The sequence below is a fragment of the Mytilus californianus genome, unplaced genomic scaffold (genome assembly GCF_021869535.1).
Source record: "Mytilus californianus isolate M0D057914Y unplaced genomic scaffold, xbMytCali1.0.p SCAF_5, whole genome shotgun sequence".
In the NCBI taxonomy this organism is placed as follows: Eukaryota; Metazoa; Mollusca; class Bivalvia; order Mytilida; family Mytilidae; genus Mytilus; species Mytilus californianus.
In genome coordinates, this window is record NW_026262701.1 from 110,400,999 (window position 1) to 110,534,223 (window position 133,225).

The 133,225-nt window shown below is 33.1% G+C and overlaps 5 protein-coding genes across 7 annotated transcripts in view; 1 reads left to right on the top strand and 4 right to left on the bottom strand.

The window, feature by feature from the left end:
* Nucleotides 1-793, bottom strand: part of LOC127702867 (uncharacterized) — a 1,398-nt gene extending 605 nt beyond the window's left edge. Inside the window, exons 1-2 of the mRNA XM_052207171.1 lie at nucleotides 763-793; nucleotides 1-81 (exon numbers count right to left, since the gene is read on the bottom strand). The exon at nucleotides 1-81 is cut by the window's left edge and continues 605 nt beyond it. Of these exons, the coding sequence (XP_052063131.1) occupies nucleotides 1-81; nucleotides 763-793 (112 nt within the window). The remainder of the gene's footprint in view (nucleotides 82-762) is intronic.
* Nucleotides 794-34,346: 33,553 nt separating this feature from the next.
* Nucleotides 34,347-35,927, top strand: LOC127702868 (uncharacterized). The gene has a single exon (XM_052207172.1). The coding sequence runs from the start codon at nucleotides 34,371-34,373 to the stop codon at nucleotides 35,925-35,927; it is 1,557 nt and encodes a 518-aa protein (XP_052063132.1). The 5' UTR covers nucleotides 34,347-34,370.
* Nucleotides 35,928-66,784: 30,857 nt separating this feature from the next.
* Nucleotides 66,785-89,636, bottom strand: LOC127700601 (uncharacterized). 2 transcript variants are annotated; one of them, XM_052204149.1, is made up of 9 exons: nucleotides 89,194-89,634; nucleotides 87,877-88,095; nucleotides 82,637-82,918; nucleotides 80,816-80,974; nucleotides 74,446-74,610; nucleotides 73,821-73,865; nucleotides 72,133-72,193; nucleotides 71,176-71,275; nucleotides 66,785-67,100 (listed from the first exon to the last, which is right to left on the bottom strand). In XM_052204149.1, exons 1-9 carry the CDS (start codon nucleotides 89,336-89,338, stop codon nucleotides 66,927-66,929), a joined length of 1,350 nt encoding a protein of 449 aa, XP_052060109.1. In that variant the 5' UTR covers nucleotides 89,339-89,634; the 3' UTR covers nucleotides 66,785-66,926. The 2 variants fall into 2 exon arrangements, with proteins under 2 accessions (XP_052060109.1, XP_052060110.1); XM_052204150.1 differs by lacking the exon at nucleotides 71,176-71,275 and having other exon boundaries at nucleotides 66,942-67,100; nucleotides 89,194-89,636.
* Nucleotides 89,637-97,616: 7,980 nt separating this feature from the next.
* On the bottom strand, nucleotides 97,617-114,804 carry LOC127700602 (uncharacterized). Of its 2 annotated transcripts, none has more exons than XM_052204151.1 (10): nucleotides 114,355-114,804; nucleotides 112,651-112,869; nucleotides 108,116-108,397; nucleotides 107,479-107,637; nucleotides 103,721-103,885; nucleotides 101,883-102,020; nucleotides 101,536-101,562; nucleotides 100,497-100,569; nucleotides 98,491-98,590; nucleotides 97,617-98,018 (listed from the first exon to the last, which is right to left on the bottom strand). In XM_052204151.1, exons 1-10 carry the CDS (start codon nucleotides 114,488-114,490, stop codon nucleotides 97,872-97,874), a joined length of 1,446 nt encoding a protein of 481 aa, XP_052060111.1. In that variant the 5' UTR covers nucleotides 114,491-114,804; the 3' UTR covers nucleotides 97,617-97,871. The 2 variants fall into 2 exon arrangements, with proteins under 2 accessions (XP_052060111.1, XP_052060112.1); XM_052204152.1 differs by having other exon boundaries at nucleotides 114,752-114,790.
* Nucleotides 114,805-130,606: 15,802 nt separating this feature from the next.
* Nucleotides 130,607-132,582, bottom strand: LOC127700603 (pyruvate dehydrogenase [acetyl-transferring]-phosphatase 1, mitochondrial-like). Its single transcript, XM_052204153.1, has one exon. The coding sequence runs from the start codon at nucleotides 132,518-132,520 to the stop codon at nucleotides 131,006-131,008; it is 1,515 nt and encodes a 504-aa protein (XP_052060113.1). The 5' UTR covers nucleotides 132,521-132,582; the 3' UTR covers nucleotides 130,607-131,005.
* Nucleotides 132,583-133,225: the final 643 nt, after the last annotated feature.

Below are 133,225 nucleotides of genomic sequence, written 5' to 3' on the forward strand. Positions count from 1 at the left end.
CAACAGTTGTTGTTTGCCGATCAGTTGTCGAGGTTTTTTCGTTAGTTTCAGCGGTTGTAAATGTTGTTGATGTTGTAAACACTGCAAACGACAACAATACAAAATTAAGATGATTGATTAAAGAGATTATCACTAAACAAAAATGTCTGTGTTTGTTAGCTTTCAATCTGAAGGGGAAACCTGATTTGCCAATATAAACATATTAAAATAATCAGTAATCGTAACATCTTGCCATCTACTTCAAGACGACTCTAGAGTGTATTGTATGGCATGTGATATAAGCAGCTACTTCAGTCACACTACACCTTATCGCTATTTGTCCGCCGTTACTGGACATCAACTTCGTGAAATTTTGACTTCATAATAGAAACTATCTGACGCCACAATGGAAAAGTGATTGTTGTGTGACGGCAATATTTCATGAGGCACAGAATCTCGGGTCAAGCAGATTTCCAAATAGCGATAAGGTCTATACATAATGTTCGCTTCTCTTGTTTTTTGACTGTTTGTCAGTTTTTCGGAATCCTCTGGTTTTATCCATGTGGTGCAATTTTTAAATTTTGCTCTAACCTCTAGTTTTCTTTCTCAATTTTATTCTTTATGGTTTAAAAATCCATTTTTGAAATCTTAACGAAACCTTGTTACTTTTTCATAGATTATGAAAGAAAAAAGATGCCAATGTTGAGTGTATGAAATCTCTAGAGAGAAACATTTTCCGCCAAATTTCCAATGCCTTATATCTCAAAATAAAAGGACACGAACCTTTCATTTTTTTCAGATTTCTTAGTTCCATTATATGTATGCTATCAATTTATAGCAGTCTTTTAAAAAGTTTGTTATTTTGAAGCAGAGTAGCGAACATCCTTACTTAAAATGGTCCTCCAATTCACATGATTCTTTCTATCGAACTCATCCGAGTGATTCTTACTGTCGAACTCATCCGAGTGATTCTTACTATCGAACTCATCCGAGTGATTCTTACTATCGAAATCATCCGAGTGATTCTTACTATCGAACTCATCCGAGTTTCTGTTGATCAAAAATATTGAAAGGGATCCGATAAAAATGATGCACAATCCCTTAGATAAGAATTTAATATGGGATATTCTTTACCCCCACCCCAATTCCTTATTTCACATTTTTCTGATATTCGAACTCATGAATTCATTTAGAAGCATCACTCTTAATATTTTCAAGTCAAACAAAACATTTGAAGTTTTAGAATATATTGTATTTTTTCATCGTAAATTGTTCAATTAAGACAGCCCTCGTTTAAAAATGTTATATCTTCCTATGGTCATCATTTTCAAGTTTTGGATGTACATAACTATGGATCGTTGTAACGAAGGTAAAACTTGTCCTAACAGAATTGTCTCTCTGAAAAACGGAAAACCTGTTTTAACCAAATCTTCTGCATAACATAGAACCGATCGTAACCGAACCCTCATTAAAAAAGAAATGATGTCTTAACCGACCCTCTGAAAACAAAAGACCTGTCGAGACCGAACTCTCTCTGAAATTGACAGAAAATATGTCTCAAGCAATTCCCTTGTAAAAACAACTTAAATGAACTTCCGTGTCAAAACATACAACTGAAATTCATTAATTATTTAACACGGCTATTTAAATAGAATGATTATCTAATTGAACAAAACTACAGTTGGGTTAAGCAATATCAACTCTACTTCAGTGCATGGGATGATTATGAATATAGATAACCTGACTATATACCTACCACAGTATTGTACATCGCAAAATTCCCATCTTATTCCCGGGTCCATTGTATAACACCAAGGACCTCCTGCTTCATTGTCGGGGTTGCGACAATAATTTTCCTGGTCACCAACCACTTCTTTGAAGAAACTGCCATGAGGATAATCAGAGTTCCATTTTTTACATTGAATGCCTGATATTGTGACGTTTATGTGGCCTTTGTATTCTGTCCCTAAAGCTGTTATTTTGCATTCTAATTCTGAAAAAAATTAGAAATTGATCTATTACTTGTATTAGTCGCAAAGTTTTATTAAAATAAAGAGTTTAACCAAGCCTCTCATAAATAGTAGATAACTAACAATATAATAATTTTAAGTCTGGTGCTTTCGGTTGAGAACAAAAGTTTACGACAAAAGGGATGAGTTCAGCTTCCCAGGTGTTAATTTTCATTTCTATGTACAAAACAATGTATCTAGAAACATCCCAGCTGCGCCTGCATATAGAGTAACGTAAGAGTACTCCAATTGCACATATTTTGACAGTTTATATAGGCCCGTTTGCGGGACGTATTATGGTATACCGTTGTCCGTCCATCTGTCCGTCCGTCGTCAACATGTCGGACAATAACTCAAAAACGCTTTAACCAATTTGCTTGAAACTCTGGTGAATTATTAACATCTATTGAGGTGAGTTCCCTTTTGATTTTTATAAATTTTGGAGGTTACGTTTCCGAGTTATGGGGTTTTATTCATTAAAAAAGTGGGTATTTCCCGTTTTCGGACAATAACTCAAAAATGCTTAGAGCAGTTTTCATGAAACTTTGGTGAATTGTTTATATCTATTGACGTGAGCTCTTTTCGATTTTTATAAAGTTTAGATTTTAAGGTTCTGAGTTATGGGGTTTTATTCATTAAAAAAGGGGATTTCCCGTTTCGGACAATAACTCAAAAGTTCTATGAGCAGGTTTCATGAAACTTTGGTGACTGGTTTATAGCTATTAAAATAACTCCCCCTTGGTTTTTCTTTATAAATTTCAAATGAGATTGAGGAGTTATGGAACTTTATTCTTTGAAAAAGCGACGGGCGTATCAAGCGCTCATGGCGCAGCTCTTTATTTTCATCTACGTTTTATCATGATGCAGACAAAAATTTCCATTCTGTATTTATTTTGTAGATGTATCCTTATTTACTCTATAGTTCCACCAATTTAATTTTGAATTCTTATTGAATAATAGAAAAATGGGTTTGAAACGACCTCCAAACGATCCATGATTCTTCAATGAGAGGCGCCCAAATTGCATCCATGCATTTTACATCCGTAAAAATCGAATAACTGATGCTTTGTTTTATTTATCCAAATATTTAGAACAATTTGACAATAGTCCATGCTTACTATTAATTAAAAAAAAAAATTAAAATTATAACATGTTGTAATTGCACATTTTTAAAAGTTGATTTATTGTGGACTTCGAATGGCGACGTTTCCCGGAATGTGACGTTCCCGTAGATTTTACTTTTTCCAGTGAATACTACTCTGTTGATAGATACTGTGAACGTTGTGTTAATATCTAACTATATTTAGCTATGTTAAAAGACGTGCATATTTTCAAATCATAAAAATGTAAATTGTTTAGTCTCTAAGAACACTTGTAAGATTTCCGCTGATATTTTTGTTAAATGGTGCAATTTGGGTACTGTTACGTTATACATCTCACAGTTGATAAAATATTCCAGAGCTTGCATTTCCTATCATGATTTCCTTGATAGAGAGTTACTGCATACAAGGGAACTATTAAAACAAGATCTAGAGTTCCAAGTGGGAAGTTGAAATCATCCGACGACGGACATGTTCCAACATTGTTGGGTTTCGTCGGGTTTGTTTCTTCTGTTTGAGTTTGAGACAGAAGTAATCGGTTGAACTCAAGTGTCATAAATTGTTTATAAAACAAATGGTTATGAATAATAAAAATAGTGATGTCTTTTTATTCCTGACATATAATCCTTTTCAAATAAAATACATTTCTTGCTTTGAAATGTAGGGTCTTTTTTATACAACACGGCAAGTGTAATATTTTATTTTATTTATGTATTATTTGCACACGAAACCTGAAGTGATTTTTGTTCTTCCTTTTTTGTTCTTTTTTTTTTTGAGTAATCACACCTAGCAGGCGTGCACAATTAGTACCTACTGAAATACTGACCGCATGGGAATACTAATATTTTCCCGCGTTTCGATCAGTATAGCGGGAAAATGTTGTATTCTCGGTATGGAATCGTTAATTTTCGGTAGGCCGATGTAAATCTATCCAATCAGGGGGCTGAGTTGTGGTCATATATAAGGTGTTTTTTGTGTGGTAGCTTCGATTTACTTTCTAGCCGTCGTATTGACCGAGTAAACTCCATTATTTTAAATGATGTTTATATATCTATTGTTAGACAACTATTTTTGTTTTTCGTAAACTGTTTGAACCGACGAGGTCCGACGTCATTATCCTGAGATAGGCTCGAGCATTGATTCGGATACAGGTTTCCGTAATACGGTTTTCCTGGTCGGCATTGGCTATGAATGAGGGGTAATTTATTAAACGTACAGCTTCCAATATTTTGCTGTGTTTTGTACATAATGATATGATTGGTGAATGAAAATGCCAATTGAGTACTGATTTATATGTTTTATTTGATGATATGTCACGATTATATATTATATTATATTATATACAATTATATCTGGCGTCCATCACGTACGACGGGCTGTCGGCAAATTTTAATTTACGTTTGAGTTTTATTTTTCTGCCATGCGTACAAAAAGGTGTTGTTGGTGTGCTGTCAGTGGCAGAAAAGGGTGTCATTTGTGTGTCTGTCGTCTGTAGTATAGAGAATACTGATATAATACAAATAGATAACAAAAAGAATAGCCATTCATTTTGCTGTTGGTGAAAATCACTTTTAGGCAAATTTGACCTTAGATAAATTGGCTGTTCTTTATAGGTCCCTTTTGGTCATAAAGCTTCTAACATGTCTACGTATTTATATATCACTGGCTTTCAAATATTAAGGTTTGGGCTTTCCTGATGAAGGTAAACACAAATAAAGTGAAAGAACGAAATTAATAACGTGTTATTTTCATTGAATAATTCAAATTAAAACCAAATATATATGTTTCGTTTAAAATTTAGGACTCAATACATGATTAACACCACTGCAAAAATACACCTTTTTGAAATATTTTGAAGATTTTCTTTATGTGTTGTAAAAATAATAGTAACAATCTTTGAAAAGGGGCTAGTGGAATATTTCAAAAATTTCTCTTTTTAGTTTTCTTTCTATATATTCTTGTGTAGTTTTCTTTCTGTATACGAAAGAGAAAGAGCTACTCTTGTGTATTTTTGTTCTCCAATATAGAGAAGAAAGTTCAATTTTTTTGAGATATTGATAAAAAATTGACCACTGTGGGTGATATTTACGGCAATTAATGGTTCACTAGCATCGGTACCAATTCATCGGTGGAATTAATAACATATTGTACTCAGGTACACTCTGTACTAAAAGTTTGGACAGAGAGATTAGATGATACATTAAAAAGTTGAATTCTTCATTATTTTTGTATTTCACTTTTGTTGGAATTTATATTTATAGCTTAAAAAAGTGTGGACACAGATCAAGGTGGAAAGTAATTGTTTGATGGTATGTTTGACGGTGTTTTCTCCGCTGAGTTTATGCATTGACTGCAACACCAGATGATTTCTGATCTATTTCTGTGCTTCCCTCATAGAGTCCTATATTAAACTCTGTTCCACAGTGACAGCAATCTTAGATTTTCAGATAATTAACAAAAGCTTAAAATTAGCAAAGTACAAAGTTTAACATATCATATATTACTTGTTCTAAAAGGACAACCACTTGTCCAAATTTTGAACTTGCTTCAGGAATTATTTCACTACCATATTCATGGACATGAAATCATGTAAAAAAAAATATTATACAGCTTAAATGATTGCTTAAGCCTGAAATAATAACAGCACAGTGATATATTGTTCAGAGGAATTTTTACTTCCTGATTCGGTTACTAGTATTTACATTAGAATAAAAGAAAATTAAATTAATATTGGATAAAGAACACCTTCAAAAATTAGCACCAGTGGAAACCATTATGAATATAAGAAAGATCAACATATCAATATATTAACCAAATATTCTTTTTTCTCTACAATACTAATGTCTTTTATTCAGAAGGAACATATATTTACCTTCGTCTGGACTTCATCATAAGTTTGATCTTACAAAGAAAAGAATATATGAATTTTATCGCTGAGTAGTACATTTGTGTATTCAATATCTATAAAAAGTTTTTAAAAAAAGCTGGGAACCACATTGTTCTCGCTCACATCTCTTTTCGTTGTCCTCAAAATTAAAACTTTAACTGATGTTGACTTAGGAATATGAATAAAAGAAATGGGTGGCCAATAGACAGCAACCCAACAAAAATGCAAAAGCCATCTAAAGGTCGATATAAAATTGACAAATACACAAACCCTAACTTGTAACGGTTTTAACGTGTTTTTTCCCCATTCAAATCCAATCTTAAAGCTTGTAAAGACCAACAAAACATAAACACATTCTTGATATAAATTCAAACATGAAAGTTTTAAAGAGCTGAAACGTGAAAAAAGACAAAATTTGATGAAAAATACCTTCCTCCCTCTTTAAGGTAAGTTTTTTGTCTGTAATGAACTTGCATTTGAAGTTCTTAAGACTCAACAGTGTAGGAATTAAAGATTGAAAAAAACTTTTATACCTTTTCAACAGAAAATAAAGGAAATACTGCTACCTTTTTATGGCAAAAATTAAACAAATAACAAATTTTAAAATCCATGCAATCAATGTCTTTTCTGTTTCTTTTTTGTTGTTTGAATGCTGTATCTCATGTTTATCTCATATTTTCGTTTACTTATCAATTTATGTTTTAAACAATCTGGGATATGACATACATTTTTTTAATGAAATAAAGTCAAATTTTTTTCCCCTGCTTCGTCGACAGAGAGGAAGCAGGGGAAACTTAAAAGATTTGAATTTTAAAAAATGAGACCATGGTATAACTTAAGTATCGACAAAAGGGTTCTCTATCCATCGCAATGTGTCTATGCTGTTCACTTTCGACAACCAACATTGAAGCATGTATCGAACAGGGTATTATCTAAAAACATGACCTCTTGCCGATGGCAATGCGTCCATAGAACAACCTATCTCCCATCTCTATTCTATTTCAATCTTTAAACGATCAATGTAGTCCTGGTCATAACCGGCTAAACTTTACTACTACACGTATAACTTAAATTGATAAATAAACTCGAGCGGTGTTATACAAGTAGTAATGAAATTGCTTATTCCTGAAAAGAAAGTTAATGTCACACGTATATGTCTTTCCCGCTATGAACATGAAAAATGACTTATTTACCTCTCGTTATAAAATTTTAAGTTTTACATTTGTTTCTTTTCTGTGTAGTGTTTTATTGATTGTTGTTAGTCTTTTTGGCGATTTTCATTTACCCATGGTAGTTTCCATTTTCGTCACACGGTATTTGATTGCCCAAAGGCATTTTTTTTTATCTCTAAAGTCTTTGAACTATTTGAATATCAACTATCACTAAGACAAATTACACGTGTGGTATACAAACAATACAGTATAATTGAGTATATCCAAAAAAAAGGCGTATTTATTGATCGTCGGGCATCTTTTTCTATGACTACTGTAGAAGAAAAAATATCCGTTCGACTGATTTATGGAGTTGTTTTCAACTACGCACAATGATTTTCATTCTTAATTTATAAGTAATTATCCATGAGAATTGTCAAACAGAATGTCAATCCTCTCCAATCACTAAATGAAACATATTATATAAAAAAGTATATAAACAAGAATAATTTACAATGCAGTAGAAAAAAAATATACCAGCAATGAATTGAGAAGAAGATACGGGTATTCAAGTAATCATAATTCAGCATACATTATTGGATAATCATTAATCTAATTGTAAAAAAACAAAAAGTAAAAGGATTAATTTTGGTGGAATGAGTAATCAAGATAGCTCAGGTATTTAAGTACCTGTCTGTAAAAATCTTGCAGAGGGTGATTCATGACCTGTCACAGAAGTAATTTGTTTGGCCCTATATCAAAAGAACTTTGGTAGATAAGTAAAATTCTGTCTTTATTTTCCCTGTATATTGCCCGTTGCCATGGTAACCATCAAAACAACATGTTGCCTGAATATGTGAAAAAAGACCCTTTTGAAAATTTAAAATAAGGGAATTTAAAGTCCCATGGAAATTAAGTTAATCAATAAAAACAATTAGGGTTTTTACATTGTTAATAAACAAAACCCCAAACTATTCAAAAACGTTAAAATTTTGAATTTACCAAATAGTTTGTTTCCATAGCAACCATTTAAAAATGTGTTAAAATTCGAAAATGAAAAATTTCAAAAACTCCTAAATTTTAAATTTGTTTATCTCCCAAGACCAACAATACCATGACATTTCATTGACAAATTTTGAAATACAACATTCTATATATTCATAAAATAAAAAGAAAGTCGTGTGTTTTTTTTTCTTTAAAAAAATAATTTTAGTCAAAAATTGTCAATTTTCACCAACAGATTGCCAAACAGATGAATAATCAAACATTTTGAACTTAAAAAGCTAAATCATTCCATTTATATGTGCATTTCTGACACAAATTTAGTAATTATAAATGAGAATATATTATTGATAGAGATATGTTGGTAGAGAATGAAACTTTTCTCTCTGAGCATGGTGCCCCCTCCCCCTTTCTTTTTGAAAAAAAAATCATTTTTTTTTCAAAATTATAAAATTTATCAAAAATTAAAAGAAAGATGGTATTAAATTCTGAACATTTTGAGCATTGAAGCATGAAATTTCTTCAAAGGGTTAGGGCAATGATAGTACCTCCTTCCCCATTTTTAGATATTAGATTTTTTTCAGAAATGGGGAATGTGTCAAAGAGACAACAATCCAACCAAACAACAGAAAACAGCTGAAAGGCTGATGACTGAATGAAGGATTGCTGCGTCCCTAAATACATGAAATACACTTGTTTTGTGCAAATTGAAATTTTTAGATGCTATTTCATGGTCTTGAAAATTAGCCTCTGTCCAAGTTTTATTTCAGTCTATGTCAAAAAAACTTAGTCTCAGACTGTCTTTAAATTTTAACTCTAAACAAGAGGCTCTCAAGAGCCTGAACCGATCACCTGTAATTTTTTGGTTAAATCTTTCATCAATGATTATTTATGCTTTTCAATATATATCAATGAGTGGCTTAAAAATGCCATTTAAATGTTCTTTGTATCTGTCATATTTTCTTCAAAAGCAAAAAAATGCATTTTACCCCTATGTTCCATTTTAGCCATAGTGGCTATGTTTCTTGAATTACAAGGAAATAAAATACAAAATTTATAAATACTCCCAAGTTTGGCTGAAAATGATTCAGCAGTTTCAGGAGAAGATTTTTTAAAGTAAGCAAACTAGATGAACAAATTGTGAAAAATTCTTTAAAGGGCAATAACTTAATAAATTGACAATTTTGGTCTTTAAACTTATTTGAAGATCTTACTTTGCTGAACTTTTTTGCTGTTTACAGTTTATCTTTGCCATTAATAATATTCAAGATAATAACCAAAAAACTGCAAAAATTTCCTTATAATTACCAATTTAGTGGCAGCAACCCAACAATTGGTTGTTAGATTCATCTGAAAATTTCAGGGCTGATAGAACTTGACCTAATGAACATGTTTACCTACATCAGATTTGCTCTAAATGCTTTAGTGTTTGAGATATAAGCCAAAAACTGCATTTTACCCCTATGTTCTATTTTTAGCCATGGCGGCCATGTTTTTTGACAAAATAGAAAATAAAACACAACCTTTATTCTACAAGGACCGGACAGACAGACAAGACAGACAGACAGACAGACACACGGACAGCCAGATGGACACAAGGACAGACGGCAATCAAAATTTTAAGCAGACCATGTTTAAGTTCAAAATTTTAAGTTCTAATATTGATTATTATTTTTTTGGCAAAAAAGACTATTTTTAAAATAACAAAAATAAAAAAACAAAAAATCTGTCTTTTGTCTTAAATCAGTGGTTTTGATAAGAAAATAACACTCTGTAAAATTAGACCAATGGGACAGTTATTAAGTTTGGTACAGTGTTCCAATTTCATTATATATGGAAAATTTAATACATTGCCTTGTATCGTTTCTTTTGTTGACTAGTATACTATTGCGCAGAGTCATATTATGTACACATAATGGCTTTATCTATTTACCTCCCATGTAATTCGACATGTATCGAAACCTTTATGCAAACACTTATTTGTCACTATGTCGATTTAACTGTGTCAAAATTGAAATTGAAGAAGAACTACAGAACCGTTCTTTCTATTCTAATATACAATGAATCTAACTTATGCAAAAGAGCTTGAAATAAATGCGGAATGTGTCCATTGGACACAGATGATGCTCCCGCTTGCATATCATAAAAGTTATAAACGGACATAACTGAAGAACGATAAAAGTGACACTAACCAAATGTGTACTTTATGTAAGTTTTGTGGTCATAAGTATTGTGTAAAAGTTTCATAACATTTGGTTGAGGCAAACTAAAGAAAGAAAAAAGAAACGAAAAAAAAAAAATTCAGCAACTTTTTCCCTTTGTAAAGAGGCATGGCTCTAGAACAGTAAAAGTGACAACACCAAAATTCAAACTTGATCTGTATTTGGTGGTTTTAAGCATTGTGTATAATTTAAATAACATTTGGTAAAGACAAACTAAAGTTACAGCAATACTTCTATTTGTAAAAGGGCATAACTCTAGAACGGTTAAAGTGACACCACCAAAATTCAAACTTGGTCTGTGTTTTGTGGTAATAAGCAATGTGATTAAGTTTCATAACATTTGGTTGAGGTAAACTAAAGCTAGAGAACAAAAAACCAACTTTGGGACGTACAATGGTAAACCTTAATGCCCCCTCCGCCACGGCAGGGGCATACAAATGTGTAAATATAACAATTGATAAAATTGAGCAAAATTCCATGAATGATCTTTGCACATGGTGGTCCTAAGGTTTTGAGAATCTAAACAGTATATACTAGTTAGGACCAGCAAATTTTCCTCAAGGCCCACAAGGAGAATATGTTTTGAGAACTATAAACATGATAAAGATGCGATAACTCTGCCTTATACAAATAATAATTCAGTTAGGTTATTTAAAAAAAAAATTGATAGACAAGCTGTCCTTTTCCATCATATACCATACAAACATTGACAAAGTCTTGCACAGTTTAAGATAGATCGTTGGTATATATTTCCTCAGATAGAACACGTAGAATTTGTATGCCCCCACCGTAGCGAAGGAGGCATTAAGTTGTATCCTTGTTCGTAAGTACGTCCGTTCTAGAGTTATACACCTTTACAAATGGAAAAATTGCTGACTTTTTTGTTTCCGTTCTCTAACTTAAGTTAGCCACAACCAAATGTTTTGAAACTTATACACAATGCTTATTACCACAATATACAGATCAAGTTTGAATGTTATTGGTGCCACTTGTACTGTTAATGAGTTATGCCCCTTTAAATATGGAAAAATTGCTGAATTTTTCGTTTCCGTTCTCTCTCTTTCGTCTGTCTGACATATTTCATCTTACCCTGACCTCATTTTCTTAGAACACTGATAATGTTAAGTTAATATGATACTTGTATTAAAATCTTTATATAACAGAGTTTCAAAAGTAATTCATTGATAAATAAAACCAACCAGACATTTCAGGGTGTGCATTCTTGTTTAGCAGATCTTAGTCTAGGGCAATTTTTTTTTAAATTGTTCATCAAGATTTGTTTTACAGACAATCAAGTTATGCTCATTGTTGAAGGCTGTACGATGACCTGTGGTTGTTCATTTCTATGTCATTTGGTCTCTTGCGGAGAGTTGTCTCATTGGCAATTACAACACATCCTTTTATTTTTATACACAGACTTAAATGTTTTTGGAGTTCAATATTATCCTTTTTCACTAACAGCATCAATCCCAGGCACGACAACGGGTTATGTGTATTACCATTTTTTTAAACTTCTGAGAAATCTTACATATAACTATAGAAGTAATGTTATGCTTAAATTCTTAAAATGCTTAGTTCACAAGTAAACACAATAAGATTCCACATTTTTTTCAACAAATTTTATAATTTAAAAAAAGGGGGGTGCACCATACCCAGAGTGATGAGTTTTCGTTTTGTACAAGTATATCTTCATTAATCATATATTCTAGTTTAAAATTAACAAATGTGTGTCAGAATTGCACATACAAATGGAATATTTTAGCTTTTCAAGTTCAAGATGTTTAATTATTCATCTGTTTGGTAATCTGAAGTTTGGTGAAAATTGACAATTTTTGACTAAAATTATACTTTCTTTTTATTTTATGAATATATAGAATGTTGTCTTTCAAAATTTATCACTGACATGTAATTGTATTGTTGGTCTTGGGAGATAAACAGATTTAAAATTTAGGAGTTTTTTGAAATTTTTCATTTTCGAATTTTTACACATTTTTAAATGGTTGCTATGGAAACAAACTATGTAGTAAATTCAAAATATTAACGTTTTTTGTATAGTTTGGGGTTTTGTTTGTCAATACTGTAAATATACTTATTGTTTGTATTGATTAACTTTATTTCAATGGTTCTTTAAAATACCTTATATTTCAATTTTCAAAGGCTACTTTTGTACGTATTTTGGCAAAATTTTGTAAGGATGGTTTCCATGGCAACCAAGGTTCAAAAGAAAAAAATTAATATAAGAAACTTATTTTCATACCATACCTTCTTCATAAAAAAAAAAAAGACATTTGAAGAGGGGTCATGAATCGCCCATCAACAGGAACCTGCATGATTCTTACAAAGACAGGTACTTAATTTCTTCAGTTGGAGTAGTTATAGTTATTGACCAAGCAAGTCGGTATATGTCATTTAATCTGCACGACTCGGGTGACCCTACTTGACCAGAACGACGTAGGAGTTCGGGTTACTGGATTATCTCGACCGTGCAGATAAAATGATCCATACCAAATTAGACAGGTTTCAGTGTATAAATTCGTTAAGATCAACCCAAATCAAATAAGTTTTCTTTTTAAGACGGCAAGAATAATAACAATACCGACATAAACGATTTAGAACTTGACATATTGTTTAGACACAGGTACTGTCTATTGTTGAACACTATATGTTGACACCTAGATGTACTAGTCAGGAACCTGATGTTCAGTGGTTGTCGTTTGTTGATGTGGTTCATAAGTGTTTCTCGTTTCTCGTTTTTTATATAGATTAGACCGTCGGTTTTCCTGTTTGAATGGTTTAACACTAGTCATTTTGGGGCCCTTTATAGCTTCCTGTTCGGTGTGAGCCAAGGCTCCGTGTTGAAGGCCGTACTTTGACCTATAATGGTTTACTTTTACAAATTGTGACTTAGATGGAGAGTTGTCTCATTGGCACTCATACCACATCTTCTTATATCTATTAGGTGGGTTTTGTCGTTTGATTGCTGTCTTATTGGCGTATAACCCACATCTCCTACAGTTTTAGTACCGTTTGAAGTACTTTTAAAACGGAGGATGACAAATCATAAATGAAAGAGACATTGAGTATATATTCATTGCATTTCTTTCCCTCAAGAATATGCTCAGAGGAAGCTTATTAACGAGAGATGTACTTAAATTTATCATGCAAAGTAAACAAAACAAAAAAGTTTCAGTTTTCGATCTTTAACTCCCCCCTCCCCCATAATTTTTCATCTTTGTTCATTCTGAAGACATATCCCATCTGAACGAAGACTGATTGATCTCCAACTTACTAATATATTTTTTTCTGTTTTGGCACATACTTGAATTCGATCCCAAAATAGTCATTTAAAAGGAATTAATATTTAAAAATATCATCTTTGACTTTGAAACACTAAAATAAGATTTAAATTGTACAAATAATATCATAAAGTGTTCTAATGAAATAGAAGCACTATCTATTTCATAATTTGAAAGGACAAAGTTAAAAAAAAGTTGCTAATTGATCAACTATGCAGTAATTGCCAGGTCAATGGCGGATTCAAAAGGGTCGAAGAGGGCGTACGCCCCCTCCCCCTCCCCCTTTTGATTGGAAAATATGTAATGTTTAATCCTAAAACCGTCAAAGTTTTTTTATGGAATTTAAGCTCCAATTCTTTGAAAAATCCTGGATCCGCCCCTAAAGGTAAAAGTACATTCGAACTGTGCAGTATATCTGAGGTAGTTAATGCCCACTTTAATTGTGCACTATCCAGATAATAGCACAGTAAGAACATAGAGATTTGCCTATGTTATGTGTTAAAAGTTAAGATAGGTGTGTTTTCTTGCCTATGTCATGTGTAAAGAGTTAAGATAGATGTGTTTTCTTGCCTATGTCATGTGTTAAGAGTTAAGATAGGTGTGTTTTCTTGCCTGTGTCATGTGTAAAGAGTTAAGACATATGTGTTTTCTTGCCCGTGTCATGTGTTAAGTGTTAAGATAGGTGTGTTTTCCTGCCTATGTCATGTGTTAAGAGTCAAGATAGGTGTGTTTTCTTGCTTATGTCATGTGTCAAGAGTTAAGATAGGTGTGTTTTCTTGCCTATGTCATGTGTTAAGAGTTCAGATAGATGTGTTGCTTGCCTATGTCATGTGTTGAGAGTTAAGATAGGTGTGTTTTCTTGCCTATGTCATGTGTTAAGAGTTCAGATAGGTGTGTTGCTTGCCTATGTCTTGTGTTAAGAGTTAAGATACGTGTGTTTTCTTGCCTATGTCATGTGTTAAAGTTAAGATAGGTGTATATTCTTGTCTATATCATGTGTTAATAGTTAAGATAGGTGTGTCTTCTTGCCTATGTCATCTGTTAAGAGTTAAGACAGGTGGGTTTTCCTGCCTACGTCATGTGTTAAGAGTTAAGATAGGTGTGTTTTTTTGCTGCATGATATTTCATATCATTACTTAGGAAATATTCACCCAAAAAACTTAAACCAAACAGAATTCTTGCTAAAGAATGAAAAAAAAAAGAATCTAGAATTTACAAGTATGTGTTTGGAGATTGAGACTTTTTATATGAGTTTTAGATGAAAATAATATATAGTTTAAATACTTTGAATAATATGTAGGTGACAAAATATTATTATCCTCCATTTTTACCCCTTTCCCTGCAATATTATTCCAAATGGTTGTAAACAGATTTAAACTGAAAGAATTACGTATTTAAAACTTTGAATTCGTGTTACCCTCAAATCAAAAAAATGTAGGACAACTATATTATTTCTTTGGAATTGACATTTGTAGAAACATTTTCAAATGCCCCCTCCCAAACATCGCATTCAACGAAATATACAAGAGTTAGCTCATATAATACAAAACACAAACAATTAGTACATTTTTTCATAACAGACCATATTTTGTGCATAGTACATAACCTTTTACCAAAATGTTTTGAGACATTAAAAAATATATCAACATACCTTTGCTTTCCGTGTTCGACGAAAAAAGACTTCCAAATATAATTAGTTTTATGTATATCATACCGTGAACATAGAATTAAAACATTCCATAAACTTCTTGGATCGGGTGTTACATTATTATACCTTTATGTTATCAACTCCGATAAAACAATAATTATTAAAACTAATATTTCCGCAGAGGGAACAAATAATCATTTAAAATGTGAACCATTTATTCCATATCAATAAACATTTGCTTATGATATTGTTCAAATTTGATTCAGTTTAAATAGTAATAGACTTTTCTCTCTGTAAGTGCATTCTGGTTGAACTAAATCAATAAGAATTTTGTAAAGAATTCCATAGGGTCCTCGCATTTTAAATTGAACCATGCATATCCTACAATACACGACAACTAAACCTGAGAGATGACTGCTCCACCGGGTGCATGAAGCTTGATTCGACAAAAAACTGTCGAACCAAGTGAAGAAATATTGGACACAGCACTGACAAGGACATAGTCAAAATGCAAAAGTATTGGACAAAAAGAAAATCGGACAAAAAGTAACAAACAAAAGCAAAAGTTTCAGATAGAAAGGAAACTTCAAACAAAAACCGCGATCAAATAACAATGAAATTTAATACTTAAAGGAAGAACATTTTAGTCAAACACATATAAGAAGACAAATATGGGTGTTTGCAGCGGGTTAGGATTCCTTCATTAGCTTGGGAATTGAATAATGAAAATCAAAATGGACAGTTAAATTTCAAATTTATATCGCGGGTCTTGTAGACCGTTTTAAACATTAAAATTTAAGTGTCAAAATTGGAGAAATATCGTATTGCACGGAAATCCGTGGTAGAATATTTTTCTCTAATAATTTTAACACGATATGTATGCAAAAAAGTATAATTAAAATATCGAACTTCGAGACAAATTAAAAAAAGGGGAAGTCCATAAAAAAGACAGAATCAAACGCTATCAATTAACGGAATAAGTGAAAAACAACTACCATATTCCTGACTTGGTACAGGCATTTCCCGAAGAAAATGGTGGGTTAAATCTGGTTTATAGCTAGCTAAACCTCCCACTTGTATGACAGTTGTGTATTGTACCGTTATATTGACAAAATTGGGTTAGCAATCCAAACAGACATAATAGGTTAATGCGACAATATTTGGAATCCAACGACCAAAACTGTGTAAACATACATGACAGACATACAGCACAAACGATTAAAAAATTCAAACAAAAATAAAAATAAATCTAACAAAGAGTGAAAGAGGCATAAAAGGGTGTAATAATAGATAATAAATTTGACAAACGCCAACACGTTTACATATCTTTTACGTTAAGCTCGTATACGTTCACAATATACGATATTCGTCATTAACATTGGTAAGCTTTGACACAAAAAATGCTCCAACTGATTAACGAATAAGAACAACTGAATTCGACACTACATACGTTCACCATCACGACTCGCGACATGTTTTCGCGTTCAGAATATTAGAATAGTAATAATGTAATTTAATGATTATGTCCTATTCCTGTTTGTCACATTCTAAGCGTGGATTCGTATAGCGGGTGCTACATGCATAGCAAGACACACGCATAGTCTTTTTCCTTTTAAACTTCATGCGATTCCCCAAGTTTTTATTTTTTACCTTGATTTGTATCTTCTTAATGTAATAAAAATAAATGAATAATGAGATACGAACATTTCGGGATTTTTAAGTTTGCAGTGTGGCCGGATAATGATGCACTTTTAAGGTCAATTAGACTCATATCAATCAGTTTTTACTTTGGGAAAGGTTACGTCTTTTAAAGCATTAAATGCGCTATAGACTGATTTGGGAACCCATTATTGACGTCAAAACTGACACGGAAGTCACTTGATAAGAAACTAGAGCTGAAAAGGCGTTAACAGTATTGTGACAGGAAGAAGCTTCATGGTCAATAGCATCTTTGGAACGTGAATTTGCTAATTACTTGATAGGTAGTAACCATTGAATTCCCAGTGACGTCATTGGCGATGTGACTAAAAATTACACCTTCCAGGCTTGGCGAAATTATTGCAATGGTTTTTACTCAAACAAAAAGGTATAGAAACACATGTTTGCGCTTCACCCACCGAACATAATCAACAGAAAACTACTTTTTAGTTAGCTTTCTGTAGATGTGATCATATGTTGATACTATATTTTATTTCTCCTCCAAAAATTACCGTTCAAACAGCCTTGGGTCGAATCCGGGACCCCTGGAACAGTAAGCCAGAGCTATACAAACCGTGCTAAAGGAGCAAAAAATGTAAAAAGCTCTTTATAATTTGGTAAAATTTAAAAAAAACTAAGGACGAATACGCGAGGATCTACATGTATATGGACTTAATCCACCAGCAACTTATCACCAGCGCTAGAAAATGAAAAGAACACTATAAATATGTTTGGTGTGTTCTAAGCACTTTTCTGGATCTACCATCATCACGAACACTCAAACCTAAAACTAGCACAGCTAAAAGGTGAGCGGTTATATATCTTCTGATATTTGAGGGGGTAGACAGGGGTACCCTTCTCCCACCTCCCACTTTAAGAATCTTTTTTCTCTCCCACCTATTTTTTGTCTCCCACCTCCCCCCTTCTCCCAACTCCCGTTCCCCACCTCCCACTTCCCTCAAAAGCTGTCCATCCCCTCATATTTGGTATCTCGCGAATTTATTCACCATCTATCTATTCTTTTGGCAATTCTGTGCATGGAAAACAGTGCTTCATTATGATTGTTACTATGAATAATTGAAATTTGATTTTATCAAGGCAGTGGCGGATCCAGGGGGGGGGGGTCCGGGGGTTGGAACCCCCCCTTTTTTTTGACGATCAATGCATTTGAATGGGGACATATAGTTGGAACCCCCCCTTTATCCTAGGTTAGGAACCCCTCCCCCCCCCCCCCCTTTATAAATGGCTGGATCCGCCCCTGCAAGGAGTGTATTATGTCGGTTAAATGCAAGTATACTATGGCTCAGAGGTTTTATTTGAAGAATTTTCATAGTCGATTATATATTTTATTTTGATAATTATTCATTGACAATTATTGCGATCATTAAAGCGTGAAATTGCTGTATATGTTAAGACTGAATATAATATTGACAATAATGTCCGTACTTCAGCGGAATTTTCACAAGACGGGGAACTTTACTAACCGAAAAATATGATAAATTAATAGTTGAACTAAATTTTCCTTTATCATGTACTATATATGAAACGCCAACAATTAAATAGGTGATGGAAGAATCGAAGTTACTGGTATAATGGGAACCAGTCACAATGCAAGCGTTTGTAATGTTATAAGACCTGTAAACGAAGATGACCTTGCGCAGTCAACTGCAGATGAAATGAACAAACGTTCGTTGGCAAACTATTAAAAAGAAGAGGATAAACAAAATCAGCCTTTGAAAATTTGGTATGAAATAACATTTATCATATTCTGTGTTTTTCGTTTTTAAAGCATGCTCACGATAGTAGATGGACATTGCTTTCCGGTCTGTGAGTTTGTTCTTTCCATATCAGGTTAAAGTTTTTGGTAAGGGTAGCTTTCCGGTCTGTGAGTTTGTCCTTTCCATATCAGGTTAAAGTTTTTGGTAAGGGTAGCTTTCCGGTTTGTGAGTTTGTCCTTTCCGTATCAGGTTAAAATTTTGGGTAAGGGTAGATTTCCGGTCTGTGAGTTTGTCCTTTCCATATCAGGTTAAAGTTTTTGGTAAGGGCAGGTTAAAGTTTTGGGTAAGGGTAGCTTTCCGGCCATATCAGGTTAAAGTTTTGGGTAAGGGTAGCTTTCCGGTCTGTGAGTTTGTCCTTTCCATATCAGGTTAAAGTTTTGAGTAAGGGTAGCTTTCCGGTCTGTGAGTTTGTCCATTCCATATCAGGTTAAAGTTTTGGGTAAGGGTAGCTTTCCGGTCTGTGAAATTGTCCTTTCCATATCAGATTAAAGTTTTGGGTAAGGGTAGCTTTCCGGTCTGTGAGTTTGTCCTTTCCATATCAGGTTAAAGTTTTGGGTGAGGGTAGCTTTCCGGTCTGTGAGTTTGTCCTTTCCATATCAGGTTAAAGTTTTGGGTAAGAGTAGCTTTCCGGTCTGTGAGTTTGTCCATTCCATATCAAGTTAAAGTTTTGGGTAAGGGTAGCTTTCCGGTCTGTGAGTTTGTCCTTTCCGTATCAGGTTAAAGTTTTGGGTAAGGGTAGCTTTCCGGTCTGTGAAATTGTCCTTTCCATATCAGGTTAAAGTTTTGGGTAAGGGTAGCTTTCCGGTCTGTGAGTTTGTCCTTTCCATATCAGGTTAAAGTTTTGGGTGAGGGTAGCTTTCCGGTCTGTGAGTTTGTCCTTTCCGTATCAGGTTAAAATTTTGGGTAAGGGTAGATTTCCGGTCTGTGAGTTTGTCCTTTCCATATCAGGTTAAAGTTTTTGGTAAGGGCAGGTTAAAGTTTTGGGTAAGGGTAGCTTTCCGGCCATATCAGGTTAAAGTTTTGGGTAAGGGTAGCTTTCCGGTCTGTGAGTTTGTCCTTTCAATATCAGGTTAAAGTTTTGAGTAAGGGTAGCTTTCCGGTCTGTGAGTTTGTCCATTCCATATCAGGTTAAAGTTTTGGGTAAGGGTAGCTTTCCGGTCTGTGAAATTGTCCTTTCCATATCAGGTTAAAGTTTTGGGTAAGGGTAGCTTTCCGGTCTGTGAGTTTGTCCTTTCCATATCAGGTTAAAGTTTTGGGTGAGGGTAGCTTTCCGGTCTGTGAGTTTGTCCTTTCCATATCAGGTTAAAGTTTTGGGTAAGAGTAGCTTTCCGGTCTGTGAGTTTGTCCATTCCATATCAAGTTAAAGTTTTGGGTAAGGGTAGCTTTCCGGTCTGTGAATTTGTCCTTTCCATATCAGGTTAAAGTTTTGGGTAATGGTAGCTTTCCGGTCTGTGAGTTTGTCCATTCCAAATCAGGTTAAAGTTTTGGGTAAGGTTAGCTTTCCGGTCTGTGAGTTTGTCCTTTCCGTATCAGGTTAAAGTTTTGGGTAAGGGAAGCTTTCCGGTCTGCGAGTTTGTCCTTTCCGTATCAGGTTAAAATTTTGGGTAAGGGTAGCTTTCCGGTCTGTGGGTTTGTCCTTTCCATATCAGGTTAAAGTTTTGGGTAAGTGTAGCTTTCCGGTCTGTGAGTTTGTCCTTTCCATATCAGGTTAAAGTTTTGGTTAAGGGTAGCTTTCCGGTCTGTGAGTTTGTCCTTTCCATATCAGGTTAAAGTTTTGGGTAAGGGTAGCTTTCCGGTCTGGGAGTTTGTCCTTTCCATTTCAGGTTAAAGTTTTGGGTAAGGGTAGCTTACCGGTCTGTGAGTTTGTCCTTTCCATATCAGGTTAAAATTTTGGTTAAGGGTAGCTTTCCTGTCTGTGAGTTTGTTCTTTCCATATCAGGTTAAAGTTTTGGGTAAGAGTAGTTTGTGGTTACATCATCTTGAAACATCTTTATTATGAAGTGAAGTATGCATATTCCAATTGATGTTTTGGTTTATATTTCGCTGTTCACTTAACATGGAAATGTAATAGTGCGAGCGGGGCATTGTGTACTATGCATAAGTCTTCTTTCTAATATTATTGTACTTGCATTTTGCATTTGATAACTAGTACTGTTGGTTTGATTTGTTTCAGTTAACGTTTCGACAAAAACATTCAACTTTTACTTCAAAATTACATCGGAATATCAGACATGAAATATTGATGGGGTATATATCAATGAAACACCCGCCAAAAAAATAACTTGAAGTTTTTAGTTAAATATATTTACAGTGGGTGTTCAATTCAAACAAATGCTGATCTTTTAATGACTGAAAGACGAATCATTTGATTCCGTCATATCCTTTCATTTCGTTTGAAAGCAACCTAAGATGATAGAATTATTAGATCCGCCTACATAATTAGCAAACATTAGTTTTTCGCATTGTTTTTGTACTTCGTGCAAATTATACAAGAGTCGTGTTTTACGGGGTTCCATAAACGACAAGTCTAGGGTTCTTTGACAGGTCAGGAACACTACATTACCTGACGTCAGAATATATTTGCATATAGTAATTTCCCAAATAGGAGGAAAACATGGCCTTGAAAAACTGACCAATCGACTCAATGAAGAAAAATGCATTGTGGGCTATTACGAGTTTACTACCACTTAAAAACACGTGGAATTAGTGGGAAAATTGTTAACTAATATAGTGTCTGGGACTCTCATAATAAATGTTTTTGTTCAGCGAATGTATTTAATGTAAAATTTACATGTATAACATAATCTTCAATTTGCATGCTCAGATTAAAAAAAATGGTTTACTGGCTTCACGATTCGACTTTCTTTTTCGCCTTGTAAAAGTAGTTGAACAGGTTTTGTCCATTGTTATGCATTGTACCTGTGCATAAACTTCGCGTGCATAAACAGTGAAATTTCCAATGAAGTGATCATTGTCCAGTATAAAAATCATTTGAGCTCTTTCAAACCAGTCAAAACGGTTTAAAGGAATGGGTTGCACGTCTATCTATATATATTTGCTATTGGATTTTTCGTATCCTGTATAATGCCATTCCAAAACGTTGCTGCTTAAAAAAAAACACAAAGAACATGGCACTGAAACACTGCTTAATTTCAAGCATGTTCCCGTTGTTGCGTTACAGGCTGCCCGGCAATATGGATGTTACAACAGACGCAGACTTATCTGTACTGGATGTGTAAACTTTTTAGCAGGACCTGGTCTAAAAGTAAGTACATCATATTCAGTATTCTCAAAAAAAAACGTGTATAAAAAGCGGGGACGGTAAATAGCTTAACATATTTTGTATATATATACTTTTGTCCATCGATGAAGTCCGTCTGTTGCTAATTTTATCCCAAAATATACATATAGTGCGTGATAACATTTTGTGAGTGAATCCGATGTTCGCTATACCACGGTTCATTTCAACGATTTTTATGACTATACCACTATACCAAGCAGAATGATATTTTTTGCAGTGTTTTAAAAAATGATTTTACTTTGTATCCATGTATTATTTATTAAACATTGAATGTATTAAAAGGGCGTATTTTTTGTATAAAGTCAGTAATTATGTAGACTTTTGAAGCCCAAACTTTCTAATGCCTTGAATACGCAAATGAAAGTTCCGAAAACTATACCAATACAGAATGACATGTTTTTCGAAATATAGCAAAACTTTTGGTTGACAAATTTTATTCATTATTGCAAAAATTTAGCTTAAAATATCTGTCATTTTCTCCCTACCCAGTTTACCTCTATTACTTATTATAATGTGGACCGGTCATTGTTATTGAATCTTACGCAATTTGATTGGATTAAGTTATTAGTTCAAACTTTTTATTTTTTTCATACACATGTATTGATTTAATCAGAATATGCATGAATGTGTACAGGACACTGGACGAGTCCATATTATTTTTTATCAATGAAACTAAAGGTATGAAAGGCAAGAATTGCCACTTCATATATTTTCGAAAAATTTTCCATATATAGAGTAGATAAATTATTTTTTAATAGCCTATTCCGGAGAAAAAAGAGAAAGTTTACAAATAAGACGTTTTATTCCATTACACAAGTCATTTTTCGAAGAGAAATGCCGAAATACACTTAACGCACGGCTACGCCAGGTAAAATTATTATTTATCTTAACAAACAAAAAACATTTTTCAGTCTCATTATAATCGCAGGGGCGGATTCAGGCGGGTGCGTGGCTCGCGTGCAACCCCCCCCCCCCCCCCCCTAAAATTTGCAAAGCATGGGTTGTCTTCAGCCTTCAGCTTAATAAAGAATATTTCGATAATTTTACCTCCAAAAATTTTTCGCTTCCCTCAGCCCGGCGAACATTTAAGTTTGCGCCCCCTCACCTAAAATCCTGGATCCGCCCCTGTAATGTTATAATTACAATTAATCCCAAACAAAAGTAGTCAGTAAATAAATTCAAAATATGTCCGATCTGCCTTTTTTTGGAAATCAAAATTCAAAACGATCGCTTTAAGATCAATTTCGTCTACTTCACAAAATCTTATTTGGCACAATAAGAGGTATTTTTATCGTTCGGCCGCTGTCCTATTGACTTATGTGCAATATCTTCAATCATTTGAATCCTCCGGATCATAGTGGGTACCATGTTGCCCATTTAGGTTTTCTAAAACGTGCTTTTTATATAGAAATAAGAAGATGAGGTATAAGTGTCAATGAGACATCTTTCCATCAAAGACACAATCTAGTAAAGTAAGCAATTATAAGTTACAGTACGACCTTCAACGCGAAAAAAGTAAGGTATAAAGCGCCCCAAAATGACTAGTGTAAAACAATTCAAACGAAAAACCAAAGGCCTAATTTATATACAAAACGAGAAGCGAAAATCTATTTGTCGTTTTAGTCTTTAGTACGTGATGACTTATACTGTTTAGCATTATAAACCAATATATAATTAAGTGTATTATAACTTAAACTGCACCTTTATCAATAAAAGCCAAACCAGTCCATTACAGACTTACACCTGGCCATTATGAATGAGCCGGTCCATTCTGAACGAACAGGGTCATTATGGATTTTCAGTTGATATCAGTTTAAATAATATTATGGGGAAATAAAGCATTATGCATTTGAGAGTTCCAAAGTTCTTATTTCAATATTTGACCCATGTGACAAATTTATATCTTTTGATATATTTTAGAATAAATAAACATGAAACATACATTACAAGCCAAAATTCATTCAACTTTTATTTTTGTTCCATGATATAGTTTTTTGCAAGCGTCCGTCTGTCCGTCCGTCCGTCCGTCCGTCCGTCTATCCAGCTGTGTCTCCATCTTTAGTCCGTTAGTTCGTCCGGTACGGTTTCACTTTAGTATTCCACAACTCAGACCCCCTGAATCACTTATCATAATGAGATGAAACTATCTCATATTCCTTACCATACCAATACCAAATAAATGCCATTTTGCACTTCAAATTTTGTTTTTTGTCAAAATTGTTTTGGAGTTTTCTATTTTCTAAATATAGAATTTGCCATTGCTTTATATGGGGTAACCATATTGTATCCGTAACTCCTCCTAAACTATTTATCATGATTTAATGAATCTTTCTCAGATTCGTTATCATATAAAGCCATTGTGCAACTCCTGTTTGGTTTAGGGTTACAACTATTTTTGGGGTTTCTTTTTTCAAACCATAGACTTAGCCATTACCTTTTATTGGAAGTACCCATTTTGTATCCGCAACTCTTCCTAAACCAGTTATAATTTAATGAAACCTAAGTTAATATATGATGCATAACTTACATGTATGATGAAACTATAACTGGCTTAAGCTCACATGCTAATATCAAACTAAATGCGTCGCAATGTTGTAAAGCTGATTTTCATAGCTTTTTTATTATACTAGCAACTTGAATTTTATGTAATATTTGTCGCTGAACGTACAATAGATATAGGTCAATGTCGCGGTTTTTCTTTACAAAATGTTAATCATAAAGGAAATTTTAAGTACAAAAGACGCTTTTTGGTTATATTTTGCCTACGAAAATCTTACCTCCATGTTCAAAAATATGATGTCTTTAGAATGACTCGTTAAAGAAATATTGCAACCAATTTAATACTTGATTTTATAAAATTTAAGAGAAAAAAGGAACATGCAAATGATATCCAAATGCCGCCTTGTAAAATAACCAAATACACGATGGTGAATAATGATAGCACATCCACAAGTGTTTCTGTGAATAACAGACACTCTCGAGCAGTTCAAACAGACACAACTTACCATGTGGATAAAGATGTTCAAACCCGTGGAACTGGGATCGCTCGGAAAGAATTTGGTTGTCAATTTGATTCCGTGTCACCAATATTTCAAGAATTGTCCTGACAATACAAAACTTTAATTCCTCATTGTTGAAGGCCGTACGGTTGCCTTTAAATGCTTACATCCACTTCATTTGAACTTTGGTTGGTAGTTGTCTCATTGGCAATCATACCTCATCTCCTTATTACATCGGATGACCGTGAGGGCATTCCTGTGTATTGTTGCCACAGACATTTCTTCCCATGTGACTTTCGTTTTTGACTGATAACCGAACGCAAAATAACATTCCTTATCGCATTATATATATATATATATATATCAATTTCATCAATATTCATGAAAATAATTTTTAAGAACATAGATAAATGATATGAAAATGTTTTGTCGTGAGAAATATATATATCAATAACCAAGGATCTTACTATACAAATACTTGCAATAACAAATTAAGAATACCAAAAATTTGTGTTAACAAATGCGGAAGAATATCTCAAGAACGTTTTGCGGGAAAATATGAATGCCTACTCAAATCCAATCTATTAGAAAAATCGAATCATTACAGAAGAGTGTCTACCATGCACTTGCACTGAACTATTATTAGAATAGTAGAATAGAATGATATACAAATGGATGAAAATTATATAAACATGTCACTGTTATATACAAATATTAATATAATATGTAACAACAAACCAGAGTCATGATACTGATGACAAATGATTACATCTCTACAATATAATAGTTATTACAGTGAGTTTGAATTCCCTGTCATTTATTCATCATCCACGCACGAACTTGTCTCAGAAAAAAATATATCTATGTACCTTAACCTCACTTTCAGGTATAGAGATTTGATTTTTTTTTCTTGAGACAAGTGCTTGTGACCATCCACAAGAACTTGCGGTCATCCGAGGTCAGTACTTCAGTACTTTGATTTTCATATTGCATTGTCTTATTTCCGAGAAAGATGTGGTCATTAATAGTTTAAGGAAAGAAATCGAAGGTCTTTGCAGTATTGAAAGTGGGTCTCATTGGGGTCTAAGCGTGATGCGGGATTGGCCGATTTTTTGTAAGCGTGACACGTGAAAGTCAAATTAGTGTGCGTGAAAACGGGAAATGAAGTCGGGAGGGACACGTGAAATTACCAAAAATTGACCTGGGAATCTGGGAAAATCATAATTTTATTAAGCGTGAAATCAAAATGTGTTGTCAAAAGTATACTTGTTTGAATGTACGGTTTACAGTCATCGCCATTCCGTAATTGGTTTCTTCATTTCGAAAACTCTATCCCGAAATGTCTTTCGTACCTAGATACATAATCATAAAAAAATAACAATATCCAGTCGAGTCCAAAGATTAAGAGGTGCGTTGCAGGATTCTTCTGTTGAGAAATTTTATTTTTCATTCTGGAAGTAATAAAAATCGGTTCCGTCAAACAATTCATTTTGAAAATGTTTCGTAATTTAATCTTGGTCTCAGTAAAAATACGCACAATGAAGGGCAAAAGGCATACACAATGCAATATAGGTCAATATACACAACCAAATATATAAACATATTACAACATTTTCCATTGCCACACAATATTTTCCAACTTCCCATCCTTGAGGAACTAATTGTTGTATCTAAGAAATATTGAAGAAATTAAAAAAAAAACGGGGACATTTTTGTCAAGTTTTGCTCCCCTCGGTTCGGCCCAAAATCACGTAGCGCATTTTATTGAAAGATTTTCTCTGATAAGTGAGAGATTGCCATTTTCATGCAAAAGATTGGGGACAAGTGAAGCAAACCGACAGGAGGGTTCAGTATTATAACCAGTTAATAATATGATAAAACAAGTGTAACAGTTATCAAAGAAAAAAACGAAAATTTCAACATTCATACTGACATTGGTTTAACATCGAAAAAAGACAGAATTGCTACCTAATTAAAAACCAAAACATCGAGTTAATTTTGAAGTTTTTATGTCATCCCAAATTTCTTATAGTATCATTTGTTGACTGACTGAATTTAATTTAATGTAGCTGCGAATATGTGAGTCTTCGGGTCGCCCTTTATAATCGGACTTAACACAAAAAAGCTCGATTATAAAACAGCGATCTTAAGAGCTGTACGTATTCACAGCTACATTGAATGCTGACATTTATTCATCATTAAAATAGCCACAAAAGAATAAAATATATCAAATCTGAATAAAATATAGGTCCAAGTGAGCTCACAAATATCACCGCACCCTTTTCTTATTAATTCTCTAATCAATTGTTAGAATACATTAGAGACTCAAATTAATGAAGTAACAAAATACAGGATGCTCAACTTCACCATATATGTTTGAAACCCTTCTAGTTCGCCACCACTTTGCGTCCGTCGTACATCATCCGTCTGTCCGTCGTAAAATATTTTCTCCATCAAATTATATTTTATTGCATACATGAAATACTATCGCCTTCACTAACATCGATATCGGTTAGGTCTTTTTTATTTGTTTATCACATCAAATTGATGCCATTTTCTACAAATCCGTAAAATTTCATGACAAGCAGTTTTAAAGGTACATGAAACCAGGATGTCCGGAGTAGACCACAGACCTTCGGCAAGTCACTGACAAACTTTATCACAATCAGGGTCTTTGCATCATTCCTTTCAATTTGTGACACCAGTAAGCAATTTATCAATTCTCTTCTTTTTTGCAAATTGTAAGTGTAGCCTATCGATAGGAGGGATAAAATTCTGTAATTCTGCAATTGGATAATTTCCTGTTCTGACCGATGTGTACGATCTAGCCCGGTTTTCAACTCCAAATGTTCGATATAATTAATATGTCGAACAGCAGGGTCAATGAATGTTAACTAAATTTCTACATGTGAGGCGACTTCTAAAATGACAAAAGTAATAAGCGGGAAATTCGAAACTCAAAAAATTATAAGCGGGGTCCGGGAATCTGACAAAACAATAAGCGGGATCCGGGATCAGACCCCCCCCCCCCCCCCCCCAATGAGACCCCCTTGAAACGGAGAAAGATCGAATAAATGTTATTGAACAAATTTTTCTCAAAGAAAAAGAGAGTTTAAAAGGTTGCGATTTTTCTAAAGATGTAAATGGTTTGTCAATTCTTTCTCCGAATGATATATATGAAAAACAAACGCTTATAGTGAGAAAAGTAATTGATTGTTTAACCGAATCTGTTTCAGATGTTGATACTTATGGAGATTCTCAAAAACGCCAATTCCGCAAGTCTTTTGGCAATTGAACTGTTGTTTTCAGCAAAACATTTGCGTTATATTTCTCCCATGTCACTTGCTTCTTTGATTTTATTGTACAATTCAACAGGAAGTAAAACTGCAGTTGACATTTTTCATATACTTTATCATCAGGTGGTTACACTTTTGTACAAAACTGGTTGCTGTCATTGAAACCTAATCCATGCTTCTCTATGAATGAAGTTTCTGATTTAGTATATGCCTTTGACAACAATCTGCGCCTAAAAAGGTTTGGTTATCGAGAAATTTCAATAAACAGACATTAGAAATTATGACAAACATAATCAAATTAGAATTAAATGGTTTCAATTGTCAAAAATTTGAAATTTTGCACCCACGACATTGGCAAAAATTTTAAAATTTAGGACCTTTTGAAGAACCACAACCGACTGAAAATGACTCGCTTAAAGTTTTAAAAACTACACTTGAAACAATTTATAATATACTGAAGATACGGATACAATACAAAAAAAAAATCACGGATAAAAATATCAAAGCTAAGTTCATTCAGCGCCATCAATGCAATAAACAAGATAACATGTGATGTTTGTAAAATTAATCTGAGAAATGGGACACTACCACAGGAAGCTATATCAACAAAGATTGTACCAGAAAAAAAGAAAGAAAAGGTCAAATTTATTAACTACACAAAAAACTTCTCGGATGATGGAAATGATACTTTAGTAAGCGAGACAGATCAAACTCAGCACTACTGCATCACTATTGAGGAGATGAACATGGTAAAATCCTTTAAAATCCTTTACAGAGATGTTTTTTGATTTCATATTTAAAAGGTTTTTAAAATGGGAAAAAGTAACTAAAAATTACGATACGCTTGAAATATTGACGGAGAACATTAACTCCTTACTTGGAAGAATAGAATATATGAAGCAACCGAGACAAATACAGGAATTAAAATTCGAAAGGGACCTGTTACGAGCAGAATTAAGAAATACAAAATACCTGTATCCAATAAATGAGAGAGATATACAGGTTTAGATCCAACAATTTTCACAAAACATATCAAAGTTCACGTCCTTATCGCACATAAACATGGATAGCATCATAAATTATTTCATTAAGATTGGCAAATATCCGAGTCCGTTAAAATATAAAAAAAATCCAATATCTACAATGGAAGAAAACGAACTTAGCAAAGGTAAAAACAAAACGAAACTACAGCTGCTTGCAATGATTGAAGAAAATATTGCTGCATTACCTTCAGAACAAAAGGAACAGTTTGAAATAGAAAAAAAGTCCAACCATATACCAAAAAATAATACTTACAGATTTTGTTAACATTGTCAGACAGGAATTAAGAAATGTCTTGAGCAGTTTCGGTGAATTATGATAAATGATGAAGGTTTTATACATGTACTGTACCTGTCAAGTTCTAAATATAAAAATTTACACAGAATTCTATAGTAAATACAAAGATGTATCTCTTTTCAAGATAATGGAAAAACAATCTTTCTGAAAGGTGTTTGTGTTTGTTTCTTAAAGACAAATTAATAAATACATACCCTTCCTTGATTTAAATGACTTTTTTTTAATCATAAAAGAAGGTAGTTTAGTGTGACGTACATTTTCACTAAACCAGTACACATATTCCCCATTTCCATTCTCAATTTTATTTACACTATCATAACATCAATTTTGTAAAAAGCTGGGATATTTTAGTGACCCCAACAGATATTTGAAACACTCTAATAAAATTGAGAATGGAAATGGGGAATGTGTCAAAGAGACAACAACCCGACCAAAGAGCAGAAAACAGCCGAAGGCCACTAATGGGTCTTCAACACAGCGAGGAAATCCCGCACCCGGAGGCGGGTTTCAGCTGGCCCCTAAACAAAAATGTGTACTAGTTCGATGAAAATGGACGTCACACTAAACTCTAAAACTTAAAAATGAACTAAAATTAAAAAAACATACAAGACTAACAAAGGCCAGAGGCTTCTGACTTGGGACAGGCGCAAAAATGCGGCGGGGTTAAACATGTTTTGTGAGATCTCAACCCTCCCCCTATACCTCTAGCCAATGTAGAATACACAAACACACACACAAATACGCACAGTAAAACTCAGTTTAAAAGAAGTCCGAGTCCGATGTCAGAATAGGTAACAAAACAAATTAAGCAAAATGACAATGATACATAAATTAACAAAGAACTACTAGCAGTTACTGACATGCAAGCTCCAGACCTCAATTAAACTGATTGAAAGATTATTTCTTCATCATATGAAAATCAAGCACAATCCCTCCCTTTATGGGTTTAATATCATACCTTCATAAAATATATGAGAAAAATATAACCCGTATCATGCCAACAACTGGTTTTAGAATAAATGTGTTTATTTCCGATACAAAGACCCTATGAGTGAATCAATATTAATACCAAAATATGCCATCTTTAATGACCTGACAACAGTATCGTAACTATATCCCTTCTGAATAAGTCTGTCAAAAGGTTTGGTTAGCTTTTGAGGTGAATGTCGACATTTTTGTGCTTTGTATAGAATATTACCATAAAAGATTGGATGTGAAATACCTAAACGTATAAGATGTCTGCATGTTGATTTATATTAACGAATGATGTCCTTGTATCGATGATAAAATTCAGTAAATGTTTTGTCTAGTTTGTGATATCGAAAACCCTGGTGTAATAATTTTTCAGTAATACAGAGGTTTCTTTCGTTAAAATGAAATACGTTGTTACATACACGAGCGAATCGAACAAGTTGAGATATATAAACACCATAAGATGGTGACAAGGGAACGCCACCATCTAAAAATGGATAATTAACAATAGGAAATGAAAAACCATCTTTTTTGGTATTAAGCTTCCCGTTAAAGATATAGATATCAAGATCCATGAAAAGGCAGTGTTCATTGTCAGTGTTAGCTTTATTTAAAATCAGTTCAGCAGGATAAATCTCTTTAGTGTACATACTGAAGTCGTCATTATTGCGAGCCAATATATCATCCAAATATCTATAAGTGTAATTAAATGTTTGTATCAGATGTTGTTTCGATGGGTCTTTGCTGGTTTTAGTCATAAGTTGTAACTCATAACAATACAGAAACAGGTCCGCAATAAGTGGTGCACAGTTAGTCCCCATGGGAATTCCGATAACTTGACGATATAAGGAATCTCCATAGCGAACAAAAATATTATCTAGTAAAAATTCAGGGGCAGTTATCGTATCAAAGCAGGTCCAATTGACCATGGAAGTAATATTTAAATATTACTTCCATGAATTGACATAGTTCTTTTGTCTGTTGTTACTAAAAAATTACCTAAAACAGTTAGAACATATATATTCGCATTCTGATTTTTAAATGCCCATTTAATTAGGTGTGTGAATTTTTCTTAATAAGATTATGAGGCAAAGTGGTATATAGGGTAGAAAAATTAAAACTTTGAACAGATTCGAAATCACCAATACAATAAAATTGAGAATGGAAATGGGTAATGTGTCAAAGAGACAACAACCCGACCATAGAGCAGACAACAGCTGAAGGCCACCAATGGGTCTTCAATGAGCGAGAAACTCCCGCACCCGGAGGCGTCCTTCAGCTGGCCCCTAACCAAATATGTATACTAGTTCAGTGATAATGGACGTCATACTAAACTCCAAATTATACACAAGAAACTAAAATTAAAAATGATACAAGACTAACAAAGGCCAGAGGCTCCTGACTTGGGACAGGCGCAAAAATGCGGCGGGGTTAAACATGTTTTTTGAGATCTCAACCCTCCCCCTATACCTCTAGCCAATGTAGAAAAAACAAACGCACAACAGTACGCACAGTAAAACTCAGTTCAAGAGAAGTCCGAGTCCGATGTCAGAATAGGAAACAAAAGAAAATAAGCAAAATGACAATAACACATAAATAACAACAGACTACTAGCAGTTACTGACATGCCAGCTCCAGACCTCAATGCATGCAATTTATCAAGTACTTCCAACGAATTTTAACACTCCAAAAGTAATTAATTCCACTATTTTCAAAGACCTTACTTGAACAATTTATTACCAGGTTTTTGATTGTACCAAGTGTACTAGTAAGTAGAATAGACAGTTTAGTTGTGGAACAATGGCTTGAAGACGAAATAAATCTATATTTGTCTCATTGTCACTCATACCACATCTTTTTATTTATATTGTAAGGTGTTTTGTGATTCATCCTCTACCTTACAGAGACAATCTGTTCTATAAACTACACGACAGGAGTGTGTTCATTTCCACAGACTAGAGCGTATTTGAATATTCATAACCCTTTTCATCCCCCCCCCCTATTTGAGTTATTCACTTGTTTTGATATTAAGATTAAATATTTCCGAGGTGTTTTGACCCCTTTGACCTAGTTAAAAATTCCTCCCCATGAGATAATTACATCTAACTAAATAATAAAGATAGAACACCGTGTTTAAACCATTCTCTGTCTTAGACGAGCTATTTCTAGTCTATTAAGGTCCCCTGTGTACCTGTAAACGCAGGTGGTGGCCGCATAGTTAAAGAGACACCTGTCAGGCCAGTTATTACACTATATGCACAGGATTTGTGTTTACCAGAGGCGGATTTAGAGGGTTTTCCAGGGGGCCCGGGCCCCCCTCCTTTTGTGGGAAAAATTTGGTTGATTATTTAGGGAATCATTGAAGCATGACTGGAGCGGGCCCCCTCTTAGGCAGTCAGTGGGCCCCCTTATGAGAATTTCTGGATCCACCACTGTTTACAGTTTTGATTTAGAAGAAAAAACCGACATGGTTAGAAAATACAAATAATTACACCATTACTAACACTATTCGATATTAATATTCTTGTAATGGTTACAAAATACATAAGATAACACCATTACAAACTTAATCCCAATGTTATCTTCTGTTTTTAGAAATTTATCTGTGACGTCACTTTTTATGGCGTTGATTCATTCGTGTGACTTACAGTTCATAATTCTATTGTGGTGTAAATGAGAGGTGTCCGTTGTTTTTCTGTGGTTTACATGTTGTAATGTACTATTATATTATTTATTTATGTATGTCTCTGTCCTGAGTGTTCTTGCTTTTAGTTGTAATGTATTCCTGTCACGTAATGTTGTCATTTTAGCGGTATTTTTAACATTGCCATATAAGCGGGAGGTTTGGCTAGCCATACAACCAGGTTCAACCCACCATTTTTTTCTTAAAATGTCCAGTACCAGGTAAAGAATATGGCAGTTGTTATCAAATAGTCCGTTTCTATGTATGTTGGCGTTTGTTTTTGTAGCAGTTCAGTGTTAATTTTGTTCCGTTGTTTTCCGCTTATAGTTGATGTGTTTCCCTCGCTTTTGGTTTGTGAGAAGGGTTTGTTTCAGTTAAATCGATTTGTGACTATTGAACAGCGGTATACTACTGTTGCCTTTATATAGTGATTGGGGTGTCCGTTCGTCCGTCCAGATCAATTTCTTCATGGAATCTTTCTTGTATTTTTCATTACGTAGTGTACTTGTGTATCTGGTAATTTACTTTTTGATCAGAATGATTTCTGGGATTTCCCATACATAAACGTGGACTTTTCCCTTTCATATTAGTATTATAACATCCCACATCTGCAACTCCTCTTAACCAGTAAATGGATGTCAATCAAACTTTTACGGATTTTTTCATGACGTAATGCCATTGTGAGCCTCCTATTTTACTTTTTGACCTAAATCTTTTTTTTTTTTTCCTACCACATCATGACTTTACCATTGTATTATTTGGAGGTACACATTTTGTATCTCAAACTCTTCCATAGCCGCTTATTACAATTTATTGAAACATTTTCAAAATCTTAACCATACCTCCTACTTACATCCTGCCACTTAAAAAGAATCATATTTTGTTCCTCAATTTGATAAGTGTTTTCTTATCTTGAATTTTAATCTAAATTATTTTAATGTATTTTATTATTCAGTGAAAAATTCATTTGTCAACATGTTGTTCATACTGTACGCACGAACTCCATTTTGGATGAATATTGTGGTAGGGCCAATAATTTCATACCTTTCCATTGTGATGAACATTATTATATTTGTGGCTTTATTTCATAAAAAGATAAGGTCACCTACAACAGTACTAATGCAAGGACTAGCTCTGGCAGACGGACTCACTGCGTTTTGTACCTATGGATTTGAACCTTTTTTTAATTTGCATTATGAAGAGATAGGAAATGATACTTACAGTATTAATAACATAAAAGATACACAGATACAAGAATTCAATAGGCTAGTTGGACTAAAGTTTCCGTACTGTTTAATGCATTACTGTCTTACAAACCTAGGAGACACATTCCACCTTGTGTCTATACTGTTAACATCGTCTCTTGGGTTACAGAAAATCCTGGCTGTGGCACGTCCAATATGGAGCAAAACTCAGATCAATGAACGAAAATCTTGCATTGTTTGCTGTACGTGTTTTTTGTTTACTCTGGCCGTAAACGTGCCAAGATTATCCGTAATTAGCTTCAGTCGTGGGAAGGAAGGAGATGTATGTTTAGTCTCCGAACCACAACGTACTATTCAGAAGTATATTCTATCATACTATCCGATTATGTACTCCATTATATTGGTTGTTGCAGTATTAACAATGCTTATATCAACATGCTATATCATATATATACTGTGCCGACGGAAACGTGTCCGTGGACATGCCACGACTTCCAGAGCTGAAAAAAAATCTTCCATATTAATTGTGTGCGTCATGACAGTCTTTTTTCTCGCAGAAGTCCCAAGGCTTTATGTTAACTTAACTCTATTTAGTACCTATAAATTCAATTTGGACATGCAGAATAAATCCAATTTGGAAATGCAGAATAAATCCAATTCGGACATGCAGAATGTTGCCTTACAGAAACTGACGACCGAGTTTTATCAAATGTATTCAGCATGTCTTGAAAATAGCCTGAGTCATATCTCAGAGGAGTCATGCTTCTCTGATTTTAATGGACTGTCACCACTTTATAAAAAAAATATGATAAATCATGTGGAAAAATCATTGTCTATATTTGACAAAGAACAATCGGAAGAAGCTGCGCGGCTTTCGGTCGATATAATTTATAAAGATCAATTGAAACAAACGTATTATGAATGTCTAATTGACGACTTTGTTGATGTTTACACTTTTCGTGTAAAGGAAAAGATTAAATTGTACAAGCAGTCCATTTCTGATTATACATTAATCGCATATTGCAGTATAGTATCAAATAACATGTCGTTTTTAGAAAATTTAATCAAATGTTATGATCGTAAAACCGAGAAATTTGGAAACTCTGTTGTGGTACTTGTTTCTTCGCCGTACAGTGAAACAATGAACTACATACTGAACATTATCTGGGGACATATTGATATTAACTTGGAACATTTAAAACTTCTCACTGAAATTTTAAAACTGTCAATGATCATTGGCTGTGCTTCAAACTTTTTTATCTATATAGTCATGGGTGAAAAACTGAGAGATGCTTTGAAAAATATGTTCAAATGTAGAGAACATCAGGAAATACCTGTATCTACAACTGAGATTATAAATTAAAGATAAGAATCATCTGAATTTATTGTTTGGTTATTTTGTTCTCTTACTTTTCAAAACCTGTATACGCTTTTATTGCTTTTGATTATGATAAAAAGTTTAAAATATTGACACTTGGCGTCCGTGGTCCGTCGTCGTCGTCGTCTCATTTCAAAGATCATATCTTCTGAAACTACTGAGCCAAATTTAACCAAACTTGGCCACAATCATCATTAAAGTATCTTATTTAAAAAAAAATGTGTCCGATGACCCTGCTTGTCATAAAAAATGGCTGACATGGCTAAAAATATAACATAGGGGTAAAATGCAAGTTTTATCCATTATCTTGAAAACCGCTATTAATATAGAAACTCTGACATGGCAAAATGATGAGATCTACCTTTTGTCTATAAACATCAAAACTGTCAGACGACTTCTTATGGGAGTTATTACCCTTAAATGACAAATTTTACCTTTTTTTCATTTATTCCTATTATATTGAAAATTATAATAGACAGATAGAAACTTTATATGGCAAAAATGATCATCCAGACAAGATCTACAAATACGTCAAACATTGTCAAAATCGTCAGACGACTTGTTAATGAAGTTATTGCCCTTTAATGACGATTTTTATCATTTTTTTGCGTTTATGTCTAATATTTGAAAAACTATAATAGATAGATAAAAACTTAAAAAGCAAACATGATCAGCAAGACAGGATCTACAAATAAGTGAACATGTTGAAATTGTCAGACGACCCATTTATTGGAATTATTACCCTTTAATGATGAATTTTACCAATATTTTTGCGTTTTTGCTTAATATTTGAAAACTATAATAGATAGATAGAAACTTAAAAAAGCAAAAATGATCAGCAAGACAAGGTCTACAAATAAGTAAACATGGTTGAAATCATTTGAGGACCCCTTGTTGGAGTTATTACCCTTTAATGATGATTTTTACCAATTTTTTTTTGTGTTTTTGCATGATATCCGAAAAAAAAGTATAATGAATAGATAGAAACTTAGAAAAGCAAACATAATCAGCAAGACAAGATCTACAAACAAGTCTACTGGCTGTAATGATCAGTTCACTCCTTGTTGGAGTTATTGTTCTCTAATGACGATTTTTACCCATTTTTAGTGTTCTACCTATTATCTTGAAAACTATTACCAAGGCAAAATAACAGATGATCAGGGTAAAATATTAGAAATAGAAAAAGAATATTATCAAAATTTATATGCATCCAAAAAACCAGATGTAAAAGATATACAAGAGTATGTTGAGGGAACTAAAAATGATTACTCTATCTAATGAAGAAAGTAAGGAATTAGAAGGAAAGCTATCAATAGATGAATGTACAAAATCAGTTTTCAATATGAAATTAAATTAGATTATTAGAGTTTTTTAAGACCTTTTGGCCATATATTAAAAACTTTGCAGTTTTTGTGCTTAATAAATGCTATGAAAAAAAAAGAACTCACAGACAATCAAAAGATCGGACTTATAAATATTATTTATAAAAAAAAATTATCAACTTAATCTTGATAACTACAGACCAATAACTTTGTTAAATGTAGATAATAAAATAATAGCTTATTTCATTAGCTCAAAGATTAAAACCAGTACTTCACAAAATTATTCATAGTGACCAAAATGGCTATGTGAAGAATAGATATATAGGGTTTAATATTAGACAGATTCAAGATATAATTGATTATTCTGATAAATTCAATGTAGATGGAGCAATCTTATTTCTTGACTTTTCAAAAGCGTTCGATTCCTTAGAATGGGAGTTTATGTACTGTGCACTAAGAAAATTAGGTCTACAAAATTCTATTATAAATTGGATACAGACTTTATATACAAATATTAAAGGATGTGTTACAAATAATGGTTGGATCTCTGCGCCCTTTGACATTCATAGGGGGATTAGACAAGGCTGACCAGTCAGCGACATTATTTTCGTGATGGCAGTAGAAATCTTAGCATGTAGATTAAGACAAGACAACAATATAAAAGGCATACCAATCAAATTAGATAATAAAACACATAGCTTGAAATTAAGTCAGCTAGCAGATGACACAACAATTTTTGTTGAATCTAAGCAAGAAATTAAATTAGCCCTTAATATAATAGAGATATTTGGTTCTTTATCTGGTCTTAAACTGAATAGAGATAAAACAGAAGGTATTTGGCTAGGAAATCTGAAAAGTAGTAGAGATAAATATGAAAATACAAACTGGTCAACAAAGCCAATAAAATGCTTAGGAGTTTACTTTGGACATAACAAGATTGAATGTGAAAAACTAAACTTAGAAAAACAGTTAACTAAATCAGGAAAAATTATCAAAGATTGGTCTAAAAGACAACTTACTATCTTAAGCAGAATAATTGTTGTAGAGTCTTTAATAATTCCAAACTTAACCTTTTTAGCATCAGTAATCAATATTGATAAAGACTACATATCAAAATTTAAAAAAATAATATTTAACTTTATCTAGGACAATAAAAGAGAAAAGGTTAAAAGATCTGTTGTTTGTACAAATTATGCTAACGGAGGATTGAACAAGATTGATATAGATAAATATATATTTAATGAATCATTAAAAATAAATTGGATTAAAAGATTAGTTAACAATGATGATATGTTACCGAACTGGAAAGTTATTCCTCAGTTCTACTTTGATAAACTGGGAAAAAATTACTTAATTTTCTATATGAACATAGATAAAACACAAGATATAGAGAATTTAAAAAATAATGTACACCCTTTTACTTAGAAATTATTAAAACTTGGGTGAAATCGAAAAACAGTATAACAGAAAAAAATCCAAATAATTTTATTGAAATAAGAAAACAAATAATATGGGGAAACAAATACATAAATTAAATGGTAAATGTCTAATCTATAATCAATGGATCAAAAATAATATACTTTATATGAATGATATCCTGGATGATAATGGAGATATTTCTAAAAAAATTTATATTAAACAAACTATCATCTCATTGTAATTGGTTCTCAGAATAAACAACAAGGGATTTTCTCCCTGAACCATCACTTGAACTTTAGATATAGAATTGTAGACGATGCGGTAGCTACTTGTGAGGGGAACGATGTTCTCAAATGTTTTCCTGTCACAGGTACTGTGGCGACCCCCATATGTTGATTCACCGGATGATGACCTCGTCGACAACGAAAGTCTTTTGAATATATTACCATCATATCAAATACACGAGACTCAACAATTAAATACAAAAGAATCATCAAATCCGATATTTTCACCACCTGTTCGTAAAATTGCCTGTCAATCAGCGAAACAGTGCAGAGCCATTCGTGCTAATGCTGATAATTTATTCTCAACGACTGAAATAAAATCTGAACAACGTGCAGATAACAACTATAAATATATCATAGACTACTTAGAGACCGGTAGATTACCTAAAGATAAGGACAAGCACAGAAAAGTATTAGTGCTACAGCCATTTTATTTCTTACATGATGACATTTTATATCACGTTGATAAACGATCAAATCGTGGACAAAGAGACTTAAATGCAAATATTCAGTTAGCAATTCCACGAAAAATGGTTCCAACAATTTTAGCAGAAACCCACAATAGTTTATTTTCTGGTCACTTAGGAATAAGTAGAACTATCCGTAGGACTCAACGTCTTTATTTTTGGCCATTAATGAATAGCGACATTGAAAACTGGATAAAGTCGTGTGAACTTTGTTCGGAACGTAAACAACCTCCAAATCCTGAACGAGCTCAGCTATCTAGCATGCCTATAGCATCAATGCCTTTTGAAAGAGTCAGTACAGACATTATGGGACCGTTACCCGTTAGTGGACCGTCCAAATATCAATATGTGCTTGTATTTATTTGCTATTTTACAAAGTACGTTGAATTTATACCTTTATCAGATATAAGAGCATCAACAGTAGCTAAAGCGTTTATAGAGAATGTACTGTGTCGTCATGGTTCACCAAGTTTTTTACACTCTGACAGAGGATCCAATTATTTATCGAACATTGTTAGAGAAACTTGCAAACTATTTGAAATTACAAAAACTCATACGACGAGTTACCACCCACAGTGCAATGGTCAAAGTGAAAGAATGATGCGATCCGTAAAAGACATGTTATCAAAATATTTAGATGATAATAAGAACTGGCATAACTTTCTGCCTTTTATTCAATTCGCATATAACACAGCGCCGTCTGTGGATACAACAGACTATTCGCCATTCTTCTTAGTGTACGGCCGACATCCGAAAAATCCGATCGATTCTAACTTACCAAACTTAGATGTCAACAAAACGGCTCAGGAATACGTTACCACCTTACTTGAAGAACTTGAAATAGCTAGGAAAATTGCGAAAGAATTAATTGAAATCCGTAAAGCTGAGATGTTAAAAAAGGCAAATAAAAACAGAGATAACCCTAATTTCAATGTAGGTGACATTGTATATTTATACAAACATGTTCTTGTTGCAGGTATTGGACGAAAATTGAATAGACCTTGGATTGGTCCGTATTATATTTCGCAAAAACTTTCCGAAATACACGTTAAGTTGAGACGAAAATCTGACGGGAAACTAGCTACTGAAGAATAGAGTTCATATAAATAGACTTAAACGTGGTTACGTATGGACGAATGAACCTTACGATATTACACCACCATTGAACGAAGATGCCAAGGAACCTGCCATAATTTCTGTTGACGAAACACCAGCAGACTCTATTTCTGAGGAAGTCCAGCCGAATCTTTACCAATCACAGGACAATGCTATGTTGCGGAGACGATTTGAATTGTGCAGTGGAATAAATTGTTCATATAAAGTTCGACGATTTGGGATTTGGAAGTTCGACGATAATGTTATACCAATAGCATTATTATATCCATAACATATAACTAACTCGAATGTTTGCTAATAACTACGTTTTAATCCAATATTTACAATATTTACAATCATTGCGTATTACAATTTCACAACATTGTTTTCGATGTTAACTTATCGCATGATAAAAACGAACTGTTTACGTCTGAACATTTGACATAAAATTTCACACTAATTTAACCTGATTCCCAGAAATGATCAAAACAAAGTAATTAAATCGCCACAGCTGCATTTGCAGACGACTATTATTTGAACTCTAACTGACTAGACTGACCTACTGAAGGTGTCATAAAATTTAGGAATCCCGTTAAGATTAACAATTAACTTTCTACACTGTAATAAATTCTTTGGAAAATACTATTATCTTTAACTGATCTTAGCAGACGAAAATGTAACTTTATTTCAACATAATTGTATTGAAAATTAACGATAAAATTAAACTTGCAAAAATATAAGTGCAATTAATAAAAAACAATTTCTACTCTATTAAAAATCATAGCTAAAAAACAATCATACTAATAAAAACTAAAAACTATTGTCTTCAATCCATTCTCCCCCTCTTGATTGCTCTAAGCTAATCAAACAAAACAATTATTAAACGATATAAAACTGTCTCTGATCTAAGTTCAAATTATCAAATCTAAAACTATTTCAAAATATTTAACTGTCTAGATTAAAATGAAACTATATGTCCACATTACTTCAATTATTTATCACTGTCATTTTCGGAGGTTTCGATGTTTAACGGACACAGTTTTGTTATCGGTCTTATTAATACAGTTTGTCCAAGTGAAACTTTTGCAACTCGAACATGTCCATCTTTTCCGGGGAAAACTTCGATTATTCTGCCAAGCGGCCAATGTCCTCTCGGAACGTTCGGGTTCATGACAAGCACAATGTCATCGGTTTTCATGTCCCTTTTCGTTTTAGTCCACTTGTCACGTTTGTTTAGTCCAGGCAACCATTCTCTAATCCAACGTTTCCAGAAATGTCTAATTAATTCCTGTATTCTTCTCCAGCGTTTTCTCGGGTTAAAATCAGTAATATCAACTGATTCTGGAGCGAAATGACCACCTAATTGTCCGTGTAAGAAGTGATTTGGTGTTAAAGGTGTATCATCTTTCGGATCGGCTGACTGGTACGTAAGCGGTCTCGAATTGATCAGCGCTTCAGCTCCGGTAAATGCTGTTAAAAGTTCTTCATCATTAATATCTGCATTTCCTAATATTGCATAAATAGCCCTTTTTGCGGATTTTATCATTGTTTCGTGAATACCACCAAAATGCGGTGCAAGCGGTGGATTAAAATGCCACTTAATCCCTTGGTTACTTATTGAATTCTGTATTTTATCATTGTCTAAAAGCGCAACTAGTTCTTTCAGTTCTCTATTTGCTCCAACAAAATTAGTTCCATTGTCTGAAATTATCTCTTTAGGAAGACCTCTCCTATTCACCATCCGATAAAATGCGTTAAGAAATGAGTCCGTATCTAATCCAAATGCTACTTCCAAGTGCACTGCGCGTGACGCTAAACATGTAAATAGACATAAGTATCTTTTCTGACGTCGTTTTCCTCTGCCCTGAACTGTTATGAACGGTCCTCCAAAATCAACTGCTGTACGAGCGAAAGCATGTAACGGTGTTTTGAAACGAATTTCCGGTAACGGAGCCATAACTTGCTCGGCAACTTTAGCTTTCCTCTTACGGCACGTAAAACACTCATGTTCATATTCTCTTATTTCTTCTCTCCCTGAAATAATCCAAAAGCGTGACGATAATGCTGAAAATATTTGATTTGTCCCACTAACATGTTTACCAAGTTCATGATAGCGTTTCACAATAAGCTTCGTGACCCAATGTTTTCGTGGTAATATAATCGGATACCGAGCATCGAATGATAGAAAATCGGCGTACTCTAAACGTCCATCACATCTGATTAATCCATTTTCATCAATTCGCGGTTGTAATCCTAATAATTTGCTAGTTTTCGGTAAATCTTTACTTTTTATTAGAGCGTTATATTCGTCTGAAAATGCCTCCCTTTGTGCATTTTTAATTATTTCCAGTTCGGCATCTGCATATTCGACGGTAGATAAACTTCCTTGACGACGTTGTTCTTGCTTTAGTCTGCAATTGTCAATAAATCTGTATACATACGCATGTACACGAACTAGTCTGATAAAACTTGAATAACGTACGGGATCTAAACGCCAATCTGAATCACTAGTGTGAATACTTTTCAGTGTAGTACAGTTAGTTAATTTATCGCTTGTTTTCTTTTGACACTTAAGTTCGGTATCACGTACGTTTTCTATCAGAATATTAGTTTCCGGCCATTGCGGTTCTTCTTCTTGTAGAAATTCCGGTCCATTCCACCAAATTACGTCCGACTGTAATTGTTCAATTTTCCTACCTCTAGATACTAAATCTGCTGGGTTAACCTTTGTTGGCACATGTCGCCATTGTTTAGGGTGCGATGAAGTGTGAATTTCTCCGATTCGATTCGCTACAAACGGCTTGTACTCTCTACTCCTACCTCTTATCCAATACAAAACGTTCATACTGTCTGACCAGAATGTCATGTTATCCTCAGGTACTTCTAATGTGTGTTTAACTGAAAGTGCTAATCTTAATCCCAAAACTGCGGCCATCAACTCAAGTCGTGGAATGCTGACTGAAGTTAACGGAGCAACTCTCGATTTCGCTGCTATTAATCTCGTAGATATCGTGCCACTCTTATACTCGTGTCTAGCATATATAACTGAACCATAAGCCTCCTGAGAAGCGTCGCTGAATGTATGAAGACTCGTTGAAACAATGTCAACGTCTAACTGCAAACATCTCGGTATTTTAATACAACATAGTTCATCAAGTTCACGGAACCACTCTCTTGATTTGTCAACAAGTATTTCGTCTAACTGGTCGTCCCAGTCTAGTCCTGCTGTCCATATCTCTTGTAGTAGTAGTTTTCCTCTTATTGTGTACGGCGCAATAAATCCCAACGGGTCGAATAACGTAGCAACTTTGCTTAGAATGTTTCGTTTAGTAAATTTGAAATCATCTGCCGGTGGGTTCGCTTTAAATGTGAATATGTCATTGTCTGCCTGCCATATAACTCCTAGAGTTTTCACGGACGGTAAATATCCCTCATCGAGATCGACTTGTGACGCACGATCTTCTTCTGGAATACATTGCAAAACTGCCTTTGAATTTGAAAGCCATTTTCGTGCATACATTCCTGCTTTTTCCCATAACTGTGATAGCTGATTATAAAGTTCGATGCCTTGTTCATCGTTGATTACAGAGTCCATACTGTCGTCCATGTATGTAGATTTGAAAACTGTTTCGGCGGCTCGCGGATATAAATCTTTCGTCATTTCGGCATGTTTTCTAGAAACAAACTGAGCTTGAAATGGAGACGAATTTACTCCAAAAACAACACTATTGAATTCATATTCCTCTGGTACATGTTCAGTTTTCATTGCGCGCCATAAAAATCTGTGAAACGGTCTGTCGTCTGGTGCAATTTTTATTCTCAAATACATTTCGGCTATGTCACAAACAAGTGCAACTGGATTCTTTCTGAAGCGTAATAGTACATCAAATAAATCCTGTTGTAACTTTGGTCCTTGATGAATAGTGTCATTTAGCGAAATCCCCTGAAACTTTGCAGACGCATCAAATACAATCCTCGTTTTAGTAGTTTCCTTGTCCGGTCTAATCACTGGGAAATGCGGCAAATACCATTTTCCTGCTACGGTCTCCTCCTTTGCCGACACTTTTCGAACATATCCTTTTTTAATGTATTTCTCTATGGTTTGTGTGTAATCTTTTGCAATACTCGGGTCTTTCTTTAATCTTTTTTCTGTGTTTTCTAATCTATGCAAAGCCATGTTGTAATTGTTCGGTAACAATGGTGTGTCGTCTTTCCACGGTACTTTAACTTCGTAGTGTCCGTCCTTAAATTCCAAAGATTGCTCTACAATAGACAATGCCTTTCGCTCATCACTATTTAGAAATACGTTATCGCTTGGTGTTTTGACATTTTCGATTTCCCAAAACTTCCTTACAATGTTATCTAAATCATTTCGATTCTCATGTCCACGAGCAAAATACGTTCGGTTAAATAGTGTCTGCTCCTGTCCGCTATTCGGATCTCCGATGCACGTCCAACCTAACGGTGTTAGTCTAGCAATTGGTTCTCCAGGTTTACCACGTATATCTCTATAAGAATAATGTAGATCCGGATAGTCCAGCCCAATCAACATATCAACGGTAGGTCTTTGTCCTAGATTCGGAAATTTAATCCCTGCAAGATGCTCCCATTTCCGAGCGTGTTGTTTCCAATCAACTGGTTGTAAACTTCCGGTTACACGGTTAGTAGTGAATGCGACTATATTGGCGTCTGTCTGACCATTATGACTTTGAAGTCTAACCTCGACTGGCATAGTTTCAAATGTTTCGACATTGTCATTCAACACATTAACTGTCACTTTCTGAACTTGTCCCTGAAGTCCCAATTCAGCGGCAACATCAGCGTTGATATATGTTTTCGTACTTGCGTCATCCAGTAATGCATTAACGCTTACGGTTCGGTTTCCATTTTTCAATATAACGGGCACTGTTCTAAGCGTAACGAAGTTTGATTTTCTGTCTCGGCCGATCATTGTGCGATTCTGACTCTCCCCCTCAGTGGCGGCGGCTGTATCTTCCTTCTTTTCAGTAGCATAGTTCTGTTTTGTTTTCGATTCGGTTCTCACTGGAACCTTTGGCTCACTGAACGATTGTTTATCCCTATGTAAAAGTCTGTTATGCACTTCTTTGCATCCACCCAAGTTACACGCTCTACTTCTCGGACACTGTCTGCCAACGTGATCATGTCCTAAGCAACGATAACACAACTGAAGTCGTTTTGCGGTTTCCCATCTCTTGTGAACGGTTAATTTCCGAAATTCATTACATCTCCAGACTCCATGATGACCGTTACAACACTTGCATAAATGTTTTATTGATTCCCTATTTCCGATGTTCTCTTTATTTTGCGATTCTCCAAAAAATGTTCTAAATCCATCCCTACGATTTCCTTTATAATTCCGCTGTGAATTGCTGCTGGTGTTCGCACTTAATCCGTGTATAGTTTCTGATGCTATAGTTTGAAACTCTGCTTCCTGTAAAATCCATTCACGTAGACATTCAACTGACTCTATTTTTCCGCTTTCAAATATCCAACGATGATACCTCGACAACATAGATTCTGTCATCTTTCGCTGCAATTTGTTGTATAAAGAACCATTCTTTAACTCCTCAAAACGACCTGCTTCTTTCAAGTTCACAACTGCTATATCCAGTAAATCTGCAAAATTTTCTATGTCTTTAGCGAATCCTTCTCTCATAGGTTTAAAGTTTTCAAGTTCTTCGATATACAATGTTATTTGTCTTCTTTGTCCTCCATACTTTCTTTCTAAACGCTCCTTTGCAGCATCGTAAGCAACTGCTGAATGTCCTAAATTTTCTATAACTTGCAAAGCTTCACCTTCCACATATTGTCTCAGTTGTAATAATTTATATTCCTTTGTTGCCGGTGCTTGGTCAATACATGCTAAGAATGCAGCTTTCCAGCTCTGATAATTCCTTTTATTTCCTGTGAAAACCGGTATTGAAACTCTTTTCAACTGTTTCCACATATCCTGTCCTAATTCTGAACTAAATTTCGTTTCATTTAATTGCTTGTCGTTATTTTCTTCTTTCGTAGTTTGTTCAAATTCTGGTTTAACTTCCTTTTCTTTATTTATAGGTTTACTTTCCACTTTATTTCCGGAATTCACATTAGCCCGTTTCGATATTCTCGATACACTAGAACCAACGCTTGACCCAACCTTACTCTCGATCAAATAATCACGACACTCATTTTCTGCGTCCGTAAATTCCTCTTCCATTTTTTCCATCTCTTTTGTTGTTTTCTTCATATTTAGTATATCATTCCTGTGCTTATATTCATCACAAATATTCCCCATAATATCCATCGCTTTTTCTTCCGCATTTATCAGTTTCTCTTGAAATACTTTTATTTCTTCACGATCCGGAAAATCTTCTTCAAGAATTTGTAGTAATGAATGTCTAGTTTTTGTGAATGTCGATTTTGCTTTCGCTTTTTCCTTCTTTAGATCTTCTAATCGTACACTTTCGTCCGGTTTAGCAATTACGGTTTCGTCCATTTTGTCTCCTTCGCTTGCCTCTGCTTCTATTTCCAAATCCCAATTACTCATTTTCTCACAATACGATTACGATTACAGTTCATTGAACCACGCTCTGCTACCAAAATGTTGCGGAGACGATTTGAATTGTGCAGTGGAATAAATTGTTCATATAAAGTTCGACGATTTGGGATTTGGAAGTTCGACGATAATGTTATACCAATAGCATTATTATATCCATAACATATAACTAACTCGAATGTTTGCTAATAACTACGTTTTAATCCAATATTTACAATATTTACAATCATTGCGTATTACAATTTCACAACATTGTTTTCGATGTTAACTTATCGCATGATAAAAACGAACTGTTTACGTCTGAACATTTGACATAAAATTTCACACTAATTTAACCTGATTCCCAGAAATGATCAAAACAAAGTAATTAAATCGCCACAGCTGCATTTGCAGACGACTATTATTTGAACTCTAACTGACTAGACTGACCTACTGAAGGTGTCATAAAATTTAGGAATCCCGTTAAGATTAACAATTAACTTTCTACACTGTAATAAATTCTTTGGAAAATACTATTATCTTTAACTGATCTTAGCAGACGAAAATGTAACTTTATTTCAACATAATTGTATTGAAAATTAACGATAAAATTAAACTTGCAAAAATATAAGTGCAATTAATAAAAAACAATTTCTACTCTATTAAAAATCATAGCTAAAAAACAATCATACTAATAAAAACTAAAAACTATTGTCTTCAATCCAATGCTACACAAAATAACAATAGCGACAATACTGTATTTTCCGTCGAAAAAAATATTACGAAAGAAGAGGATCAAGGGAAAATGGAAATACCGTGTGCAATGGGTTGGTTTCGGTTCAAAGGACAATTCGTGGGTAGACTTTGAAGATTTGAATTTAGAATGTCAAAATTACGTTACAGACATGCACAATAAGATTCCATCTGTCAGACGCTAAATTCCGTAAAATGTATATATTTTTTTTCTTGTTTGTTTCATTTTATATAGCTTGTACTTTTTTTAGTTTTATTTTGATCATAATTGTATTTTTTAACACATATTTCTGATAAAAAAGCTCCTATATCAATTTACTGTTTTTCCTATAGAGACCATGTTTACAGAGGTCAAAACGAGAGTTCAATGATTGAACTATTTTTAATAGTGCGCACGTGTTGATAATAAAATGTTATACTGTATAGAAGTTGTGAAGGAATTTTATTGAGAATTAATTAGTCAAGAAAATCGGCTGATGGGAAATTTATTGTAATGATATTAGGGACGCTTAATAATTTGCTAACCTGTTTATTGACTCTGGGCATTGCGGTTAAAGATAAGATTAAGGATAATTACCTTCCCAGATTGAGAGCCTGATAACAAATCTTAAAGAAAATGTGTATTTTTCATAATTTTGTCTTATTTTTGTGTAAATAATATTTTGCGCATTTCGTTTATTTTAAATAATTTTTTGTACAACATCAAAATTATTAATCTAGACATATTTCTTTTGCCCACATGTTATACGTTTATTGTGTTTAAACATAGGTGTACTGTGGTTTATGTATGTTCTTTGATTAATTTGATAAGTACTGTTTATTTTATTTTTTGCGCACGTAGATTATATAGCATTAGGATTTAGTTATATAAATAATTAATTAAGTTTCATTTTGAAATTTCATTATATATAGTTAATGTAGTTCAAGTGCATTCCTTCCTTGATTTGTAATTTCTATTTTTGTATTTTTCGTTCTATAATTAATTTCGTTACATAAATAGATAATTCGAGTGGAAACGAATTTTGTAAAGAGGGGAGTGATGTGGCGAGTGCACTTTAGAGTTAAGTTGGTAAGATCTAAATAGGAGTGAGAAATGATTAAAAACACATGTTAAAGTTGAAAGGTTTAAAGTTGCGATCGTGGGAATTCAGAAAGAAATATTTATGCTAGGTCAGTTGATAATCTGAGCTGAAACTGTACACACGTATTAATAGATTATAAAGATATTTTACTATATTGAAATGGAATTAAAAATGTAACTTTACAATAGACTCAGTTATTCTTGGGACACATAAGATGTGATATAAAATCTTGGCAAACATCGTCGTCAACAACCCAACAATGTAAGAGAGAAATGTAAAATAGAAAAGTATACGTCATCAGACAGCTAGTTCCCCTGATACCTTGGTCCTATGCAACATCGAGGATTACAAGCGTATCAGTACATCAAACAACTGGAGAAACAGCCAAAACCTTTTTAGACATATTGAAACTAATTGGAAATGATACGTTCATGCGTATCACTGATAGGCCACACAAACTTATCCTAGAAATAATGTTGTTCATGCTTTGGCTCAGATCATATCCGTGATTTCATACGATTAACGTAATTTTTTACGTAATCAGAATGAAATTATTAGGCAAATAACCGTGTTTTTATCAACATTTTCATAATCTGGTACAGTGACCATCTCGTAATGAATTCAGAGCACAAGTGAAAAAACTGCTTATGGCAGTGGATGCTATTAACTTAAATTTAACGGAAATTTGCAGGTCACTAGTTTGTCCCAAGAAGCTTTAATTTTCGGGACATTGCAATGCTATGGTCAACTGGTAGAAATACCGAGCTTGACTCTCTTAAAAGGATTGTTTATAATAAAATATTTCCTAATACTGTGAGAGTACTTTTATTCGTGAGGTACCAATTTTCGTGGTTTTCGTGGATAGCTTTATCCACGAATTTAACTATCCAATGAATATAATAACTGTTGTCCAATTCCAGACATGGAAAGATCCCCATGTAGGTTTGATTACATGGATACGGTCATATAAACCAACGTACTTTGAACTAAATATACATTTTTTTGTACAATTTCAGACCGGATTTTACCCATTTAATCTTTAAAAAATCTAAAATGTAGGACTGTTAACATTTTAATTCTCATGAGAAATAATTTTTTATCGATGAAAGTCAGATATCCGGTGATGATATGCGATAATGATATGTTCCTTTATTCATAATTCTCATACGAAAAAGAAATACTGATTTCATTTTGGGCTTGCTTTTTTATGTCATAATAATTGATTCTACAATTCAAAATATTATGAATTTGTTATTAATGAAGGACGAACAAGTGAGTGAAAATGAACACCTTATTTGACAATGCACCACAAATCATTATAAAACAACATATGATTAATATCACGAATATTCGATTCTGAAGTCTTCAAATTCGTCACTCGATTTTTTTCTTCAGAAAACTAAAATCCACGAATTTAAGAACCCACGAACATGTAACTTTTGCTGAAACCACGAAAATTGATACCCACGAATAAAAATACTTTCACAGTATATATCCTTTTGTGGCACCCTAGCTATAAACAACAACTAATACTGTGAAAACTGGACAATTTAAAGAGAGGTGTCGAAAAATTAATAATTTCTTCAAAGAATACAGAGTTACTGTTGAGAAAAAATTGAAGAATTATAGAGTTGTGCTGCTTTTGTATGCAGGTGTCGAGACTTGTTTAGTTGATTTCATATGAAATAAATCTTATGAATGCGGCATTAGCTTTTCAATTCATCAACATTGTCCACTTTGAGATGGCCCCTATATAATTATCTGTAAATGTCTTCATCAATGTAAATATAAAAGTTTTAAACAGTTTTCGAAAATGTCTATTAGTATCAATAGGTAATTCTAAACCTATTAGTTATAGTATTTAGGGCTTCAAAGAAGAACGCTGTATCCTTAAAAGATTTATAAACTTTAATGAAATAAAGTATAATATGCTTTAAAAAAAGAAAACTATTATAGATAGATAGCCACTTTAAATAGCAAAAAAGATCAACAATACAAGAGCTTTTTGTCATGAATTCTATTATAGTCCACAATGTTGGAGAGTGTCCATTGTGGAAGATGCACATAGACCTAGGTGAGCGACACATGCTCTTTAGAGTCTCTATTTTGATAACGCTGACACGGATGTGATGTTACGAGAAAAAGTTAATCTTCATCTTAAGTCTCATTTAAAGCCGCTTTACAGCCACTTCATTTGAACTCTGGTGGATTGGTGGTAGTTGTCTCAGTGGCAATCATACCACATCTCCTTATTTTTATCGGACAATCTATGTAAATCCCTTAGCATTGGTGGTTTTGTGCATACGATATTTGCCGCCGGACGTTAAACATCCACTCATCCATATATCCATATGGTTAAAACAGAGTTTTAAAGATTATTATTTAAATCCATAAAATCATATAAAGGTTTGATTAGCTTTTGAGTTAAATACTGTTTACAATGCGTCATGTTTCAAGATTCTTGCTGAGATTATCTTGAACGTAATGTTATGTCCATGATAAATTTTCATGATACTCTAAAAAGGAATCTTGCCTAAACGTGACAAACGTCTAGGGAGAGAACGACGAAACTTGAATCGCAAATATATTAAGTGTTTTATATATTTAAAGTTGTCTGTGCCGAAGGTTTCGGAATTTTATTTTTTGCCATGAGGCCAGAAAAATATGCGAAAATGTATTTCGGGCTATGCAGTTGGTAGTGATGTCTTTTGAATTACTAAGTTAATTCACATTATTCATGGAAAATTGACCAATGGTGTCGGAATTATTATACGTCATCTGTAGACAAGATCCTCAGGGGTCCAAATAGCGAAAAATATCGATTATGTACCTCAACTCATGTTACACCATATAATTGTTTGATTGATTCCTTAACGTCCTGTTACAAATATGTCATGCACTTTCAAAGCAAGAACATATTAATAAATATCATATCATTGATATGCTCTGCATAAGTAGGTCGACCAGAATAAAGGTGAAACATTTCTACCTTCAAAGGAAAACTGAGGACACGTTAGATAGAGGCAAACTTTATGCCTTACAACAAGACACCTGTGTACCTATCAAATAGTTGTTGCAAGCTAGGCTCTTTGATGTACAGAGAGCTTGGTACTCGCTATACTTGAGACATCGGACCTTGCTGCGTATTTAAACATCCTTATACTAGGCTTATACTAGGCATGTTATTCACAATAAAACAGTCGTCTCTGTCGAAAGTTTAAGAATTATGGGCGAAAATATATGTCGGAGTATCCAGTACACCAACTAGTAAAATATCATAAAGTGTTCAACAACTGACTTTTCGGGTTATCAAATAAAACAAAAATAGGGTAGGTGTCCCACAATTCTTCTTCATAAGGTTTATTTATCTATACTTGTCCATAAATGTTAAATCTTATGGAATTTAAAAGTGTTTTTGTTTGTAAATTACTAGTAGTATATACATTTGCTGAGCAGGTCCATCCTTTTTATATCAACCAATGGAAAACAATTGTTATATACCTGTCTTGGTACAGACCTTTCTCGAAGGAAAAGTTGGGAGTAAACCTGGTTTTGGAGCTAGCTAAACTTTCAACTTATGACAATTGTTTATAGTTCCGTTATATACAGACAAAAAATTGGGTGAGCAACCAAAACAGACATATATTATAATCTGTTAAAGTGACAATAATTGGAATCTAGCAGCCAAAACTGTGTAAACATACATCACTGACAAACAAACATAACGGACATAAAAATTCAAACATGAATACAAATAAATCTGAACCAAAACTATGTAAACATACATTACAGAAATATAATACAACTGACTGAAAAATTTAAACAAAAATACACATAAATCTGACAGGTTGGGGAAATCTGGACTGCCACTGGAAAATGAGAATATATTGGATAAGGAAAAAAACATTTTGCCTTGCAACAGGCTACCTACGGACCCCTCATCTAGTTGTTGTTAGGGTTCTTAACGTGCAGAGATCATAGCACTCTCTCTATACGATGCATCGTATTTACCGTCTTTATTCTGATCGGACGTGGCTGCGTACTTATACATCCTGCACAGCCTAACGGACGCCCCTCTTTGGCAAGAGTTTAACTGTCGGTCGGATGAAGACCAAAGTGAACATATTTCTATTGCCCAGTCACCCCTATATGGGGTTAAACATAATGACATAAACACTTTCATGAATGACCGAGATTTAAAAATTTCCAGAAGTTGTTTTGAATTCTTTAAAAAATTCATATATGGTTAATGCCACTACGCAAGTAAACATGCAGTATCACATTTTTTCTAATATCCCTCTTTCACTGCGTACACAATTTTGGTTAATCTAACAAATAATTCCTGTGGTAGAACAGGCAAATTATCCGGCAATGTACCGTTGTTTGTACGGAGTCTTGTAAAGTTTAGGTATCCAATATAAGCAATGTTATTCCTAAGATTTGTTGCTCAATGGAATATTCAGTGAGGCTATGAAGGACTTGTGATTTCTGTATCAAAAGTAACGTTTTTGAACGTTGAATTACCTGAGCGTTCATTTATTCCTAGTTCTTTGTTAAGACACTCGTAGTAATAGGATTTAAAGTCAAAAACAATATTGTTTGAAGCTTTGTCCGCAGGAACAACATATTTCCCGCGAAGAGAGGATAAACATTTCACAGTTTAAAAGAGGCTTTAGCATGCATGCCTTTTAAATGTATTATAGTTTAGAGGTCATTAATTACAATAAACAATTGGCCGATAACTGTTTGTATCCAGGTTTAACGCTAAAAATACATTACCTTTATAAAAATCGTTTCCCTTATAGGGGACATACTGCTATCCTGTCCATTGAATACAAATTGAAAGAATGTATATTTTAAACATTGTTGACTCATGATGTGTAAATGCTTCAAGCTTTGTAATTAGTTCTAAAAAAATCATTTAAAACACAAGCCACCTACTTACAATTTGTAAACTTAAGGTTAAAGACCCCTTCTGTAAGCCGGTGTATTGCGAAATATTCAAAGTTCTACAATATCAAAACAGTACAGAATAAAAGTGATCTGCCAGTTTGTACATATACAAAAGGGAAACGTTGTTCAAAGCAACACTGTTGACCGTGTGTCAAACCATAGACTTAAAATTGGTATTTGCTGCATCATTCATTGCAGACCTAACGTTTTGCGTTAATTTTAAATTTGTTTTAGACCTGAATATGAATGAAGTATTTACCACTGGACGATAAGCTTGCAACAATTAACCAACTTGTGCTGAACATGATGCATGAAATAGTTAAAACTTGCCATGGATAAGAATTAAAATAATCCATAAATAAAAAAAAAACATGTTACACTACTGTTTCAGGTTAGGGTGAAAGTTGGCGCCTGTTGAAACGTTTAAACCCGCTGCATTTGTATGCACCTGTCCTAAGTAAGAAGCCTGTTTTTCAGTGGTTGTCGTTTGTTGTTGTGGTTCATAAGTGTGTATCTTGTTTCTCGTTTTTATATAGATTAGACCGTTGGTTTTCCTGTTTGAATTGTATTACACTAGTCTTTTTTGGGCCCTTTATAGCTTGCTGTTCTGTGTGAGCCAAGGCTCCGTGTTGAAGGCATTACTTTGACCTATAATTGTTTTCTTTTTACACATTGTGACTTGGATGGAGAGTTGTCTCATTGGCACTCATACCACATCTTCTTATTTATATTTGAACACATTTTCGTTCAAACTAAAATTTATTGCAGTTATTATAAAAACCAAAAGTCTTTTCAGCATGCTATTAATGCTTTCAATCAAGCGTGTTGAATTTCCAGTACATGAACTGTGTGTGTATTCCGTCGGAATTGAAAGCCTACGAATAATAAGTCATGAATAGTCAATTTCTCCGAAAACGTAAAGATCACAATGCAGGAAAAGATTTACTGTTACAGGTTAAATGTTCCGTTAAAACCGAAAATTAACGGGTATGTTAACCGGTGAACGAGCACTATACAGTTCATGATATACATATTATAACTAAAGTCATTCAAAATTGGTAATGTTTGTAATATTCGATACGGATACAATTGTATTAAAATTAAAGATAAGTAAAACCATTTGTCAAAAAAAATAATACAAGCCAGTCAGAAAGACATTTGACAAATGATGTACAGAAAGCTAAAGATTGAGTAGCAAAAAAAAACCCACCAAAAACAGGGTAAGCAATATGATATAAACAATAAATTTAGTCAATTCGGACTTTAAAACATCGTCAAAAAAAGCCCGCCGACCTTACCTTCCTATATTGAATATAACCTCATCCTGAGTTAGAAATGGTAGGTGTTCGTTTCTGCGTGTCTGGTAATTCGAGAAATATCTATTCTGAACTTAAATGTAAAGTTGAACGAGTTTTTGTTTGTCATGTTTTCACCACTGCCCGATTCTTAGGTACATTGGCACTTCAGGAAAATATGATTTATTTATCAGTTGTTATTGCCTTTGAACTAAATTTCAGTAACTGCAAGTACACTTATATTGGTACGTTTATGTTAGTTATGTGTTTCGTGCCAATCCGATGAATCAAGTCATTTCCAACTGTTTTACAGTTTGATCTTATGTAGTGCTATGACACCACTGTCCCAGATTAGTGGAGGTTTGAGCGCTCACACACATATCCCTATCACATTCTTTATGTGTCTTATCAAGAGCCTGTAATTCAGTGGTTGGCGTTGGTTGATGACTGTCATATTTGTTTTTCGTTAATTGTTTATGTCATAAATCAGGCCGGTGGTTTTTTCGTTTGAATTATTTCACATTTTGTCATGTCGGGCTGGATATGGATTTTGTTCATTGTTGAAGGTCTGCACACGGTGATCTATTGTTGCTTACATTAACATAAACAGAGATTTCGACAGAATCATAATATACATATTATTAAATATTCCAGTTATTGATAAAAAAAATCATTAAAAAGGAAGCTTATGACTAAGATATATGCATATCGATTAGAGGTTTTAAATATTTCAACTTATTCAGTATATATTTTGAATAATATTGACAAAAATCTTGATTTATATTACATTTTTCTGCTTTCCTTTTTTTCTTAGAAATCATAATAAAAATCTTAAGTGTTTGACTTAAAATAGTAATTTCTGGTCATGAAGTTTTGTCAGTTTCCGTATATAATCTTGTTTGTTATGTTCAAATTTTCCTGTTTCCTTTTTTCGAAGATTTTATGATAAATCTTAGTTTTTGCCCCAAAATACTAATTTCTGGTCGAAATTTTGTCAGTTTCATTATACAATTAGTTCAGTAATGTTTCAAATAGAGTTATATGGTGATAAATGATGTTGCTCCATTGATAACATAAATATTAAAATTATTGTTGATTTTTTTAATCAAAAACGAAGATTTTAATCCATACTCATCAGTTTTCACCAATATATCCATCTCCGCAATCGTGGCATGCCTTGTCGGTAGATTTCCCGCCTTATGGATTATTGCCAATAGGTTAATTTTCTGGCCTTGTAAGGTTGGTTTATCGTGTTTTCTGCCTTAGGACATATAAAAATATGTTTTTATTGTTAGAAATTAAAAAAAATATCAGTTAAATAAGTGAGCCTTCGAAAGAAATTTCCATATGTTATAATCTAAAACTATACAACATATCCGAGCATAAGAATCTAATGGGTTGTAATAACTGGTCCATGGGTTTTTAGATTTTATGGTAGTATAATGATTATCTTTAACGAAAAACATTAATATACCAATATATCACATGGTGATAAAAATAAGAAGCTTTTTATGTGTCCGGTTTTTTTTTAATTTCTCATTCAGTCCGGAATTTTCCGGAGTGCATATTTATGTAAAATTTAGATATTGCATTTATGCAATTTATATTCATTTATAGAGGGACAAAATAATTGATTCATAACAAACAATACATAATCTGTAATAAAAACTTTAAGAAAATAAAGGGTTTACTGTTAAATAGACAAATTTTGAATTTATATATGACCATGGGTAAGAAATATCAAAATCCATAAATATCAAAATATGAAACTAACTTATTTTCGCTCACAAATCGAGTGGGTTGTTGAAATAAATCAATGGGTTCTATTTCGGTTATTCGTATATGTTCATATGTAAATGTTTAACCTTAAATGGCACGGTTTTTTTTCGCTCAGTAAAAAGAAATAAAGCATTTTTTAAAACCAGGTGTATGTCCGGCGAACGGGAATCCAGATTTGAATTGGATTCATAAAATGTTATTCTTTTTTTTCCCCAAAACGAAAGAATGAACAGTAATCGGTGAATGATCAATGGAAAGCAACATATTCAAAGTTTATAAAAAAAATTAAGAATGGTTAGTCTAAGTGATAAATCATCGAAATAATGAAGATTTAATTTTTTGGGTCCGAACTCGGGAGGATATAGGGGTATCTGACCTGCAATATGAAATAATAGAATACAAGAAACACCGGTCATTGATATTATTTGATTTTAAAACCCTTTTTTGACATTATTAAGTTGCACAGTGCCGGAACGACACAACATAAGAACAAAATGTAAAAAAAAACAGTTGGGAAGCGCTTGACAAATCAGATCGGTTTTACATTTTAGACCACAGACAAAGTACAAACACTAAAGACTTAATGTGCTTTAAACAACTCGACAAGAAGGGAATCGTACCCAACATGAGAATCTTTCATGGATTTTCACCCATTACTAGGAAATTTCTCCAAATTTAGTAGGTCGAAACAATCCCTTCGTTGTTTTACGGGTGTCATCACGATTTTTGTTCCCGTTATCAAATATCTATGTCACAGATGACAACGGACATGTTCCACTTATCGTAGCAACAATCAGGTCCTCTTTTCCTCGATTGTGACAATACCGAACGTGACTTTATCATCAGATTTGATCTAGTCATGAGTAACACGACAAGTGCCACTAGTGGAGCAGAAACTTTACCCTTCCAGAGAAACTGAGTACATCTTCGGTTTTGGGTGCATAAGGTTCGTGTTGCTCAATCAATCTTTAGTTTTCGGTGAAGTGTCTTGTCATCGGTTTTCTCTTTTGGCATATTGGCTGTTTTATGTGACTTGTGATTTTTGCCACATGATATCTTCGCCCAATTTTTAAATGCTAAAAGTACTCTGTTTCACCAACATTCCGATACTTACTCCGAGAATGAAACAAATACAGAGGATATTGCCAGATTTTTTTCATAAACAAGCAAACAAAGAAACATTTAATACATAAGTATATTCGTTAAATCATCTGTTAAAATACCAGACCATTCACTTACAGTATTATCTTTTGTTGAAAGAGTGTGTTTTTTTAAAACAGTAACATCCTTTACAGAGTTTGGACACAATCCAAACATGCAAAATTTAAACCTCAAATAACATTACCATTGGTACCGAAAATATTGACGAATACCCCTCATATTTTTACGGTCGCTTTGCTTTCTTATATGCAAAAATACTATTACGCATACATTAATCTATCATGATCTATCCATCTTCACTAGCCAAGTGTTACGATCCTGTCCCATCCTCTCCACCCTTGGCGGATTAAGATAGAATTTCGGATACACGAGGTGATGATCTTCATTGGTCGCAGTTGTAACTGGCTGCATCCAATCAAAAAGCGCCTTCGTGACGATCACGTTTAAATGTAGAAAATGTAGATAAACAGTTGCCACGTGCTGTTTGTGCAACAAGTCTTTACCCCCATACATAGGACGATATGTAATGACAATTTTAAAGTTCTTTTTAATCAACTAATTGAAGTTCCTGTGTATGTATTTTTTGTAAGAGCTGTCTCTCGTATCAATAAAATAAACAAACTTTCAGACAATAAACGAACTAGGCAAATAATTAGCATAAAACCAACAATCCTGAAATATAATTTACGAACCAAACGCCTGATAGTTTTCACTAGATTTTCCCCGAAAGTAGCCAGTGCATAGGGACATTATACAATAAACTTTCTTTTGATGAGGTAAAAATGCTATTTTATTCCATAAAAAGAACTTCTAAAAATTTAAATCTTAGGACCTAGGCTTTTAACTGAAAAATCTGTGGGTTATTTAGAAACTTAACTTTCTTATTATATAGATAAGGAATCATGCAGACATGTTTTGTGGTAATCGACTTGTTTTGGAGATGAGTAAATTCTAGAACTGAAAATATGAACTGCAGTAAATAATTAATATTGAGATATTGGGGAAAGTCAATTCAATCATATTTTCAGGTGTGTTTTATGTTGTTTTCATGTTCATGGTCTATTGTCTAGTACCTTATTATATTTCATTTTAATACAAAAGCAAAATATTTTCCCATAGGGAAAAATTAAATTTTCGTTTAAAAGTATGCGGTCAATAAACAATATGTGGAATCTATATTCCATTCTTCCGAAATATTTCCAAATGAAAAGATAATACTTGCTTGTCAAAATAAGCATGAAAAATAAATATATGAGCATAATTGTTATATAATGGTTATAAAAATACTAGGCAACAAATATACAAACATGTCCGTTATTTATAAAGATATTCATCTGTTTAACTTAGGTTTACATTTTTGAATAAAAAATGGCTCTTTGTGTATATATAGTATAGTCAAATCTATGTCCTGCCTCAAATTTGCGTTTTTTCCTCTCATCTGTGTTCCGTAACGCGAAAGACACTCAAATATTTGACCCTTCGTTTATTCTAAGCAGTGTCTTTATTTTATAATATAGACAATTACAATTGTAGCCTTTTACGGTGGCATTTTCTTAAAAAAACAACTGTTTTCGTAGGTTGCAGGAATTCAGGAATTGAACGTCTAGCGGTAGTTGGTTTGGTATTTTAACGGCATTGTTGTTACGCTGACAAGTGCATACCGAAAAGAAGGTGGAAGATTTCCCTTAGCTTACTACTGGAAATAATGAACTTCTCAAGCAATCGTAAAAAGCTTCATATTTTCTGTGGTCTTTCATGTTTTTTTTCTCAAGGTGTCAGCCAGTTGTTCTTTGTCCAAACAGTTTCTGTGATGAACATTTCAAAAATATTGAAACTATTTTTACATGTTTTTTTAATCCTGTGTTGACTCAAAGAATCAAAAAAAATAATGACAAGAATTTTTTACCATTATGTCAAAAATGCTACCTTTACCCTTTTCCCACTTATTTGATATAATATATCCGTCATGTGGGAGAGTATCCAGCTCCACTATTATCCCTCTACTAATCATTTCATATTCACAATGATGTTTGAATAATTCTGTTGTTAACACCAGGACAGAGCGAGGACACAGATTTGACAAAAGAAAGGACTTACATTTGTGACCTCTATGTCACAATTACGGATAGGACACAGATTTGAGGAAATTACAGATTTGACGCTAGACATAGAATTGACTTTTGCATATACAGGTGCTTTGATGTAAAGGGAATGAAAATAGACATTATGCTGTCACTGAACTTTAAAAAATTGTACAAGTCAAATATCCTGTAAAAATCCATAGTGGTAAACACATGACCTAACATATTTACATGCATAAAACCAACAAAACAGCGCTTCAACAAGCAAAGGTTCATATTTCACTTCTATTTCAAATGACCGCCAGCACCGATTTGTGCATTACGTTTATAGCACTGGGATGATATCAACAAGTTATGAATTATTTCGGAAATACTTTTCATACCGTTAAGAAGCAATACAAACATAAAGACAAACACGAGGAACAACAAGATAAATGTTAGACAAGAAATCATTTATGAATAGGGTAAACAATTCGGGTGCCATAAACAAAACAGTTTGACAGTTAAAGAAGCATGTCATATTAGAATACAGCTGGGTTGTATTTGAGTACTCCGGGAGATAGAGCATGACAAATAAAGATTTGGGGATAAGTCTAATTCGGGGTTGTAATAAATACGGATAGGAAAAAAGGAATCGTTGGATAGTTGCTACGACAAATGGAAGATATCTTTGGTGTTCCTTGACACTGTTATTCAATAACAGTCAACCAAATTACAGTGGCGTATGTTATATTTTTGATGAGCTTACTTAAACTCAACCATTATTTAAAAGCTTCTTTGTCAGCAGCAACTCTCTATTAAAGACAGCCCAAACTCTGTTAAATCATGAATAATTGAAAGATAAATACAATAAATGGTTACTGGAAATGTGCCAATGAGACAGCTATACACAAAAAGACCAAGTAACTATACGACATTACTACAAACACTTGTTGAATAACGATTTAAGACGAGAAATTCTTATTCAAGATCAGTTAAAAAAGACAGTAGAATTTAAGAGCGAAAATGATATTATGAAGTACAAAGAATAGAGAATTAAGGTAAATAATATGAAAAAATAGCCAAAAAATAACTTTGATAAAACCGAAATTATGATTTTCACAAATATTGAGATTTCAAATTTCAACTTTTTCTTTAATGACAAAAATATCCTTATAAGTAACATTCAGAAGTGACTCAACATGGAACAATGCAATTGAAAGTAAAATTACAAGTGTAAAGAAACACCTTAATGTTCTGCGTAAACTTAAATACCGACTGTTTGGAAAAAACTCTACCTAATTTTTATTAGACCTTTTTTTGAATATGCCACGGAAGTGTGGGATAATTGTGGGATTGTTATTTAAATAAATTTTAAAGTTTGCAATTGGAAGCCGAAAGAATTGTAACAAGTCTATCAATATTTACTAAAACTGAAACTCTGTACTCTGGTTGGCTGGGAATCTTTATTTGGAAGAAAATTACTGATGTTTTATGACATGAATAAAAAATGCATCTAAGAACCAAAGTAATCTTGTCCCTCCATGTTTACAACGTGCAACCATATATCCTTTGCGAAATGGTCAAGATATCATTGTTCCATTTTGTAGACTTCCTTTACTACTGAACCTGGTATTCCTTCCACAATACGAGAATGGAATGGGCTTGATCTAAAATAAATTTCGCATTATCGACTCTATAAACTTATGAAAAATTGTAAAAAGATAGTATCAAGAGTTAATTTGTATTTACATGAGCAACACGACGGGTGGCACATGTGGTGCAGGATATTCTTACGTTTCTGGAGGACCTGATACATTCCCGATTTTTGGTGTGGTTCGTGTTGCTCAGTCTTTGATTTTCTATGTTGTGTTTTGTATACTGTTGTTTGTCTTGATTGTTAAAATTTTTTTTACAATTTTAACTTAATTGCGATGTTCCGCATCATGTTTAAACTATGCCATTTTAAAAGCTGATAAAACACTATACTGGATCCTTTCTGTTAGTCTGGGTCAGTATATACAACGGAACTATAAACAACTTTCATACAAGTGGGTTTGATAGGTTTAGATAGCTATAAACAACTGTCATACAAGTGGGTTTGATAGGTTTAGATAGCTATAAACAACTGTCATACAAGTGGGTTTGATAGGTTTAGATAGCTATAAACAACTGTCATACAAGTGGGTTTGATAGATTTAGATAGCTATAAACAACTTTCATACAAGTGGGTTTGATAGGTTTAGATAGCTATAAACAACTTTCATACAAGTGGGTTTGATAGGTTTAGATAGCTATAAACAACTTTCATACAAGTGGGTTTGATAGGTTTAGATAGCTATAAACAACTGTCATACAAGTGGGTTTGATAGGTTTAGATAGCTATAAACAACTGTCATACAAGTGGGTTTGATAGGTTTAGATATCTATAAAACAAGGTTTAACCCACTATTTTCTTCGAAAAATGTCTGAACTAAGTTAGGAATATGACAGCTGTTTTCCAGTTGTTCCGTTGGTTGATGTAATCGAGCGTTTGGTCTTATGGACTTCCACTTTTTGAATTTAACTTGGAGTTCGGTATTTTTTATAATACACATTTCAGTATTACTTACGATCACTTTTAATCGTAAGATTTTTTGTGAAAAGAGTCGCAGGTATCTTTGACGAGTTTATTCAAATGTCAACCAAATATCTTGTACCTTCATAAATTTTTTATTGAAACACACGGACCATCGTCATCGTTGACATCATCATCAAAACCTAAGTCATCATTATAGCATAATATGATTTACCAATCTTTGCCTCTTCTTCTTTTTCTTTTTATTTGTAGTTCGTGTATTCGTGTTGAAGGCAAGCTCTATATATATAAATATACATATGTTACTCTAAATATCAGCACAATAATGTTAAATCTGCAAAATTTTTGTTCTTCCCTCGCCGGGATTCGAACTCATGCTATTGGGATATCGTGACAACACCGCCTGCACTGTGTCCAGCGCTCTAGACCACTCGGCCACCAAGACTGAACAAAAAAAATCAGCTTTCGGTGGCCTAGTGTTACCTTTCCTCGTCAGTAGAATTTAGAGAGTTGTAACACAGTACATGATATATTAAACATGAAGATGGAATTGATTGCAGATTAGCTAAATTATCTGTCGTAAAGGATCGTAAGATGCAGTCACAGAAATAATTATTTGATAAGTACGTCTAAACAAGTGCGTAGAGTTGTCACTTGTTTAGAAGTAAATATGCATATGTATATATACATAATTACTCTAATTATCAGCACAACAATGTTAAATCTGCGAATTTGCGGAAGCAAATTTTTGTTCTTCCCTCGCCGGGATTCGAACCCTTGCTTTCTTGCCACGATGTCACAGAAGCAAGGGTTCCCGCTGAGCATGCTGAGGGAAGAACAAAAATTTACTAACGCAAATTTGAAGATCTAACATGGTTGGGATAAATTTGAGACGAATTATATATATATATATAGACCTATATAGCGCTTGACATGAGGCTAAGCGATTGGTGCTGTAAGGTAGTAGTATTAAAGGTGTGAGTTCAAATCCAGTTGAGGGCCGTGACAAAATTTTGTCGGCATAAAAATCTAATTCTAACACTGTTGGGTTTAATTTTCAGACTTGTATAAATTTTGGATCAACTGGAGTATACGGAAGAAATAGTTCTCGTCAGCGGATTATTATGAGTGAATCGGCATAACATTTAATGGCTAATACGGACACATGGACACATCGACACATTGACACATCGACAAATCGACATATCGACACATCGACACATCGACATATAGACACATCGACACATCAACATATAGACACATCGACACATCGACATATAGACACATCGACACATCGACATATAGACACATCGACACATCGACACATTGACATTTTGAATTACTAGAATCTCAAATATTTGTTTGTTTGTTTGTTTTGTTTTGCTACGTAGGTAGTGTCACTTGGCAAACTAACGCCGTAGGCTATGTCAAAGAGCAATATAGCGCATTAGGCTGTGTATAAGAGCAATGAAAGTTAGGGTTAAGGTTAGAGTAAGGGTTAGGGTTAGGGCTAGGGTTAGGGTAAAGGTAAGGGTAAGGGTAAGGGTTAGGGTTCATATTAGGGTTTAGCCTTATCCTGCATCGTAGGTTTTTGCAAATTGTACTATAGCTACGTAGGTAGTGGCAATAGGCAAACTAGCACCGTGGTCTGTGACTTACATCAATCTTACGCTGTAAGCTGTGATAATTAGCAATCTATCGACGTAAGCTACAAATGGCAATGTATCGCCGTAGGCTACATACAACTGCTTTGGTTGTTCAAAAGGCAATCTAACGCCGTAGGCTACATACAACTACGTTGGTTGTTTCAAATGGCAATTTAACGCCGTAGACTATGTCAAAGAGCAATCTAGCGCCGTTGGCTGTGTCAAAGAGCAATCTAGCGCCGTAAGCTGTGTCAAAGAGGCAATCTAGCACCGTAGGCTGTGTATAAGAGCAATCTTAGTTAAGGTTAATGTTAGGGCAATCTAACGCCGTAGGCTATGTCTAAAAGCAACTAGCGCCGTAGGCTGTGTCAAAGAGCAATCTAGCGCCGTAGGCTGTGTATAAGATCCATCTTAGTAAGGGTTAAGGTTAGGGTTAAGGTAAGGGTTAGGGTTAGGGTTTGGGTTAGGGTTAGGGTTTATGTTAAGGTTAGGGTTAGGATTAGGGTTAGGGTTTATGTTAGGATTAGGGTTAGGTTATGGTTCATGTTAGGGTTTAGCGTTATCTTGTACCATAGGTTTTTTCAAAGTGTACTACAGCTATATCTCATATATTTGTTTGTTTGTTAGTTTTGTTTTGCTACGTAGGTAGTGTCAAACATCAATCTTACGCCGTAGGCAGTGTTAATTAGCAATCTACCGCCGTATAATTAGCTACATACAATTACGTTGTTTGTGTCAAATGGCAATCTAACGCTGTAGGCTACATACAACTACATTGGTTGTGTCAAATGGCAATCTAACGCCGTAGGCTACATACAACTACGTTAGTTGTGTCAAATGGCAATCTAACGCCGAAGCTATATCAAAAAGCAATCTAGCGCCGTAGGCTGTGTAAAAGAGCAATCTAGTGCCGTAAGCTGTGTATAAGAGCACTCTTAGTTAGGGTTCAGGTTAGGGTTAGGGTTTATGTTAGGGTTTAGCATTATCTTGTACCATAGGTGTTTTAAAAGTGTACTACAGCTATATCTAAGAATTCATGTACCGATACAAATTTGGATTTTCAAATGGTGACATTTTTTATAATTTTATTGAAGACGTTGCTACCTTTTCGCCAGTTACAGTTTCTTCAACTTTCTCAAGTATTGTCTAATATACAATTAATAGTCATTAAAAATGTCGATTTGTCGATGTGTCGATGTGTCGATATGTCGATGTGTCGATGTGTCTATGTGTCTATGTGTCGATGTGTCGATGTGTCTATGTGTCGATGTGTCGATGTGTCTATGTGTCGAGGTGTCGAGGTGTCTATGTGTCGAGGTGTCTATGTGTCGAGGTGTCTATGTGTCTGTCATTTGAGACTACGTTTCAGGAATCGATATAATATTTGATACAACATTCATATCATTGCAGATGTATGAATATGTAATTGGGTTAGGAACTACTTCTACCGTATATTATAGTTGAGCCTAAATTTTCGTATTTACCCTGTATCTCAAACACACTGAGATCCAGTGGGCATATATATTGTATGGTTGTCACTTACCTAGACTTGTTTGTCTGCTATACTTATGTCAAGTCTCAAACACACTGAGATCCAGTGGGCATATATATTGTATGGTTGTCACTTACCTAGACTTGTTTGTCTGCTATACTTATTTCAAGTGACTGTATAATGAAGTTTATCATTATCCCATTCGGTATATAAAAATTGTTGAGTTAGATTGCTGACAAATAAAAATACGTTGTGTATAAAAAAAAAATATAACATCTACAAACTCTTAAACACATGTCTTATGTCTATCTCTATATTCGCCTTACGTGACAAGGTAACACTACGACTATTGAAGTTATATTTTTATATAGCGGATGTGGTCGAGTGATCTAGAGCGCTGGACATGAGGCTAAGCGATTGGTGCTGTAGTGTATTAAAGGTGTGAGTTCAATTCCCGTTGAGGGACAAAAATTTGTCAGCATAAAAATCTAATTCTAACACTGCTGGGTGTAATTTTCAGACTTGTATACATTTTCGTATTTACCCTGCATTTCAAACACACTGAGATCCAGTGGGCATATATTGTATGGTTTTAATTTTCAGACTTGCATTATGGAGAATAATTCATAAGTGTGATTTACTTGTGACTCATCCATTTTGCTTGAATGTAGCCAATACAATATGTTTTAAATGAAAGTAATAAAAAGGATGAAAACAATAACACATCACCGGAAACCTTCAACAATGACCTGATATGTTGCTTCATGAATACAGAAATATAAAACAATAACGATAACCGTTCGGCCTTCATCAGTGAACAGAGTATGATTTGTCCTTGTCTTACACAGTGGTCTTTCAACAAATTTGAACTAATTACTTCGGTCATATTCTTTTTTCCTGTTTGCTGCATTTACCTCATAAAGTTAAGATTTTTTTTTATTACAAAACTAGACCAAAAGAACCCAGACAGTCATATATATTTAACTGTACAGTAATTAATTTTGGCCGTCTCACTCTCTCTCTCTCTCTCTCTCTCTCTCTCTCGCTCGCTCGCTTTTCTTTAATCATAATCACTGGAGTCATCGTCGTCATCAGTGTCAATATAATATGTAGATGATAGGTTATACTCCGAGCCTTCTTTTTCTGCAATTGCATCTTCTATACTTATCAAATTTAGAACTGCTTTATAAACCTCATCAAAGACTTCACTATTTACCAATCTTTGTATATGATCCTGAAACATCAGTATTATAAAGCATGAATTGACAAATTTTCTTATAACATACAACTATTTCCAATTAAAAGTTACTTACCATTCCAATTTATGGGTCACACAATAAAACACATTTATTTTTTATTCAGAGAGAAATCCTTTCATATGAGTTTATTGTAAAGGTGCAATTTAATCGTTCTTATGGTTTTACTGGCCGTAATGATTTTCAAACAACTGTTCATGCTATTTTTTCCAAATAAATATCTGACATATTGTCAACAGATTAAGGAGAAGACACTTTTTACGACTTTTTTCTACTCGGGGGAAATTGTATGCAAATAAGGGTTGACAACGGAGTTGACACGAGAAATGTTATGATCTTTGCATCAGATACTAGTATTTAACATATAAAAATCATTTGAAGTAATATTTACTTTTAGAATAAATAAGAAATAAAAAGTACAGGAGGTCACAAATGAAAACAAAATATCTATAAAGTAATTAGACAGACGTACCCAGACCTTGTTAGAGTGAACGGAGCAGCCCCATTAGTCCGACGCCGCATTAGTCCGACAACCCATTGGTCCGACACCCCAATAGTCCGACGCGTCATTAGTCCGACACCCCATTGGTTCGACGCCCCAATAGTCCGACACCCCAATGGTCCGACACGGAATAATTGAACAATATCTTATATCTTTCAAGTTTAAATTAAATGGCCCGGTTACGTGTTCATTTAAAATAATAATTGATTGATTGATGTTTAAATAAATAAATAAATAATCTTTATTTCAAGAAGATAATCCCATTATTAAAACTAATCTTCCTGAGTGTCCTCAAAATAGTAATAACATATTCATGAAGTACATACATTATTATAATGATATAGACACAATATACACTTTTATATAGATATTAATGAAAAAGCATATGTTTGCTTAACTTCCATAGGCAAATATAACATGCATGTTCAGGACGAGAACAATTTAACAATAAATACACTAGATAGGTCCTGTAAAAGGGGCCATACGGGATAAAAAAAAGGTCAAGGAAATTTGGACTGCCACTGGACAATGAGAGTATACTGGATAGGGACAGAAATTTTGCCTTGCAACAGGCTCAGACAAAAGGCCACCGACGGCCCCTCAAAGAGTTGTTGCAATGGTTCTTAACGTGCAGAGAGCGTGGCAAACTCTTTACACGAGGCATCGGATTTGACGTCCCCACTCTGTCAGTTGTTGAAAATTAACCATCCCGCACAGCCAAACGGACGCCCAAGTTTAACAAGGGTTTACTGCTAGTCGGAAGAAGATCAAAGTGACCATATTTCTATTCCCATTTCACCATTGGGTGCATTATATATATATATATATATATATTAAAACTCACTTGGCCTTGTCCATCGAATGACTAAGAACAGTTAATGCAATTTATACAAAGTAGGTTGGTAGACATGTATTAGTGAAAATACTGGGATATATTTACCCGGACAACACGTAGAATGATAGAGACGCGGACCTCATGTCTTGCACGACTAAAACACGAGTATTAATCTAACTGTAGTGAACATTTTGTCAAACTAAATTTACTTTGTGAAGTTTTGTCAAATTACTAACATGAAGATAAGCAGCGGAGTATCTCTCCCACAGCAGAGAATTAAGAAAGTTAAGGCTCCAATTAGGCTTTACTGCTTACACAATTGTATGTGTGATGCTTGGTTATGTGTACAGAATTATTTTGATAAGAACGTCAACTTAGTTTGTCTTTATGCAACCTTTATGCAACAATATTTGTACTGAATTGAAGAGTGATTTATTTAAAGTTAATTCCCTGAACTCTTAAGACGGTGGGAAAACAGGTAAACCATATAGAACCTTGTAAAGTTTGGTGCGTTCTCTGTAAGGAATCTGTTTTGCGTATAAGAGTTAACAACAACAAAAAACGTGCTGGTAAATAGCAATAATGAAAACATGTACATTCCTGTGTCAATGTCAAGAGAAGTGGTGTTGGTTGTTAGAGTTATTGTCATGTCGCATGATTACTTGTGCTGTTCAAAAGACAACCGATAAGTTGTGTTTTTAAAGAACACGAATGGAAATAACTGTGTACAGAAAAAAGGTTTGTTGTTTTATGAATATGCAATTACAAATATTTTCGCTTATGTAAACAGTACATGCACTTGGCTATTTGTACATGATTGGTATTTATTTGTTTGTCTAATGTCCAGTGGCAAATGTTTCATGACTAATCAATACAAGTTCATTCTGACAGCACATTTCATCCGTTTTTATCGAAGTTTCGACCTCAATAAAGTCTTTTTTTATATAGAAACAATTATCACCGATTGAACAATTTTACTATCGATGTTACGAAAAAACGTTTCAACTCGCCAATTTTCGAGTATATTATCAATTAACAATTTGGCAGCTCTCAGTTTTGAAAGTTTTCAATCTTTAAGTTTGTGTACAGTGTAGATGAACGGAAATAATAATGCTTGGGAATTATAGTCCCTCTTTATGGTAAAATGCGCATCTGGTGAAGAAAAATTGGTACCGTTTATGTTATTACTACCACTGGGTCGATGCCTCTGCTGGTGGACTGAATAGTCCCCGAGGGTATCACCATCCCAGTAGCCAGTACTTCGGTACTGGCATGAAAATACGGGTTTTGTGTTATTAAAATTTGCTGTTACAAAATTTTTGAAATTATCTAAAATTAAGGGATTTATCTCCCTCATGCAAAGCTCTTGATTCCTTGCCCGGCTTTGGCTATACTTTTTTGTCCTTTTTGGTTTATAGCTCTTCATCCTTTTAATAAGCTTTTGATTTTCAAATATTTTGGCCTCGAGCATCACTGAAGAGACATTGATTGTCGAACTGCACATCTGATGACTGATCTTTACATTTCCTTTTTAGTAGAATTTGTTCCCATGTAGAACACACCTTGTATTAGTTAACCAAAACTTGCAAGGTTCTTGATTGCTTCATATGCATATGGTCATGGTATTTCTTTAATACCAGATGTGTGGTATGGTATCATCTGTTTCTGTGATATACTTATAAGAAAGAGTAGTTCAATATACCACGCCAACAACGATTCTATAAAGTTGATTTTCTATTACGGCAGTAATTAACCTTTGTCGGACTTATGGGGTGTCGGAAAATCGGGGCGACACCGAGTGAACATCTAACTAACCATCTATTTAATTCAAATGGATAATTAAGATGGATGGCACCACAAATGATCAACTTTCCACAATATTTTGAACAATATCATATTTCCGAATTTCTTTCGATAAGCTTTGGTTTTATTTGGTCAATATAAATAAGAAGATGTGGTATGAATGCCAATGAGACAACTATCCACCCAAGTCACAATGTATAAAAAGTTAACAATTATAGGTCAAAGTACAGCCTTCAACACGGAGCCTTGGCTTACACCGAATAGCAAACTATAAAGGGCCCCAAAATGACTAGTGTAAAACGCATGGAAGTATTAAATTGTCAATATAATACTTTCATGGTCTATGAGACAGCATCATACGGACACAATTAGCCTACAAAAATCAAAAAGACAACATACAGTATTCAACATTAAACAGCTGTATGGTCATCTCAAAATCGTCTTACGGCGGGAAATGTGAACAAAGTTTTGAGTGAACTTAACAGAAACTATAAAAGATACCAAATAAAAAAAAAAATCAATACTATATGACACAAGCTGACCACTGACAGGGTTTCTTACTTTGGACAATCATGTGACTTTGTGTCGAGATTAAACTATTTTTAAGTCATCCTCCTTCTTTTTCGATAGGTGGATACCAAAGTTAACATCAAAGAACATTTCATGAATATAATAGACAAGTAATTAGGCATCACACAAGAACGGATTGATAATCAACTCTTATGCGAAATAATGATTTCATCAAGCAGTTCAAATGCTGAAGCCCATTAATAACTTTAACTTTTTTTCTTTTTTTTTTGAAATATCCCCAGTATGTAAAACTATTTCTTTTAAATCAAAAGACATTACATAATTCACATAAAAAAGTTGCATTGCCATAGTTATCACCACATGGCTCATGGCATATAAATACCTTTAACTTGTCGATGTCCTTTCTGTTTTTCTGTACAGTTCTCATTATGTCGGAAGTAATTTCACATGCTCTACTGGTTTGCAGTACCTTTATAATTTGCCTGAAGAAAAATTACTTGTAATCTTTGTCTGTTTCGGAAATTTTTATGTAGCATTTTTATATTTCACTGGCATTCTTTGAATGATACATTTTTATTGAAACTATCAATTCATAAATTGTGTAATCATTCTTAATCCAAGAATGATAACTTTATTTTTGGCTTATCAGAAATAAGTTTCATAATGAAAAAAACAAAGGAAATGAGGTATCCATCCATGACCCAAAATCAGTACATGCACAGCAAAAAACACACAATAAGCAAAGGAACAGCGTTTTTTTTGCTGTTCTTTATCTCAAAGTCACAACTACAAGCAGCGTCCTTCGTACATAATTATCTTGAGTTTTTAATCAGCTTATTTTTTTAGAAATAAAGTTTAAAAAGAAGTGTATTTTATGATTTTTTTCAATTCACAAACCAAACAAATCCAGCTAATTCAATGTTTCCGTACATTACGAAATACAAATTTTATCAAGTGTAACACAAATATGCTTACCAAATCCATTCCTCTTAACTTTGGTCTTAGGATACATTTCAGGGTGGTTTCCTTGAAAAACTATTCATTATTTACGATCAATTCTTATCTTCTTCTAATTTGGCTTCAATATTTTTATTTTCGCTTAAGTAGTAACTGTCTACCTCTAATCTGAATTAGTTCTTTTTTTTATTTACGTTTAATGTGCATTTTATTTGAAGTGATTATATCAAGTTAGACTGACAAAATATTCCAATGATATTTTTTTCCAAAAAAAGCTATTAGAAAACGATTTTTAAGAATAAACACAGAGGTTTAGTTCACTTGTTATTCCTTATTTAAGTAAATGTTAAACAGCTAACTTTATTGGCAAAATATATCTTACGATTGTAAGAAATTGGACCTTTTCTCTAACTCTGCTTTATCTGCCTGGGAAAGTGTCCTTCCTATCAAATGTAAGCAAAGTTAACATGAAAATTTGAAGCAGTAAAGGCGTATTTTATATGCGTTCCTCACAAAAAAAAAAAAAAAAATAGAAGATACCAAGAGTACATTAATAAAAATTCAATTCCGAAGAGAACAGATAATAACATGGCGAAATCTAAAAAAAAAAAAAAACAAACAAACAATATTCCACAAAACACAGAAAAATAAAGAATACAAGCCAAAGCTCCGTGTTGAAGGCCGTACTTTAACCTATAATTGTATATTTTTACACATTGTGACTTGGATGGAGAGTTGTCTCACACATCTTCTTATTTATAGTAATCAACACAAACCCCAAAGAAATCCGAGGATGATCTTAGGTGCTCCGGAAAAAAATGCAAATCCTTCTTAAATAAAGAAGTTTAAAAAAATGTGGAAAAGGGTTTGATGTGTTTATTCATGACGCAAAATCCCTACACGTACTTTACATTAAATATTTTAGAAGAACGGTGCTTTTATAGTAGTTCATCTCGAAAGTCGCTGCGAGGGAATGTTTTTTTTTTTTTTTTTTTTTTGTAAGCGAGGAAAATGCGTATCAAAAAGAAAGTTTAAGCAAGTGCGAGGGGAAAAGCGTGATAAAAGAAAAGGTAAATAAACAAGCACTGGACTGTAGATAGTGGTAATTGAATTTGAAAGAAAAATTCAGCAAATCATTTAACAACTGTAATCATATAAAACAAAGCAATATCACTCTATTAGCTCACTTATTTTTCATGTGCTTCAAGATTCTGTGTTGAATTTTAATCAAGTAAACGAACGGTAATGTAATCTTGGCAGCAAAATCCGAAAATTGATAAAAAGTAAAATCACAAAAATACTGAACTCCGAGGAAAATTCAATCGGAAAGTCCCTAATCACATGGCAAAATCAAATGACAAAACACATCAAACGAATGGACAACAACTGTCATATTCCTGACTTGGTACAGGCATTTTCAAATGTAGAAAATGGTGGATTGAACCTGGTTTTATAGCGCTAAACCTCTCACTTGTACGACAGTCTTATCAAATTCCGTTATATTTACAACGATGCGTGAACAAAACAGACATTATAAATAAAATAGTCAAAATATGGGTACAGCAGTCATCACTGTGTTACAATATCAAAACAAGCAATTATTTACAAAAAAGCACAAAAGCATCTATCAAATTAAAAACCACAATCATTGCTTCGCGTGTCTGACGTCAGAAAATGTAAACGTCACATAAGAAAAAAGTTTGTCATTCAATGTTTATTCAAAACAATTTTATAATTTCACATGGGGAATGTAGGTATACAGGGTTAAAAAATCAAAAGTTGTCGATCAACAATCACTGAATGAAATAGTTTTTTGTTGATTCGTAATAAATGTTTTTAAAAAGGTGCATATAGGTTTTTAAGTATATATGCATGCCTTGGTGCGGTCCTTTTCTTAACATTATAACAAGAAACTCGTTTCATATGACTCAAACACAAATATAAGTAGTACAGCTTTTAACAGAATATGAAGAGTTATTTCAATGTTATCAACACTATAAGTACAGATCTTACCATGAAACGTTTAGCTTCAACTTAGCATGAATATTATTATCAACTACAAAAACTTACTCAATACAGTTAGTCCACCATCTTTACGTGAGTGAAGTTCTAATTCTGTTGAATAAAATGTATCAACATTAATGATAAATTACGTAGAAACCATATCATTTGTTGTCTCTTTGTAATTCATATAATATTTGAAAATATTTCTGTATTGAATATTTTTCCAATAGAGATTAAGTTAATGAGCGGGTAACAATTATCCTTTCATCGCAACTGAGATAAGATTTTTTTTTCAAATATGATTTCTTGTAATTACCAATACGTAAGTTTCAAAGTATTCTTGAAGAGTAAGAATCATTATTTTAAAGCTTTATGGATGTCTGTTACTGAATAAGCCATCGTAAAATTCCTGATTGGTTAACTTATTTTTAAAACATGCATTTAGTGTATGATTTCACTATCCAAACTTCATTTGCAGATTTGTGATCCTTACACAAAAACTGCTAATCGACACTACATAAGTTTCACGGTCTCCATCACGAATTGGTTACCCGATACGATATGTCTATATCTTAACTCTATAGCAACATGTTTCCGCAATCTAAGATATTTTGATATCTGAATAGTAGTCTTATCTGTAATTTTAACAATTGTGTCATTTTTACCTCATTCCTCAAACCTTAAGAATTACCTTGATCATCGTCGGTTAATATTGCTTTACGAGCCATTTCAAGATCACTTGTTAGTTGTAAGCAACTCAGTTGATATTCGTGCATCATATTTTTAAGTTTTCTTATCTCTGAATTAAGTTCTTCTTCACTGTTTTCCTTGGCATTTTTCAGTTCTCTTAAAGAATCTAAAACAGATCGATTATTAAGCATTAATTCTTAAAATCAAATCTTTTGTTATGATTACCAAGCGTACAAAGCGTGTGTCTGAAATCAGGTTCGCTCTAAACCGAAGTTGAAAAGAAATTATATAAACGTTGAAGTTTAAAAACCAAAAGGGTCTAATTCACCTAAAAACGAATTTGCAGGAGGGAGGTGAAAGATTACTAATATTTAGGTACAGTAAATTTACAGAGATCTGAATGATACTAAAATCAATGTGCTTTCTTATGAGCAGATGGTACACTTGATAATTGATAGTCCAACAGGAGCTCTAAGTAACTTAAAGTTTACAATTTGGAATAGGTAGACAACGTTTCTTCAACGGAATTATGTAAACGATATGAAAAGAAAAATGAAAAAAAAGTGATATGGAAAACAGTCCGTCAGATTAATGAAAAATGTGTGAATTTAAATGTCAACAAACATTTATACTACAAAGAGAGAAAGTGATGCTCGTTTCTAAACAAAATTACATTAAGATCAATAATATAGATGTAACGGCATATTCTTCGAGTGTCTTTGACCGAAAGAAATGAAATGTGAAAATGTGAACACAATTCCTTCATTGTATGCAAGACATTTCAATCTCTTACTCGTTGCACAACTGCATGTTAAAAATCTGTTTAATTTGTGCAGTCAGCTGGAACTGTTAAAGCGCTTTGAAAATTTCGCTTCCGTTAGAATTTTCAAATTCAAGGACTTTTATGCCGAAATAAAATGATCCAACTAAACGGAACTTAAACTTGATTTCAATATCTATAGTCATTTTTCATGCATTAAACGTATGCCATTTTTTTTAAATCTGTACAATGAAAAACAAATCAAATTATGCAGACATGATAAGAAATAGTCATCACAAGCACAGTATGTATACTCTCCTTAGAATGAAAAAGGACCATAACTAAATCAAAGGTTTGTACAAATGCCTCATCCGTTAATACTCAAATGTTCCGGAAATTTTCTGTTTAAATGCTCTTCAATTTCGTATTTGATTCAATATTCCAACTGTTTTGATTTGAGCGCCACTGATGAGTCTTATGTAGAAGAAACGTGTGTCTGGCGTACCAAATCATAAACCTGGTATCTGTGATGAGTTTATGACAAGATTTGATTTTAAATGTGTTTCAACATCTTTTAGAACTTTCATTTCAACTGTTCAAGCACCAACGATGAATCTTGAGTAGGCGAACAGAGTGACTGGAGGTCTTAAATAATAATTCTCCTTTCTTTGATTACTCGTTACAAATATTTGGTTGGTGTTTTGTCTAGTGGACGTTTTGTCCCCGATCGTGAAACCAGACTAGTAGCCATAACCCCTGTGATGACATGAAATATCTTAATGCTAGTCTCATTCGACACGATAAGATTTAAGATTCTGGATAGGGATGTCTTTATCACGATTTGGCACAAGTTGTTCAAATTGATGGTTGCTAACTTTTAAATTCAACCGCTACTAATGAGTCATTCAATAAAACATATGGTGTACTTGTCTGGCGTAATATAACTAAACACCTTGTATCTTTGCTGACCCTTGTTAACCGGAGAAAAACTTTTAAAAAAGACAAACGACAGTCTTCAAACACTACATAAAAAATAAAGACTGATCAACACACACACCATCAAAAGCTAGAGGTGATCTCAGGTGCTCAGGACGGGAAAGCCGATCCGGCTCCACTAGTGCCACCCATTGTGATATTCGTGGCTAGTAAACATCGATGATAAGACGCCTTCGATGATGCCACAATCGAAGATAATCGGATGGAATTGTGGAACATATCCCAATGACGGTCACCAAATCATGAACGCGTACGTAACACTTTGAAGGTATTAACTTCAATTTTACCAATAGGAATGCTCGGTTCAACAGCTTACCTGTAAGCAAAAACCCTCTATCAAGAAAACCATTATAGGAAAAGCAAGCTCTAAAATATCGTACTAACTAGGAGGACCCCAAAATGAACCGTCACAGAAAAAGAAATATTCACATTACCGTTTCCTTGATATGGAAGCGGAGTAGCAGGAGAAAAATAATGCGAATAATTATACGTGTACCTGTTATGTGTTCAATTGTTGGCTGATTGCAGAATAAAAGTCAATAAGAAGAGAAAGGAGCACAGCTGTTTCTCATACGCATGAAGATTTTCTGTTTAAAAACACGTCCTCAAAATCTAACAAATATGTTGTATACATAAAATCAAGCAAATCGATTGTGTCATTTTCAGCGATGTTTTTTTTAATAAGAGTAATTTTTTTTACTCAGTATAATGTTTCTCTTCCTAAAACAAAATAATTGTATTTATTGACTATTCTGTTTTGTGAACCATAGCTAGACTAACTCTTTTCATCCTCCAAAACGTTTTGAATGAGTTATATTAGAGTGAAGAAGAGAGAAGGAAGTCAAATTGTGTATTCTTTCACGCTTAAATTGTATGTACTATAACATTTTAACTATATCTGAACCCATCATTATCGAACCACAAGCTTAAATTTGACATAAAAAGATAATACAATAAACAAATACGAGTACGGCTGAAAACTATGGAAAGTCAATGAATAACAAACTCCAAGATTTCAATTCTTAAACTGCAAGTATGTAACTCCTTAACATTTTAGTTCTTTCTTTGTTACATTGGAACTCGGTAATTTTACGTCCAAGAATTGCAACTTTTACATTGCAACTAGATCATTCTAAATTTTAATGTTGATGTTCCATACTTGCTACATAGTATATTTGTGATTTGTACATTTATCATTTAAAATTTGTATCCTGAAAATCGGCATCTTGCATTTCTATTACTAGTATTTGAAAAAAATATTATTCAGTTGAATACTGGTAAATAAATAATTTGCTGACATGAATTGTAATTCTTAATTTTTTCTGCGTTTTCTCAACTGCAATATTCGATAAACGCTTATTTATAATTAAGATACGATCGTTGTTCTAATTTCGAATTATCACAACAGCCAGCACTGCGTTGAGACTTTCGGTATCACTCTAGATTTACCTGTAGCATACATAGTAATTAAGTCCCGTCAAATAACACCATTACAAACTTAATCCCGATTTTATATTCAATTTTTAGAAACTTTCCTGGGACGTCACTTTTTGTGGCGTTGATACATTCGTGTGACGCACAGTTTATAATTCTATTATGCTGTACCGGGTATTTGTGTACTGTCGTAAATTAATTTAGGTGTTCGTTGTTATTCTGTGCTTTACATGTCGAAATGTACTATAATATTATTTATTTATGTATTTCTCTGTCCTGAGTGTTCTTGCATTTATTTATACTGTATTCCTGTCACGTAATGTTGTCATTGTATTTTTAACATTGCCATATAAGCGGGAGGTTTGGCTAGCCATAAAATCAGGTTCAACCCACCATTTTTCTTAAAATGACCTGTACCAAGTCAGGAATATGGTAGTTGTTATCAAATAGTTCTTTTCTATGTATGTTGCATTTTTGTTGCACTTCAGTGTTTCTGTTGTTCCGTTGCTTTCCTCTTATAGTTGGTGTGTTTCCCTCGGTTTTAGTTTGTAATCCGGATTTGTTTTCTCTCAATCGATTTATGATTTTGAACACCGGTATACTACTGTTGCCTTAATTTAGGCTTAATGATTTTGTATTTTGTCGATGTGCTACCTTGATCTCGTTCTCTGAGGTTGGAACACACTCTCAGACCAAACATGTTTGTTCAGGCTCTCCTCCTTAAGAAAATAAGGATAGAAATTTGTATTATACTTTTTTTCCTTCAGTACATGGGAAACCTACAATATTGGCTAAGTCTACAACCAAAACTGCCAATAAAAATTAAAGGTTACTTGATATTTTAGTATATAAAAATGAGTAAATAAGGAAACCTTAAAAACAGGTACTAATATACTTATTTTTGTTCCGTATATGATACTCGGAGGGAATGGTAGAAAATGCACACTAACAAACTCAAAAGACAATACTACCCCTATAAAAACCCATTTTTTGTTGGATACCTTCTCAACAAAAACTGTAAATATGACACTGACATAAAAAAAAAAAAGCCCCCATACATACGTGTACAAAACACATATCTAATTCGGATATCCTCTCGACAAGGTCAAGACATATGTGATGGTCTCAATTGTTTTACTATCCCAAAAACTATATGCTGCCGACATATATACCCCCACTGTCGCAAAAAATGCAACAGCAAAAAAAAGGTTCCCTCGACAAAAATAGTATGAGCCTATATGTAATGAGACTTTGCCGCCAAATATGCCTGCGGGACCAGAAGATCATACATTCTACAACAATCTTTCTTTGGGCCCTAATATAAAATAGAAATACAAAAAAATTTTCATGTATATGCAGTCACTATTTAAAAACTTAGAAATTGAATTTGATCTTTTGTGGCCTTTTTGTTATAGAACGTGTTTTATCACTAATGTTTTTATTACCCTGAACAACACGATAGGTGCTGTTGATGCCTACCTTCCAGAGCACATGAGAGTACACTTAGTTTAGAATGGAATTGGTCTTTAGGTCGTTTCCTTTTTTAAGAACAAAAATTAAAGGAAATTATAAAGTTTATGTGCCAAATAAAGGCAACAGTAGTATACCGGTGTTCAAAAGTCATAGATCGATTGAGGGGTTACAAACTAAAACAGAGGGAAACACATCAACTATAAGAGGAAAACAAAGGAACAACAGGAACACTGAAGTGCAACAAAAACAAACGCCAACATACATAGAAACGAACTATTTGATAACAACTGCCATATTCTTGACTTGGTACAGGACATTTTAAGAAAAATGGTGGGTTGAACCTGGTTTAATGGCTAGCCAAACCTCCCGCTTTATGACAATGTTAAAAACATATCGCTAAAATGACAACACTACGTGACAGAAATACAACACAAACACACGCAAGAACATTCATCACAGAGAAACACACAAACAAATAATATAATAGTCGACACAACAACGAACATATTCCATGAACGACAAACACCACAGGATATCACAAACAATGACGCGCTTACGTAACTAACATGCAATCTCGAACTTTATACAATTATTTTCACAATATTTTCCCAACATTTTCATGGTTTGTTGGCTCATACTGATATGAGAGGTAATTTTTTCACTATATTAGCTTTATGTTTAGATGAAAATAATCACAGCGACATGTACACACTGGCATGCACATTTCCGTATCTAAAGTCTGCATTTTAATTTGTACTGAATTGAAAGTCGAAGATTGAAAATGCCAAGAATTAAAAACAAACACGTTTTTAACTATTTTGGTCCTATTTTAAAAGTTTAAGGATTAGAATATTTTTGATTTCTATAGAAGTAATCGTCATCTAAGGTGTATGTTCATAATTTTTTGTTGGGGAAGGGGGTGAACAAACAAGTAGGCATTTATTGTCCGATTGTGATGAGATTTGATATAGAACCCCCTCCCCCTTCCCGCCCTACGGTCTAAATATTCTTCACATTAGACTTTTAGTTCCCTCTCAAGAGAACGAGATCAATGCTACTCATAGACAAAATGTCAACACAATTGGGCCTTAAACTGGATTACAAAAGTGTTTTTTTTTTTGGCAAATTGTACATTTTCCCTTTCAACTAACTGTCTAATATCTTTGAGATCATGGACAGGACTTGATACTCGAAAATATAAGGTAATGACTTCATGTATCAGTGCAGTAACGTCACGTGTTCATGTACATCCGCATTAATTTACCTCAATGAAATGCAAGCGACTTCCTGCATACATTGTGCGCTTAAAAATAGTTTAACTAACTCTTTTTTTTATTTCGTATTCTCAACCAAAAAAGAAAACATACAATTAAGACAAATTGCTGATAAAAAGGATAATGGTATTTTTTTTCTTGATATTGACTTCATCAGCTCGAATATGGATGGCTCGCTTTGTATCATTGCTGATAAAGTCTGTATCAGAAACAAAAATTCCATCATTCTATATATATCCGTAACATACCTCATCATTTACATATTTTTTTTAAAGATTATCTTTCTTCAGATCTGTTTGCGTTTTCCCTTACATACTTATAATTAAATAAATGCAATGATTTTTTTACACCGTTGGCGTTCAATCTAAAACTGTATCCCCATTATTTGATTTCAAGGCATAGTTGTTTACAAATATAAACAATGAAATAAATACCACAGTGATTTGAGCTATTCTCATCCAGTTTGTTGGATTTATCTTCATATGCTATCTGATACCGTTCTAAATCTCTTTCAAGTTGTTTATTAGTTTGTAAAAGTTTTCTAACAGCGACATCTTTATCTAAGCTAGGAATGTGTTCGTTGTCTTTGAAATCTAAAATGTAGGTATACTTATTGATTTTTGTAATCTAAATTGATGAATATATTAAGACAAATAGCGGAAAGAAAAAGTATTGGCAAAAAGAAAAACAAAACAAAAACTGAAGTTTCATACTATTAGACACCTACTCTTTTGAAGAACTATAGTTTCATTCGATCCTCTCTAGTTTTGTTTCTTCTTGGTTCGCAATGAATTCACGCGTTTAAAAAAATAGGTTTATGAATATATTGATATCCTTACTTTGATGTTATACCAGTGTTTAAAGGTGTCACTTTGCTGTTTGCATATCTCATATCAATATATTTTCTGTTTTAGAGCGTTCCAGATGCAGGAGAATTAATGAAAGCGATTCGGACGCACCAAATTTAGAAAGTGTTAAATTCATATTTTATGAAATTAAGGAGATTTGGTACGATTTTCAATGAGACAACTATCCATCAAAAGATCAAAGTTCAATGATGACAACTATAGGTCACGCAAATGAGCAAAAACCACAAATCATAGTGAGCAATAAAAGGCCCCTGATAACAAAATGTGAAACAATACAACAGAAAAAGCCTTATTAAAGTTAGAAGCACCAACGAACAACAACTATGACTGTCGGCATCCAACCCCTAGGAATCTACTAGACTAGTTGTGTTGGACTTTGGACTGTCACAAAAAATGATTAACATGCTTGTGAATCAGAGCTTAACCTTTTCTAATTTGGGGAACAGCTCGAAAGTAAAACAGACTGTAAAAATCAATCAAAAAGGAATGTTTCATTGTTATCATGGTGTGATACCATAAACAAAATAACACAAAAGAAAAATGACACACCGTACCGATCTAAGATAACTCGCAGTCAAAGAAAAAAAATTGAAAGACAAATAAGTCCACAGAAAACTACATTTGGAAAAGAGAGGCGATAGATTCCATAGGGACATTCAATCTCAAAAGTCGAAAACAAACTAACAATGCCCCATATCAGTCGTCATCTGTAAAACAGATATTTCATAGCGGTCAAGAAACTCGTGATGACGTCCGTAAAATTTTGGAAGGGATGATTTCAACTTCACCACTTGGAACTTCTTGGTTCAAAGCTTCAATATAAGCAGCAAACCTGTATCAAGGAAATCATGATAGGAAATGCAAGCTATGGAATATCGTATCAACTGGGAGATATATACTCCATCTGCAGGTGCTGCTGGAATGTTGCTACATAGAAATGAAAAATTCACAAATGGGAAGCTGAAATCATCTCTTTTGTCGTAAAGTTTTGTTCTTAATCGACCCCCATTGTTAATTTCTTGATGCAAGTCAAGATATGATGCAGACTTAACTGTATCTGTTGTATCCTTTATTTCAAGTGTGATGGGATAGATGTATTCAACATAGTCACCAAAATTATTTAGTGAGAGGACATCATTTATATAGCAGAACGTAGTTTAAAGATAATGCTAGCTTCTTTCAATTCTTCATAAGAAGCTCGTGTATGAAGTCAGCCTTATATGAATACAGGAACAGGTTGTCAAGTAAGTTCAAAGCACACTCGGTAAATAAAACTTTAAACATTAGTAAACTCCTGTTGCGTATAATTCCCAGTATAAATAACTTTAATGGATTCAAATAATGTAACATACAATTTTAGTCTGTAAAGGAACTTTTCTACCTTACCTATACAGTCAACCAGTTGTTCATCAACTTTGAATCTATCTACACCACATAAATATAATCTTCCTTTTTCAGTTTCTGTTATCTCAAGTAAATATTCAATGCAGAACTCTGGTATCATGAAAGTTATGTGAATACTACTTGTAGGTTCTATCCCATCAATGATAATATGTCTTGGTGGGCAACAAAGTAAATTTGACAGACTATTTCGGAGCTCTTCCAGATCCTGTCGACGAAAGTCTTTTGTACCTCTGATGTGAAAATCAACATGAATGTAACCATTTGCTGTTCGAATTATAAATTAAATCGATCATATAATAGTAGGAATTTGAAATTAGTTATTCACATCACGCATCATTATATATACAAATCTTTGAACCTATTGTTTGTTAATTGATAATTGACAGAGGTAAATACATTTTGCAACATTAACGTTTAAGAAGTTACATAACAACTTAGTTAGGTCAGCTTCACACATTTCTTAACTTTTAATGAATGAATGAATAAATAATTTATTTATTTATTTATTTATTTATTTATTTATTTATTTATTTATTTATGTATTTATTTTTTTATTTATTTATTTATCTATTTTTTTTTATTATTTATTTATGTATTTATAACCAGCTGATTCCATTTTAGACATCTCACTGCAATATTACTATGATCAGTTTATTTGCGTTTGACAGTAATACTCGAGGACGATTTAGAGCTTGACTAATTGTATAAACACATCATTCGGTCTATTGTTGAAAACCGAATGTTGATCCATAGATTTTCTTTGGTTTTTTTTTTGTCTAATGTGGTTGCTGTCTCATTACAATTTCCTCATATTCAAACAATGGAATATATTTACCTGAACTAATTCTTACCTAATCCAATGTTAAAAGTGACCATTAACACTTTTTAGACCTTAATATCAACATTTTTTATTATTGTCTTCAGTAAAAACTTATAAGAAACAAAATTTTATTTTAATTTCTGTTTAATTTTCAAATTCTTGACGGTGATAATTCATTTGGATTCTTTCTATTGAGTTTTGAATTAATGTGCACACATTGCCGTCGAAAATTATTTAGCCCCAAATATCAACGGGGTTATTTCTCTTCAACTTCGTATTTTATTTGGCCTTTTTAACTTTTTTTTATTCGACCGTCACTGATGTTTCTTTTACAGACGAACCGCGCGTCTGGTGTACATAATTCCAATCTTGATATCAAGATGAATAAACATGTCAAAAAGTGAAATAGAACGAGCTGTATCGAATTTTTCTAATGAAAAAATGACGTCAGATTTATGTAGCTGTTGTTATTAGGTCATTTTTTGTCATAATGATTCTACGTATTTTCTGGCTTTTAAATGTTTACGTATGAGTGTTAATGCTGAAGGCAATTCCATAAAAAAATGCTTCGGACTCGGACGCACGAAAATTAAAAAGTGATATTTTCATTTACACCCCTAAATAGGCCAAGAATGGAGATTTGGAAAATCTTATGATAATCTTTTTGATTTCAACATCATTTAGCGCGGTTTTCGGCATACTAAATATTCAAGTCAGACATTGTTATATCAAACATAATGTTAACAGGTCTTTTTTGTCGACGCAAGCGTTATGAGTTTCTTTTCCTTAAAACAGATCAAATTTGGCCTGTTTCATTGAATTATGTGACTTCTTGATTAGAGATTTCTGTTAGTTCTATCATTTATAGTATGAAACAGGACTAGATGTTTCTTCATTTTTATATATTAAAATCTTATACAAATACATGCACTACACAAGATCTTGTCTTTCTACACTGTTCAGTGCGTTGCTACATATGAATCTACTCAAAATTACAGCTGCCGATAATAAAGTGAAAGAAGATTTGGATTCGGCAGATTATCTTGTGGCCTTACACAGTATATACAAAAAGCTGAATTTGATTGCTTTCAAATTAGTAAACAATGTATCAAAGTTGATGCTAAATCCGTTGAAATAGAGTCATTGTGTGGCAGAGGGAGCCAGACTGAGGATATGCCTAACGTTGGCAAGTTTAACGAATTGTATTTCTTACAGTATTCCTACTCAAAAACGTGTACATACATACACATACAAAGTCAAAAAAGTCAGCATGTAACTCTACATCTTTCGTTAATGACAAACATTATAGTTTGCATGAGGAGTTCCACAAGGCTTGATTAACAGCAACGATATTTTCTTGTGTGCTTTCTTAATATTTGTTCATTTAGTTAACGATGTAAAAAGTGAAGCCGTGGTAAAATATCATGCATCTTGCACTTTAAGTTTTAGCGACTTAATCGCACACATTTAAAAGACATCAATAAATCAAATAAATAAAAGTAGCTGCATCGTATACGTCAATAATTTAACAACCCCCAAAGCAGATAGAAAAAATCAACCAAATGAGCGCTCGTTTGCATCATTAATAAATATCGTACCTAAAGTCTCTGTATTAAGATTGAAATTAAACTTGAGTTAGAAGAACAACACACAATGTAATTTGCTTTATCAAATTATAGCTTGAAACACATATATCATTTTTCAGTGATAGTTTTAAACCTGTTTTTGTGTCCAAGTGCTCCAAGAAACCTCTCTCTAAATTATTAACCTCAATTCTAGCAGCAACCAAAGACGGGCTTCTCAGTTATTGCGAAACTACCTATTCTAGAGGTAGCGTGAATCAGATGTGGATATTAAAAAATTCCAAAGATCTTTTAGAGTACATACAATCTAAGACTCTTTCATCTTGCAATAGTATTAAATCATTTGACTTTTCTACACTTTACACAAGTATTCCCCATTCCAAACTAAAAGACAAATTGAAAGAGTTGGTCCTGCTTTGTTTCATCAAAAAGAATGGCCAACGTAGATACAAGTATCTTGTCTAAGGGAGGGATAACTTGTACTTTGTAAAAAAATCACCTTGATTCAAACAATAAATTCCGTGAAACTAACATTATCAAGATGCTTGATTTCTTGATTGACAACATATTTGTTACGTTTAGAGGACGTGTTTTTCAACAAACAATCGGCATTTCCATGGGAACACTCTGTGCGTCTCTTCTTGCCGATTTGTTCTATTTTGCGTATGAGGCTGAATTCATACAGTAACTTCTTAGGAAAAAAAAAAGAAGTTAGCAGTATCCTTTAACTTCTTTTCCCGCTATATAGATGATGTTCTCTCGCGAAATAGGTGAAATGCCACCAAATCATAGTACGTCTCATTCGACCTTTGACCTTGTGTGTTCTCTCATTTGTGAAAATTTCATGCTATTTAAGTGAAATATTACAAAAATGAAATATTGTCTCAAAAACACATTTTATGAGAAAATTGCCTTGTAATAGGACTTTTTTTGGGAGCTTTTCCTGACTTTCTCTCCTAATTTCTTATATTTTGCTATAATAGAAAACTTTTTTATAAGTAATACTTTAATAAATGTATAGTTATCAGTAAATGAAATTATTTTTGAAGCAGTAACAACAAATTATTCATTAAAAGGGAAGCTTTTTATGTCCCTCTCTGGAACACGGCGTAAATTTAAGTATTACGTAAAGACTTATTGAAACCTCCATGTCAGTGAACTTTTATATGGATAGTTCATTCAGATTGAATACTTCAATTACTCATTTATTATCTCATTTCCTTCATAAATGAGTGAAAGTTACCCCAAAATTTTTATTCATTGGCCTAAAAAGTTGAAATTTTGAGGAAATGAGAGAGAGAGGTATAAATGGACCAAAAGGGACCTTATAATGAAGACAAAGAGGTCCATAAGAGGTATTTATCATCTTAGAGTCATCTTTTGTATAATATTCAACTGTTTGTATGCAGATGAGATAAATAATTGGAATTTTTCGAAAAATTTTTGCTCAAATCGCAGTAGATGTTGTCTTACATTATATTAGATTTTTCTCAAACTATTGAACTGATTATGACAAAACTTGACAATAATGCTTGAAATAACTAGTATTACATTCAGTTAATTCAACAAACAAGTCTTCTTTAGGTGTAATACCACCAAATCATAGTACGTCACATCCGGTTGCATACGAAAAAGGGTAGAAAAAATATTCCCTTGAATTTGACATTTGCATTTCATTGCAGTAAAAAATTTCTGAGACATAAACATATGTCTTGGGTGTTTCAAAGCACCATTATTTTTTTGATTAGTATTTGTATAGAATATTTTGGAAACTTGAGGTTACATGGTTACTAAAGCTTGTACACAGGAAAAAAAAGGGGTGAAAATTTGATTGGTTAACTTCCAGTGTCAAATGGTTATTTTCTTATATGCAATGAAATGTTATGTGCAATTTTGTCTACAGTACTGGACAGGATAAAACGTTACTCATGCCAAGTATTTCTTTATTTGAAACAAAGATAAATTCTGCAAAATTTTTTGAAAAGTGCAAGTTTAACAAAGACTAATAGGGGAAAATCATTGGTGGTATTACACCTAAATAATTCAACATTTGGTGACTATGTTGAACGCATCTATCCCATCGAACTTGAGATCAAGAATACAACAGATACAGTTAAGTCTGCCTCATATTTTGATTTACATCTAGAAATTGACAATGAAGTTCGGTTGAAAACAAAACTTCATGCCAAAAGAGATGATTGCAATTTCCCGATTGTGAACTTTCCATTTCTATGTTTCAACATTCCAGTAGCGCCTGCATACGGAGTATATATTTCCCAGTTGATACGATATTCCAGGGCTTGTATTTTCTATCATGATTTTTTTGATAGAGGGTTGCTGCTCACAAGGAAGATATTAAACTAAGAGTTCCAAATGGTGAAGTTGAAATCATCCCTTCGTTAATTTTATGGACGCCATCGCGAGTTTGTTGACCGTAATGGAATATCTATTTCACAAATGACAACGGATATGTTCCAATTGTCGTAATTACAAGGCCGCCACCTTTTCCCCGAATCTAACCCACCGAATGAAACTTATCACCTGGTTTGTACTAACATGAGCACGACGAGTACCACATGTGGAGCGGGATCTGCTTACCCTTCCGGAGCACCTGAGATCAACTCCGGTTTTTTGTTGGGGTTCGTGTTGCTCAGTCTTTGGATTTCTATGTTGTGTTTTGTGTACTGTTGTTTTTCTGTTTGTTTTTTTGTTTGGTTTTTTTTTTGGCGTTTCAAAACATTATCAGGATATTTATCAATGTTCTCTGTACATGTTTTACTTTTACTAAATATATGTTTATGTGGCGTTGAAATATTTACCTGGTTTATCTGATGGTGCAAAGAAATGCAATATTCCCTCTCGATTTTTACAAAATTCTACAAACTGTCTATACAAATCTTTTCTACCTAGGTGCCATATCATTGCTTGGAACGTTGCGAGATTTTCATTTGACAACATGTTTAATTCTTTCATATGTCTGAAAAGGCTAATGCAATCCTCTATTTTCTCTAAAATTCCTTTTGCCATGCCATTTTTTCCTGGTGATAAAATAATGCAAAAGAGTAAATATTTCTCAATTTAAAGTTTCGAACAGTTATAACATGCAAGGTTGATATATGTACTATAATGTAGCATAAAATCAAATCAATAACGGCAGAAATAAAGAAAATAAAAGAAGAACTTGTCTGAATAAAAAAGTTAAAGGCCAAATAAAGTACGAAGTTGAAAAGCATTAAAGGCAAACAATTCGAAAAGTTTTACCAAATACAGTTAAGGTACTCCTGTGTATATATATATGTGGAGCAGGATCTGCTTACCCTTCCGGAGCACCTGAGATCACCCCCAGTTTTTGGTGGGGTTCGTGTTGCTTAGTCTTTAGTTTTCTATGTTGTGTCATCTGTACTATTATTTGTCTGTTTGTCTTTTTATTTTTGGCCATGGCGTTGTCAGTTTGTTTTCGATCCATGAGTTTGACTGTCCCTCTGGTATCTTTCGTCCCTCTTTTACAAACGGCATGTAATACCCCTTTGTGTAATTTGTCCATAGCAGTTGTTAAAAATTATACATGTTTTTGTCAAATTATACATCGAAAGATCATTAACATAAATCGAGGATTAAGTCGTACCATACAAATCATTGTCATAAAATAATTAATGTAAATCTCCAAGTCAATTATATAGAAATACTTCTAATACAATATTAATTTTAGTTAAGAATGTTCTTAGTATTCATTTTATATATTTACCAAAACCTGTCAAAATTGAAGTTTTGAACTATCTATAGGTATCTGAAATTCGATGAACTTAATATTCAGAAATACACTAGTTAAAATGAAGAGAAAAAAATGCAGAGGCAATTGGTCCATTATCTTTTCTGTTCATTTCGGGCATATTTCATTATAAGTTTATTTAATCATGAAGTTGATTAAAATTGTTATTTTGTGTCTTTTTAAGTATATCATCTCGATCCAGATTCCTCCTAGTAGTAGATTTTGGAATTCTGATTTGTCCTGGATTTTGATAGTATAAGTCCAAAATCCAATTTCTACTAGTTTTACGAGTAAAATGGAAGTAAGAAGCAAAGAATGCAAAGAATGCAAAATGAAATGATAAAAAGCATGTTTTGAAAATACGTACCTGAACAATAAAACTTTATTTCGTTAAATTCCTCGTCTGTAATTTGCCTTGCAATTTTCATTAAAAATACGTGAAGTTGATAATCATCTGATGGATTCAGTCTGATGCCCTCTAATTTTCTGCTTTTAGATTTATCAGGTTCCATTTTGTTCTCATTAATCGAACATACAATTAATCAGTTCCGATAAAGGCAATGACTGCTTATCAAACTTTAAGAATAGTTCGGTTTGATTGTCTTCTTCTCTTTTTACATATTCACACACATATAGTAGAGATCATATGCATAAGAATATTCCTCTTGTTAAAACTATACTGTTGCAACAAAGTAAATGTGATTAAATAAATATCCATAGATAACTGTACAAAACATATGACATTAACGGATTTTTATGCAAGAGGTACGACATTACCTAGACGTCGTCCGCCATGTAAACAACCGACTTTTATCAATATAAAACTTAAATGGAATTTTACAGAATAATAGATTTTATTGGTTATCGATATTCTTTACCTTTGACACATGTAACTAATATAATTGTCATTGGCGGTATTCCAAATAGATATCATTTTAAGTTAAATCTTTTTAAAGTAATGGAAGGCCCAAAAATTGTATCTTATTTATTTGACAAAGTTTTACGTACTAGCAAATAGATAAAACTCTTCCATGGCTATGATTTTTCACCTGGTACACAAAACAAAGTCTTGATAATGTAGGAATATAACATTTGCTTCATTTTTTAAAAGAGATATTTTATACCAAAATTATGATTTCTGTCGTACTGTTTTAATACTTTGCATACGGTAGTAAAAGATTTATTTGTAAATCATGAATTCTAACACTGCGTCTTGATATATATATTCAAATCAAATGCAATGTACAGTATTTGTCCAAATAAGAAAATATTTATGTTAAGGATTCTTTCGTCGTACACATGTTGAATTACTGTTTAATGAAATGGTTCAAAAGCTTGAAATTAACAAAAATACATCCCCATTATACATGAATATGTGCATGCATTTTCACAACATAAACATCAATTGTAATCTCAAATTTATTTGTAAGTTCCTAGATTTACAAATGTCAAATCTTTTCATGTATTTGTATATGAAGATTCTACACGACACTGATAATGATTCGCTCAATTTTTAAAAATTTTTTTTTTTTGTCTGAAAGTTTTCAGTCAATATGGCTTGGTATTTGTCTTATTTGAATAAATGTACAAGAAATATCTATATCATGAGTATTTAACTTTATATGATTTTTTTTTCACAACTTCAAATATTCTACTGCACTAATAGTTGTGAACAATGCCCCTTAGTGCTACAATAATGACACTAAGGTTCCTCCCTGTGTTGTTAATTGCTAGTGAAACCAGGTGCTTTAATAAGCAATATTAACATACATTTAAGTTCTGTTTTAGTTGCATTTTACAAAGCATTTCTACGAGCACATATATATACATATTTGTTGACACTAAAACAATCAAAGGAAAATTATCCGGATCTGTTTTGATTTTAATTTCGCATTTCAACCGAAAGAAGAATTAATCGAACAAGCATGGCTTGGAAATTAATTTCATGAAAGCTGAGTAAGTATTGCATTTATTATGATTGTCTTTCACACTGTGTCTAAACTACCCCGGCAAAAAATGTTTGGACTCAATGGTATCTAATATCCGGTACGGTGACGGACCATCAACAGACAGAGAAAAGATAGGATTTCTGTTTATTTATTTGTTAATTTTATGATATTGAAGAATACAAATACATATATAACTATTTTCGATTGTGAGATGTAATATTTTCTACAACCGTTCTAGATTAACGAAAAATTAAGTAAAAAGGCTCGTCAAAATGATCAATTGAGTGAACCTTGCCGCGAATTTGTTAAATTTCTCGTTAAATTGTGCACGTTTCTCGGAAAGAAAGGAACAGGAAGAAAGATATTAACATGGAGATTACAAGACTAGTCACTTTGAGCACCTCAATATTTGTATTTCTGTGCATGGAACGAAAGTAATGGGTCATGTAAAAATGGAAGGACCCAGTTTTGTCAATGTTGTTTACTACACAATGACACGGTTTTGTCAATGTTTATGACCCGGTTTTGTTTCATTTTGAAACAAAAACTATATAAAGTGACGTTAACACGTATCTGAACACTGTCCGTCGAATGAATATATATGTAATTTTAAACGAACCTGTCGTGTTTTGTTTGTTTGTTTGTTTTTTTAGGGGTGGGTCCCAGGTTCGGGGAGGGTTGGCGCCTTCAAACTAGTTAACCCTGCCACATTCTGCATGTGCATGTTCCAAGTCAGGAGGCTGTAATTCAGTTGTTGTCATTTGTTGCTGTATATCATATTTGTTTTTCATTCATTATTCTGTACATAAATCAGGCCGTTAGTTTTTGTCGTTTAATTTTTTTTACATTTGTCAATGTGGAGCATTTTATAACTGACTATGCGGTATGGGTTTTGCTAAATGTTGAAGACTGTACGGTGACCTATAGTTGTTAATTTCTATGTCATTTAGTCTCTTGTGGAGAGGTGTCACATTGGCAATCATACCACATCTTCTTATTTTTTATATATCTTATTATAGAAAATATAAATTGCCACTTAAAGAATCCCCCCTTCATTTTTTAAATTTTCTCCTACATCACTGATATGTATCAAAGAAATGAGCAATAATTTCACTCACACACAGCTTGAAATTGAGAAGCGCTGGTGTTAACGCAAAACCCCTATTTCATTAAAGACTAAATATCGTTAAACATCGTAGTACACAAACTGGTATATCATTTTTTTGTGTGTGTTCAAGTCAGATACAAAACAAAAGTAACAAAAGAATCGGGATGGTAATAACCAGCCGTATAGTTTTTTCCTGCACTTGTTGTCAGGTCAAGGTCATTGTCTATCGCCTCAGACATTGAACCGACTACTCGTGCAGAAAAACTATACGGCAACGGTTGTTTCCAGCCTGGTATTTTTGTTACCTTTGTTTTGTATCTAATACCTAATGTAAGTTTTCACACTTGCGCACACACGTAACATAGCTAAGGGATTTTCAACTTTTCATCTATTTTCAGGTAAGCACATTTAATATCATGGGACTTTTAAAGCATGTTTTACAAATCATATTCACAGTTCAAATTAAAAAAAAAGGTTAATATTTGAAATAAAAGTTTATTACAATTTTGTATTTTCCATATCATATCTTTAGAATTTTTAAAACCAACATAAGATTGTGGACAAGTTTGGTTGAATTTAGCCCTGTATTTTCAGAGGAGAAGACTTTTGTAAAAATTAATGGACGACGACGAACGACGGACTACGGAAGCCAAGTGATGATAAAAGCTCACTTTGTGCTTTGGGTCAAGTGAGCTAAAAACCAACAAAGAATTCAAAACAAGATTGCATCGTTCTTAAATTTTTTTAAAAAGTCTAACAATTCATAATTTAGTCTCACACAAACGGGATGCCTTATTAAACAAAGCAAAATTAGAATTATTTTTTTTCAATAAAGCAGTAATTCTAGTGTTTACGGATTCAAAATAAAAAATAAATTGTCTTTTGAAAGAAGCCATTTTCCAAAGAGCCATAAAACTCCATTTGAACGCCGGAGTTTAATTTACGTTGTGCTATTATGCATTATTTTCTATGACAAAACAGGGTCCTGCTTTGTGAAATTTAAGGACGAAACCGAGTTCTTCCATTTTGACATGACCCAATAATTTCGTTCCATGCACAGAAATACAAATATTGAGGTGCTCAAAGTGACTAGTCTTGTAATCTCCATGTTAATATCTTTCTTTCTGTACCTTTCTTTCCGTACAACGTGCACAATTTAAAGAGAAATTTAACAAATTCGTTGCAAGGTTCACTCAATTGATCATTTTGACGAGCCTTTTTACTTATTTTTCCGTTAATCAAGAAAATATTATATCTCACAATCGAAAATAGTTATATATGTATTTATATTCTTCAATATCATAAAATTAACAAATAAATAAACAGAAATCCTATCTTTTCTCTGTCTGTTGATGGTACTTCACCGTACCGGATATTAGATACCATTGAGTCCAAACATTTTTGGCGGGGTAGTTTAGACACAGTGTTTCAATAATATCAAACTACTGAAAGAATTCAGAAATGTGTAAAGTTTGTAGACAATCTGCTACGTATATAAAATAAATCAAGGAAGGATTCCCCCCTTTGTTAATTGATTTTTGGTTGCTGAAAAACTATAACATATTTTTATAGCATAGTTCTAATAAAAAAGAGAAATATAATCAAAGTTCGAAAATTTTCTTCTGAAATTTTCTCAAACATGGACTATCTGGATGATATAAAAATTGTATTTTAATTCATTTTTTAGGGCTGACAACATATTCATAAATTTAGTTCTTTTTTTCTGATAAGTAAAAATATTTATAAGTCACAAATCAAATCAGTGTTATAATATGATTAAGTGCGTTATATTCAATATCTTCAATTTTTTATCCTAGTACGAGATTGTTAATACAAAACACATGTTGATCGATATAAAATACATAAATATTTTGTATATGAATGATCAATAATTTTTAACCCATTTGCATTCGAAGAAAAAATGGTTATTGTTATCAAATTTGAAACATTTGGACTATGCGTTTTGAATTTTCCTTGGAGTTGGGTATTTTTTTTATTTTACTTTCTCCTAATCTGAGTTCTCAAAAGATTCTATTTTGCTTACTTACATCTCCTGGCTTATCAGATCAACCAAGAATCTCCAAACGCAGTATCAATGAAAATAATCATATTTTTGCTTTACAACCAAAGCCTGGTATGGTGAGTATTTATTATCTGAATAAGTAACATACCAGGTATAACGAATTTGAGCTATTTAATCAATATTTAGATTATTTCTATCATATCTTTGTTGCATATTTCTTAAAGAATTAATTTTGGTCCACATTGTTTCATCTTTAACCCAGTTGGAGCAGAAAACGTTTCAATCTCCAAGCTCCAAGTGCTTTTATTCCTTGGAAATTTAGGAGAATTCATTTAATGATAAGTCTTGGAAACAGAGTACCTTCATTTTAAAAAATGTTAAGAGTTTCATCTGATATAGCTCTCATTCTTTTGAGATACTAGTCTAAGAACACAATAAAACAAAAGACATGCGTTGCAGTTCTACATTATTATTTTAAATTTACCTGAGATTACCCTCGATTTTTGGTGGGGTTCGTGTTGCTGAATCTTTAGCTTTTATGTTGTGTTTTTATTCTTTTCGTCGTTTTTCTTTTTTTTTGCCATGGCATTGTCAGTTTGTTTTCGATTGATGAGTTTGAAAATGACTTGGGTATCTTTCGCCTCTCTTTTCAAACATGCTATTATGATGAGATTGAAGAAAGCCTATATACAGCCGAGACTGATCATGCTTTTCGAATAAAATAAACTTGAAACTACATTGTAGAAGAAAACTACTGCATGTGAATGAAAATAAAATTTTGTAAATTTTTGACCAAGGGAAAAGAATAAGAAAATCAAAGACCTGAAAGCAGTAATGGAAAGTTTACCGAGAAAAAAGAAAAGAATTAAAGAAAAATTCAGCAATGTCTTTATTTGTGAAGACAAATTAGAGAGAATTGCATTTGGAGGTAGATCCTATCGTGAAACAAATTCAACTTCCTGTCCGAAATGTTCCGATTACAATTAAGGGAAATCTTAAGTCTAAAATCTGAAATTGTTAGATTTTGGATTTCACCTGCCTGCTCCCGAAGACTTTCAAAGGAGGACGAGAGATACACAAGATATAGAAAATTTGTTATTTGTTGAACATTTAAATTTGTGGTTAACCTGTACCTTCGACATCCTCAGAAATTGGTATTCCATGAATAATATTGAATCCACAGTACTCCATGCGCTAACGAAGTTTGAATATAGCTGCTAAGGTGAGGAAAATTTATAATTTTAAAATTGAAATCGTTTCGTTTGTCATAGATTCTGGTACTGAGATTACCGAGAACATAAGTTAAATTCGACTATCCCTTCGGCATCTTCTGCCTCTCTTTTAAAGCTGAAGCTTAGATTGAAATAAGTAAATTATCTTAGCCACCGAATTTCAAGCGAAGGCCTGGGAGTCGATCTGACGAAAATTAAAGCCATTACTGAAAGATAAAAACAACATTTTGTATATTTCAGGTGTCCGAAGCAATCTTCTATGATTACCTTCATCAGGTACGCTCAAAGCCGTATATTCAAAAGCCTAGGATGTATAAAATCGAATACATGTCGTAAGTGATTTGAGACACCGATCCATCGTATCGGTCAACCAATTCGTGATGGTGACAGTAGTGTTTATGTAGATTCGATTTTAGTCGCAGTTCCTCGGAGCTCTGTTAGAGCAGTTTCTACATAAGAAGCAAATCCTTGTAAATACAATCTGCATAGTGTGAACATTAACGAGCGTTATTTATTAACTGATATATGTAAACGACATAATATGGAAGAGAGTATGTTACTGTTGAGAAACGGAGAGTTCACAATTGGAAAGCTGAAATCATAATTTTTTTTTATAGATTAAAGTTTAAAGTCTTCATCTGTATCAAGATATGAAGTAGACCTTCTACTTTCGATAGTATCCATAATCGCAGGTTCACTGGGATATAGATGTAAGCAAGCATTGAAATGTGGGTTAAATGAACGACAGACCATCATAAATGTATCTTACATTCAGGAACTTTGCAAGACTTTTTTTGTTTGTCTAAGAAAAGGATCTGTATGAATTCTGCTGCATATGAGTACAAAACAAGTCAGCCAGTATTGGTGCACAATAAGTACCCTTTGCAAATCTGACTGCCTACTGAAGTATCAATCCACATAAGACAGTTAGTCAGTTTCTAACCCTGTGCTTAAGCACTTCGATCAAGAAAATGCTACCGCTGTGCAATGCGATATGGGCGGTTTTGCTAGCTATAAACCAGATTTAACTCACCATTTTCTTCGGAAATTGCTTTTAACAGGAATATGACTTTTGTTTTCAATTCATTCCGTTGGTTGATGTAGTCTACCGTTTGATTTTGGCAGGTTTTATAGATTTTCACCTTTTTGAATTTACCTTGGAGTTCGGTATTTTTGTTAATACTTTTTTTATACATGTATGATGCAAGAAGACATTATATCGTTGACTGACATAAACTAAGTGAAATATGCGTAAATTGAAAAGGAATCTGTGGCTATCGTTTTTGGAATGGAAGGCTTCGATAATTATGCGTATGGTAGAAATGTACTTATTGAATCTAATCACAAGACACTAAAAAATATAAAAACAGCTAATTAGTCCACCGAAAAGATTGCAAAGAATGCACTTACATCTCCAGACAAAAATATTTGTTGGACAAATTGACGAACAAAATGGTTGCAATATAGTCCCCACTCCTAGAGTTGGGGTATCATTAAATGAATGTTTTCGCCAATAATGTTATCTTATTCTTTTCTGCTTTAAAGATTATTTTACGTTCATTTGAATCTAAAGCGACCTTGAAAACACGAGATTATTCACTCCGGAGCACCTGAGATCACCCCCAGGTTTTGGTGAGGTTCGTGTTGCTCAGTCTGATTTTCTATGCTGCTTTGTGTACTGTTGTTTGTCTGTCTTTCTTTAGCAAAGCGTTGTCAGTTTATTTTCGACTTATGAGTATGAATATCCCTTTAGTATCCTTCGCCTCTCTTTTAACGATTAAGGAAAAAGAATCTTTGGAAAGAGGGATTCATTAATTCGCTATCAGAAAACTTAATCTGTTTTGTTTAATCTTTACTTTTCTGTAAAGTGATATTTTATTGTTGTTTGTCATTTCGTCATTTATCATTTGGTCATGGCCTGCTTTTTATAGGACTTGTACTAGTTGATTGTCCCTTGGTATATTCTCTCTCTTTTTACTGGTTGCATTTGTTAGGGCTGTTATACAATTGGAAACACCATGCATAGTAAGAACATTGTTGTGTGCAATGGCCACCTTTACTTCAGTTATAATTGAACTTCCTCATATATGATCTTTTCTCTTCATAATTATGTAATTGTACTAAACTAAGGTTGCAATTTCCTAGGACATAGTCGACCTTAATTACCCCAGAAAATTTGGACTGTTTTAAAAGTGAGAGGTTTAGCTAGCTATAAAACCAGGTTTAATCCACCATTTTCTACATAAGGAAATGTCTGTACCAAGTCAGGAATATGACAGTTGTTTTCCATTCGTTTGATGTGTTTGAGCTTTTGACTTTTCAATTTTATACAGGACTTTCCGTTTTAAATTTTCCTTGGAGTTCGGTATTTTTGTTATTTTACTTTTTACTTGGGTCATTTTCGTTCTTACGCTATCTTATGTTTTAAGTTTTGGGCTTTCCAGACTTTCGTTTACGGTCGAACTGACGAAGATCGTGTGCATGGAAATAACATTCATTTTTGTTTTACTTTTCAAAATATTTCTTGAAACACGAAAAATGTTATTGCCTTGAATTTCTGTTATCCCTCAAAAGTAAATTTAACTGCTAATGATTATAGTAACTTTTCGCCTTATAGCATTTCACTTGTATTTAACACTAAAATCTTGATTTGGAATCATGAAAAAACTGTTTAGGTGGAGCAAATCACAATTTATCAATTTTTCGATATGGTAAATTTGAACGCTGTACAGTTTATGACTCTTGGTCGGAAGAACAAGTTAATGATGTGCTTCGATGCCTTTTCTTCACTAAAATTACATCTTCTATTTTCTTTAACCGTTGAACAGCTGAATATACCTTGTCAAAAACCTCAACATTCACTAGATTCTGTATATTTTCCTTTAAAAGAAAAACATAGTTATCCCTCTGAAATCGTTAATTTTTTAACACTTAAACTTATTTAAAAAAAGTATTGTTTATCTCAATCTAGAGTTGAATTGAAATTTTTGGCAATCGGCTTAATGTAAAATTTGTAAATCAAATCATGCTACAGTTTCTCGACACATTTGAATGTAATATGTTTCATTTTCCTATGAAATTATGAATCATACCTTCGCGTAACAAAAATTAACGAAAATTTCTATGTGCCCAAACAAAGCAATGGAAACATCAATCAAAACATATATATCGTATTAAAGAAATTGTATACAACTATAAAAACATCGATATCGTACTAAAGAAATTGTTTACAACTATAAAAACATCGATATCGTACTAAAGAAATTGTTTACAACTATCAAAAAATCGATAGAAAGATTCAATATATCAAATAAATTTGTTAATCAGTCAACATAATTTTTTGTAAGTATACCTTTAGTTTTTCCAGATTTTTTCTCTCTGTTTGTACGCTTTGCACTATATCTGATGTAATTTCACATGCTTGACTAGTTTGTAAGATTTCTATAATTTGCCTAAAAATTATAATGATAAATAACTGTTTATAACATTATCTTTTGAATAACTTTCATTTATATATTACAGGGAAATTTACTGAGTAACGCGATTGTATGGTTCTACTAGTTTTTCAGGAACCCTTTTGTACCACTTGAGTTCATTTCCTGTTTTAATGGGGTTCGCTTGCTCAATCTTTTTATTTTTCTGTGTAGCAACTCCTACTGCAAAGTTAACGATGTTTTAATGTATTCTTTCATGATCCTCACGTGTATCCGTATTTCCCTGTTAAGTGTGATTTTAAAGTTTATTTGTTATTTTTGTTTCAGAATGTCATAGGGACTCTTGCTAGATTTACATTGTACATGTATATGCATATGATAGTCAAAACAACATATTGTCCCCTTCCCCTACTAGAGAATTACCAGCCCAGTAGTCAGCACGTTTGAGCTGACATGACATATGATATGTTCATTTTCTGTAAATTACCTGTTGACAAAATGGTGAAATATTCAAAACATTAAGGGTTTTCTACCCCAAATATGGATCGCCTGATCCGTATTTGGCAGAACTATTCGGAATTTTTGGTTATTAATGCTCTTTAACTATGTACTTAATTGGTCTTTCCAACTGTTTTATTTCGACCTCACTGATGAGGTTTATGTAAACAAAAAGCGTGTCTGGCGTACCAAATTATAAGCCATCTATCTTTGATGAATTTTTAACGTGTTAGGAGAACGTAATGATTTTTGCGCGCAAATGTAATACACCGAGAAAAAACAGATACTTAAGAAATTTGTCATGCCTATGTTAAGATGTTTAAATTGATAAAAAATAGAAAAAGGGTTAAATTTGTTTTAAATATGGGTTCTCAAAAAGTAATTATGTGCTAAAATCCTGTCATTTTGTAAAATGTAATCGAGTGACGCGCATCTAGTTTCACTGTCACATAAAATTGAATACAGACAATGTCAGTACTGAAAGAATAAAAAATAATAGCCTCTTAAAATAATGTAACTCATCTTCGTTCGAGTTTGGTTGTAATCAAAGGAAGTTGGCGCGGTCATTTTCTGTAAATTTACTGCTTACAAAATGATAAAATCATTCGAAGCAATTGGTTTTTTTTCTAACAAGGACTAGATGGCCTATTCTAGATTTTGCACAACTTTTTAAGAAATTTTTGTTCTCAATGCTCTACAACTTCATATTTGTTTTGGCAATTCAACCGTTTTGATTCGAGTTCGACATACTAAAACATATAAACTTGGCATCTTTGGTAACTTTTCACCATCACTATTAAGTGATAAAGATAATCTTGCAAAAATCAATCCTTTTTTATCATTACTTCATATTCATTGTTGAAAATAATTTGTGAACAAAACGGATTAATAAAAGAAGCATTTTAGTAATACAATAATTGAAAATGTTTTTTGACACAAAATTTTTATCGAACTCCAGCGCACTAATGATGTGTATACTGAGGATATTCGCTTCTTTCTTTTTCATGTAACTCCTTCTATAGACAATACACCAGACAGGTTCTCTCAGCAACTCCAATATTTATCAATGTTTTTTTAAACATACAATTCAATTACACCTCTGACAAACATCTTAAAATTCTTGAAAATTCTTCTGCATTTTTGTACAATTTAAAATTCATTTTTCCCATAATAAATCTTGATGAGCTTTTACCTTTTATTAAAATTAAAAGATATGCTTTTTTTTTTTGGCGAAAATATAGAATTGGCAAATGCTGGCATCTTTAAAGAATAGACAATATCTATATACTAAAGTTTAATGTATGAAACATTTTCTTCATTTTGAAAAAAAAATTGTCATTTTTATTTCTGCTCCGAACTCTCTTAACACAATTATTATATCTCAAATGCTGAAAAAAGGATTAAATATTTCATTCAAATCACTTACGACTGAATATCACACGACTTTTCCTCCAGTTCCTCTATTCCTAACTTATCAAGCTGAGACAAAGATCTTAGTACTATAAAATACACATAGCACATTAACCTATTATTAACGTATATACTTATATAGAGTTATTTATTTTTAGAATGATAGATCATTCGTTTGAAGAAACAACCCGGACGATATAAAGTTTCAATTAAATGTGCTTTAAGGCATAAAATAATGACCTGTGTAAGGTCAAATTGCAGTTTGTTAAAACATTTAATTCATTTAATTCATTTAATAGTAATCGTGTGTTGTTCAAATTGGGATATTCTGTACAATTTTCCATCTTAAACATTCTTGAAAGGTTTTAGGCAGAAACAATCCTTTCCTCTATTTGTTAGATTAGAAATAAAATCCTTGTAAATTTAAAAAAAATAATTTGCTTTTCCATGGTTCAAATGTTATGAAACCAGAGAAAGAACATAGCACCCCCTTTCATAAATATATAATAAATAACTTATCAAATGACTTATATTTTTCATATACATATTTGTCATCGTCATTTGCAAGTGGAAGCAATGGCATTATATTTTCAGAAACCTACGGAATTGAACAGAAACTGTATATGGAACTAAGCAACTTATATTTTTGTCACATTCTGCATTAACATTTTGATAAATTGTACCAAAAATAATCATGTTGTTGCGCTGATTAAAATCCAAAGAGAGATTAATATAAAGAGCAAACAGTATGACCAAATATGACCTATAAAATAAGAAGGAAACTTCTAAAGGCCAAAGCAAGTTCATATTTTAGCTTTTGTAAATTTATAATTCATATCCTGAGAATTAAAACATGTTGAATCATGAACAATACCGAAACATTAACTGCAGGAAGATGTTCCTAAATTGGCATTTTGCTCTGCTCTTGAAATTGGTCAACTTTGCGTTAAAAGTCAAACTTCACATTTTTGTTGGTTTTTTTTTTCTTCTTTTTTTTTTGTTGGTTTTTGCTGTTGTTTTACAGTTTTAAGTACTGCATAGTTAAAAAAACTTACCATCTCCTCTTGAGTACAATAACGTTTCTACAAAATAAACACAGACATGAGTACAAAGCTGAGAAAAACTGGCTACAAGTTACATAGAAACTTTCATAAACGTGATTGAATTATATTGCATATTCAGTCAAGCAATTCTTCAGCTGACGTGTTTTAAGAGATATATTCTAAGATATATAATAAATAAATGCAATAGTAGTACACCGCTGTTCAAAAGTCATAAATCGATTGAGAGAAAACTATCTTCTAACATGACTTTTATAAGAAAACGGTTGATATAATGATTTCGCACTACATTATATCCACATTTCGATGTGGTTTTTTTTTTATTAGTTTATTTAGATTACCTTTACATCCATATTCTGAAATTCTGTGTCTAGTTTCTCCAAAGTTACTTTCATCAACAATGTTTTGAAGTTTACAGATAATTTCTTCTCTTTCCGTTTCACATTTTTCAGCAGTGTCCTTAAGGTCTACTAAAGCATCTGAAATATAAATATGCTGAAATTACATATCATTTTCGTTTAATATATATGTGACCAGCCATGAGATTTTCAGGATTATGGAGGTACCACAGTCACAATGAGTTTTTTGCCTTTTTATGAAGTATACATAGATTCAAAACAACATGACAAGTTATTTTGCTAGATTCTGCAAAATAACAGAATTATGTTCATTTTTGTTAATTTAGATTTTATTAAAAAATTTCATCTTTTTCAGTTTTCCCCATATATTTTCATCTATTATGGTTATCTTTGAAATATCTCATATTTTTTGTTGTTGTTTATTTTTCTTTAGGGGGCGGGGGGGGGGGGCAACTTAAGATTTTTTATATCTATATCATCCATTCGTTTGCCATAACAACAATGTAGCGGAATCTGAAATCTAAATAATAATGAGTTAATAATAAGGACTTAACCATCTTTCCTTCTTAAGGAAAACAATATTAATACCAAGATATTTTCCCTTTTGATGTGAACACTGAGATTTACTCCAAAAACTTGGTTTTCATGCTGCAATATTTAGTAGTCATTAATTAGAGAAAAATATAAACACTGCACTTTGAAATGCCTACAATAATATAAAATTAATTTTCAGGCCCCTTTGAGAATTAGTTTCAATTCAGATCAATGCAATGAAATCTTAAAGATAAATTGTGTGAATTTAGAAGCCGATTCTAAACTGGATTTTTACCTTAATTATTAATTTTACGTACAAAATCTACTTGTCTTTTATATTAAATATAAAATTCAAATTTCCAAAAGTCAAGAAAAAATTAAACTGTTTTACCGCATGATATACTAGTAATTGGACATCCAATAACAGGTGCCCTATTACGTTACTTGACTTTACATCGACGTTTTCTCATTGTGACGTTCACCGCCATAAGCCTGGAAATGTGATGGTGGGTCACATATCTATCAGCGTGGTCTGGAATTGCATGGTCAAGTACTCTCAGTATGTCCGTTGGTAAACCGTCGTTAATATAAAAATAAGTAGTAAAATGGTTACTAGGAATGACGATCGCTACTCATTTTAATCATCATTTTAATAAATAAAGGTTTACCTTCAAAACACAAGATATAATTAAAATGAAATAGTTCTAAGAAGGTATGTCTTTTCATATATACTTTTGATTTGACTATTCCCTTTGTACATTAGATAACAGTTCTGTCTAATGATTTCCATATTTTAATTGATACCTATAATTAGTTAAGGAATAACAACACGTGTTACCGATGTTAGTGCGTATGGGATGCATGTAATTCTGGAATTCGTTCGACACCCAAAAGTTTGAAAGTCAAAATATAAAATATATGAGAAGTTCAAAATCAACAGTGCTTTAACAAAACAAACAAAACTGTTTACAGTCAACTTTTCCTGATCGAGTTGCGAACATTCAGGTATAAAATATTAGTCATCAGTAAGGCTTGATGACAAAAGTTAAGGAGGCCAAACATAAAAAGTCCTAAATAAATAAAATAGGCAAATATATTCAGATCAAATTTGACCGTGACATTTGCAATTGTAGTTATAGTACAATTGCACAATTCATTAACTAAAATACATTTATAATATATAATTTGAACGAGTCAGTTCCGAGGTTACAATTTGACAATGTTATGCAATAATATGAGTACCATCATATGTAATGACATGCAATAAAAAAAATTATAAACACTACCTTTGCAGAAATTTTCCGACGTTACAATATGAGCTTTTTCAATGACTTTGTTTAATTCAGAACATTTCTCGTCATATTCGTCAATAATATTCTGAAGTTTGCGAGTAATTTCATCTCTTTCTTCTTCACATATTTCCACGGCATACCTTAATTCTAGTAAGGCATCTGAAAAGTAAAAGATCGTACTAATATATTAACTGATCAAAATGAAAAGTGCTCATTTTTCTTTTCTTGATGGTTATGTTTCTAATTTTGTTTTACTTTTATGAAAGTGTCATGGGATGCATAGAAGCTTGGTAAATAAATGATTTTCTATCCTCTCTGGTTTTGTATTTCGAGTTGTTTCACTCACAGTTTACATTTACCACTCACCCCCAGTTTTTGGTGGGGTTCGTGTTGCTTAGTCTTTAGTTTACTATGTTGTGTCATATGTACTATTATTTGTCTGTTTGTCTTTTAATTTTTCGCCATGGCGTTGTCAGTTTTTTTTTCGATCTATGAGTTTGACTGTCCCTCTGGTATCTTTCGTCCCTCTTTTTTAACACTGCCTGTTTTTTTAAGTATTTGCAGAACATGAATTAGGACAAAGGTATATGATGAAGATGTACAGGAGTGCATTGGTGAATGTATTGTGGAGTAAATTATGACCATTATATGTGGCCTACAATTGCTTATATCCACTTCATGTGAACCATGGTGGATAGTTGTCTCATTGACAATCATACCATATCTCTTTATTTTTTATATATGTAAGACTCAGATCGACGTCCGATCTCTAATCGACGTCCGTTCCTTAAATCGACGTCCAATCTGACGTCACAATAAAATAACATTCCAATTCGACGGCCGATTTTATGTTCCTCTAATCGACGTCTTTTTTGTGGTTCTCAAATCGACGTCCAATATTTGGCTTCCCTAATCAACGTCCGTTTTCTTGACTTGTCGCAGTGAAATCACAACTTTATTCAAGGGTTGGTTGAATTTAAAACTTAAAAAGTTGTTAAAAAGTCCAAATCGTAAAACTTTTAACAATTGGCTGTACGTTTTTATTCTTTCTATTGTTTCAGTCTGTATACTGCCCTCCGGATGTCTTATCATTATCTTTGTTTTTGGCCTTTGGTTGTTGTCTCATTGTCGTACAATGTATATAGATATAAGAAGATGTGGTATGCGTGCCAATGAGACAACTCTCCATCCAAGTCATAATTTGTAAAAGTAAACCTTTACATGTAAAAGTACGTCCTTCAACACGGAGCATTGGCTCACACCAAACAGCAAGCTATAAAGGGCCCCCGAAATGAGTAGTGTAAAGCTATTCAAACAGGAAAACCAACGGTCTAATCTATATAAAAAAACGAGAAACGAGAAACACTTATGAACCACATCAACAAACGACAACCACTGAACATCAGGTTCCTGACTTAGGACAGGTGCATGTCATTTATTTATATGAAAAAGGAAAAAATCAACAACGTAGAAGATAAACGTCTTTCACCAAAATATTAATATGCTATTACATGTAATTGTAATATGATGTTGATGATTGTCTTATTGTCATTTTCTAATATTTGTCGTTTTATTTTAATTAAATATAAGACAAAGAATGTAGTTTCTGTAAGCTACATCACAAAATGACAAAACGATACAGAAAATATAAACACAGATCAATTTAAAAATAAATCATTCAATGAAATCGCGATGAGAGTCTCCTCATCGATCGGACGTTGTATATGTGATTTATTACGTAACATTGGACGTCGATTAGAGGGTTAAAATATTGAAAACTGATTTGAGAACGTGACGTCAGAGTTGGACGTCGATTTGAGGAACGGACGTCGATTAGAGATCGGACGTCGATTTGAGTCCAACAAATATATAATAAGAAACTAACAATACCCACCTTACTTGCAGTTAATGACGAAATCAACTTTAAAAACCAAATTCATCTTATTATATGTTTGCTGAACTTTTATAATAAAGTAGTTTAAGCGTGTTATTACATCAGAGCGGGCTAACAACATAAGTGTTTTCATGAAGCTTGACTTCGATCTGTTCTAATAATCCCGTATTGTTGTTGTAGGCTCGTCCATAAATGTCAACTGAATGAACCAAATGGTAATTTAAAACGGCAATTAAGTATTAAATCTATTGTATGTCAATTAAAGTGCCTTTCATCTTAAGTCAATAAGACAAACGAAGACAGCAACAACGGTTGGAATACTTACTTCGGGCACATTTTATATTATTCATGTTATGTAAGTAGTCAATCCTCCCCTGTAGGTTAAATGAGACAGAAGTGTAATAAAAATCGATGACAATCAGTTGGAATGGACATTACTCGTCAGGGCGGTACATAATGTAAAACTACTCAAATAAATAATAAGACACTAACAATACCCATCTTACTTGCAGTTAATGAAATCAACTTTAAAAACCAAATTCATCTTATCATATGTTTGCTGAACTTTTATAATAAGAGACTTATCTTATTTATTAACCACTATACAGTTGAACAGATTTAAAGTCAAATCATCATAAACAACATACAGATATGAGCTTGTGAAATTTAGATATTGGTAGGATATTGAATCTAGAGAGTAAAATAATGAATTGTAGATAAACATAATCTTTCTATAAATATCTAAGATTTTCTCAAGAGTTTATATCAAAAGCAACCTTGACGAGATGCATATTTCTTTTTCAGCGGCTCATATTGTTATCTTTTTGTACTGCTTTAGAATGTACTACGTGCTGTATAGAGTATGCTTTTCTTTGCTTGTGTTTAATCTCCTGATTGTTCATTAAGTTAGTACAAAGTTTCCTGGTTATCCTTTTGATTAATATAAATGGTGGATATTCACGTTTTCCCCTATTTGTTCTATTTATATTCAAAACATGGTATTAGGTAGCAATATACAGAAAAAAATTCTTTATTTTCTTACAAATTAAGCTTACTGTTTGTGTCATATATGTGCATATGTATGTAATCAATATCTTTCATAGATTTGGTTTCTAGTAGTTAAAAAAATTAAATATAATTTCTTGTTGGTGTATCCATGGCAACAATCTGCATTTATTTGCTGTAAAATACAACAAAAAGGGGTTCGAAGATGTCACATATGTCCCCAAAATTTGGCCAAAAGTAGAATTCCAATCCCCTTGAGCGATGTCATTCCTGAAACAATTTACATGCATTTATTAAAATCATGGTCTTTCGACTCATTTTTTCCGTAAAATTACGTCAAAAAAAGTATAAAAAAAAAGTGTTTGTACACATTACAACAATTTCTAGACCTATGGCCGGTCTGGATATGAATATAAAGACTGTCAAACAGAAAATAGCCAATAAAAACAATTATGGTGTTCACATAAATCCACTTTGAAGGCTTAATTAGTCATCAGCTATCAAAAAATGAATTTTATTGCACAATAACTTTCATGTATAAAAAATCCACTTGGGCCGAAATGCGAGACCACACTCCTAACTGTGTATTGCTACCTTAAGTACAAAAATGGCAAACGGACCCCTGGAGTCGTCCACTACGATCCAGTTAAATATGATATTATGCAAAGAAAATATGACTGTCTTAGCAAAACACAAAGTTAAACGAATTCTAAACCGTTTACTTTTAAGAGATATAACATATATTTCGTTAGCATTAGATTTTTGCGTGACTCACATAAATCAGTGCATTAATCAATGTGGTTTATTCGGCGGCTAGTACATGCATTAATTCTTATGAATTGTATATAGCTACCTGTAATATTCGATATGTATTCTTTGGTGTTTTCTTTTTCTTGTTCAATAGCGAGCTGATAGTTCTCAACATCCATCTGCAGATCTCTGTTTTGTTGTAGAATTTTTTTTACAGCTGCATCTTTATCAAGAGTTGGTTTTTCTTCGTCCTCTTTAAAATCTGGAAATATCGAGATAATTCGTTTTATACCTGTAGGGATACCAAAATTAAGAAGAATTTCCTTTCTTTGTACAGTTATGATTCGGGAAACATAAAAACATTGAGGTATTTTGAATATTATAGACTGTAAATCAAAGAGGGAAGTATTTTAATTAATATTAAAATTTCTGATATTGATAAATTTTTATAAAGTAATCATTTCTAATTACTATAACTGGAATACCAATTATTCGAGAAAAAACAGTTTCAATATTTATGATCCTATTCATACTGTGAATTCTGAAAACTTGAATCAATTATCTTTCTTCGGAAAATGCTGTACCAAGTCAGGATTATGACAGATGTATTTCATTCGTTTTGTTGGCTGTAACGTTTGATTTCTTCAGATTTCATGGCTTTCCCTTTTTGAATTTACCTTGGAGTTCTGTATTTTTGTTAATACTTTTCTATCTTTAATTCAAATTACAGCAATGATTACCTTTGCAGTCTATAAGTAGTTCGTCTACTTTAATCCGATCTACCCCATGCAAACATAATCTTTTTTTCTCCTGGTCTCCTAAGTTCAAGAGAATCGCAATACATACTTCTGGTATCATGATGGTAATATGAATGCTGCTTGTCGGTTCTATACCATCAATAATGATGTGATGCATTGGACAGCGTAGTAAAACTGACATGGCCGCTTTTAATGCTTCCAAGTCATCTGAACTAAATAGATCAGTTCCTCTGATATGAAAATCCACATGTCTGTAACCATTAACTATCAGCAACACAGAGAAAAATAAGTTGCATGTGAATTATATCATTGATATATATATGTGTGTGTGTGTGTGTGTGTATACTTGGATAGGTTCAGGTATAAAGATAAGATAAGATAACTTTATTAGCACCAACACATAAACAATAAATGGTTATGGCAACAAAATACAGATAAACTACAATAACATATGTACAATTAAGGAGTGACAGCGGATAAGTATGAGAAAGATATAAATAAAATCTAGTACCTTTTGACAATGAGTGTCTCACAAACAAGCATTCATTCAAATAATTTACAACAAGTTTTAATACTGTTGGAGAATTACTATTTAGAATTGATATAAGCAAGTTATAAGATAAAGAATATAATTTCATTAGAACATTATTTAACTTTTTAATGAGGTTTTAAATGATTAATGGCGGATATATGTTGATTAAGAATTTGATGCTTGAAATAGTTGTCTAGAGAATCGCATTTTGAGCTATAGATATCCTTGATGGGCTTTAAGTATGTTGATTGGTTGTTTTCTCATTTACGTAACTCCGAATAGCCTATATATCTTTTCATTTATATTTGGCATACATGTTGCATTCCCACACAAAAAATGTCATCTAGTAACATAGGTTTCTCTAGACATGAACACTGAAAATCAAGTAGACCATGTCTGCATCTCCAAGATGTTAAGGAGAAGTTTACAAGATGTTCCAGTTAAAAGAGGAGCAGACGTTGCCTCTGGCCATCACTTTATTGTGGCAAAAGTAAAATTGGAGTTAAAGAAACACCAAAACAACACATTAACAGGTAAACGATTTAACACGTCAATGTTGGCCAACAAAACAAAGAATTAAAAAATCGCTTCTCAACATTTCAGAATGCAACAGAGGAAATAGTTACAATAGAAGATCCCTTGCAAGAGATTAAAGAAGCTTTCACGACAGCTTGCGAAACATCAGCTGGTTTGAAAAGTAGGAAACATCAGGAATGGATATCATCAGAAATACTTGTAAAAGTGGAAGAAAGGAAAAATATAAAAAAAATATCCTGAACAACAGCAAAACAAGATCAGCAAAACAAACAGTCTCAAGAGCGTACACTATAGCTAACAAGGATGTAGGAACTGTGCAAGGAAAGATAAGAGGGCCTTTGTAGACAAACTAACAGCAGAAGCAGAAGTGGCAGCCAGAGCAAACAACATCAAAGCTCTATATGACAACATAAAACTGTTCACTCGGAAATATCAGAAAGGAGGTAGACCGGTAAAAAGCAAAGAAAGGATACACTAAACACACATGAAAAGCAAATGAAACGATGGGTGGAGCATTTCAATAATGTGCTAAACCAAGAGCCATCGGTAAATAAAGCTGACATTCCACCCTCTGAAAATCTTTTGGCAGTTGACTGTAAAAGATCCTCTAAAGGAGAAATCAAGAAAGCCATAAAAATGCTGAGGAACAACAAAGCTCCAGGTCCTGACAACATGCCTGCATAAGCACTGAAAGCAGACATTGAAACATCAACTGAAATGCTATATAACCTGTTTTGAAAGATCCGGGAAAAAGGAGAGGTCCCTCTAGAATGGAAAGAAGGACAATGGTATAGCTTTCAAAGAAATGCAATTTAAGCATTTGTGACAACTATAGATGAATAATGCTACTATCAGTTCCATGGTGATTGAGATTATAACACAATGTTGACTGCTGTACCTCTATTTTTGACATCTTTACCTATAATATCTGTTTGTTTTGTTCACATATTGTTGTCAATATAATGGAATTTTATGCGACTGTCATACAAGTGAGAGGTTTAGCTAGCTTTAAAACCAGGTTTAATCTACCATTTTCTACATAAGGAAATGTCTGTACCAAGTCAGGAATACGACAGTTGTTTTCCATTCGTTTGATGTGTTTGAGCTTTTGATTTTGCCAATTGTTAAGGGACTTTCCGCTTTGAATTTTCCTTGGAGTTCGTTATTTTTGTTGTTTTACTTTTCCAGGGAAAGTTTTAAATAGAGTAATGTTAAATCGACTCAAAAATGCAATAGACGAAATTCATCGTAACAACCAAGCTGGATTTATAAAAACAGATCATGTGCAGACCAAATAGCAACTTTACGCATCATCCTCGAACAATCACAAGAGTTCAATTCATCGCTCTTTTCTGTTTTTGTCGACTTAGCCAAAGCCTTTGACAGCTTAGATAGAGATGTGTTGTGGCAGTTGATGAGACACTATGGCATTCCTGAAAAATGTATTACTATCATCAGAAATACCTACACAGGAATGCAGAGCAAGATCATCCATGAAGGTCAACTAACAGAGGCCTTTGATATAACAACTGGGGTAGGACAAGGCTGTCTCCTTTCACCTATGCTTTTCCTCCTGGCGGTTGACTGGATCATGAAGCAAGCCACAGACGGCAGAAGAAACGGTATCCAATGGACCATGTTCACACAGCTGAATCCTAGACTTTGCCGATGACATTGCCTTGCTGTCCATCAACCACAAACAAATGCAGGACAAACTAGCACAGGTTGAAAGGAGAGCTGCGGAAACAGGCCTATCTATCAACTACAAAAAGACCAAAGTTTTAAAGTCAAACACAAGGACCCTAACAAGTCTGATGGTTAACACCCAACCTTTAGAAGAAGAGGATTCATTTACATACCTTGGAAGCTTAGTGGACAATCTTGGTAGCTCAGATAAAGATGTAAAAACCAAAATTGGCAAAACTAGAACTGCATTTAATATGATGGGCACAATTTGGAAAGCAAGAAACATCACTCTAAAGACCAAAGTACGCTTGGTCAATTCCAATATAAAAACATGAGACCTGAGAGCTGAGACTTGGAAAACAACAAAAAACATGCTTCAAAACATTAAGTCTTCATCAACAATTGTCCAGGCGCATCCTTAACATCAGAAGGCATGAGAAGATATCAAACCAAGATATGTGGGAAAAGACCAACCAATCCCCAGTTGATGAAGAGTTGAAAAAGAGAAAGTGAAGATGGATAGGGCACACACTGAGGAAGCCAAATAACAGCGTTACAAGGCAAGCCTTGCAGCGGAACCCACAAGGAAAGCGTGGCAGGGGCAGACCAAGTTACAACTGGAGAAGAAACGTTGCAGCCGAGATGGAGAAAGAAGGGTACAAGTGGCATGATCTGGAGAAGCTAGAAAAAAATAGAACAAGGTGAAGGAATATCGTTACTGGCCTATGCTCCACAAAGGGGCAACAAGATTAAGCAAGTAGGCATACATTGTTGACCAACACACAATAACATATTCATCTTTTGAATTTTCAAGTATCAACTTCTGAACTTTGTAAAAATCCGATATAGCATTGGCAATAATCAAGCAATACTCGAGCTAAGAGCAGAGTGTGTTTTTATCGAATATTCGAATCATAGTTTTTCCTTGATAAATAATGAATAAAGGCAACAGTAGTATACCGGTGTTCAAAAGTCATAAATCGATTGAGAGAAAACAAATCCGGGTTAAAAACCAAAACCAAGGGAAAAACATCAACCACAAGATGAAAACAAATGACACTTTTGGTGTAAAGTATTTTATACTGAATTGTGTTTTTTCTAGGTAAAAAACCCAATAAATGACTCATTTGGTTGCAGTTTTAGTTGGTATTATTATGGTTTTTTTTTCTAAATTTAGCTTATTATAGCTAGTTCTTGGTGTTCAATTCTTTGGGAATATATATATGCTAAGATCACCAAATTAATCACGTATAACCAAAATATACCCTATGCCTGGGGTAGAAAACACATAGTGTTTCGAATAATTTAACGCTTTATATTCAGCCAAAAATGAACGTATCAATAATATTTCAGATCAAAACAAAAGTGCTTACTACTGGGCTGCTGATACCTTCGGGGATAAAACGTTCACCAGCAGTGACATGTAACACATTGAAATGTATTCGACATTATAAACTTCTTATATTTTATGTTTGCCACGATTTAATTATACATATACCAGATGCCTCTCTGACTATAATACTATGTAGTCAAATTTATTACCACTCTGCATGCAATGAGAAATTTCAATATTTTAATTTAGTTTAAAACATGTTGGAAATGATATTTTTGGACAATGTGTTTTTTGGTTTAACTATTAAATTGGTGATCTTAACATGTATATTCACGCAAATATTAAACTCCTTTGATTTGAAGCTTTGTGAAATGTTACCGGAAGCTTGTACAGTTATCATGAATACCCTTCAGAAACTTTCTATCTTACCTGGATGTTCCGAAGGAACAAAGAAATGAAGTGTTTTATCCTGTGAATTACAATATTCCAAGAAATCCTTGTACAAATCTTTCCTTCCCAAATGCCATATCATTGCTTGTAATGGCGCAAGATTGTATTTAGTCAGAATCCTGCGTTCTTTCAAATGAGTAAAAAGACTCATGTAATCTGTTATCTTCTCTAAAACATTTTTAGTCAAACCACCTTCGCCTGCAATATAACCCTAAACATGACAAAGCAGTAAAGATTCGAACAATTTATAGCAATCTTGTATAAAATAATTTATATTTCTAGCAGCAAAGGTTTACTAGCATATTTAGAAAACTATTTCTTTGTTGTGATATTTTAAATACTGTAACAATTATAATATAAAAATGTTCTTTGTAACTTTTTAAGTTGCATTTTCTGTTGCACAACTATCTAAATGCATTGACTGTGAAGTCAGAATTTCTTCTTTTTTTTCTTTAAAAAAAGTGTTCTGTAATTTGCCGATTTTATCTAACCCGAAGATTCTAAATACAGGTTCTAAGAGTCGTCCTGGGAGTTGTTTTTGGATGTGTTTAATCGTATTTATGATTACTTCCCACAAAACATTTGTGTTTCTTTACGTTTCATTAATTTAACTTGTACTTATGTCGAGTCCGTTCATCTGCATTTGCTTTAAGTTACTTATGATAAAAGACCGTTTATCGAGTAGAACCTATTTTGTCATATAGCTCTTTAACTGTTTGGGTTCTTATACATCCTTGGCTTTCATATATTCGACTTTGAGCGTTTCTGATGAATTTAAATCCAGAAAAGCGCTTCGGATGCATAAAATTCTAAAGTGTGGTTTCATTTTCTACGATTCATTTGAGAGTAAGTTGTAAGAAACTGCTACAATTTTTGTATTTGTTTTTCATTTTGTAGTAAACGTGTTGTTTTTGCAAATAATGCTGAGTATCTAGCAAAATGGTTCAACATCACAAATAAAAACAACGGTAAAACGGTAAAAGGAGTCAAATGTTTAAAGTGTCTAAATGAAAGTGAAAGGCGATAGTAGTGTTCTTCAAATATTTATGACAGTAGTTCACACAATTGATAATAAACAAAAGAGGAGGAGACATTTACAGCGAAATGCGGATCAGACGTGGCAGGAACACTGAAGGAACTTGATATGATGCAAATGAATAATTTCCTAAGCAAAGAATGCAAAATACAACATATTTTCATAAGGTGCAGGATGGACGCTGAAAGATAATATACATTGAGTTGAGACATCAGCAAACACGACATAGAATAGGCTTATCCTATAAGCAACTGAACCATGTCACTCACATATAATTCTTTTGACATTTTTTTTTTTAGTAATTTATTAAATTATTATTTTTCCAAAAAATTTTGAGCGTCAGATATCTGGTTTATAATTTAGTCCGCAAGACTCGTGTTTTGTCATATAAGACTCATCATTGACACTCAAATCAAAACACTCAAAAGTTCAAATCAAATAGAAGAAATTGAAGAGCATTGGAAACCAAAACATTAATCCATCGCTCATTAAAAAAGGATTAATCGTCCGATATCCAAAGTATAATGTATGTGGTTTCTCCTGGTTATTCTAATAAGAACTGACAGCAAGAAATTTAAAGAAGATATAGTACAGAAGAATAAAAGAACTCAGTGAGTCTTGCTTTACCTATGTATAATCTAAAATACCTGCGCAACAGAATTTGAGTTTTTTAAAGTCTTCCTCTGTTAGCTGATCTCCAATCTTTAGTAGAAACGTGTGAAGTGCATAATCATCCGATGGAATGATCCTTATATCATCCAATGTAAGTTTGTTTGTATCCATTTTCGGTTATTCTACTTTATTTGAATATCACGGTAAAAGGAGAATGCATGAAAACACAGTTGTGTATCCACTGTTGCTTTATTTAAACTATCTTCCTAGAATTTGTTTAAAAATTCAATGAATCTACATTGGCTTCCATTGAAAGTGTACAAATTATAAAAATCCATACAATGTTAATAGACGAATACCATTGGTAAGAAGAATCTGCTGCATAATTCAATAACAATCACACTAGTTGTATATTCTATTATCGATATTGACCTAATTCTTGCAAATATCTATTTTCATGTAAACTGCCGACACTAATAATCAATATAGAATTTAAATGGACCTTAACATAAAATGTTATATTATGGTTGAAATATCACGTTTGTAATATATGATAATATAACGCACTGAATCATAATAAGTGTACTAGCTTTGATATTTTTCCAAATAAGTATAAGTATATCATGACTAAATTTGTTCAATTTTAATTAGAAAATAATCAACAACAAAAAAAAACATAAAAACAGTTGAGTAAGTTGGTCTTTAAAAGGCATTATAAAGAGAAATTGACTTCATAGTCTAAAAATCAGACTTATTCTATACGTATTTCGAGAAAAAAAAGGTGATGATTAATCAAGTTCAACTTAGTGGAAGGTTTAGCTAGCTATAAAACTAGGTTTGACCCACCATTTTCTGCGGAACATACCTGTACCGAGTCAAGAATATTGCAGTGTTTTTTTCACTTATTCCGTTGATTGGTAGCGTTTGATTTTATCAGTTTTTATGGACTTTCCCTTTTTCGAATTTGCCTTGGAGTATTTTTGTTATACTTTTTTAGTAAGCATACTATTGAGTTATTGTGTCAGTTGTTGTTTCCTTGTACACAATAATAAAATACAATGTTTGCCCTTATATCCAAATGTTTCAGATAAAGTACGAAATAAAGTGCTCTCGTATTGCGTAGTATTATAATGAAATATTTTGTTGTGTTCATATTCTAATTCGTTCTCTTTTTTAATGCAAGTTTACAATGTATATAACGATGGACAATACTGTTTAACTAAATCAATTACAGGAAGGCAAAAAAAGATTAACATATAACAATTAATGAAAGCACAAAAAATTCTAAACAGATCATACAAAATCGTCCAAGGTCATTTTCACCACTTGGAGCCGAAATACTTGCCTTAGAACAATCACCAAATTTATAAAACTGAAAATTGACATAATCATCAATGTATCATTCAAATTGTGCAAGCGCTGACTACTGGTGGGTAGTATTCTCTGAATGAGGCTGATAGTCTACGAGCAGTGGCACACGTCTCTGGAATCAAAATGCCAGCTAGTACTGGAGCATAGGCTACAAGGCGGGTGGTCCAATGGGGGACTGACAGTCAACCTCCATAGTAATGAAATTCACTAAAAGGTACTAGAGTAAGGGAATAAATGGGTTGAATATCTAAACGTTTCAAAAGCTAAATTGGTTTTACTTCTTCTTGTAAATATTGGATGAAGAAATTTAAATTATTGATATATGAAATGAAATCTGTTCGGTTTTTTTTCAAAAGACTTTTAAAGAAAAATAGTTTAAACCAGTATTTTTCTAACTCATTCGTTTCAGTGCCAGATTTGTACTGTTTCTCTCTGTAAAAGTTAACTTTCGATTCCCATTTAATTATTGTTAGATTGGCAATTCGTTGCAATTTCTTGCTCATTTTCAAAACAAACTACCTACTAGTATATATGATAAATAAATTAGAGAGGGTTCAACAAATATGGATGGACCTTACGGATAGCCGGAAACATGTGATTGTATTCAAAAACCATATAAGTCAATCCCATGGTAAATGTTAAAATATATTAGGTAAACAGAAGTCTATAGAAAATTACTCAGAAAACTAGAGATTCTAGAACTCTATGGAACCAAACCGAAAGTGATGATCATGCCAAGTAAATATACGGTGATAAGTCGTATTCGGTGATATCTAGATCGAGGAAAAAGGGTATGGACTGTGGGTTAAATACATAATACCAAGTATTCTTGTCGGAGTAGATCACAACATTAAGTCAGTGTTGTTTCTACTTCTAGCAGTCTTGTTTGTCCTCTGTCCTAATAAACTACTTTTCGTTTCAAACTTACACATCCGATCACTTTTTAGTGATAAAGAATAACATTTACCGATGGCTGATGAATTTGGTAAGGTCTCAGGGTTAGACAAGAACATTCATCAATTCTATATTTTTATGAAGCGTTATGATAGAAAATGAGTCAGCAACGTCTTTTAACATAAGAAACACGGCGTGTGTCACCAAGAGCAAGACCAGCTGCATGACCCTTCCGGAGCAGCTGACTTCATCCCCGATTTTTTTTTTATTGAGGTCATTTTTGTCGAAGATATTTAGAACTTGGTTGTCTTTTGGTTGCTTTCTATCATATTTGTTTTCCTCTTATCGTTTTAAGTATAAATTAGGCCTTTGATTTTCTATTTCTGGATCGATACCACTTCTGATGAATGTTTCGTCCCGTGAGAGTATCACCAGTACAATAGTCCGCACTTTTGTGTTGACATGAAATATCATCGGTATGTTATTTTTCTGCTGTAATACTGATGATAAAATGTTCAATTACTTGAAATATATAGGTGTTTCTATCCCCTGGCATATATTGCCTCAGTCGTATTTGGCACAACTTTTCGGAATTTTCAGTTTTTGATGATCTTCAACTTGGTTTTTGATTTGGCCTTCCAACTGTTTTGAGCGCCACTGATGAGTCTGATGGAGACGAAACGCGTCTGGCGTAACATATTATAAGCCTGATTTCTTTTATGAGTTTTACATTTTTTCATCAAGGTACCTTTCATAATCTTACTATGCAATATGGGTCTTGCTTTTTGTTGAAGGCCTACGGTGATATATAGCTGTGTACATCCAAGTCCTTATGTCTTTCTTGTTTTTTTGTCTCAATGGCAATCACATCTTTTATATCGATATACAAATATTCCACAAGACGAAGGAATAGCAGCGTGTGAAGAGGTATGGAACAATCGCAGTGACAAAAATCCTCCAACTGAGTGCCTTGTTACACTTCTACAACTAATGCTGGAGAGCAACAACTTCTCTTTCAATGACAAACACTATCTACAGATGGACGGCACTAGTATGGGTACAAAAATGGCCCCGTCATATGCCAACATATTTATGGGCCAACTTGAAAAACGCCTCTTGGCTTGTGCTCCATACCAGCCATTATCATGGTTTTGATTTATTGGTGATATTGATTTTAAATGGACAGATTCACAAGACCATCTGAATGAATTTCTTGAACACTGTAACTCTTTCAACCATTCAATTAAATTTACACACAAAACATGAAAGGAGAAAATAACTTCCTTGATACTACGAGTTACATCCAGAACGGAACTATGATAATGGATCTTCATACGAAGAAAACAGACAAACATTAATTTCTCTCTCCTAAAAGTTGCCATCCCAGACCCTGCTCCGGTGGTATCCCTTTCAGTCAGGCATTGCGAATCAAGAGAATATAATCAACTGAAAATAAGCATCATGCTATACTTGGATAACTACGTTTAACATCTAGTTGTTCGAGGATACAATAACAACAGTATTGATACTGCTTTCGAAAAAGCAAACACTATTAACCGCATAGAACTTCTGGAGTACAACGATACGAATAAAGGAGTCAACAGAACACCTCTTGTATTCACTTACCATCCTGATTTTGAAAATGTTTCATCCATTGTTCGAAAGCATTGGAACATTATAGAAAATGACTCCAATTCCTCACCACCAGTCATGGCCTTCAGAAGAAATAAAAACATCCGTGACAAATTAGTGACAACTATTAACAAAGCAACCTACTCCACCTCCTGTTGCTACAAACATATTAGGAGAAGGAATTCTTTATGTTGTAAGACTGCCAATACTAGCAGTTCTTTCACCAGCTCCTTGATAAAGTACAAAGTTGAAGAGCATTGAGGACCCAAAATTCCTAAAGTGTTGCCTAATACAGTTTAGGTAATCTATTCCTGGGGTAGTAAATCCTTAGTATTTCGAAAAATTTCAAATTTCTGTAAACAGTTAATTTATAATTATGACCATATCAATGATAATTCTTGTCAGCACAGAAGTGATAACTACTGAGCTGGTGATACACTCGGAGAGAAAAACTCCACCAGCAGTAGCATTGACTTTCTCAACTTAGATATACTTTCTTTGCATACATTTATCGGTAAAGAGCATTGGAAACTAAATAATTTCGGAAAGATTTTTCCAAATACACCGTATTGTGTGTAGATAGTTTGTTACAGATGGTATTATACATATGGTGCTTCTACTAATTATTGTAGATAATAAGTTAGATGGTATTATACATTTGCCGATACTATAGATTGTGTAGATAGTTGGTTTCGGATGATATACACGAGTCGATACCACTGATTATGAGTAGATAGTTGGTTACAGATGATATACATGTGTTGATACCGCTGGTTGTGTGTAGATAGCTAGTTACATATGATATTATATACGTGTCGATACCACTGATTGTGTGTAGATAGTTGGTTCAGATTATATCATACACGTGTCGATACCACTGATTGCGGGTATAGAGGTGGGTATAGATGATATCTTAGACGTGTCGATACCACTGATTATGAGTAGATAGTTGGTTACAGATGATAAACATGTGTTGAAACCACTGATTGTGTGTAGATAGTTTGTTACAGATGATATAGATGTGTTGATACCACGGATTATGAGTAGATAGTTGGTTGCAAATGATATGCATGTGTTGATACCATCGATTGTGTGTAGATATAGTTGGTTACAGATGATATCATACATGTTTCGATGCCACTGATTGTGTGTAGATAGTTTGTTATAGATGATATCATACATGTTTCGATACCACTGATAGTGAGTAGATAGTTGGTTACAGATGATATCATACATATTTCGATGCCACTGATAGTGAGTAGATAGTTTGTTACAGATGTATACATGTGTTGATACCACCGATTGTGTGTAGATAGTTTGTTACAGATGATATCATACATGTTTCGATGCCACTGATTGTGTGTAGATAGTTTGTTACAGATGATATACATGCGTTGAAACCACTGATTGTGTGTAGATAGTTTGTTACAGATGATATATACATGTGTTGATACCACGGATTATGAGTAGATAGTTGGTTACAGATGATATCATACACATTACCGATACCACCGATTGTGTTTGGATAGTTGGTTACAGATGATATCAGACATGTTTCGATGCCAGTGATTGTGTGAAGATAGTTTGTTACAGATGATATCACACACGTTTCGATGCCACTGAGTGTGTGTAGATAGTTTGTTACAAATGATATCACACATGTTTCGATGCCACTTATTGTGTTTAGATAGTTGGTTACAGATGATATCACAAATGTTTCGATGCCACTGATTTTGTGCATATAGTTAGTTAGGTGATATCATACATTTTTCGATGCCACTGATTGTGTGTAGATAGTTTGTTACAGATGATATCACATATGTTTCGATGCCACTGATTGTGTTTAGATAGTTGGTTACAGATGATATCACATGTTTCGATGCTACTGATTTTGTGTAGATAGTTAGTTAGATGATATCACACATGTTTCGATGCCACTGATTGTGTTTGGATAGTTGGTTACAGACGATATCACACGTTTCGATGCCACTGATTGTGTTTGGATAGTTGGTTACAGACGACATCACACATGTTTCGATACCACTGATTGTGTGTAGATGGTTTGTTACAGACGATATCACACATGTTTCGATGCCAGTGATTGTGTGTAGATAGTTGATTACAGATGATATCACACACGTTTCGATACCACTGATAGTGAGTAGATAGTTGGTTACAGATGATATCATACATATTTCGATGCCACTGATAGTGAGTAGATAGTTTGTCACAGATATCACACGTTTCGATGCCACTGATTGTGTGTAGATAGTTAGTTAGATGATATCACACATGTTTCGATGCCACTGATTGTCTGTAGATAGTTTGTTACAGATATCACACATATGTTTCGATGCCACTGATTATGTATAGATAGTTTGTTACAGATGATATCACACATGTTTAGATACCACTGATTGTGTGTAGATAGTTTGTTACAGATGATATCACACGTTTCGATACCACTGATTGTGTGTAGATAGTTTGTTACAGATATCACACATATGTTTCGATGCCACTGATTATGTATAGATAGTTTGTTACAGATATCACACATATGTTTCGATGCCACTGATTATGTATAGATAGTTTGTTACCGATGATATCACATATGTTTCGATACCACTGATCGTGTGTAGATAGTTTGTTACAGATGATATACATGTTTCGATACCACTGATAGTGAGTAGATAGTTGGTTACAGATGATATCATACATATTTCGATGCCACTGATAGTGAGTAGATAGTTTGTTACAGATGTATACATGTGTTGATACCACCGATTGTGTGTAGATAGTTTGTTACAGATGATATCATACATGTTTCGATGCCACTGATTGTGTGTAGATAGTTTGTTACAGATGATATACATGCGTTGAAACCACTGATTGTGTGTAAATAGTTTGTTACAGATGATATATACATGTGTTGATACCACGGATTATGAGTAGATAGTTGGTTACAGATGATATCATACACATTACCGATACCACCGATTGTGTTTGGATAGTTGGTTACAGATGATATCAGACATGTTTCGATGCCAGTGATTGTGTGAAGATAGTTTGTTACAGATGATATCACACACGTTTCGATGCCACTGAGTGTGTGTAGATAGTTTGTTACAAATGATATCACACATGTTTCGATGCCACTTATTGTGTTTAGATAGTTGGTTACAGATGATATCACAAATGTTTCGATGCCACTGATTTTGTGCATATAGTTAGTTAGGTGATATCATACATTTTTCGATGCCACTGATTGTGTGTAGATAGTTTGTTACAGATGATATCACATATGTTTCGATGCTACTGATTGTGTTCAGATAGTTGGTTACAGATGATATCACAAATGTTTCGATGCCACTGATTTTGTGCATATAGTTAGTTAGGTGATATCATACATTTTTCGATGCCACTGATTGTGTGTAGATGGTTTGTTACAGATGATATCACATATGTTTCGATGCCACTGATTGTGTTCAGATAGTTGGTTACAGATGATATCACATGTTTCGATGCTACTGATTTTGTGTAGATAGTTAGTTAGATGATATCACACATGTTTCGATGACACTGATTGTGTTTGGATAGTTGGTTACAGACGACATCACACATGTTTCGATACCACTGATTGTGTGTAGATGGTTTGTTACAGACGATATCACACATGTTTCGATGCCAGTGATTGTGAGTAGATAGTTGGTTACAGATGATATCACACACGTTTCGATACCACTGATTGTGTGTAGATAGTTTGTTACAGATATCACACATGTTTCGATGCCAGTGATTGTGTGTAGATAGTTTTTTACAGATGATATCATACATGTTTCGATACCACTGATAGTGAGTAGATAGTTGGTTACAGATGATATTATACATATTTCGATGCCACTGATAGTGAGTAGATACTTTGTTACAGGTGTATACATGTGTTGATACCACCGATTGTGTGTAGATAGTTTGTTACAGATGATATCATACATGTTTCGATGCCACTGATTGTGTGTAGATAGTTTGTTACAGATGATATACATGCGTTGAAACCACTGATTGTGTGTAGATAGTTTGTTACAGATGATATATACATGTGTTGATACCACGGATTATGAGTAGATAGTTGGTTACAGATGATATCATACACATTACCGATACCACCGATTGTGTTTGGATAGTTGGTTACAGATGATATCAGACATGTTTCGATGCCAGTGATTGTGTGAAGATAGTTTGTTACAGATGATATCACACACGTTTCGATGCCACTGAGTGTGTGTAGATAGTTTGTTACAAATGATATCACACATGTTTCGATGCCACTTATTGTGTTTAGATAGTTGGTTACAGATGATATCACAAATGTTTCGATGCCACTGATTTTGTGCATATAGTTAGTTAGGTGATATCATACATTTTTCGATGCCACTGATTGTGTGTAGATAGTTTGTTACAGATGATATCACATATGTTTCGATGCCACTGATTGTGTTTAGATAGTTGGTTACAGATGATATCACATGTTTCGATGCTACTGATTTTGTGTAGATAGTTAGTTAGATGATATCACACATGTTTCGATGCCACTGACTGTGTTTGGATAGTTGGTTACAGACGATATCACACGTTTCGATGCCACTGATTGTGTTTGGATAGTTGGTTACAGACGACATCACACATGTTTCGATACCACTGATTGTGTGTAGATGGTTTGTTACAGACGATATCACACATGTTTCGATGCCAGTGATTGTGTGTAGATAGTTGATTACAGATGATATCACACACGTTTCGATACCACTGATAGTGAGTAGATAGTTGGTTACAGATGATATCATACATATTTCGATGCCACTGATAGTGAGTAGATAGTTTGTCACAGATATCACACGTTTCGATGCCACTGATTGTGTGTAGATAGTTAGTTAGATTATATCACACATGTTTCGATGCCACTGATTGTCTGTAGATAGTTTGTTACAGATATCACACATATGTTTCGATGCCACTGATTATGTATAGATAGTTTGTTACAGATGATATCACACATGTTTAGATACCACTGATTGTGTGTAGATAGTTTGTTACAGATGATATCACATGTTTCGATACCACTGATTGTGTGTAGATAGTTTGTTACAGATATCACACATATGTTTCGATGCCACTGATTATGTATAGATAGTTTGTTACAGATATCACACATATGTTTCGATGCCACTGATTATGTATAGATAGTTTGTTACCGATGATATCACATATGTTTCGATACCACTGATCGTGTGTAGATAGTTTGTTACAGATGATATACATGTGTTGATACCACTGATTGTGTGCAGATAGTTTGTTACAGATGATATCATACATGTGTTGATACCACGGATTGTGTGAAGATAGTTGGTACCATACATATAGTGCTTTTACTGATTATTGTAGATAATTAGTTAGATTGTATTATACATTTGTCGATACCACTGATTGTGTGTAGATAGTTTGTTACAGATGGTACCATACACGTGTTGATACCACGGATTTTAGGTAGAAACATGGTATTGTATATGTGTCGATACTACTGATTGTGTGTAGGAAGTTGATTACAGATAGAATCATGTGTTGCTTCCACTGATTATTGTATATAGTTGGTACCCGATGGTGTCATACATGTGTTGATTCCAGTGCAGCTATGTAGATAGATGGTAACAGATTGTATATATAATCATTTAAAGTTTTTGATTAAAGATTTAAGTTGACTTTTTTGTTTGTGAAATATTCAACTTTACTTTTATAGTGCAGTCTCCTCAAGTTAAAATAGGTGATTTTTTACATTTTATTCTGGAAGTTAGGTAAGGTTCTTTTTACTTTTAATATTCCTATATTTTTGTATTGGTCAGCATATCTGATTTAAAGACACATTCAGCTCAAACTATCCTTTGGTTTCTGATTTGGTCCTTGGTGTTTTCCCCTATTGAAAGTTATTTTTGAAATAAAAATAAATGTTTATGCTATGTATATTTTATTTGATGGATGGATAAATGGCTGTTTAACGTCCAGTGGCAAATTAAATGCATATTCAGGACAAGAAAATGGTAATTGATATGAATAAACCCCTGCTTTCAATGTACTAGACCCACACGCTGAGCCAGATTTTTAGCATGCTAACAGTCAGCACGAAGACATGTCATCCTAACAAGACAAATAATTCTGAATCCAAACCCAAGCATGTTTGTTCTTACTCCTAAATGATGCATGCTTAGTTGAGAAGGAGTAAATATCAATGTTTGACCCAGCTGGGGTTAGAAACCCATGACCTACATATGATCACAGAGGCAGTTTATTTTATTTGATGTTATGACAATCTTTAAATGGAGCAATAATGAAAACAACTACTTTCACTTTTATATTAACTTCATCAAACAAAACAAAACAATACAACGATCTTGGAAACATAAATAACATACAAGGAATAATCAATTTTATCTATATAACCAATATTAAGATCATGCTTGTCCTACCTTTTTTGCATATTTCACAAAGAAGTAATTTTGGTCCACCTTCTTTTATCTTAAATCCAGATGGACAGAAACTTTTTCAATCTTCCAGTGTTTTTATTCGTTGAATATTTAGGGAAATTTAAAAAAAAATAAAACATAAATAGAAGTCTTGGAAACAAGACTATATTCATCTTTCAAATGTTTAAAGCTTTATCTGACTAACTATCATATTTCACTTCAACACCGAAAAACGAAATTGGAAGTCAAAACAATTTATGGTCAAATTAATTACATGTATAATTATAGAGATTATAATGCCCTAATAAATTAATACATGTAGAATCAAAATTGGATAATGCTAAATGGAAACAAAAATTAATTTATCTTATAAAAATATTCAATGAGTATTTTGTAAAACATCATACACTGCTTACTAAAACGACAGACATTTCAAAAATTCAAATTTACCGCTACCACTGTAAAAATTGATAAAAAAAACCTATTAAACTAACACAATAAAAATTTGAACAAAATCATGTAAAATAAACAAATGAAGAATGTCATTGGGCATACTTTACAGTGGCAGGGGCAGATAAATGCACTTCTTAATTCACCTTTCAGAATTCAACACATTTTTTTCACCATGTTGCTTATAATAGCCATCTGAAATACACGGACATTGGTTGAATATATGGCTTTCTATCACCATTAATTGCATTATTTCACTATAATTTTCAAAGTTTGACTTCTAATCTTGAAGATTAAATTGCATTAACCCATTAACATGAAAACTTACTTAAAGGTCTTTCAACTAAAAACATTTTGAAGAAGAAAAAAAAGTGAAATTATCCCCTCTTTGTTCGAAAATTTTATTTTTCCAGAAAAGGATTGATATTTGTCTATATTTCGACATTTATTTAGTTTGGCATTTTTACAGAAAACAATATAACTTATCCTTTATTATCTTAGAAGAAAATTATTTGAAAGAACTAACATAAAAAAAGATAAATGCTTTTAAACATTTTCTCACACATTATGATTCAAATAACAGAAACTCAGATCTGTGCCAACTTGCAGGATTTATTGGGGATTTCCCCCATGTAAGGTGTTGACATGAATTTTGAAATTCTTTATCGTACAAACTGAAAACATCAAAACAGGCATTTAAATGAGTTAAAAGAGAGTTTGAGCACATACATACTTATTCAAACAATATAGTAGTAAATTAATGTATTTTAGCAGTTATCAAAACTTTATGGTCACGCCAAAAAAAAATCTGTTTCTTGCCTCCCTAAGGTAACTACTTTAAATTTTCATGCATACAGAGGCGGATTTAGGGGGCCCAGGGTGCCCTGCCCCCCTTTCATGGGAAAAATTTCGTGGTTGATAAATAAGGGAATCACTGAAGCGTGACTAAGCGGGTCCCCTCTTATGGCAGTCAGTGGGCCCCCCTTATGAAAATTTCTGGATCTGCCATTGGCATACACAACTTATTTATGGAAATAATTGTTTAAGCACCATTCAGTAGAAACATTTTTGTTTAAGCACCATTAAAGTCCAGAACATTTCCCTATGAAATTTATGAAAAATATATGTGAAGTTTGCGAGTTAAGGTGGATGGGGGGTCTTAATTAAAATCCATAGAATTTTTTAATAATTTGTCAAAATGTAGTTTTTATCATGCTTTTTTCCAAAATATAATAAAAAGTATGGGTCACCGGACTTTTTTTCACGCTACAGGTTCTGCAAAATTGTCAAATTTTGTATAGATGATGCATGGAAATCCAATTTTGTGTGATAAAAAGAAAACTACACCATAGAATTTTAAGATAAGATGTGATAAGATAGATCTTATAATATGCTTTCAAATCAGAAAAGAAAAAATGGGGTCACCGGACTTGTTTTCTTGCAACATATTAAAATAGGTAAATTCACAACACTTTCTATTATAAAAATTACTTTTTCTGAGTTATCTCCCCTACTATCGGAGTTACCTCCCCTTATGTGGCAAAATTGTAAAAAAATGAATCAAACAAAAACATTCTGTTTTTTAGAAAATACAGTCGTAAATATGATAAAACACATAATTTTCTATATTAACATGAAAAGTCTTACACATGAATTACATACAACTCTCAAAATTTGCACATTTCATTAAAGATCTAGACCAATTGTCATCTGCTACTTCAAAATCCAAGATGGAGGAAGACACCCCAGCCACCTTTACATTCCTGGAACCATAGGATTCCATTCATGTGTATCCTCATTAATATATATCACAGTGAAATCAACATAGTGTTTTAAAAGGCTACGTAAGTAGTTTCAGAACATGCTATATCAAAGTTTAAACCAAATGAAAATATTCTAACTGACTAATCACATTCAGGTTTTTGTAATTTAAATGTAAATTATATAAGAATTATTGATTAATTCTTCGCTTTATGATAGTTTGCACATCTTTATATAACAATAAACAAAGGAAAATCTTAGACAGCAGCAACATAAATGTTAAGTATTGTTGTGACTATTTTATATGGAAAAGCTTCAGAATCTGGCAAGTCATATGAAACGAGTTTCTTGTAATTTTAATGTTTATCGAAATTATTAAACAAATGCATTCTTATATGCTAAACTAGTTTGTTGCCGAAGTTTACCGGATCGTGACACTGATAATCAATCAACACAGAGCATGTGGAGCCCTTGACAAATAAGTGAATAGACCCATATTATTTTTTTAATATTTTCCATACGTTCTCATTTGCTGAATTAAACTTTTCCTTAACAGTTGTTAAATGATTTGTTGTATTAAATTTGTTCTTTGAGAATCAGTCATTACGATTTACCTACCAGTGCATGTTTGTTTACATTCTTTAATCACAGTTTTCCCCTTGCACTTGCACTGTGCGGTGGCTGAAATTCTAATGAGAGGTCTCATAGTTAAGGTCACTGCATACAGGAAAAGATCAGTGAATTACCCGGTAGGTGTACGGGAAGGCAATAATTCAATAGCAGTACATTTATGAAGATTTTGATAATATAAAGGATTTTCTTTTACAAGAAAGTTTACGTAAACTTGTTTTATAGTAAAATTTAGCCATTCAAGTTAGTATATAATACAATTTCAACTTTATTTTTATTAGAAGTTTCATATGACTTTAAAATAGTAAAAGTAGCATGGTTAAACTTGGATCGAGTATAGTACAATAGTGCAACTGTAGGTATTGTCATACACTGACATTAAAAGTAATCAGTTGATTTGCTGAGCTCATCAAACATGTCAAATGACTTTTCATCAATTGCAAATGAACTTTTTTGTCACAGGCACATTTTAAATAAAATTTGGATTTTCAAATGTTTTGCATCACTAAAGAGACATTTTATGTTGAAATGTGCATCTGGTGCATCTGGTGTGGTAAAATTGGTACTGTTTGCTACTATAAGCATACAGTACACTGTAATCATTTTCCCTTAAATTTAACAAGTTTTGAAACAATAACAAAATTTAACATTTATATTACATTAAACATATGTTATAATTGTTAAATACATTACTGTGAAATATTGGAAAATTGTCAATATAGAATGCTCATTTATCAGAAAACTACTCAAAATCCTGAATAAGATATAGTAATAAATAAAAAACAGCTTGAATTCTTCCTGAAACATTTATAGCTAGTGAAAACTATCTTCACTGTTGAACATTTGTTCTGCTTTAAACTATTCTGTCAGACAACTTTTTAAATCTCCTGAGCCTTTTAACTTACATTGTAGATATAACTGCAAAAACATTGGATAAGAAATTGATCATTTATATATATGTACCATTATTCCAAAAAGGCTGTTCTTATTCCTCCATTTATTTTTAAATTACATGTAATTAATTGTTTTGAAACTTCAAAAATGTTTGGTATATAAAATTGAATATTAAGTACATAAAAGCTGTGCTGACAGGAGTAAAAGACAAGATAATATCAGTCTTGTCTTAGTGAGAGATTGTATTATTGGTCCTCTGTCTTGTGGATATGTAAAAATAATATAAACTAACACTGTTCTAACCAATATGCCATAGGAAATATATGTGCAGTTTCATAACTATTACTATAGTTCAGTTTCTTATCCTAATTAAAAAAAAGAGAAAACGTTAACTTCCCCTTACATGTAGTACATAAATGACAAATATACAGTAGAAGACTATGGACTATTACAAGCAGTTACATATCGTATATATATCATTACATGTATCTATTGCATATATGGTACATGAAGTTGTAGTGCACTTGTATACATCATTACATGTATAAACTATACCTACATGTACATGTACCGGTATATCATTTAAATATTTTCTTAATTGTTTTGTTGTTGATGAGACTTTTCTTGACATTATGCACATAAGACAAACAGCTCATTATCCTTGCCACTTCACTGAGCATGGGAATAACTCTGATGTACATTTTTGTAACTCCTTGCTTTAATTTGAGGAGAGGGGGGTGAAAAATATAAAAAGTAATGAAACCGTTAGTACATTAAGGCAGTCTTTAGTACCTAATGGCACTGTCCATCTTGTACTTAAATTCTTTCGATTCAAATGATTTTCCCATTTATCAAAAGCTATATACAGTACACACAGAGAGTACTGATTCTCATACTCCAAACACTGTGTAAAAACTTGGTGTCACACCAAGAAACTCCAGCAACTCTCTCCAAATCTTTGGAGGAAATTGGGAGAAACTTGGAGTAATTCCTCCCTAAAACTCCTTAATTGTTTATTACCTTGGTGTCTTTCCTCCCAACACCATGATTTTTATTGCTATAATTACCTTTGAAGTGTGCCAGTAGTTGTTGACTTCAATAAACATTTCTTAAGTTTCCTGTCATTAAATGGCAGTCACATTGAAATGATTTGTAAAATTTGAAGTACATCAAATTTATATAGAAAATATTAAAATGTCACATGTTTATATAAGATGATTATAATTATTGGAATTTAAGACATGTTTTACTGAATTTATTCAATCTTTCTTTTAGATTTAAATGTAAACTAATGGAGGAATTCTAAAATTTCAATTTTTTTTCAGACATTTATATTTGTTTTTATCATTAAATATTTTTTATAACCTGACTACAAATAAAACTAGTCATTCTTGATAATGTACAAATGATGTAAGAAAGTTAATAATTTTCCAATCTTATAAGATAAACAAAAACAAATATCAATACATATTTTATATAAATTTTAAAATTTCATTTCATTACCTTTTAAATTATTTCAGAAATAAAACTTAAAGATATATTTCAATAGGATGAAGTAATTAGAATAGTTGACCTGTAATTACCTGTCAATGTCAGACCATAGTCATGCTTTGTTGATTTTTATTACTTTTACCTGCAATCAACAAGTCATAAAATCCTCCCAGATGGGAGTAATTACTTGGAGTTTTTTGGGAGAGAAATCTGTGTTTCACAGTGTGACACTGTGTTACACCAGAATCAGTGTTGGGAGTATGAGAATATGTCCTCTCTGTGTGTACTGTATATATATAATATATATATATACAATGTACATGCATGAATATACAAGAAATATAAAGAAAAAGAGGGTTTCTTAACCAAAACTTCCATTCATATTTTCATATTAAAATAAATCTGGACTATATAAAAACATATATTATAAGGAGTTGTACACTTTGCAATGCTTTGTGGCTTACAAAAAATTATTACAATTGTAAAGCCTTAGTCATATTAATGATTACCATGATCATGTATTATGATGATCATGATGGCCATAAATCATTCTTTGAAACTTATCTACATTGTAAAATAAAGGAAATACATGCAAATTTGTGTATGTTACATGTAGGTACACTGTACACATGTGCATGAACATCATACATTGTATGCATTCAAAAATATCTAAAAAATATTTGAAACCATATACATGTATGCCCAATTCTAGCAACCACGAAAACAGCCCTGTGATAAACATCAGCATGTTCAAATGAAAAGCTTGTACATCATGAAATTTTTTCAAAAATGTTTAATTTCTTATCAAAAATTAGTAGTGTACAATTTACTTGGTCTAACACTGTCACACCAAACAATGTTTAACAGTCCAGTTAAATGGGAAAAAAACATTTAAAAAAACCCATCTCAATTTAATTAGGGGAACTATTTTTTTTTTACATTCATACATGTAGTTAGGTCTCAAATTTATCCTCAACTGATTTTGTTCTTTAACAATCGAAAGCTAGTGCCACAAATAAACTACTGATCTTTTAAACTTATCATTCACACCTCAATCTATACAATCTATATCACGTTCAGCTTCTACATAGAAATTTTTCACATAATCTGTGTCAAAGAAAACTACAATTATAGAAATATCATCACGATAGCTTCTTGCAATATCATCATGCAAAGACAACATAGTCGACAGTCTTCCATGTTCTGGACCCAGAGCATTTCTCATCAAGTGTGTCGCAACATTGTCATCAGTTGGCACATTAGACAGATGAGATTTTCTTTGTCTGAGACGTTGATTGATTTCTTTTATAGTGCGACCCTTAATATCAAAATTTGGATCCACCAGTACCTGTTTTCCTTCCATATGTCCTGCTACCAGTTTGACAACTTTTTCAGGCGGAATCATGTCATACAGACCATCTGATGCAATAACTAAAAATTTATCTTTAGGAGTTAATTTACGGTGAATGATTTCTGGCTCTGCTGTCAGGTAAGGTGGTGTTATGTAATGTTCATGCATCAAAACTTCACTGTATACATTGAAATTAGGGTGCTGCTTGAAAAGTTTCAGATATTGATTACGTTCCTTAACAGACCACTTATACATCATGTCTCCAAATGCCCTTAATGGTGCTAAACTGCCAAAGAGACGACCCCCTTTGATCACATGGGAAGATTCATTGGGATGGCTGTTTAAAACTCTTCTCACTTCTTTTGAGTTGTAACCTGTGTGTGCATGTGACATTTCTACTGTATTCCAATGGTCCTTATCAACTTCAACTCCTAAAACTGCTTTACAGTCACCGGTGTTAGCAACATACAAATCTATATCATCAACCAATGCAATACAAGCACAAGACCCTGACAAACCATTTTCTAAAGCTTGATCATTTATGCTTAAGTCATGACCTACTGGCAAGCATTCTGACATGATGTCATGATCAAGACGGAGAAAAGCATGCCGCAAATGTTCTTCTACTGAGCATTCTTCAAAGTTTGCTAATGTTTCTTTGGCAAATTTAGCCAAGTTATCCTTGTATATTTGATCAAGCTCATGATTGAAGTACTGTGACTGATAAGGATACCAGTCTACAAGTTTGTCATGTCCATGGTTTTCACATGCAATGTCTTTCAAAATGTCTTGTGTTGACATTGAGACTGAAATATAGTTAAATAAACGTTCACTGAGAGCTTGAGAACATGAACTACCACCATGTCCATCATAAACTCCGAAAATGTACTTGTTTTTTTCTCCATGAGTCAACTTTGCTACCGTGTCACGATCTTCTATCGGTTTATTTGCTGGTAATTTATTCACTTCAAAGTTTTTAATAGGGCCATCTGCATCCACTGAAACTTCGTTTATTTTCAATATCGATGAGACTTGTTTTCGAGTCAACAATGCGACGTCTGAATTACTTAAATACCCATGCTTCTGTTTAAATTTTAAGAAAAATCTTCTAACGCTTTCAATTTGTCCTTTCGTATGAACTTGTTCAAAGTTTTGTGGGAAGACTTTTTTCTTTAAGCCTATGTCAATCCTCTTCAAAGGAAAAGTTCTTAGCATCCTGTTTTCCACAAAACATCTGACCACTCAATCTTGTCCTTTCGACCGCTTGTAAAACTTACTCGGGGGTTAGTCTCCCTTTAACTGGAGAATGCGGTAGCTAATCACTGATTAGAACTAACGGGTCTCACTAATTGCCGACAAGACGATTATATTTAGTGACAAGAAAACAAATATCGTCAAGAAATCTATATTAATCATTTTCATTATTTCATTATACTGATAGATGAAGAAAATAATCATTTTTAAAAAAATCGGGATGTACCTTTTGATCATTATCAAGAATATGTTGAAGTTTGTATTTACTTTTATCATGATGCACAATATACAAACTTTAAGCAGGAACATATATAGATATTCTGTTTCCAGCTTTAAGGTAATCAAAACAAAGATTTTCAACTTTCTTTAGAAGAATTTATTGAAACAAAAACAAAATATTGTTTCCTTAACTAACAGTGCAATTCATTGTTTTTGCCTAGGGTAATTCATAAATATAAGAATGGCGTTACGCGTGTCCCTAGTTTTATTGCTAAAATAAAATCCAATTAACAAGTTTAACTCAGTTTAACTAAGTACGCACGCCAGCCTATGCAATACCACGCGCTAGAATTATATACGATCATTGTAAATAGTGAACACCTGTTGTCGGAAAACTCAACATTGTCTTTTAAGATTTAAATATCGTTCAATGATGCAATACTGTAC

Excerpts from the sequence above, each read along its gene's own strand:
- LOC127702868 (XM_052207172.1), top strand. The coding sequence starts at position 34,371 with ATGAATATTGTGGTAGGGCCAATAATTTCATACCTTTCCATTGTGATG.
- LOC127700602 (XM_052204151.1), bottom strand. The coding sequence starts at position 114,490 with ATGGATACAAACAAACTTACATTGGATGATATAAGGATCATTCCATCG. Across the intron at positions 108,398-112,650 it reads TGTTCCTTCGGAACATCCAG|TTAATGGTTACAGACATGTG; the intron begins GTAAGATAGAAA and ends TGTTGCTGATAG. Across the intron at positions 100,570-101,535 it reads ATTGTACTCAAGAGGAGATG|TACTAAGATCTTTGTCTCAG; the intron begins GTAAGTTTTTTT and ends TGTATTTTATAG.
- LOC127700603 (XM_052204153.1), bottom strand. The coding sequence starts at position 132,520 with ATGCTAAGAACTTTTCCTTTGAAGAGGATTGACATAGGCTTAAAGAAA.
- LOC127700601 (XM_052204149.1), bottom strand. The coding sequence starts at position 89,338 with ATGGAACCTGATAAATCTAAAAGCAGAAAATTAGAGGGCATCAGACTG. Across the intron at positions 80,975-82,636 it reads ACAACTGGTTGACTGTATAG|ATTTCAAAGACAACGAACAC; the intron begins GTAAGGTAGAAA and ends CCTACATTTTAG. Across the intron at positions 73,866-74,445 it reads ATTAACCGACGATGATCAAG|AATTAGAACTTCACTCACGT; the intron begins GTAATTCTTAAG and ends TTTATTCAACAG.